Source organism: Phragmites australis, chromosome 8, assembly GCF_958298935.1.
Source record: "Phragmites australis chromosome 8, lpPhrAust1.1, whole genome shotgun sequence".
Lineage (NCBI taxonomy): Eukaryota > Viridiplantae > Streptophyta > Magnoliopsida > Poales > Poaceae > Phragmites > Phragmites australis.
The window spans coordinates 34,844,075-34,988,253 of record NC_084928.1 but is presented as its reverse complement, the minus strand read 5'-3'; the positions used below and the strand labels follow the sequence as shown (position 1 = coordinate 34,988,253).

The window sequence follows — 144,179 nt, the reverse complement described above, 5'->3', positions numbered from 1 at the left end:
GAATTCTCTGAAGTTGGCCACTCTCTGAAAGTTGAAGGATGGCTGTCGATAAGTCTGCAGCAAGGGGGGAATCTCTCTGGAATGCCTGTAAAGAAAAACAATAGAGCAGAATAAATTATTCCCATTACAGTACGTGACATGGGTTTATGCTTCCCTGAGGTGCAATGGGAGGAATGCCCAAAAGAAGGTGAATGAAGACACAGAATGAGATATAGGACGATATACGTACAAAGCCCCATCCCTCCTTTGTGAACGCCTGTCCCACTATTTTGAAATTGCAGTGGTATGACAGGAAGATCTCAACATATGGCATCTCATCAACAATTGCAGCAACACCACCGTCTTTAGGTCCGCGGTTAAGGGCATCAGCATATTCCTGGATCGTATTTAGTGGTACCAATCGGGACTCAGGAATATTGAGCTCTTCAATCAGGTAATTTCTGGTAAATTTTCCAGCTTGGTATCCAATAGGTAAAGCACTTGAAATCAAATTGTCGAGCCCAGTTATTCCTGTCGAGAGCTGTTGGACTGTGAGGATTGACGTCAAGCTAGCAGTATAACTTGAATTGATGATCAGCACAACGAACAACCATATGATCAACACGAACCGCCCAAGTGCGCTTACAGTGTTCTGTCCTGAAGTGAGTTTCTCGTTACAATGTTTCCATCAAGACAGGGAAAGCATTACAGAAGAGTTAAACATAATATCATTTGACACATCTAGTGAACTTACTGTGTGAAAAGAACATTGTTGAGAAGCTGAACCTGAAACAGAAGCACGAAACATCTGTCTTTACACTAAACATTTAGAAAAACCACATATAAAATAATGGTAAATTATAAGGCGAGCATGAATTAAATAAAGCTAAAAACATTTTGACTCATAATAATATTGCCAGTCTGAACTCCGACTCAAGCCAGATATGGTAAACTAGGATAAAGCACATCCTTAAAGTAGCAACAGAAACATACCAAAATATTGTTATAAATTGTCGTCGTGGAGAGCCTCGAAATTCCTCGTTAGTTCGATGTTCAAGAATCCAAACAACTATCCCCACAAAAATAAAAAGAGCACCTGTTACACACCACATCTCCAATGTGAAAGGTTTAAGGAAAGCCCAGGCACTTGAAGTTGCATGTTTCACCGGCGCTACTATCACAAGCCCTGATTCAATATAAGGCTGCGTGAATTCTGCAATCTTCGTTCTATTTCTCACAATAGCAAAGTCACCTACTACTGCATCAAGGGACTACATGAAACGAAAAAAAAATCAGAGAACTGACAACAAAATGATTGAATAAACCGGAACAAAGAATGAGGACATACATTGGCAGCAACCATATTAATAATGTCATCATAGTTAGGGTTCTTTGTACCATCCCCGATTGTTACGAATTGGCAAGGAACTGGGTAAGGAAGTAGTCTAACTGCTGTGTTGAATATATCAATGCAATAACCAGTTATATTATCAGGGCCTCTGCCAACTGACACTAATTCCTTAAAGCTTGCTTTAATTGGAACGCCAACTCTGAGAGGCTGGCCATCGTTTGGGAAAACCCACCCCCTAGGTGTAGTAGTGGAGTCACCTGGCCATACCACATTATACAGCCGCTGGGGACTTGTAGATGTATTTGGTGGCTTTTGATACAAAATTTCAGGAGCAGCAGCAGAAAGGCCTGAATAATTAGACCAATAACCAATCAAGCGGGAGCCAGAACCACCAACATTAAGGATTTCATATGCCGGCCGTATCAAATTGCGGTCTGAATCAAACCGAACTGGACCTGTCAGGCCTGTAAAGTTTGTGAGCAGAAGTTGCTGTAGCATCTGCTCACCACCATCAAATATCTTGAGAGTTGATAGATGCAAACTGCTGCCATTTGAATCATGCAACCTTGGATCTGCAGAGAAGTTAATCTGTTGCCCACTATCGAGAAATTGATCGATAGCACGAGCAACAATCCAAACTGAGTCATAAGCATAAAAACCATATGAGTTCAAACCAGAAGTAATACTTCTGTTACGAGCCACACTATTCCATTTAGATATGAACTTATTCTTGGTATCAGATTCAGGAGTGTGCTGACGAAGAACAATTAGTCCTTGTATATGGCTCATATCTTTAAGATCTCTGGACCCTGAGGAATCCAGGACAGCAGCTAGCCAATCAGTTACTATCCAGACATAGCCACTGGCCATCATCTGGAGCTTGTTAGCAACAGAAAATATATTCATCCCCGTGTCAGGATTGACATGCACAACCATGACCCTTGATTCCATCATATTTGCTCTAAAGAGTACATCATTGATCACATCTGTATTTGAATTTGGAGGAATGGCTGCTTTATATGAAATTCTTGCCCTCTTTGCTGCAAGTGCATCACCAAGGGCCGACACACCACCTCGCCCGTAATCATCATCGACGAATATAGCAGTCACCTCTTTCCATTGATAGTAATCAACAATGCTAGCAACAGCATTCATTTGGAAGTAGTCACTTATGGTTGTCCTTAAGAAGTAAGGATACTCTGATGCAGAAAGAGTTGGATCCGTGGCCGCAAATGATAGAAGAGGAACATGTAGCTCATTAACAACATGTGAGATGACATGGCCTATACCAGAGGATTGTGGGCCAATGACAGCAACTACATTTTTCTCCATCAGCTGCAATGCTGCAACCAAGCAAGGCTTCTATGAATCAGTTCATGCAGCATCAAAGTGAGTAGCAGCGATAGTCTCGCAAGCCAAGAAAAGTTAACATGTTTATTCTGCTCACAGCTATAAGATCCTACCATTTTTCTCCTAAAATTTGATGCATGTCAAGGAAAGTTTATTGTCTACCAAAAAAAAGGAAAACTAGTTGTGCTTCAAACAAAGATAAGCAGTCTCCAATAAACCTGTTTATTGACTTTATTCTGGTGCTCGAACATGACACAAAAGGAAAAAGGAATCTTGCATGAGAAGGAAGTGAAGAATTGGATGCTCCCTGACAGTTGACAGTTCTACACATGTTTCTTGCACCATACGGAATACCATAAGCAATTCTCAAGTTATGCCATTTGTAGTACCACTGTACCAGTATGCTTTTTGTCTGTTTCTCTTCTATTGCCAGGAAAATCAGGTTAGCAGAATTCTTAAGAAAGGGCAATGCCATCATAAGCATAAGGAAACAGTTGTTCTCTTCATTTCCAATTTAAGCATTAATAAACCATCTCATGAGACACGAGCCAGGCAATTATTGCATTAAACTAAAGTTGAAGAATATAAAAAATGGGCCAATAGGGGCACCTTGACCTAGTTCGACTAGACCAATATAATACACTATAACAGAATATCTCGTGGCGGTCAACAATTAACTCATCCAAATATGCATTATCCAAGCCAAGAGGGGAATCTCAAATAGAAAGGCAACAATAATAAACTACAGAACTATACCTGTAACTGATAAATGAATTACCAGGAATAAAAAAGTATGAAGATGACATGTTTTCTTCCTACATGTGCCAAAAAGCTCGGTACTCCAGAAAAAGGATCCCAAAGCAACTAAAGCAAGGCTAGTAGCTACCAGTACTAATTCAAACTAGTACTGAAGAGGAATGGCTCTTGTTCTAAAAAAAACTACCAGTACTAATTACTACTACAATGTGTAGGCTCTGACATTCTGTAGAAGTAGTGGCAAAACACTTTGGCTTTTTTAAGGGTTTGCAGATTGCAGATTATAATAATTTACATGGCCCACCACATCAAAAACAGATGTACAAGTCGGATTGTGCTGTCCTTTCTCCACCACTATCAATGGGGCTTATGCTGATGTTGTCGGAGGGTAAAGGTCCTAAACGTCTAAAAAAATAATACAGAAATGAGATAACAAGCACTTGTCACGTTACTCTCTTGGGTCACGTGCTCTCCTTTTTCTCGTTGCAAATGCTAAAGCTGGAATTTTTCTTCCTTAATTACCACTTCACTTTTGTAACTAGTTGGAACAAAAGGCCAGATCAATCCAATAAAAGAATAGCAATTAAGACTACTGGAACAGTCACTGATCACTCAAACTAGCAAGGATTTAGTCCGCGAGAGCTGAGCTCCAATCAAGTTCATCGCTTTTGCGGAAAATAAAAATCTCCATTCTATGTTCAATCTATCGACTGACCACTACTGTAGTTCTAGTTCTTGAGATATGGACATGACTACACGAGCAAGTGAGGAGAGGAAGCAAATTACCCACCTTCGACGGTTCCAAGAAAGCCGCTGCAATTGGTGTCCTGGGTGATCAAATTCAGGTTCGTCCCCGCGAGCACCGTGCGGTCCGCGTTGACGTCGTCGACGGCGAGCTCGATGGCGAGCCGCGCCGCGCGGCCAATGGTGGAGTCGTAGGTGAAGAGCGCGCCGACGGCCACCGCGCTCGGCCGCGCCCCCGCCGCCGCCGACACCGCCGCCGCGGCAAGCACCAGGAACAGAACCATCAACTGAGGCGTGCCCATTGGCTCCGACCCGCGAGCCGAAGCTCTCCGGAGGCGGCGCTAGAGCACCGGGGCCGTCCAAAGCCGCGACCTTGGTGCGAATCGCATGGGTTTCTTGGCGCAATGGGGTGGATTCGGTCAGCAATTGGGAGGCAGGGGCAGGGACAGAGGCGGCAGGGAGGCTTCTTGTAGTTGGTTCTCAGGTGCTGCAAGGGTCAGATAGACTACTGTGGAGCTAGAATATCATCGCAAAGTGACGATGAGGTGGGCAGGGAAGTAGAGAGAAGAGGATGACTGGATGAGGAGCCGAGCTCTGTCTCTCTCTCTCCTCCCTGGAAGAAAGCTTGAAGACTGTATCAGGATTCATAATTGACGACTCCTCGACTAGGCAGGGCTCTACAGCCTGTACTGCGACAGCGGCAGCGTGTATCACGAACGCACAGCACAGGCACAAAGGCACAGACAGCGAGCGAAAGGCGGAGCCGGAGAAGCGGCGATGGGGACGGGAGCAAGGGAGGATTTGCGTGGCATTCGTAGTCACAGGCTCTGCGTTTGACGAAGGCTAGGAGGATACTTCCGTGCCCAATTTGCAGCCATGGATCGACGGATCGATCCAGCGGTACATGACAAGAGGAGGAAGGCAGTGATGCTGCACCCTCCAATTATGCGAGGGGTGTCGCGTGCCAAATTTTGTCTCGAATACAGCAGGTCTTGAGCCTGTAGTGCATCATGTCCCCATTACAAAACGGAGAACATGATTCTCCACTTTTGCTCTCTAGGTGGGTTCCACATATCAATAAAGAAAATTCTAGAATTAGAGATTTCATTCTCCTTTAAAAATTCTGAAATTTGCAGCGAAATTTTAATCCTGATGACTGGTGAGTTGCACAGAATGACGGCGCGCCATGATGATTACAAAAACAATACATTAGCGATAACATAGCACTCCTCCGCTCAACCAACCATACTAGTCTGATTGGTACTGTCGCGTCTATTTTTATTTTGTTATGTAGAGTACGATAAAAGAAAACTAAAAAATTAAGTTCATAAATTTTGTACATTTCAATATTTATATATAAAATTATTAATATTAAACACATTAAATTAATTATAGAGAAAACAATAATACTTTTATGCATGCACATAGTTTTAACGTATAGGTGAAAGTAATACTAACCTAAAAAAAATTGTTTCATTTTTTTTTGAGTTTTAGATATTTTTCTAGAATTTTTTGGAAAGAAAATTACATATGTATATATATATATATATGCATACATAAATATATATGTATAGGTATACATGTATATATATATATACGTGTAGGCATGTATACGTACTTGGGGCCCACTGCTACAGTAGCAGTGCTCTGAGAGGCCACTATTCCTTCCACCGTTAGGATATAGATATTGGCGTGCTTACGTCGCGCCTATTTTTACTATTTTTATTTTGCTGTGTAGAGCACGATAAAAAAAGACTAAAAAATTAAGTTCACAAATTTTGTACATTTCAATATTTATTTATAAAATTATTAATGTTAAACACATAAAATTAATTATGAGAAAACAGTAGTACGTTTATACATGCACATAGTTTTAATATATAGGTGAAAGTAATACTAACTAAAAAAAATTTGTTTCATTTTTTTTTTGAGTTTTAGATATTTTTCTTTGCATTTTAGATTTTTTCAGCTAATTTATTAATGTAACTAATATTCATTTCAATATTTTTCTAGAATTTTTGAAAAAGAAAATTACATATGTATGTACACATATACCTATAGGTACATATGTATACATATATGTATATATGTATACGTACTCAGGTCTACTGCTACAGTAGCAGGGCTATGAGAGGGTGCCAATTCTTCCGCTGTTAGGATATAGTACTGATACTGATACTGATGCCGACTAGGGCCATGTTGTCCATGCCGTATGCTGACTAGGAGCCACGTGAGACAGAGAAAGCCACTTGAGCACTTAAGCTAGGTTCTGGGAAAAAAAAAAGCTCAGGTTGATGTCATTATACGTGTACAGACGTACGCAATGGCGACACATAGGGATTAAAATTTTACCTAAATTTTGGTTAAATTTTACGAATTTTGGAGAGAAACAAAATATCTAATTTCATAATTTTCTTTTACTGACGTGTGAGCAATTTTCACAAAACCGTTTGAAGTTCGGAAACTACTCGGTGGCGATTTTCCAAAATTCATGAATATCGCAAAAATCGTTCAAAAATTGGTGAGAATTCATTCGAATTTAGATGGTCAAATGTATAAATTTGAGGCAAAAAACAACCGAATCGACGATTTAGTAACCGCTTGATTTGAACTGAAAACCGATCAAATTGTATTGAAAACCGACTGTATTTTTCGTATTTCATTTATGATCAAAAGCTGCTCGAATTCAATCGAAAAATGCTCAATTTTATTAAAAACCACTTGGTTTTATAAAAACCGCTCGGTTTTATAAAAACCGCTCAAGTTCGAGAAAAAACCGAAAAAATAGCTCAATTTTGTGAAATTAATAATTAATTCATCTTAGCTTCAAATCAAATGAAACAAATTTTGTTGGTTTCCTTATAATATGATCTATGTGATAAAAGTATATGTATTATCTCCCGTAATGGAATGGAGAGACAAATTTATACTCATAAAAAAGTTGTATATTTTCTATCAGAAAATGTATTTGCTAAACCTAGTTAAATGCATAATCAATTTTGTTAGTCTTCTTACATGATATTGGGTCTTCAAAAATACATGAACTTATCAAATAGTTATTGTAACGTGCATGATTGTGTAAATATGTTGTAACTAGATTAATTTATAACTAACCATCACATCTCCAAAATTAATTAAACCACTTTTATTAGTTTACCTATACTATACTTTATGTAAAAAAAATAATGGTATACATAAAAAAGTTAATTACAATGTTATTTCTGAACATGTTCACTTTATGCGTGTGAACTTTGTAAAAATTATGAAAAAATTAATAAAGTCTAAATGAAGTGAAATTAATTTTAAATATCCTCTTCAGATACGTCATACATAAAAAATATGTGTTTGCATGTTAAATTTTTTCTTAACGTGATGAGCTAAATCATCATGTTCATATGGCCCATTTCAACATTTTTTTTAAACTTCCTCTCCATGAAATATGATGTGAACGACATTATTTTTGAAAAAAATCATATAAGGTCTTAGAATTGTCTATTGTATTTTTAGAATATTTTATTTATTTATTTTGAATTTTTTGAATTCAAATTCAAAAATCGATCGATTTCTAAATGCAGTGCGAACTGAATTAGCCAATATTTGCGAATACCGAGTGGTTTTCAACGATTTTTCAAGCCCTGCATGTGAGATTCACGTAGCAGAGGACAAAAAAATAACAAAAAATTTGATGAAATCTTACGAATTTTGGTCTTTTTATCAGTAAACGAAAAAAATTAAAATGAAATCGAAATATCTGGTGACACGTCCTAAATGTTAAAGAGAGCAGTCAAACAAACCCCACAATTTTTCCCTTTACTATTTTGTTATGAGACCACGTGAACACCGTTGATCTCAGCATCATATATCTGACGTGGAGTCCATGCGAACTTCTGGACCGTTCACACACCCGCCGTCCTCTACTCCTGTTCTTGTTGTTTCTTCAGTGTGTTCCACTAAAAAAGTGTGTTCTAACCTCTTTTTTTTAGAGGAAAGTGTGTTCTTTACTCCCGCAGTGTTTGTGGGATAGCCTTGAGGATTAGGATGACGAAGTCTTCTCAGAATTTGCGAGATGTTTAAAAGGAAACCAGCCCATAAGTCACATTCGGCCCATGACCACAAGAAAGCCGTGAGTGCAACTAATGGGCCTCGCTAATTTTCGCGTCAATCCAGCCCCCTATAGTCTGGATCACCAAATTTTTTTATATTTTATTTTAAAAATTTGTAAAATTATTTGTCCATTTTGAAAATATGTAAAAATAGGTGTTTCTCACCTGTTCTTCTTCCTGGGAGCAAATGTGTCTTTTTTTTGGGTAAAATGGATGGTAGTGACGAGGAAGGAATGAAAAATTAGAAACAGCGGCAAATAAAAAAATTCATTTCGTGAAATGGCAAATAAAAAATTACCTTATCTTAAGATGGAAAATAAAAAAATTTCTCCAAAAAAAATGTGTGCTCTCAGAAGCTAACAAGTTTAACTCCATAGTCCATACACCTAATTATCTCATCACTGATCCACGCACCACTCTAATTCGAAGAAATTGTTTATTTGCTTGAGTTATATATTCCAGACAGGTGCCCATATGCACGGTACTTTGTTTTACTGTTGCTCTGTGAATCATCTGCCATTGCTCATCTCTAAATGCAGATCTCCCTTCCATGGCTCTATGCCTCGTCAGTCCTATCATTTCCAGCTCCAACTACCCGTCTTTCTCTCTGCACACCCTCTCGGTCCCGGCCTCCCCTTACCTCCTCCGATCCATTCTTCTTCCCATGACAAGCAAACGACATGCATGCAGATGTAGGTGTTCGTGTAATCGTATTGGGGTGATGATCACCATAACCAAGACGATGGCATTGCTCTCTCCTTTCCTCCTTTTTCCCTTCTGTTACTCATCACTGATCAGCCTAATCTGTGGCAGTTCGGCATGAGAGGTATTGGGACATACAACGATGCAATGTGTTGTCGTAAGGGTCACACGAAGCTAGCGTTCACCATGCTTTGGATCAATCCGGACCATCTGATGGCAGGACCATGTAGAGATTCAGCTTGCGGGGTCGCTAGCTTTTCCCAGTGCTTCTCCACCCTTGGCGTCGGCATCTTGCCGCTGCTCACACAACAGCTCGAAAACACGACGACCTTGTATTCTTGTGTCCCGCAAGCTGAGGAAAAGATGGTTCGGCGGTGTGTGTCGCAAGTTCATCTAGCATGCATGGAGTCAATCTGACTCTAAGAGCACCGAAACATGATTGGTTAGTTGATTCCCGCCAATTGTATCCATTTCATTTAATCAAACACCTTGGCAACAAATGCATTATACATAGCAGAACCGGCCAACGTTGTGTTGTAGAAGAGTCGTCCTTTATCGCGTACCCTTTTCTAAGCTGAATGAAATACGTACGTTGCACGTTCTTGGGAAAAAACATGCAGGGAAAAAAAAAACCCTTGCTCGCTTTTTTGTCTCATTTTTGCTATCCACCTGTCTTTCCTGCTCCTGTCCACTTCTGGTTTGCAGCACTAGCAATGATCTGCACCCAATCTCAACTTCAATATGCATCCTCGTCTATACCTTACTTTGGTTGTAAATGAGCGCCACTCTATAGTCCATACCATATAATTTGACTTTGCCACCGCCGACTACTGATATAGAACAATTAACACATTATAAATTCACATTATAAGTTCACCTCCCAGTATTATGAGAGCTGTATTACTGGCTTTAAAAATTCGTGGAGCTCTAAGAAATCCCTAAATCCATATTTAGGTAAACTATTTTATTTCTATTTTAGTTTAAAAATATTTATATTATTTTATCTTAATCTACAAACTCAAGATCTGACGTGAAGCTCGAAGCTAAAACCTTACTAAATAGGTCACCTCCTCTACAGGCTCGTGCTCTCACCTTTACTTCCTCATGCACCTCTCTCTACTCTTTACTCCTGCCATTTTCAATTCCAGCTGCCCCCTAAGGGTACCTCCAGCAGTAGCCGCAAAATCATGTACTGCTCGTTTTATTGCCCATGGGAGTAGCATCCCTTTTCAGTGCTACAGTGTTGTGGCCGTGACACTATAACAATCGGAGAACGATAAATTTGTAGACTATTTCGAGGATTGTAACACTGTTCATAGTGTATGACTGTGGATCCGAAGAGAGGAAGTGAGTAATAGAAGGTAAGAAATAGGGTAGCTGCTGGAGATGAAAAAAAAAATAGATGCTGTAATAGTATTAAGAGATGTTGTAATAATATTATAGATGATGGATTTTTAAAGTATCTGCTAGAGATAGCCTAACTACGTATACACACTCTTCTTGCTCTCTTTATATACTCCAGCTTCCCCTCGTGTTGTCGCCGTTGTAAGTGCGAGCTAATTTTTTTAGTTTTGAGCGAGCCCAACTGAATTGTAGGTAATCTTGACAACTTGTCGAATGGAAGTTTGGAGGTCGTCCATTCCTCTTCTTCTAGTGATAAGAAAACTGCGTCTATACGAAATTACTGATCAGAATGACCCATCGATCACCAAGAAGAGGAGAACAGTATCATCCTTTGTTAGCATGTCGCCGTGATCATCAGTTCGGCATGGGAGGTATCGGGACACGCAGTGCTGCAGTGGGCACATTAGCGATGGTTCATACAGTGAACAGAACCGTCGTCACCGGATAAGATTCAGAAGGATTCCAATATTCTCAGCTAAAGGGAAGCTATAAAACCACTCAAAAAAGAAGCTATAAAATGATTTCAAGGAGAAAAGAATGATCAAATGCTATATTATTTACCTTTACTTTTAGCAATTATTTATAGGATCATGTGTGATCTCAGATCGTCATGGTTGTTAGCCCGCCATTCGCCAAATTTGAAAGTTGTTTACGAGGAAACCAGCCCACAAATCCCACACGCAGATCTCTTATCAATGCAATCGAGCAGAGGGGCGCACTGGGTGAACCAAGCCTATACGCCGCCACCGTCACATGAGCGGACCTACTGCTACAGTAGCCACAGTACTAGGGCTCTAGGAACGCGCCAATCCCAGACATGTTAGCATATGTTATAGATATGTTGTGCTGGTGCCGGCGGCCGCCACTCCAGCATCAGCAACCTCTCGCACCTGCCTCTCTGCCCGTCGCCCCCGATCGCCTCTCCACCCGATGCCGTCGAATTCCACCCTAAGGGGGTCAGCGTCTTTGCTTTGTCACCAAATCATTTAGTCCATGCAGGATCCAATGGTTTTGGAAGCATCATTGTCCCAGGTTATGCATGAAGCTGCCCTTCTGGTTTTTTCGGTCGCTCATTCCTAGGTCTCGTACGGTTAGAGACGTAAGTTTTGTATTTTTTAAATTACTGAGTTAATCTAAAACTTAAAAAAAATTAAAGATTCACTTTTTTTAACGAAAGAAAAAAAGATTCGCTTCCATTCAATTGAGCACTTTTTTTCACGAAAGAAAAAAAGATTCGCTTCCATTCAATTGAGTTAAAAAAATAAATTAAATACTAATCTAGAACTAGCTATTAAGTTTCCACTTGCATCACTACCTATGCCCCAGTGTCTATTGCTTTAGGCCGATTGGTTTGGGAGCTGGGTGTTAGTCCATGGTCTCCCAGTGCCAGAGCATGTCTGCCATCCTGCAGAATCGTATCCTCTGATTTTGTTGAAGCAAACTTAAAGGATAAACAGTATCATAACATTAGCGTTTTTAACCGTTAGATCTGGAACAGGCGTACCAGATTGTCTGCTACAGTACCTCTGTAAATAGTCGAATCGTCACAGTAAATTGCTACAGTAAATAATGGCAGGGTACTATTCATCCAGACTCATATTACTGTGTATTCCAGTGACTTTGTGAAGCGAAGTCAGAGGATGAGCATCCCCATCTCGCTCGATGTGCTGCCGCCCTCCCCACCAAACCAGGGAGTTTTTTTATATATTTTCTAACATAAAAATTTATTTAAATATATTCCGAATGAAAAGATTTACGAAAATAGGTGTCTACTGGTTGGGGCGGTTAGACCCTTACCACCTTCTAAGAGGGTGGTAAGCAGTTCACCCGCAGCTACAGACTCTTAAGGCGGGTAGTCATTATAGCAGCAGGAGTTAGGGTTGAAAACAGACGGAAACGATCGGGAAAACTCTCTAACCGTTTTCACTTTCATATTTTCTCTGCCGGACGGAAAAGAAAACGGGATAGACGGGAACGGGAAAAAACAAAAACGATCGGACATAATCGGAGGGTCGAAAATGAACTAATCTGATCAAGAAAATGCCGGTATCGGTCGGGATTCGAAAACACAAAATAGAAACACCGACCTACAGAACCATCAAGACATGTCAACATGTATAAGTTTAATATTATCTTCAGATAACACTGAATTAATAAGTTTAATGAACCAATCCAATTACAAGTCGCATTAAAGTAAAAAAAAATATCATATAATTTTTGGATTCACATGACATATCATTTTTTATCGATATTTAACTCAAATAATATAAGATACAAAGATACAACAACATAAGCCTCAGGACCGAGCAGTAGCTCGGTTGGTTCGCTCCCAGTGGCAGACTGATAGGGACGGCCAGTCGTGGGGTCGATTCCTGAGTCTCATCGGGGGTTTTTCCTTAGTAGTTAGGGGTATGCACACACATGCCCGTTTAGCGAGAATATATCTATAACGTGTATGCTTAGGACATGCACACGTGTGCGTGTGTTAGGCGTGAGTATGATGTAAGTGGGTTATGTACGTCATGTTTTGTACCCCTCTAAAAAAGAACCACATAAACCTTAACTCGATACTTGAGCATATAATAAACATAAGTGATAAGTCTCAACCAAAGGCATAAATGAGCGTAGGGGTGAAAACGGACAGAAACGATCGGGAAAACCCCTACTATTTTCACTTTTACATTTTCTCAGCCGGACGGAAACGAAAACAGAATAGATGGGAACGGGAAAAAAACGGACTAAAAAAAAGATACGGCATAAGGACGGAACGGGATTTTCCCGTTTCGTTTTCATCCCTAGCAGCAGTGCATGAACAGTAACCCATGGTGAACAGTACTCCGAAGTTCAATTTTGCTACTATCTTCCCTGTTTAAAATAGTGATGTTCTATTATTTCAAAAATCCTAATTTTTTTTACATGTTCCATAATCTATGTGCAACCTATTTTAATTAAATTCACTAAAAAATTCTTTGTAAAATTTAAACTAAAATTCTCCAAAAATTGCTACTTTTATAACTTATAGCAATTGTTAGTGCCTCAAATAAATTTCTAAAAATCTGGTAAAATTCACTAATATTCTTCTTATGTGATATGATAATTTGTAAAATTATTTTCTTAAGGAAAATTGTACAGTTTCTGAACCACGTCCAAAACAAGTTATTTTCTTAAGGAAATTGAATGATCAATCTTAGTATTAATTTTATTGATGTTCTTCTTCACTTGTGACATGAGCTTGGTCATCCTAGGATCAATCTCTTCATTATTTGAGATGTTTTGGTTATCTTCTTTATCATTCTCTTCTTCTTCATCATCATCATCTTTTTTATTTGAGTTTGACTCTTGCTCTTACCTCCTCATCTTTATCTTCATGTGTGAATATGATGCTTGTTTACTTGCGAGGGTAAGATTTTTGGTATCGGATTAGGTATAAGCTTCAACCCCATGTTTATGATCATTTCATGGACGGTGATATTGCTTAGAACTTGGCTTAGAGTTATCTTTCTCATGTCGTAATTGTTGTAGATGATGGAGACAATCAATTTGTACTTCGAAAGAAGATTTTGAAGCATTATTTTCACCATTTGAGCATCTTTAATTTACGTCAAACCTAGTCTATTGATCTTATTGACAAGAATATTCAAATGTGAGTACATGTTATTAGCACTTTTATGGGTAAATTTTTTGATGTCATTAAGCTTAGCGACTAGCACATGATATTTCTTATTGCGCATATCCTTTGTGCCTTCATGTATTTTAATAAGACCAGTCTAAATATTATGTGCATTTGTGATAGAATAAACACGATTAAATGCATCAATGCAAAAATATGATAAAATGATACTATTTACCAATGCATCGAATTACCTTTCCTTGTTGGTGACACGTGATCTCATCCCTTCTTTGATGACTCTCCAAATATATAAATCTTTAGCTTGCAAATAATAAGTTATTAGAATTTTCTAATAGGAAAAATTAGTACCGTTGAAATATGGAGTGCTATGGTATGCATCCTGACCCCGGACGTTGCAATTCTAGGTAGTTAAACCTATCAAGAGCACGATGCTCTGAAATCAATTGTGAGGAACGGTAATGCCCTAAGAGAAGAATGGTGAATTAGAACACTTAGAAACTAATGACTCCAAAAACTTCTCAAGATAAATCTATCTCAATTTATATTTAAATATACTCTATTTTTATCTAGTGTGTCTACTCTACCGCTCAAGAGGATTGCGACATACTCTAGCAAGTTAACTTGTAAGTATGTAAATACGAAAACATAGATAAGATAAAGAGAGTAAACTCAACACAAGATATTTTTATCCCGTTGTATCGGTGGTATATAAGCCACCCCTATTCTACGTTGGAGCTCCAAAAAGGATACACTCCTGGTCACCAAATCTCTTTCGGTCACAACTTTTGAGTTACCAAGTCATCAAGATAAGACCTCAAGCACGATGAGCCACCAAGACGAGATCTCACAACTAACATCTTTTTTGGTCACTTGTATGACGTCTTCATTTTGGAGCTTTAGTCACAAAGATAAGGGTCTCCACGTCCCCGTATATGCTTTTTGCCGCCGCTCCATACCAAGTCGGAGGGTCAACAAGCTTGAGCTACCAAGGTTTAAGGTGCCGACAAGTCACTAAGACTCCAAGCCACCGACGTACCTCTCGGTACAAGGTTTGATCACTCTTTGATCCACTCTCTAGGTTGCAGCACCTAGCAACACTTCTCTCTAGGCCTATAATCACTAATCATTCTCTAATTTTGTGCTTAATCATCTTGGATGATCGCTTTTAGCACTTTGATGGCTTAGATATCTTCTCAAGTGTATATAGTCTTCTATAGACTCCAACAACTTTAAATGACCAAGTGGATGAATATTTATAGCCTCAAACCCGCCAACTAGCTGTTGCTCCAATAACTCAACTTTACTATAAACACCAGATAGTCCAGTGCAGGAAGTTTGTACTCACCGGACCATCGGATGTGTACATCATCACAAACTAGCTGTTGGAACTTCACTCAACAAATTTTCTGAACACCGGATTGTTTGGTGTATCCTTCACTTCGATCATCAAACTATCCGGTGTGTTGACCTAAGCCCGATCGCTCCACTTCTTCTCTATACAAAAAGCTCTCGCATTCACAATCTTTATCACTGGACCTTTCGGTGTGTACAACACCATCTTTTTAGAATTTTTCACACACTGTTAAATGCTCCGGTGACACCTCCAGTGTGCATATTTTCAATGCCGGACCTTCTAGTGTGCTAATCTTCGATCTTCCACTGTTATATCCTCTATGCAACAAATGCTCCGGTGTAAGCATCCGGTGTCTTCAACTCTGAATGCCGTATCTTCCGGTGTATGAAAACTTCTCTAGCTTCTTCTGACAATAATGCTATGGTGTGTATAGCACTTTGAGTAACAAACCTTCCAATATAGTCAATTTTTCTAGGATTTCTTCCAATTCAACTAAACTTTATCCCGACTATAGTGACTTGTTCATGTATTACATCCCTGAGATCTACTAATATATATTTTTAACAAACATGTTAGACTCATTTACTATATTATTATTAATCACTAGAATCATAATCACAATCTAATAAGACCATTTTCGCAACACCTAGTCTTGTTGGCCACTCTACTGTTTTTGGAAAATTGACCACTATAATTTGAATGAAGTTCGGGTTATATTTTCATGTACATGATATGCATGCTATCACAAGTGCTTTGATTGAGTGTTGCTCAGTGGATCATGTGCCTTTACTCATAGACTCAGTTCCATTTCTCTCCTCGAGTCCTTATTTTATGTTCTTTCGACCCGTCTGTCCTTGCACAGCCTCTCGGGGCTCGACACATGACCTGTTATCAGTAACTCCGGAATTCGGATCATAATATCAACAAATATATCCATCTAATTTTCTTTTTCTTCAACGCCTCAACAAAAAGAGTACACACCATGAGTGATGAAAGCCCTTGGTTTCCTCCTCCTTTTCTCGTCTTATGTTCGCTGGACACCTTGTCCTGATGCATCCTGATCTCGCTTCTCTTTTGTTCTGCAACACTTCAGCTACTCATCGCACCTAATTTCAACCCTCATACATTAATCCGATGCATGGCTGTAAATGTGATCTAGCTTCTAGTCTACACCATTTAGTTTGTCTTTGCCACTTTGGACAAGTTGGAGTACTCTTTTTTGTATGTGCTCAGTAAGAATAGCGTTTCTCTTTACACCTCACTTGGCTCGTGCTCTCGCCTTTGCTCCCATCACTTTAAGCTTGAACTGCCCCATTATATGTATACCCTCTTTTCTTCCTCTTTATTTACAGCTTCCTCTCCTGCTTTCATCTTAGGAAGTAGTAGACTGGTAGCTACCCAATTTTGGGTCCAACTCAATCTTAGGTACATCTTTGTATGACATGTGGGACGGTGGGACGTAAGTTTGGAGGTTCCCGTTCCTATTCTTCTTCTTCTTCCCGTGTAAGTGAACTGCATGTAGATGTAATCTCGGATAAGGATGATCCATCAATCACCAAGATGAGGAGAACGATCTCATCATATGTTAGCCCTGATCATGGGTTTGGCATGGGAGGTACTGGGACACAAAGAGCTGTGATGAGAATCTCAGCGTGAAGAAGAAAAGAAACACATGGTTTCTAATAGTTGAAAGGTGGTTAATAGAACAACCAGAACTGCTGTCACAGTAAAAGAGGAGGAAGAAGTCGTATTGCAGCACTTCAAAATCGAAGAAGTCGTATTTCAGCACTTCAAAATCACATTTAGGTACAAGGGCAAATGTGCCGACTATGGTGGGCTTAAACTGGACCAGCTGCTTGGATTGCCAAAACCATGATCTGGCGAGACTGAAGGACGTAGTGCACGTACTTGCCGTTCTCGTTGGTTTATCAATGTATTCTTACTCATGATTGTGCGATAGTATTATGAATTAGTGTGACGAAGTCTTTGCCAAATTTGCAAGAGGTTTAAACGTAAATAAGCCTACTAGAGACCCACCTGCACAACCACAAGAAATTCCAAAGCACTATCATCTTTCTCTCAAGTCTCAACTATACTTGTAAGTTGCAACCAAAGAGAATATCTCAACACATGATATCACGAAAATGAAAGCAATTTCAAAAAAATTGGTCTTCTACAAAATTGACATCTTTACAGCACAATTCTACAGGTCTTGTCCAACCGGAATTTTTTTTACCGACTTGGCACAACCAATGCTCAGGTCCGTGACGTCCGTCTATATCAGTACATACACGGTGGTGACATACTGACATGTACTAAAAGAGAAAGAGAGAAGAAGAAAAAAACCGAATCATTTGAATTCATTGTTATCTTTATGTTATAAGACCAAGTGATCATAATTGATCTCAGAATCAGATAGCTGACATGGAGTCCATGCGAATTTCTGAACCATTCCCATTCGGTGTCTTCTCACATGCTTGTGGGACTACAAAGTCTCGGCTGAAATTGCAAGATATGTTTAAAAGGAAACCAGCCCACAAATCCCACACCGGCTAATGTGTGATTCGTCCACGGCGGCATGGAGCTGTGCAGCTCCCCATGGCAAGAACACTCCGCAATCCTGTATCAAGCAGAATTGCCCCAGTTGGTACATGCTCCGGTTAAGACCCGTCTACCCAGGCTTGAATCCAGGTGCTCCCAAATTTCAGGAGAGGACAGACCCTCCTGTTGACAGGAGTAAGAAAGTAAGCTAGATCGATATTTCTTTAATTATTTTGCTGATCAGTCTGCAAATGTGGCACAATAGATAATGGCAGCTGCTACTGTCGTAAAACCATAATTGAGGGTGAAGTATGTTTTGTTGGAAAACACAAGTCCCACACGGCCCATGGTTACAAGAAAGCCAGCCCAACAGTATAAATAGTGTGCTGTACGATTTCTGTGCGTCAATCCGGTCCATATAATCTCCGATCGATCTTGAAGGCTTTCAGTGACGCGGGATGTACCAAAAGACTGCAGTGCAGTGCACATTCAGACCATCTCATTTCCCGACAGAGGAGAGAAGGCCCCTGATAAACGGAAGTTACATAATCGTGTATCATTTGCCCGTATATAGGTAAATGCAAACGGGTTAAGAGTGTAGCGAAAATAGTTTTATTAGATTATGATCGTGATTTTAGTGATTAATGATAATATAGTTATTGAGACTAAAATATTTGTTAAGAATATATATTAGTATGTCTTATAGATATTTGTTAAGAATATATGTTTGTAGGTCTCATAGATACAATATATCTAGAAGTTATCATAGCTGAGACAAAGTTTGATTGAATTAAAAAAGTTCTAGTATAATTGACCTCACAGGAAGGTTCGGTGCAGAAGAGTTTGTACTCATCGGAGTAATGTGCACAGAGGCTGATAGTCTCACCGAATAATCCGATGCTCTGTGTGTTAAACTCACCGGAGTATTTATGACAAAGAGGGAGAATACTGAGGACCTCACTGGATAGTCCGGTGATCTGCACAGTATAGCACCGGAGCATTTCTTCCAGAGGCAACTGCAAATGCTGAAGAATGAAGATCAACTCACCGGATAGTCCGGTGATCACAGAGATAGTTGCACCGGAGCATTTCCAGGGAAAAGAAGAGAAGATTCAACTCACTGGCTGGTCCGGTGTGAATGCAATGAACACTGTATGAATGCACCGGAGCATTTTACACAGAGAGGCTGCAAAGGCTCGGCTAGCTCAAGATAACTTACCGGAAGGTTCGGTGATAGATTTGAAGGCACATCGGAGTGTTCGGTGTTCACAGAGGCTTTAAGTAGAAGTCCAATTGCTAGTTTCTAAGGTTGAACTCACCGGATGATCTGGTGCTAGTACTACTGTTCTCATCGGATCATCCAGTTTAACAGCTTTTCTAAATCGTTGGGAAAACAGGTAGTTGGCAGGTTTGAGGCTATAAATATCCCTCGACTCAGTCATTTGAGGGTATGGCATGCTGCTGGAGTCTAGAGCATGCTCATATACACTTGAAAAGACATCCAAATCACCAAAGTGCTTAAAGTGATCATCCAAAATAATTAAGCACAAGATTAGAGAGTGTTTAGTGATTATAGGCCTAGAGTGAGTTGTAGCTAGTGCTGCAGCTTGAAGAAGGGATCAAAGAGTGATCCTAGCTTGTACCGAGTGGTACGTCGGTACCTTGTAGTCTTGGTGATTCACTAGTATCTTGGGCCTTGGTGCCTCAATGTTGTTGACCCTCTGACTTGGTGTAGAGCAGCAGCAAGACATGTGTACAGGGACACGGAGACTCTTATCTTGATAGCTCAAGCTCTAAAGTGATCACGACGGCAATGACCGAAAGAGAGGTTAGTGATGAGATCTTGCTTTGGTGGCTTGGTGGCTCATCGTGCTTGAGACCTTATCTTGGTGACTTGGTAGCTCAAGAGCCGTGATCAGAAGAGACTTGGCGACCGACAGCATATCCTTTATAGAGCTCTAATATGGACTAGGGGTGGTATTCATGCTATCGATACCACAGGATAAAAATCCCTTATGCCGAGTTTGTTTCTCCATCTTATTTATGTTTCTGTATTTACATACTTGCAATTTATCTTCCTAGAGTAGGTTGCAATTCTCTTGAACGGTAGAAAAGACACACTAGATAAATCTAGAGTACATTTAGATAGAAATTGATATAGGTTTATCTTATGAAGTTTTTGGAGCTAATTTATTTTAAATTTCTAAGTGTCCTAATTCACCCTCTCTTAAGATATCACCGTTCCTCACAAAGAGGATTAAGAATTTGAGAGATAATATAAAATCTCATGGTCTCATTAGAAATTGGAGACTGGAGAGCAGTGTTACCTGGACATCCGTGTCTAATTTTTTTTTGTTAAATCAGACACTACAAATCCAAGTCGAATTTCGACACATGTATCAGATTTTGAGTTGTATTTCACGTGTCTAAATTTTCTTTGCCAAATCGAATGCTCAAATCCGATTTCGACACTTGTATTTGTGTCTAGGTAATACTGTTAGTGAGCCTCAAAATCAACTTACTTTGATACCAAACGTCGATATCAGATATGAGGGTGTAGCGAAAATGGTTCTATTAGGTTATGATTGTGATTTTGGTGATTAATAATAACATAGTCATTCGAACTAATATGTTTATCAAGAATATATGTTAATAGATCTCATGAATGAAATACATCAAGAAGCCATAACAGCTGGGACAAAGTTTGATTGTATTGAAAAAGTCTCAAGAAGATTTGTCTTACCGAATGATCTAGTGTAGAGAAGTTTGTACTCACCGGAGCATTATGTCCAAAGGCTGATAGCCTCACCGAATAGTTCGGTGAATAGGACATGAGACCATCGGAATGTTTGTTTTTGATAAAGGGGGAGAAGATTAAGGACCTTACCGGATAATCGGGTGATCTGCACTGGGTAACATCAGAGTATTTTCTACATAGAAGAATACTAGTGTAGAAGACTGAAGATCAACCCACCGGATGGTTTGGTGCTTTGTGTGTTGGACTTGTCGGAGTATTTCTGACAAAGGGGGAGAAGGCTGAGGACCTCACCGGATAGTCCGGTGATCTGCACTAGGTAACACCGGAGTATTTCCTATAGAGAAGAATATAAGTGCAGAAAACTGAAGATCAAACCACCGGATGGTTTGACGCTTGGTTTGTGCACATCGGATTATAGCACCGGAATATTTCTTTCAGAGACGACTGCAAGTGTTAAAGAATGAAGAATAATTCACCGGAAGGTCCGGTGCTCTGAAGATGAATGCATCATAGCATTTTATTAAGAGAGGTTTCAAAGACTTGGATGACTCACGATAACTCACCGGAAGATCCGGTGATAGATTTGAAGGTACACCGGATTGTCTGGTGTTCACAGAGGCATTGTGTGTAGTTTCAACGGCTAGTTTCTAAGGTTATACTCACCGGACGATCCTGTGTTAGTACTACTGTTCTCACCAGATGATCCGATGTTAACAGCTTTTCTGAGCTGTTGGAAAACGGCTAGTTAGCGGGTTTGAGGCTATAAATACCCCTCCACTCAGTCATTTGAAGGTGTGGCATGCTGCTAGAGTCCAAAGAATCTCATATACACTTGAGGAGACATCCAAGCCACCAAAGTGGTTAAAGTGATCATCTAAGGTGATTAAACACAAGATTAGAGAGTATTTAGTGCTTATAGACCTAGAGTGAGTTGCAACTAGATGTTGCAGCTTGAAGCTACAGCTTGAAGAAGGGATTAAGAAGTGATCCTAACTTGTACCAAAAGGTACACCAGCACCTTAAAGTCTTGGTGACTCGCCGGCAAGCTTGTTGACCCTCCGACTTGGTGTGGAGCGACGCCAAGACATGTGTATGGGAATGCGGAGACCCTTTCCTTGGTGGTTAAAGCTCTGAAGTGATCACGACGGCAAGTGACCGGAAGAGAGGCTAGTGGTGAGACCTTGTCTTGGTGGTTCATCCGGTTTGAGGCCTTGCCTTGGTGGCTTAGTGGCTCGAGAGTCATGACTAGGTGCCGACCGGGAGCATATTCTTGATGGAGCTCTAACGTGAACTATAGGTGGCATTCATGCCATCGATACCACGTGGACTAAGGGTGACATTCATGCCATCGATACCGGCTTGAGGCATTGCCTTGTTGGCTTAATGGCTCAAGAGTTATGATCAGGTGCCGACCGAAAACATATACTTGGTAGAGCTCCAATGTGACTAGAAGTGACATTTATGACATCGATACCACGGGATAAAATATCTTATGTTAAATTTATCTCTCTACCTTATTTACGTTTCCTCATTTACTTTCTTACAATTTATTTTGCTAGATTATGTTATAATTCTCTTAAGCAGTAAAGTAGGCACACTAGATAAATCTAGAGCACATTTAGATAGAATTTGAGATAAATTTATCTTTTAAAGTTTTAAAATCAATTAATTTCTAAATATTCTAATTTATCCGTCAACAGAAACGAATTAACCCACAGGCCCTGTTCTTGCGTTCTCTATCATTATTTATACTCTTCAGTCTTCACCTCTTTCTCTATGCCATAGGACATAGCAGGCTATGTACATAGGCCGTGAGTATTCCACAATGGACACCTAGAATAGTGTTTGAGAGAAGCTGATCCCTCTTCTTCCCATTATAAGCAGCAAAACTGTTCAGATGTGACTCTGTACTTTTCTCACTAAGATGAGGAGATTCCTCTTTTCTTTGGTTCATCTCATTTTCCTTAGTTGGGCCAGGGAGGCACCGGGACATTTGATGCTGCAACTGAAATTACTGCATGGAGCCTCAACAGAGATGGATGTTCTAGACATGAGCTCTCTTGCTCTGCAGGTAGTTCTGTAACGAGACGAACGGTCGTTGCTTTAGCGACAAGGTCCGGCCCTGCAGTTCTCGCACAGCTTATCATCGACCAAGGGCAGAACTGTTAAACGGAGGGTTGCCGGTGGCTTGTCATTCTTTGTTCAGCGATGTGTCGGTTTTGCTTGTCCTACTTTCATATTTGTAATAGTCCGCTAATTTGTACCCATGCCACTGGCCTTGCCCAGTTGATGCTTATAAGGTGTTTTAGTTCCGTAACAAAACTCAAATTCACTTGATAAAATAGGTGCATAGCATTCTTAAAAAAACTGAAATGTAGAATATTAACTTTAATCTGCATTTCTGCACTGTCAACAGCCAACAGGAGAGTAACTCGCTGCACCTAGTCATATGAGTGATCTACCATCTCTTTACCAATTTAATCTGAAGGACCTAACAATATCTCCAACCATTTTCTGTCAGGCCATAATCAATTTACGAAAAGATTTTCGTTTCTTTACACGTTCAAACAATTTCCTTTTATGGTTTCCGTCACGAAAGGATTCCCCAACTCATTCTCTTCAGGACGGGATTCTCTCTCCTTTTTTGTCATGAATACCTTCGAAGAAAAATTGTTGGAGATGAGAGAAAATAAAAAGAATAAGAACGAGAAAGGGAATCGAGAAAGGAAAAAAATAAAGAGAATATGGTTAAAGATAGTCTAACTATCTGATCAAGTTATAATATATACACATTTCTATAAATAACAGTGCCCACACATATCATACCCTGGTTTAGCGTTGGTCAGTTGATCTTTTGTCATTACTCCACTCCTGAATTCAGATCCCTCTCTGTATGCCTCATCGCTCCCATCATTTTAAGATAGATCTACCCGCCTCTCTGGTCTTTGCACACCGTCTCTAAGACTACCCCCAACGGATTCCCTTCACGGCCAGATTCCCGTCGTGAAGGGATTCCCGTTCCCTTCAGCGCTCCCAACGGTTTCCCTTCACGGTTCCCTTCACGACGGGATTCTCAGGGTCATTCCCTTCAGGACGGGATTCTCTCTCCTTTTTCTTCGCGATTCCCTTCGAAGAGAAGCTGTTGAAGATGAGAGGAAATAAAGGGAATAAGAACAGGGAAGGGAATCGGGAAGGGAACGAAATGAAGGGAATATGGTTGGGGATAGTCTAACCAACTTCTTATATTACCCCCGGGCCCCGGCCACCTCTTCTTCCCATGACAAGCAAAATGCATGCATACATATGCAGGTTTGGGTTTAGGGTGATCGATCGATGACCCTACCTTATCTCTTTTCTCCTCCTGTTATGACTCATCGCTGGTCAGCCTAAAAATTAGTTTGGCATAGGAGGCATTGGGGCATGCAACGATGCAATGTCGTTCTCAGTGCCGGCCTAGGATGACATCTCAGGTGTGGCCGGCCTACCTGTTGTGCCAGGTATCAGCTGCAGCACGCCACACCTACACGCTGCTCACCGCCACCAAGACCTTTTCTACGAATTCTCATGGGCCACTTTTTCATAGAGTAATTTACTTTGCATATTAATTTCAAGGTCGCCAAGAAATTGGACATTCATATTGAACTAATATGTGGCATTCTTGAAGCAGAAAACTTTGACGGCACTTGAATCTTCCTTGATACTCACACAGCCCAGGACGCGATGCATGCGCACGGCCGCACTTGTTGCTTGCCCATCGACCGGTCGTGTCGTCCGCCGTCCGTCTATTCTCGATGCAGTCGATGGCATGCCATTGGCCAGCCCATTAACTGAGTCATTGCCACTGAGACAGCCAGAAAACATGCCCAGTAAATCTCAGTCAACAGTGGTTGTCATGGACTACTGACAGTGGGCCGTGACGAATCAGAGTTGTTTTGGATTAATAAGCGAGGTGTGCACAAGCAGGAGCGGACCCAGGCCTATGACAGACTAGACTTCAACTCGGGCTATAGGTCTAAATCACTCTTGTATTTACTGTAGAAATAATAGTTTTTTAGGTATATCCTAAATTTGAATGGGTCAGTTTGGGTTTAGCACAGGGCTGGTTCCGCCCCTCTGCACAAGTACATGCGGTTTTGCATTCCGAAGAAGGAAGCTACGTACAAAAGGGAGACGATCTGGTTGGTGTTGGTGGTAGTCGGCGACGGAGTAGAGGGGGTAGTTGAGGATGAGCATAGCGTCAAACGTGGCGCCAACGACAAGCGAGGATAGCGGGCGGGTGCCCTCCTCCGTGCCTAGGAGGGAGACGATGGTGCTGAGGAAGCAGTTTGGTAGGCGGCTGATCAAGTCCGGCCCCTCCTCTCGCCCTGAGGACGCAGTCCGGGAGGTGCTGCCCTGGTCGGCTTTGCGTTTCTGTAGGATCAACAACGACGACTAGAGAGGGTGAATAGGTATCTTACAAATTTCTTGCGAAATAGATGACATACTTCTTGTTCACTTAACGCTCCTCAAAAACACACAAATGAAACATAAACTTTAGAGAGATAAAGCGAGAAAGAAAGTTCTAAGACAACATGACTCCACAGATAAAATATGAATCATATGCTCTATTTAAGACCATTATATATGCCTTTGAGCACAAATGCTTGAAACTTGAACGAAGAATAGAGCAAAAAGACAGTAACTAAAAGAAACAACTCTCCAAGTTGATGGTCTAGAGACAAGTAGATTCAAAATCATCTCAAATACATGAGTATATCAACTTTATGTCTCTAGCAACAAGAAAAACAACTTCCCAAAATTAAAAAATCGCAGCTCAAAGGAAAAAACGAAAAATCAACAAGAAAATCACAACCGAAAAAGAAAAACTTACGAAGGAGGAGAGTTCAAGCATATGCAAAAACATAAACTTAATTACTCAAAAAAGTCAGCTCTATTTTAGGCAGATTACAAGGATTTTTCTTGCAAAAACTATCACATATTACATAGGCTAAGCACCCATCTTTATCTCCTCTAAAATCCTAGCACTAGGCTCTCAAATGGGTGGTACAAGGGGCTCAAGTATCTAACTCAAACTCTCCTATAGCCTTACACCTCTATTTATGGGCCTATAAAACTTGACCACAAAGTTTCCCAGCTTGCTACCAAAATACTCATCTCTTGTAGTACATTCCTACCTATCACTGAGGATATTTTAGTCTATTTCTTGCTCCATCCATCGAACGGTTGCGGCGCCTTAACAACTTAGCTTCGTCTCGACGCAAACTTCGCAATGGTGCCACATACTCCTTCAATCCTCCTACGGTTTTGAGACCCAACTGTGAAACCCTCTACACGCTTCTCAAAGTGTGATTCGTCACTTGCTTACACCTTAAGCAAGCACTTTGATATCGACATGTATACTCCGTCTTACGATCCTGACCGCTGGTAAGTCTCTTCCGCTCCTGATCCCTTAGGCCATCTTGTCACTTGCACCGACATCCCTTTCGTTTGACTTTGTCAACACGCCATCTTCATCCTTCGTTTTATGCTTTACTTGATCTTCACGTGTACAACTAGGATCACCCTTGACTCTGTTCGTGCTCCTTGATCGTCTGGCACCAAGCACCCGCTTAGCCCTGATCACCCACTGACGACCGCCAAGTTGCATCCGTCACCTGCACACATGATAAGCAAGCACATTTTTCCAACTCTAACTCTGGTTAGTCCATAATCAAAATGCTCAAACCACACTCAAGCAATCAAAAACTCGACAAGCTATTAACAACCTTGTCAATCACTCATCACATATAATCCAAGGCATATTTTAATTTGGCTTCTCAGTTTCTTCGTGACGATGCAGCCCATTGCGGCAGGGAGATGGGATAGATTGGTCCCCCGAGGGTAGTTGCTTGGTAAGTGCAATTCAGGTCGCTATTGACCCTGCTCCTATGGCGATCGGGTGAAGAAAGAGACACTTATCTATAGCAAGTTTAAAGAAATAGAAAATATGAGAAACCAAGTTGAAATGTAGCTTGGTTTGCATTTGATGAGTCATTGATAACATTGAATTTAAAATGATTTTGGTTGGCATGAGCTTATTATATGTGATCTTATTTATGGCTAACCAAAGTTTGAATTGGAGCAGACTGTTTTAGAGTCTAGTAAATTATGTCTCATCAGAACATTCGGTGTGTGGTTTTTTATCATGCCGGATAGTCCGATGTTACGGTAAAGTGAGCACCGAAGCATTTTCAGTGCTGAAGCAGAAATGGAAGCAAACACCGGATGGTTCGGTGATGGACTTTGAGAGCACCGAAGTATTTTCTGCAGAGAGGAGATATTTGGTGTCAAGATTGATTATATACGCCGGATAGTTCGGTGATGAGATTGTAAACACCGAAGAATGAACCGGATCTTTTGTTGCAGAGAGGTTGCAGAAGAGTGGTTCGGTGGATTGGCATACGTCAGATTATCCGGTGATAGACATGAGATCACCGAAAGCTTTCATCGGATCTTTTTTTTTTTGCAGAGAGCAAAAATGTCCTGGAAGAGATATTGTTACACTCGCCGGATGGTCCAGTGTTCAGGAGTAGAATGCACTGGAACATCTGGTGTTCACGTTTTCTGCAGGATATGCTCTAAGTTGAAGTTTTTGATTTTGTACTAACCTGTAGATGTTTTGAAGTGTGGAGAAATATGTTTGCTTGTTTCAAGGTGTGCAGGCGACGGATGAAACTTGGCGGTCGAGCGGGTGATCGGGACTAAGCGGGTGCTTTGTGTCGAACGATAAAAGAAGGTCGGACGGAGTCAAGAGTAATCCTAGCTGTACATATGAAGGTCAAGCAAAACATGACAGGGAGGATGAAGATGAGTTGTTGACAAGGTCAAGCGAAGGGGATGACGATGCAAGTGACAAGACGGTCCGAGTGATAGGGAGCGAGAGAGACTTACCGGCGGTCAAGATCATAAGATGAAGTACACGTGTTGACATCAGAGTGCTTGCTTAAGGTGTTAGCAAGTGGTGAGTCACGCTTTGAAAAGCCTGCATAGGTTTCGCGGTTTGGCCTCAAAACCGTGTGAGGACCGGAGGAGTACGTGACAACATCGCAAAGCTTGCGTTGAGGTGAAGCTAAGTTATGAAGGCGCTATGGTCGTTCGATGAATGGAAAAGAAAATAGACAAAATATCCTCGATGGTATGTAGGAGTATACTACAAGAGAGGGGTATTTTGGAAAAAAAACTAGGAAATTTAGGGGTTAAGTTTTTTAGCCTATAAATAGAGAGATAGGGCTATAGGAGAGGGAGAACCAGCTACTTGAGCCTTTTGTGCCACTCATTTAAGAGCCTACTGCTAGAGTTTTAGATGAGAGGAATGATGAGTGTTTAGCCTATGTATTAGGTGAGAATTTTGAGTGAAAAATCATTATAATCCGTCTAAAATAATGCTGTTCTCTTTAAGTAATAAAGTTTATATTTTTGCATATACTTGAATTCCCCTACTTCGAATTTTTCTCTATTGGTTCCCTTACATGTTCACAAGTTTTCGGTGTTTCGTTGTGATTTTTGTTTCGATTTTGGGGCTGAATTTTCAGCACCTTGTGAAGTCATTCTTCTTGTTACTATAAGTATAAAAATCATATACGAGTGTATACTCATGAGTCTTGAACTCTCTTGCTTCTAAATGATCAATTTGAAGAATTTCTTTAACCGGTGATCTTATCTTTGATTTTTAAATCTTTTTTTTTTAAATTTCAAACTTTATGTACGGATGAATTATGTTACCAACCTACGGCCTTCTGCTTAGGAAACAGAAGCTCTTGATAGTCAGAGCCTGTGATTACCATGATAGCATCCAGGAAAACCACCATGTGCAGCCTAGAGGTAACTTCTTTCCAGAGAAATAATTCCAGAAAATCTCCAATTTGCTTCAGCTCTTGCATGTACAACCTTGAGCTTCTTGCTGAGAATTGAGCCCGTGCAACAAAATAATGCAGCACGATATCATAGCTCCAAGGTGGTGGCCACAGAATAATCCACTGCATTGCTGGCCAATCACTGAATGATGACCATGGTTCTGGTCGAACCGCACCTTGACAACACCCGAGTGACAACCAAGGAACCGGCCATTGAGTAACTCCACCACTCTCACATCTGTCTCGTGCTGGAGGCCACTACAGATCCCATCCAATGGCATTTGAGTCGAGGGTGAAGGCGCCACATGCGTCAGTGGCTAAACCAAAAGCCATGCCACCAAAGACAGCCCACCAGGTGGCTCCATCAGCGTTGGTGACCAGAGGGATAGCCACAACAGTAATCGGTGCTTCGTACGAGTCTGGATACGGAATGTTGGTTTGCACCTCCCCGCTGTTCTCCAAATACACGTCTCGGCAACAAAGTCAAGAGAATGCGTATCCGGAGAACAACGGGGAGACGCTGCCGAAACTCTGTCTCGGATCGGAGTAGAGCATTGAAACAAACCCAATCTACATATCCTCGGGCTGTCTAAAAAACGTGGACAATTCGAAACAGTTACGGTTATAGATATGCAAAGACTTACATATTTGTAACCATAACTCTTTCAAACGGGAGACGCATAGGTTACGCGACATGCACATATTGTTGCAGCTATAAAAGCTTTGACAACAATATGTTGCAAACCATTGATCAAACACAGACAGGTTTCATCTACTACTATTATAAACCAAATGTTGTAATGTTTACCTCATCTATGAACTCAGCACTAAACAATTGGTATTGAACATTGCAGAAACGTTAAACTTGTGCAATGTTGCATTGCTTTAGATGCAATTGAATGAAGCAGCACTAGTATTAACAAATGTATGTGCAAGAGGCCAATATAATTCATATAAAGGACTGATTAAGCTGAGGTGTTAGTGGCATTGGTGACAACGTTGAAACACAATCCGATGAAGTTTATTGTTTGTAATTCTTTGTAACAAAATCCTAGGAATTCTTCCACTAAACTGAGAAAAAAAGAGCAAATTAAAGGACGTCCTGTACATTTTGATTTTCTTGTACTGATTACTCATATAGTCACTACAATATTTAAAATCATATAAAAAATACCGCTACAATTTTTAGTCACTGTGTTAGAGTATACCCTCGCATGCATGAAAAATTGTATTTGCACTTAATTAATGATATTTAAAAATGCCTACTGGTTCTGTACTTTATTTTTTAAAATAAACTTCATGTACTGGAAACATACAATGTTTGTAGAATATCATCCAAGTGAATCACTTTTTTTGTTTTGCCAAGCAATGTTTCCTATGTACTTCAATTATTTGCGAACTAGAAATTTAAAGTGGGGGTAGATGGCACCAAAGTCAGATATACACACAAAAGGAGATATGGAAAAATTGAACGTTTTGCTTTAAGATGAAGGCATGTATATAGCTGGTTACACGAAAAGGTACCATTAGTTGCACATTAGTTTAGTGCTTTGATGGTATATGTAAACGATGTCAACAATGTTGATGTAATCAAGACCAGCATCTTAAAACAGCAATAATTCACTGAGAAAGTAAGACCAAATGATGAATTTAAAAAGGAAAATTCCCTGTATGGATCAAAGTAGGCTGTCATCCTTCTTGCATTTGGTTTTAGACTTAATAATATCAACTCTTAGACTATGACTGGGCCTAGCAATTATCATTTCCTTCTTGCATCTGGTCCAGCTCTACCTCTACCTGATACGGGACATACAGCTGCACCAAGCAAGCTGGGCCAGGTGTGCCACATTGAAATTCCTATCCCATGATCTACTCAGCCAAAAAACAAAATTAAATACAATCTGGAAAGCTTATGAAATTGTTACCTTGCTCTTCTTCTTTCCTCTTTCTTCCTTGCTTCTCCTTTCTTCTGTTGTCTGCTCCTGTTCTTCCCTGCTCCTAAGGTCCTGTTCACGAGCTACGTCGGGCAGCGAAATCTCTTCATGGCAAGATGCTCTTTGGTCTTCTTCCAATCATGTTAAAATCTGAAGGAAAAAAAAAACTAATGATTGTCAGTTCATCCCTGCTCATCAACCATTACTCGTTACTGTTATAAGACTTGGACAATGTTAGAGATACCACCGTCTCTACATTTTGAGCAAATGTAATCAAAATTGTGCTTAAATTACTGTTGAAGTTGCTACAGTTATAAGAAACAGCACCATATATAGTAGAAAACTGTAATATAGGTAGCTAAATAATTGTTGTGGTCTGGTGCTTCATAACGTATTACATATAATCTAAGAGCTAAAACCTGTAACACTTTCAAAGGGCATAGACTGAGATCAGTAAACAAGACACTGCAAAAAGGCAACCTTGTTTCTAAATTGATGCAGTTTAGTAACTGCATACTGAAATTGTTCCTCCAGCCACTTTCATACTATCACAGGCAAGTACATCGCAAGATGTTTAAATAATAATTGGCTGGAAATATAGAAGAATCTATCATGGTGCATAGGAACAGCACCAGAGTGTGCAGGCCATTGGTATACTGAAAATCAATAGCTCGCTCCTATAGTTGGCAAAGCTAGCAAAGGTTTAAAGCTGATTACTTGCAACAATGTTAATAATTGGAAAGACAAACACGGTAAGTAAAAAAGTATTGAATGTTTGACCTCTTGAAAATAGTATTGCAAGTATGCAGGGCCGCAGGCGGTGCAGGGCCGCGGGCCGAGGCGGCGGAGGGGCGGCGGCGGGCCGAGGCGGCGCTGGCGGCGGAGGGGCGCGGCGGCGGATGGCGCGGGGGCGCTGGCGGCGGAGGCGGGGCGGCGGCGCTGGCGGCGGGGGGGGGGGGGGGGGGGCGCGGGCCGAGGCGGCGGTGCTGGCGGCGGCGGCGGCAGCGGGTCGAGGCGGCGGCGGACGGGGGGCGGGGGCGGACGGGGGGCGGGGGCGGGCCGAGGCGGCGGCGGCAGGAGGGGAGTCGCGCGCGGAACAGTTTTCGATCTGTCCCCGCGCGCGGGGTGGGGAAACCCTATATTCGCTGCTTTGCCGAGTGTGAGATCTTTGCCGAGTGTCAAATCTAGAACACTCGGCAAACAACTGGTTTGCCGAGTGTTAGATCAAGGCACTCGGCAAACACGTGGTTTGCCGAGTGTAAAACAAAGACACTCGGTAAACACCTGAAATTTTTTTTGACTACATATTCACTAAATGAATTAGAAATAGCAAACGGACCCAGAAAAATACCAAATTTTAACATCGAATATGCTATGTTGTATGTTGAGTGTAGAAAAAGTTTCAAGGTCAAACGACGATTCAAACGTCACTTCGGGTTCAAACCTAATCCGTTCCCTCTCGAAACCACGATTCTTCCTCGGAGATGCTTCGATTTCTAAGCATCGTACATGACAACTTTTGCGAAACCTTCTCAATTTTTTATCTCAGCCTCTACGTATCTTATCATGCCACTATGGCAAGTCTCATATTTTTTTGACTTCGTTTGCTTTTTTTAGAATTAAAAAACCAATAAGCTACATGTTGCTGGTCGAGTGTTGCCGCCCAGATGTTTCAAATTTCTTTTCATTTCTTGGGTATGGCCTAAAAATAGACTCAACAACATGAATATGATTTTTCTACCCATTTTTGTTCATTATTTCATGTACTTGCAGATCAAATTTGACTTATATCCATTAAAAGCCTAGAAATGCACTTAATGAATTAAAAATAGCAAACAGACCCAGAAAAATTCCAAATTTTAACATTGAATATGCTATGTTGTATGTTGAGTGTACAAAAAGTTTCAAGGTCAAACGACGATTCAATCGTCATTTCGGGTTCAAACCTGATCCGTTCCCTCTCCAAACCACGATTTTTGTTCGTTATTTTATGTACTTGCAGATCAAATTTGACTTATATCCATCAAATAATTTCTTATGAAAAAGAGTTGTCCATAAAGTTAGATTTTGATGGAACATAGCAAACATGTTGTCCATCCAAGAATCGCCAAATGAAGTCGCTTTTTTGTTCCACCACTACTCACTATGCTACCAGCTACCTCCTCTGATGCACTTAACGATGAACCAAGCAAAACCCATAGATCAGAAGGGCAGCTTAGTGTGTCAAGCTAATCTGCTTTAGTTTCTTCCACTTGGCAAGCATTGAAAATTCCTTTTTTAAGGCAAGGAAGAAGAATTGTTATTCTCTTTCAGAGCACAACTGATTCCAAGGGCCGCTCCCAGGAGTCCACATCTGCTGCATCTCAATCTTGAAGCACGACTGAATTCTAACTCCAAGTTTATAACAATATCATTCTTAAATCATACTGTAGTAGTATCGGAATCGATGTGGCGGCCTTTGGTTGGTTGTTATTACGAGAAAGAAAAGAGAACAAAAGGAAACCAAAAAGGAAGTAAATAAAAAAAAGGTTTGCCGAGTGCTTAATATCGAGCACTCGGTGTTTGCCGAGTGTCCGTTAGACGACACTCGGTAAAGGGGTGACTCGCCGTCAGCCGCCGAACGGAGGGACACGTGACGCGTTGTTTGCCGAGTGCCCGAATTCGCCGAGTGTTTGTTCTCAATTTTGCCGAGTGCTATGGTTTGCCGAGTGTTTTTTGATGTATTTACCGAGTGCCTATTTGTTTGCCGAGTGCTTTCGTCCGGCACTCGGCGTAGGTGGTTGTTTGCCGAGTGCCCGATATATAGCACTCGGCATACATGTAGGCACTCGGTATACACATCGTTTTCGGTAATGAGTGCTACCATTTTAAGTCAATAAGTCTGATCTACTACACCTTATACATCAATTTATGCAACGTCTTTTTTTATAATAAAATTTTTATTAACTCTCATCGTTACAATAATTTATATATCGAGTTTTCTGTTCTTACCATATAAATATGCATTACTCTATCCCTTGATTTAAAAGTCCCAGTTCCTTCTCCCTCCCTCCATTGCTAGGAGAGTAGGAGTGCTAGATCATCCTACAACCACAAACGATAAGTGGAGAAAGTTTGAAGGTTTCTTCTATGTAGGTCCTTCTCTTCTTACCAACATAAGAAAGCCGCGTGCATAGCTGCAGTCTTGAATAAGGTCCACCTCGTTTCGATAAATCGGTCACGCACCGAGATGAGGAGATCGCACCGAGACGCAGTGTACTCTTCTTCCTTTTTCTTTTCTATCTTGTTTCGTTAGCATAATCGTTGGAACGGCATGGGAGGTACCAGGACATGCAAAGGTGCACTGTCCATGGCTTCATCCAGATTTGTACGAAGGATGCTTGGTTCTGGCACCTCTTCATTGTGCGCCCGCAGCTCAGAAACTTCGGCATCAATGGATCGGAGCAAGCTGACCATGACCGCTGTGCTCGGCCAGACTTGCTGGGAACCGGTAGGTCGTCGAGATCGCGGAGCACTGGTGGCTACACCGGTGTGGGCCTTGTTCCTCCTCGAGTCGGGTAATGAAACAGATACGCAGATCTTACACAGCCGCACGTCGTCCAGGAAGCCTAGTTTGTTGGCATCCATACGGGAGACTGTAGCTAGCTTACTGCTAGCAAGTGTGCTCGAGTTTTCTTCATCATGCATGCATCTCGACGCAACAAATATGTATTGATATTAACGAAACCGCAACCTTTTTACTCGCTTCTTTCCTCTTCGTTTGCCGCACCAAGCATTCACTTCAGTTCAATCAGCAGTATCTGCACCCTTGGAGGTTTGGTGCGTGCAGACTGCAGCGTTTCTCTCCATTCCCCTCTTCTGTTAATTCTGGAATCCTACACTCTTCTCCCGTTTCCCATCATTATTTAGCTTTGCAGGGAGTGCTTGCAAGTAGCAACTTAGGGAACATTTGCATGGGAGAACCCTCTCGTCCGAATTGGCTGAATCCTTACCAAACGCGTCGATCCGGATGGCCTAGCCTCTGGAGCCTCGTCGTGGTTAAGGGCCGAGGGGTGGCAAACTGTCTCTCTTGATCTAGCTATCAGCGTCACCTCCGTCGACCATCATCGGGATCCAGATGGCCCTGCCTCTGGAGTCTCACCGCGATTAAGGGCTGAGGGGTGGCAAACTGCCTCCTAACAGATGAGGGAGTATTATTGAGGGAAACGCCCCAACCCACAGACATCACTAAGGAAATGCCATAAAAAACTCATCCGAAGCCCTTAGGCTCCAGACTCCCTGAAACAGCTAAAAGTTTCCGGAGGTCGTGGACCCCTCCTGCCACCGTCTCTCGGGACAAGAGAAGTAGCTAGCCTCCGGGGGGAATATCTACAAAAGGAGAATACCAACTGTAATTAGCTTAACACGAAGTGACCGGTAGTTAATACCGATATAAGTAATGGCTGTCCTGACATCCCTATGCAAGTGGAGGTCACTCTGACATCCAGGACAGTGCCGGCGCCACATTTTACGACAGGCCGAGTCCCACTCTTTGGGCCAGTTTACATCATTGTATTTACTATGGTAGATAATATCTTTGGGTAGGTATAAAAGTATTCTACCTAGACCCATGCTGTATGATTCAGCCGATCTAGATCTATATGATATAGTGATAACATATGTCACTATCTCTGTAAGAGACATACTTGTATACTTACACCCGATACGGTACTATAAATACAGACTCGTGACCATCAGGTCTGGGGACCAATTTTTTGGTGATAAACACATGAACATTCCTTTCTCTCCACTTCTTCTCCAAACTTAAGTCTCCTCTGTAGAAGAGGTTCTCGCCATACTTGTCCGTGAAAGACTTTTTCTTTCACTAATACAGATGTAGGCAATTGGATTATGGGAAATGTATCTATTTGTATTGTATTTTGTTCGATGAACACCTCATACAATAAACATGTAACTTAATTGTAATAATGAAATAGACTATGTACACTGTAAAATATAGAGACCGGAAACTTGTTTCCCATTATAAAATAAACCTCAGACAACAAACATATAGCCTGAACGAAGAAGGCCTATTGTTTCTTCTTATTTTTCTCATGCTTGCGGCCACGGTATCATGAACAGCTACTCGTCTTTCTCTTTTTGTCTGTAAACTTTATGACTCCTTGCACCTAATCCCAACTTTAATATATTTTTTTTCTGGAGAAACCTTTAATATGGATTCTGTACACCTAATATTGGTTATAAATACGATCCATCTCTATAGCCTATGCCACCTTTAATATGCTTGCGATCCATTTTGAACAAGTTACATAATCCTTTGTATGTGCAATGTAAGGGTAATATTTCGCTTCATATATGGCGCCTCCTCATTCAATCGCCTCGTTTCCCTTTATTCTCCTCTTTACCCCATCATTTTTAAGTTTAAGCTGTCCTCTCTTTACACTACACTCTCTTCTCTTTCCTTTTTATAAAGCCTCCTCTCCAGCCTTCGTCGCTATAGGAGATGTATACATCACACGATACAAAAGACTAAGAACTTTTTTATCATCTAAAAAAACTTAGTATACAAAAGACTAGAACTTTTTTCATCATCTAAGAAAACTTAGTTTTGTGCCCATCTCGATCGTACGTAGTCGTTGTATGATATGTGGAATGCAAGCTGCATGTAGATGCAGTCGCGGCTCAGCATGAGCCACATCGATGACAAAGATGAGAAGTTTTGTTAGTTCATTGCTCCGATTATCATGTCAGGGGTCGGCATGGGAGGCATCAGGAAATGCAGAGCTGCAGTGGGCATGCTAGCGTGGAGATCAAGAGGAGTATCTGGTTCCTCGCCACTGCTGTCAGGTTCAAACAGCAACCTGAACTGCCACGACAACACGAAAAATCGGATGAAGCCTATTGCGGACCGCATCGACGACCTAGAGAGCCTGGAGGAAGCAATTTTTTTTTTGACTCTTCACCACTGAATACAGCTGTAGTATCTGAACATGAACGCGCGCACTCACCCTCCACACACACACCCATCCCACACACACCTAACGCACGCACATGCTAGTCCTACAACTACACACAGCTTGAAGAAAACGTCCATCCAAAAATCACCAGAATCCATTCGCACACGCAGTCCGCTTCTCGTTCTAGCCACGCAGGTCGTGGAGTGAGAGTGCGACTCGTCTGGTTCCTCCTGCTGGCTTCTGCAGCAGTCTCCACCTCTATGCACGGCGACTGTCTCTGTCCTGTCACAGTTGCATGATCCGTATCTTCACTATTCAATGTTTCTCCTTTGCATCGTGCAGTATCGCATGCATCCTTCTCTCTCCTGACATCTTTAATTTCATATCACCCTCCTCAATCTCTTCACGTCCATCGGATTTTCATTTGGACATCTAGGATCGAGATAGAGGGTGGTATTACTAGATGGAGAGTCAAAATATCGTATATGTTGATTTCAACAGTTGATGCCAAATATAGAGCCCACTTTGGCGTTTTCCGTACAACAAATTTATTTATGCCCTCTCTTTCCCTTAAATATTGATCTCGCCTCACTTCCTTTCTCCATCTTCCTCCGTCCATCCTTGTACGTATTGCACTGGACACTGCACTTAAGGCCAGGATATAAACCACAACAGTAAACAGATCTAGGATCTGTGTTTGAGGGTTGACAGTTGCAATATCAAACTGCTCGTAGACGTGAGAATGATCGATGTATCAATCACCAAAGGAGGGGATCTGGCCCGATTGTTGGTTGGGCAAGGGAGGCATCGGGATGTGCAGAGGTGCGGTATTGATGATTGCAAGCAGATTCGCGAAAAGAAAACGTTCGAGACAATAACCTGGCAGCGCTGATATGCATCAAGTTGCGGTTAAAGATGCCAAGATGCATCAAGGCGTGACCAGCTTCTGCGCTTGGAACGAACCTGGCACCTGCTGCTCGATCAGCAATGACGGCCAGGGCCAGCTAGGGGTGGAAAAATAGGATACGAACCAAATAGTTTTTTTCCACATTGCTATTTATCTATTAATACGAATATGAATTTAAATATTCTCAAATGTGAATACTAATCGGATTATTTGAATAGGAATTCGTATCCGAATATATACTAGATTCGGTTATATGTGAATATCATATAGCTTTAACAATAAATTATAAAATAATAAATTTATTTGATACGAGCATAATGATAATTTAACATAAGGAACTCCATTTTTAATAGATTGGTCATCTACCTTAAAGCAAAGAGATACTTTTAATACAATACTATGATTTTAGATAATTTTGGACCGTTGGATAGGAAATGAAAGTGTCATATTTATTGCTACATTATACGTGATACAATACTGAATAATAAAATAATAGGTGGGATCGAAATAATTAAGTAAAAGAACAAGATAAAAGAATAAATTTTATATTACTCCTATTTATATTCCATAGAAGTATTTATACATATTCAGATATGGATATTATCCATATCCATTTCAAGGAAAATAGATTCGTATATATCCATATCTATATTTTGGAAACGAATTTGAATATATCAATATTCATATCTATCTGTCAATCGGATATGGATTTTTCTTACCATATTTATATTTGACCGAATACGAATATCAAATAATACAGATATCTGCTATATATTTTCCACCACTAGTTGTAGCCTCAAACTTGAACTTGGACTAGTGGTGCCAACCACGACATCATCCCCATATACAGGGGTATAAAAAACTCAAGACTGGTGAGCTACTCGAACCCGGTTTGTCTAAGATTTGAGTCAAACTGAAGCCTGTCTTGAAGCGCATGAGCCTCCTATTCTATTCAATAATTTGATAATTTATACGTTTGTTTAGAAATAGAGAAAAAAAATTTATAAATTTTGATTGTTAACAACCTACTCGAGCCGAGCTTGAACAGAGTCGAGCTTCAATCAAGCCAAGCTTAAGCTTGTATCTAGGTTCAGTCAGCAACTCAGGCTCACTTGAGCTCGGCTCAAGTTTCTGTCGAGCTCTAGCTTGCCGCTAGACCTCGACTCGTTGAGAGCCCTACCCATATAGCCAAGGGCGGATCCAGGCTCATGGCAAGCTGGGCTTCAGCTCGGGCCATGGGCCTAAATTTTCACTGAAATTACTGTAGAAACAATAGAAATTTTTAGATCCAAGCCAAATTTGAATGAGCCAGCCTTGGTCTTGGCCTAGGGCTTTGAATGAGCCAGCCTTGGTCTTGGCCTAGGGCTGGTTCCGCCCCTGCATATAGCATTTCTTTGTTAATCTTAATATTTCTGCATTTTCACTAATTGTCAGTGTGTAATCTTCAAAGTTTAGTTTCTATGTACACATGCAACTTAATTGTAATAATGAAACAGACTATGTACACTGTAAAATACAGAGACCGGAAACTTGTTTCCCATTATAAAAATAAACCTGAGACAACAAACATATAGACTGAACGAAGAAGACCTATTGTTTCTTCTTATTTTTCTCATGCCTGCGGCCACGTTATCATGAACAGCTACTCGTCTCTCTCTTTTTGTCTGTAAACTTTATGACTCCTTGCACCTAATCCCAACTTTAATATATATTTTTTCCTGGAGAAACCTTTAATATGGATTCTTTACACCTAATATTGGTTATAAATACGATCCATCTCTATAGCCTATGCCACCTTTAATATGCTTGCGATCTATTTTGGGCAAGTTACATAATCCTTTGTACGTGCACTGTAAGGGTAATATTTCGCTTCATATATGGCGCCTCCTCATTCAATCGCCTCGTTTCTCTTTACTCTCCTCTTTACTCCATCATTTTTAAGTTTAAGCTGTCCTCTCTTTACACTACACTCTCTTCTCTTTCCTTTTTATAAAGCCTCCTCTCCTACCTTCGTCGCAATAAGAGATGTATACATCACACGATACAAAAGACTAAGAACTTTTTTTATCATCTAAAAAAACTTAGTATACAAAAGACTAGAACTTTTTTCATCATCTAAAAAAACTTAGTTTTGTGCCCATCTCGATCGTACGTAGTCTTTGTATGATATGTGGAATGCAGCCACATCGATGACAAAGATGAGGAGAAGTTTTGTTAGCTCATTGCTGCGATTATCAGGTCAGGGGTCGGCATGGGAGGCATCAGGAAATGCAGAGCTGCAGTGGGCATGCTAGCGTGGAGATCAAGAGGAGTATCTGGTTCCTCGCCACTGCTGCCAGGTTCAAACAGCAACCTGAACTGCCACGACAACACGAAGAATCGGATGAAGAAAAGGTACTATTGGTGGCCTTAGCCTCGTCATTGCGGACTGCATCGACGACTTAGAGAGCCTGGAGGAACCAATTCGGACACGCAGTCCGCTTCTCGTTCTAGCCACGCAGGTCATGGAGTGAGAGTGCGACTCATCTGGTTCCTCGTGCTGGCTTCTGTAGCAGTCTCCACCTCTATGCACGGCGACTGTCTCTGTCCTGTCGCGCATAGATGAAAAGAGGTCCTTGGCTCAGTTGCATGGTCCGTATCTTCACTATTCAATATTCCTCATTTGCATCGTGCATCGCATACATCCTTCTCTCTCCTGACATTTTTAATTTGATATCACCCTCTTCGATCTCTTCACGTCCATCAGATTTTTATTTGGACATTTAGGATCAAGATAGAGGGTGGTATTACAAGATGAAAAGGCAAAATATCGTGTATGTTGATCCCAATAGTTAATGCCGTTGATGTCAAATACAGAGCCCACTTCGACGTTTTCCGTACAATAAATTTATTTATGTCCTCTCTTTCCCTTATATATTGATCTCGTCTCACTTCCTTGCTCCATCTTCCTCCGTCCATCCTTGTAGGTATTACACTGGACACTGCACTTAGGCCAGGATATAAACCACAACAGTAAACAGATCTAGGATCTGTGTTTGAGGGTTGACAGTTGCAATATCAAACTGCTCGCAGACGTGAGAATGATCGATGTATCAATCACCAAAGGAGGGGATCTGGCCCGATTGTTGGTTGGGCAAGGGAGGCATCGGGATGTGCAGAGGTGCGGTATTGATGATTCCAAGCAGATTCGCGAAAAGAAAACGTTCGAGATAATAACCTGGCAGCGCTGATATGCATCAAGTTGCGGTTAAAGATGCCACGATGCATCAAGGCGTGACCAGCTTCTGCGCTTGGAAGGAACCTGGAACCTGCTGCTCGATCAGCAATGACGGCCAGGGGCAGCTAGGGGTGGAAAAATAGGATACTAACCAAATAGTTTTTTTTCACATTGCTATTTATATTTTAATATGAATATGAATTTAAATATTCTCAAATGTGAATACTAATCGGATTATTTGAATAGGAATTCATATCCGAATATATACTAGATTCGGTTATATGTGAATATCATATAGCTTTAACAATAAATTATGAAATAATAAATTTATTTGGCACGAGCATAAAGACAATTTAACATAAGAAACTCCATTTTTAATAGATTGGTCATCTACCTTAAAAGAAAGAGATACTTTTAATACAATACTATGACTTTAGATAATTTTGAACTGTTGGATAGGAAATGAAAGTGTCATATTTATTGCTACATTATACGTGATACAATACTGAATAATAAAATAATAGGTGGGATCGAAATAGTTAAGTAAAAGAACAAGATAAAATAATAAATTTTATATTACTCCTATTTATATTCCATAGAAGTATTTATACATATTCAGATATGAATATTATCCATATCCATTTCAAGGAAAATAGATTCGTATATATCCATATCTATATTTTGGAAACGAATTCGGATATATCAATATTCATATCCATCTGTCAATCGGATACGGATTTTTCTTACCATATTTATATTTGACCGAATACGAATATCAAATAATACAAATATCTGCTATATATTTTCCACCACTAGTTGTAGCCTCAAACTTGAACTTGGACTAGTGGTGCCAACCACGACATCATCCCCATGTATAGGGGTGTAAAAAACTCAAGACTCCTGAGCTACTTGAACCCGACTTGTCTAAGATTTGAGCCAAACTGAAGCCTGTCTTGAAGCGCATGAGCCTCCTATTCTATTCAATAATTTGATAATTTATACGTTTGTTTAGAAATAGAGAAAAAAATTATAAATTTTGATTGTTAAACAGAGTCGAGCTTCAATCAAGCCAAGCTTAAGCTTGTATCTAGGTTCAGTCAGCAACTCAGGCTCACTCGAGCTCGGCTTAAGTTTCTGTCGAGCTCTAGCTTACCGCTAGACCTCGACTCGTTGAGAGCCCTACCTATATAGCCAGGGGCGGATCCAGGCTCATGGCAAGCTAGGCTTTAGCTCGGGTTATAAATACGATCCATCTCTATAGCCTATGCCACCTTTAATATGCTTGCGATCCATTTTGGGCAAGTTACATAATCCTTTGTACGTGCACTGTAAGGGTAATATTTCGCTTCATATATGGCGCCTCCTCATTCAATCGCCTCGTTTCCCTTTATTCTCCTCTTTACCCCATCATTTTTAAGTTTAAGCTGTCCTCTCTTTACACTACACTCTCTTCTCTTTCCTTTTTATAAAGCCTCCTCTCCAGCCTTCGTCGCTATAGGAGATGTATACATCACACGATACAAAAGACTAAGAACTTTTTTATCATCTAAAAAAACTTAGTATACAAAAGACTAGAACTTTTTTCATCATCTAAGAAAACTTAGTTTTGTGCCCATCTCGATCGTACGTAGTCGTTGTATGATATGTGGAATGCAAGCTGCATGTAGATGCAGTCGCGGCTCAGCATGAGCCACATCGATGACAAAGATGAGAAGTTTTGTTAGTTCATTGCTCCGATTATCATGTCAGGGGTCGGCATGGGAGGCATCAGGAAATGCAGAGCTGCAGTGGGCATGCTAGCGTGGAGATCAAGAGGAGTATCTGGTTCCTCGCCACTGCTGTCAGGTTCAAACAGCAACCTGAACTGCCACGACAACACGAAAAATAGGATGAAGAAAAGGTACTATTGGTGGCCTTAGCCTCGACATTGCGGACCGCATCGACGACCTAGAGAGCCTGGAGGAACCAATTCGGACACGCAGTCCGCTTCTCGTTCTAGCCACGCAGGTCATGGAGTGAGAGTGCGACTCGTCTGGTTCCTCGTGCTGGCTTCTGTGGCAGTCTCCACCTCTATGCACGGCGACTGTCTCTGTCCTGTCGCAGTTGCATGGTCCGTATCTTCACTATTCAATGTTCCTCCTTTGCATCGTGCAGCATCGCATGCATCCTTCTCTCTCCTGACATCTTTAATTTGATATCACCCTCCTCGATCTCTTCATGTCCATCGGATTTTTATTTGGACATCTAGGATCCAGATAGAGGATGGTATTACCAGATGGAGAGTCAAAATATCGTGTATGTTGATCCCAACCGTTGATGTCAAATATAGAGCTCACTTTGGTGTTTTCCGTACAACAAGTTTATTTATGCCCTCTCTTTCCCTTATATATTGATCTCGCCTCACTTCCTTTCTCCATCTTCCTCCGTCCATCCTCGTACGTATTGCACTGGACACTGCACTTAGGCCAGGATATATACCACAACAGTAAACAGATCTAGGATCTGTGTTTGAGGGTTGACAGTTGCAATATCAAATTGCTCGCAGACGTGAGAATGATCGATGTATCAATCACCAAAGGAGGGGATCTGGCCCGATTGTTGGTTGGGCAAGGGAGGCATCGGGATGTGCAGAGGTGCGGTATTGATGATTCCAAGCAGATTCGCGAAAAGAAAACGTTCGAGATAATAACCTGGCAGCGCTGATATGCATCAAGTTACGGTTAAAGATGCCACGATGCATCAAGGCGGGACCAGCTTCTGCGCTTGGAAGGAACCTGGAACCTGCTGCTCGATCAGCAATGACGGCCAGGGGCAGCTAGGGGTGGAAAAATAAATTTATTTGGCACGATCACAATGATTATTTAACATAAGGCACTTCATTTTTAATAGATTGATCATACACCTTAAAGCAAAGTGATACTTTTAATACAATACTAAGACTTTAGATAATTTTGGATCGTTGGATAGAAAATTAAAGTGTCATATTTATTGCTATAGTATACATGATACAATACTAAATAATAAAATAATAGGTGGGATCGAAATAATTAAGTAAAAGAACAAGATAAAAGAATAAAATTTTATATTACTCCTATTTATATTCCATAGAAGTATTTATACATATTCAGATATGGATATTATCCCTATCTATTTCTAGAATATAGATTCAAATATATCCGTATCCATATTTTGAATGAATTCGGATATATCAATATTCATATCCATCTATCAATCATATACGAATTTTTTTTACCATATTTATATTTGACCGAATAGGAGTACCTACTATATATTTTTCACCCCTAAGGATAGCCTCAAACTTGAGCTTGGACTAAGTGGTGCCAGCCAGGACATCATCCCCATGTATAGGGGTGTAAAAAAAACTGGAGGATCACGAGTTACTTGAACTCAGCTTGTCTAAGATTTAAACCAAGCTCGAGCTTGTCTCGAAACGCACAAACCTCCTATTCTATTCAATAATTTGATAATTTATACACTTGCTTAGAAATAGAGAAGAAATTTATGAATTTTAACTGTTAAAGAGCCTACTCGAGCTGAGCTAAGCAGAGTCGAGCTTTAATCAAACCAAGCTCAAGCTTGTATTTAGGTTCAGTCAGCAACTCAGGCTCGCTCGAGCTTAGCTCGAGTTTCTGTCGAGCTCGAGCTTGTCGCTCAAGCTCGGCTCATTGAGAGCCCTACCCATATAGCATTTCTTTGTTAACCTTAATATTTCTGCATTTTCACTAATTGTCAGTGTGTAATCTTCAAAGTTTAGTTTCTACGAGTCGAGTGTGTTGGTAAAAGAAACTCTGCCAATGTAGCATGCGTTCGGCTCAGGCCGCATCGTCAGGTTCCTCGCGCGCTCTGTCATAAGCGCTCATCCTTAGCCTGTCCGGGTCCGGCACGGCGTAGTAGCAAATAGTAGTGAGCTCATGTGCTTTCAGGTAAAACTAGGTGAATTAGCGCGCCTACATCGCACTTATTTTTTTTACATAGAGTATGATAAAAGAAGATTGAAAAACTTGGGTTCACTAGTTTTGGACATTTTAATATTTATTTATAAATTTATCAATATTTAACACATTCATTTAATTATAAGGAAAACAGTAGTACTTTTATACATGTACATAATTTTAATATGTAGACGACAGTAATACAAACATAAAAAAATTTCTTTCATATTTTTTTAAGTTTTATATATTTTTCTTTGCATTTTAGATTATTTTAGCTGATTTATCAATATAACAATATTCATTTCAACATTTTCTGGAATTTGTCGAAAATGAAAATTATATTATACACATATGTATGTGTATACATATATATACATATACTAATATATATACATATTTGTATATATACATATGCATACACAGAGTCTACATGAACAATAGCTACAGTGATTTGACTCCGGGTTGACCTACAATTTTTAGCCCTTTAATATATGTAATAGTTGCATGAACAAAAAGGAGAACTTTGCTCTGTCTATATCTTGATTAGTTTTTTTTTTTAAAGAGGAGTTTTATTAACTCTTATAGTTATATCAAAATGATACAACGTACAAGAATTCATCACCGACCTCTGAATAAGAATGCACATAGCTAAACGAAAGGAACAAATAAAACAAGACAAAAGAGAACATTGCTTCAAAGCATCGACTACGCTGGCGGAGCTTCAACGTGAAGATGAGAGTGCTATCCAAACTGGATATTGAGCTCCCTAGCCAATCACTCCAAGTGTACACATCTAGAAGTAATGAACTAGCGATGTTCCTATCATTGCAGCCCAACCGTATACAGAGTAATTATGTAAATTATGTATAGTTAAAAATAACATGTAAAAGAGAAGAATATTTTTTTTTGTTAAAGATAATATCATTCCTGCATAACCATATCTACCAACAAAAGACAATCGCTGCCACAGAATAATAACTTTCAAATTTTTACTAAGACCACGTAGCCAACTTCCAAACATATTTGGTATACTTCGTGGTTGGTATTGATTTGATACCACATGGACTATAAACCATGCAGAACAAGCAAAGCAACATTAAAAGAAGAGATACTTAATAGTCTACGGTTTGTGATAAAAACAGTATTTCTGATTGTCTTACCATTGTCTTTTAGTTAAATTATCCTTTATTAATAGTACTTCTTTGCATAAGTATCCAAGAAAGATTTTAATTTTTAATGAAAATTTTAGTTTACATATCTGTTTATACTGGGGTAAGTTGATCACTATGAATTAGTGTTCTTTGGAGTGAGTTCACAAAGAATCAGGCGCGACCAGAGATCATTCCACATTATTTGTTTAGAGCCAATCAGATCCCTTCTGAATGTGATTATTGGTGGAAAAAAAATCTGCAAAACGGTAGTCACCGTATATTATTTGTTTCAAACTGGTCACCGTATCTTGTTTGTTTTAAACTATATTATAAAGGTCTGAGTATTGATTTCTTAACAAGGAATTTTTCAACCAACTATCTTCCCAAAATCTGATGCATCTTCTGCATCGTGTTGCATGCATGCACGCGCATTATTCTCTCTGCTCACATCTTTAGTTTACTATACATCCTCTCTTCTCTACCCTGCTGTTTCTACTCTTTTGTACTCGCTTCAAGTTTGAACCACCCCTGCTCAGTCTTAGCACGCCATCCATTCTACACTCCTCGTCTATAAAAGTCCCCTTTCTTTCCTTTCTCTCGTTACTATAAAACACGTCATCAGTAGCGGTTTTAAATCATCATCAATAAGATTTTAAGCTGCTACTGATTACTCGATACTGATAGTCAGTGACTATTAATATCGGGTCTAGAACCGGCACATAAACTAACAATCACTGCCGGTTCGTGACACGAACCGGCAGTGATTGTGGACTGGAAGCAAAAAATAGAAACGAGCCGGTTTGAAATCAAACCAGCTCGGCTGCCTGTACCGCCGCCGCTGGCCTCCGCTTCCTCCTTACTCCGCTCGCCTCCGCCTCCTCCTCCTCCTCATGTCGCTGATTGGCCGCCCCCATCGTGTGCGCTTCGTCGCCGTCGTGCTCGGCCGCTCGCCCACCATCGCGCTCGCTCGGAGCTACTCGGCCGCTCGCCCAAAGCCACTCGGCCACTCGCTCGAAGCCGTCAGCCACTCGCCCGTCGTCATGCTCACCTGCGGCCTCTCTCCTGCACGCATGTAGTCGCACTTGTCCAGAGCCGCTCGGCTGTTGCTCTCACCTGCCACCGCGCAAGCTCCGCTGCACGCCCACCGTCGTGCTCTCCCTGAGCTGCTCAGCCATCGAGCTCGCCGGCTGCCGCGCAAGCTCCACTGCATGCCAGCATGCATGGGAGATAGAAGCTGCGTACGCGCAGGCATGGGAGAGAGAGGTATAGTAAGGTTCTACAGAGGAAGGAGGAGACCGAGCGGGGTGAAAATATCAGCACGTGGATCAGTGGATGTGAGCCGGCAAGCGGACGTGAGCCAAATGCCAATTGAACTAAAATCACCGCCACTGATAATACGGATCTAAAATTTTAGTTCAATCAGCCTTTGTCTCAATGGTATTAGTGGCGATTCGTATTATAAACTAACACTGATAGTCAGTATCAATGCTGGTTCTTGTACAACCGGTAATGATGAACCGTTATTTATGATCAATTCTATAATAATGTGTGACGCTGGAAGGCATATAAACACATAGTCGTGAATTTGAATAATACGTATGTCTAAATTTGAATGTAGGAGATTCCTTATCTAGTTCTTTTATGGTCTCGTTGGCCTATCTTAAAAAGCTAGGCATGGGATGTATCAGGAGTCCAGAACATGCAACGTGTAACTGTCAGTTTGTGCCAGACCAAAATAAAGTTGTCTTTCATGACACAGACACTTTAAGCTCTTCATGAAAGGGGTTAGTTAAAACTGTTCATAAAACACTAATTTTTTTTATAAAAGTTAAATCTTGGGGGATGGCGATCTTACATATAAGCTTTAGTTAATTCTTTTATATAATCTCACTGTTTCCCTTTGCCATTTGTAGCACTTCCACTTTTTTAAAATAATGGGAAAAATCCGGCCTTTTGTAGCACTTCCACTTGCACGACGATTGGCATACAGTGTGAAAAAAATCTGCTGCTTTCATATATATATCATGGAATGGCTGGAGCTCAGCCTATCAAACAGGATTGTCATGATGAAGGTTGTTGCACACTTATGGTTCACACTTCACCAAGTCATCCAATCTCGCCACAAGTTAAAATCAGATACTAGATTCGTAGAAGTTCTTGATCAGGATCTATATATGTATTTAGAGATCATGAAACATTTTATAATGGTGTAGTACAAATCACTACCAGAACATGTAAAGTTTGAGTGTTAAAATGCTTCCAGAGTGATTGATAAACACGCGGAAGTTGATTTTTTTTTTTAATGTGCATGTGTTGGTAAACCACAGACAGGAAAGCACAGGAATGCCAAAATTCATGAGCATCATCTTCTTCATGCCGTTCTATCAAATAAAACCATTGGGTTTTGACTTGGGCAACCAGGGTTGAGATAGAGGATGAGATCACATTATCCTGTGAGACATTCGAGAGCCTTAAAATATCGTCTATGTTGACCCCAACCGATGGTACGAGATATGTTGGTTCCCTTTGCCATATAAACAATTTCCTCTCCCTTATTTGTAGATCTCACATTACTTCTCTATCTTTTACGTCGATCTCTAACTGTCAAGATCCTTTGACTTCAATATCATCGTGACTTTGTCACTGATATATGAGACCATAGTCCTATATATCAGTGATAGAGTCATGGTAATGTTAAAGTTAGAAAAACACAATCTGATCTCTAGAGACAGTAGGTTATGTAATCGTAGGTTAGGCAAAAAATGCACAGGGACATGCAGAGGAGGTCATTGCAGCGAAGATGGGTGGTCAGACAACCCAATTTACTTACAGAGGTGACCGCATTCCGCACTTGGAAGGAAACTGTGGCGCCAACCTGATCAACTTGGCTAGTTAGAGATTGCTTCAGTCTTGTCTTGACCTGGTTGCGCTGGCTATGGCAATGGTTGGCACAATTTATTGTTGGTTTTTGTTTTTTTAATAGTTATAAGCTAAAATAAATATGTTAGTTTATTTTTAGTTTTTAAAAAGTTGAAAAAGCTGACTTCCGATAAAATAAACTAAAAACTGATAAGTTTGTTGTATGGTTTTTTAAAAAACTGATATGCTGAGAACTTAAAATTTTAAGTCAATGGTTTTTGGCAAATGCCATAAGCAACTTTCAGCAAAAACTGCTTTTCAACAAAAACTCATAAATTTTAGTTATGCCAAACAGGATCTATAGGACGTCAAGCCATCACACTATGTAATCTTTTTTTTTTTTGTTCCTTGTAAATTGCTTCAACTATGGTCCTAAATAAACTTTGTAAGTTATGGTTCTAGAATCATTAAGGGATAAACATCTATCAGGAAGATAGTCGAACAGTGTCGACTGCTAGAGGAGAGATTAGACTATAGATGAGAGAGATTTAGAATATTAAATGATACTTACATTAATTCTTCTTTGATGGATTACAATGATACGCGGCTGCCTCTTTATATAGGGAGGGAGATTATAATCTTAAATTAATTTTAAATTCTAACTTATCTCATATCAAACTTATCTCTAAACAAATCAATTTAAATCTTAATATACCAATAAATATACTAACTAATCTATCATAAGATCTCGTGATACAGTGTCATGGTTACTGTTTGCGTGCGCGAACAGGAATTCTTGCACATAGCAGATGTGATGGACCGATCTAAATGCCCCTAATGGGCTGAACATATGCAACGAAATTAACAGGTCTCATACTATTTTTCAAGTAAAAACACATTCGACTGACATGCAGGAGCAGCACATATAGAGAAGAGGAGAGCTAAATCACTTGTGTTGTGTAAAAATCATGTTCTTGAGGGGCTCCAAATGGTACAAATTAATAAAACTGAAGCTATTTGAACTACAGATAGAGAATGTGCCGAATGTGCTTCTTTTCTCATTTCTTCCTCTTATATGCCCTTGCTAAATGGATGATATCGCTATCATGAATAAGTAAGCCATCATTTCCAATGTGAGAAAAACTTTAGTGCAGACAAGTCGTTTCATCTAGTTCTTATTCTCGTGCACATCTCTGAAGTGACTTATATTTGCGATCAGATTCTGCACAAGTTATATAATGATCCCATGCTAGCCCCTGCTCCCTTATTTGCTCCTCTTTACTCAAACAATTTTTCACTCCTTCCAAGTTTGAATTATCACTCTTTGTACACGCCATAAGACCTTCTTCCACCTTTAAAGCTCCCCCTTTGTAAGCTCATGTCAGTCCAGTTTCTACAGGGCTGGAAGTGCTAGGCTACTGCTTTTATTGGTCGTGACTCCAATACAAGTAGTGGGTACTTTCTTTGGAAGATGTGCATGTGGAATACAACTGCCAAGGTTGTCTCTTCTTCTCATCATAAGCAAACTGCATGCATGCCAGCAGAAGCAAATGCTACTGAGGATGAATGGGATGATCGCAGAATCACCAAGACAAGGAACTGGTCGTTTTCCCTTGTTAGTCCATTGGCCTAGTTTTTAGATCGGCATGGGAGGTACCGGGACATGTGAAGATGCATCGGACAAGATACCATTGAGGTGAAGAGAAACAAATTGATAGATCTTGACTCTAGTCCTTGGGTCTCAATTACTGTATAGCGGAAATATTTGCAAAAAATGCTTCAATATGTAAGCTCGTCAAAATTACTACGACACCTCAAATAGTATCAGGTGATCAAAATGCACCAATTGTTGGAATGTGAAAATTTCAGATGATCCGCAACTGATTGTGTAATATAAATGCATTATTGCATTGCATAAAACAGTCTTATAGAACGTGCATGCGTGTATACTAAATTGGTGCATGTCATCGTAAAAATAGTCCTTTGCTACTCTCTTTTTGTCTCGAGCATGCATTTGCTACCTGGTCATGCTCTCATCTTCCCTTTGCTCATCCGTATTTTCACTCTTGAATAACTGCTGACACTGATCTTAACTTTAAGTTGTACCCTATACTGTCTGTGATCCAATTTGACTCTGAACACTTTATAACTTATAAGCCCATTGATAAGTGTTGGCAGTTGCATTCAGTTTCAATCAAGTGCTGCTCAGTGGAGTGTTGGTGATCGACCGCGTGCAGCTTTCTTCAGTTTCTTTTTTTACTCTATTGAACTACCCCCACTTTACACGCCCTATCCCTATCATCTATCTATAAGACTCACTTCTGCATTGCCATCCAGTAATAAATCGCGTGCATATGCAATTTCTGATCATGATGATTGACAGATGACCAAGATGAGGGGAACAATTATCTTTTTTAGCCCATTGCCCAGACTGTAGCTCGGCATGGGAAGTATTAGGACATGCAAATGCAACTGACATGGGTATCTGTTTCGTTTTTGCTTTCTTTGTCTTGTTTTTTTTTCAGCCTAAATGACCACCTGGGATAGTCAAACACATCGAGCCAGCAAGAATTGCTTATGTGCCAATTGCAGAAGGCTACACATCTCGATCTTAAGGCGCATAGAGCAATGCAGCAGATACATCTGGTAACTGCAGAAGAAGAATTTTCAGCACATGTCTTGCTGAATTTTCACCCGTGTAAACTTGCTTTGCGCCGTACAGACTTCCTCCAAGTAATACTGTTGTGGGATAAACGTCCTTGTCTGAGAAAAAAGTTCCCTGCATTAGTATAAGGCGAATGTAGAAATCCCTTGTCTAAAATCTTAAGTTACCAGAAAACTAATTTAAGATGCAGCTGGATGGACTTTTCCAGGAAGTCTAAATGAATTAAAATGGCCCAAAATTAGCGTGTCAACCCTATAAAGAAACGAAAAGTAACAAGGAACCAGAAATATAACTTTGCATGCCCTTATGCACACACGACCTATCTCGACCGTCAATTCCTAGCACGTGATACTCATCCCACTGCTGATTCTTTCACCTATATTATGATTTTTTTACATACCCCCTCCAGCACGAATTTCAATATAATGAACAGTCCTCATAAGCTATGCGTCTGCATGCCTTAGTGGAATTTTTGTGTTTGGAAAATAAGAGTTTGTTTGGTAGAATTCCTTTTATCCAAATTATCCGTGAGAAGTGATTCTCTGAGGAAAGTGAATTTGTGGCTAAAAATGATTATCTATGGTAAATTTTATGAAGAAAATAATTCTGTATGGAAAATGAATCAGGAGAAACTGAGTTTTTCAGTCTCTAGCACCTAGTTCATTTCAAGTAATCACTCCTACAAAATCACTCTGAGAGCTGAAAACTACAAACTGAGTTCTTCTCTAGGAGTTGATTTCACTCTGAAAACTGTTCTGAAAACTCTGCAAAATAGACTCTAAGGATACAACATCCAGAGCATTTTTCTGGTGGTACCTCCCTTATATGCATTTTTCCGGTGGCGCCTCCCTTATATCAATACACAGCTTAAAAGCTGATGAAATAATAATGCAGGGCGGTAGGAGCTGCTTTTCTCTTCACTCTCCTCGTGCTCTCTTCTCTGCTCCTGTTCAAAGCTCCATCAGTTTTAAGTCCGAACTACCGCCACATTATAGACCATTTCCTGCCCTCTCTATCTGTTATTTACAAGTCTGGCCACTTACTTTCTCTCACTCCCTCCGTCGCTAGAAGTGCTAGATACTTGGTTCATCAGTTGTACGCCTAACTCGATCTCGCAATCACTGGAACTAAGTGGAGTCCAAATTTGGAGGTTTGTTCTACATAGGTTGGAAATCTGGTTGGAAATCTGCTTCCTCGCTTGAAGAGCCCGTGGCTAGACCATCTCATCTCTTCTTCCATTGTAAGAAAGCCCCGTGGATGCGTGTAGATGTGATTCCTGAACAGGATGACCGATAGATGGATCATGCACAGCAAGATGAGGATATTACTCTTTTCTCTCTCTTTTTTCTGTTCGTTACTTAGTTGGCATGCATAATCGTCGAATTGGGATGGGAGGTAATGGGACATGCAGATGTGCTGCAAGCAAGGCTGATTCGAAGCTCACATGAAGGATTCTTGGTTCCGGCACGTCTTCATTGACCATCTGCAGCTCAAAAACCTCTCGGAGCCTTCAGAGCAAGCTTACCATGACCGCCGTGCTCAACGTGTCTGGTTGGAAATCTGCTTCATCGCTTGAAGAGCCCGTGGGTAGACTGCATCAGCACTGAGTGGCTAGACCATGTCGACATAACTGCTTGAATAGTAGCATAAGTAGATGTTAACCCTAGTCCAACGGCAATCAGGTAATGATTGACGGTTAGGATATAAGTTTTGTATTTTTATGTCGCTGGGTTAATCCAAAACTCAAAAAGATAAACTAAGAATTCCCTCTTACCTAATTAAACTAATAGTGATCCAAAACTACATATTTGGTACCTACTTACAGTATAGCACATGATCACCTTCCACGGCGGCCCACTCTGCAGGAAGCTTTGTTGACATCCATCTTCACTGTACAGTATCCGATCTCCTGCAATGCTGCTTAATTAGCCGAGATGTTTTGTCATTGGGGCTTGTGTAATTCTTAAAAAAGATTGTGATATATGCTCTTCTGCCGAAGGTATTTGAGAGGTAAGCACAGGCGGGATCCAGCCGTCGCCGTCGCAGAGCCAAGCTAGCTGCGGCGGCGCCGGGTCAGTGCCTCGGCGCGCGGTGGTGCATGTGATCTGCCCGGCCGTTGTGTGTGTCCACCCATCTAACTGTCAGGCGTGGCATAATGACGTTCCTCTCCCTTGTCCGATGGCCGGCCGGCGACGAGCCCCAGGAAAATGGGTTACCCTTGCCTTTTAGATCCCCATCGCCTAGTCTTGTCTTGGGGTAGCGCCGGGAGCTCGACTCCAGCGAGGTTGCCGATGAGGCACCGTCGAGATTTCTCACCTCCGCACCTTCTTCTCCGCTCCGCTCCGCTCCGTCCGGCAATACGCGCGTGCGCGACACGGGCCACGGTCGCATCAGTGCGAGCGGCCGCGCAAGCCAACCCACTAGCGCGGCCTGCTAGTTAGCCATGTGGTCGAGGCCGTTCCACCATAGGGCGCCACTGCTCAAGTCTAGACCCAGTCTAGTCCAACCTAGGCCCAGTCCAACCTAGCACTATGTAGTGGGTCTCACATCATTGTTCAGGGTCCCACCTATGGACCACATTCATAAATAGTATCTTTACATAATTTCTAGTTTTAATTTTAGATTAAATATTTTATGAGTCATAGTTTCTCTGTTCTAACTCCGATTTTAACAATTCTTTCGTCTAAATTCAAGATCTATCTTTCTATCACAGTGTAATATTCATTATGGACTATTTGGTATTTTATTTGGTGTTATTTAATTTTTCTCTAATATAGATCATAGTTAATTGTAATCGCATTTACAGAACCGGAAGATTTCGCGGAGAACCCAGAAGATCCTAACTTTAACCAAAGGTTAGAAAAAGACTTCGGAGAAGGCAAGTTCAATCTCCTTTATCATTTTGAACCCATATTTCAATAATTTAATTGATTAACTTAAAACTTAATTTATCATCGTATGTGCTATGTATTATGTTATTTTTAACTGCTTACAATAATTAAATCCTATCAAACAATTATCATACCTTAAATGTCTTGTCCATAATATATATCACCCTAGGATTTACTTGTCATTATCTATATTAACGTCGGACGATGCATTGATATCTAACATGCTTATGATGGAATGTATCTCTTTGGAGTTGTTGCTATGGAATATGTCTCTTTGGAGATGTCACACTATTTAATCAATTCAACTCATATGACATTAATTTTTTATGATTTTGGAATCCTTGATGTGGTATGAGATATGACGGATGGTGTGTAAAATGGATGAAAACTATTTTGGTGGGGGCAAGTAGAGTAGTCCTCCGATGAGGATGCTCTTAGGGGCTTGAGTTACCTCTGTGGTATTCATTGTCAGTTGAAAATATCTGTCCTGACCGTATAAACACTGAATCATTGCGCCGTCATGCTGAGCCACCCTAATGTAGTTGTCGGTGATATGGGAACCAGGGGTTCCTGAGTCCCGAGGCCAGGACAGCAGAATGCCACGTGACGCCTTTCCTCGGGGACTATCTCCCCAAGGTCCGAGAAGTACAAGTTCCGGGAGAGGACGCTCGGGGCTATGAACAGTGATCCCCGAGTTCCCCGAGGACCCGAGAAGATCCAGTTCCGGGAGAGGGCGCTCGGGGCTATGAACAGTGGTCCACGAGTACCCAGGTTCCTCGAGGACCGAGAAAAGACATATCCGAGAGAGGGTGCTTAGAGCTATGGACAGTAGTCTTCGAGCACCCAGAGTTTCCTGAGGAATTGAGAAGCCCCTTGTCGGTGGACCCTACAAGGGCTCAACGGTGAGGTGTCAGTTGGTGAGAGGTCCGATGCTGTATTTAAGAGGGAGCGTGGCCTATCACTTTCAACCACTCCCCCCACGCCTACTGTCAGTCCCTGCCACTGCCTGGTAGGGAGGCGTGGGGATATTTAATGCGGCGGGTCCCATCGCGCGTCATCCGGCGCGCCTTGGAATATCGTCGCTGGGCTCGAGGTATATCGTCTGCCGCCCTGCTGTGTCAGGCCTGCTCTGACCGAGCAGGCACGCGGGGTTGCTCGGTGGCTGCCCAGTGGGCCCTCCCTGCTGCACCCGCTAAAAAGTGGGATGATGACGATAGGACCGGACGGGAGCGTATTTTCAACCCCCCCCCCCCCTCCGTAACGTCAAGCTACAGCCCATGATGGTTGCTTTCCATTTATGGTGCCTTGGAACTCGCGCCCTCCTTTCTAGGCACGCCAGGCCGCCCCGACGGGATATAAGAAGGGGTGGGCACCCCGGAGAAGGAGAGGGTCAAGTGAAGTGATAGAAGACAAGTTCAAGAAGTTCAACAGACGCGGACAAGCTAACAAAGACAGGATACATAAAGCTCTAGACTTAGACAGAAATCCTTGTAACCCAAGAGATCCTCAGAGAGATATTATCATAGCATTTATAACGTACACACAGGAGTAGCGTATTATGCTTCGTGCGGCCCGAACCTGTCTAAAATCCTCTGAGCATTTATTTCCACTAGCATCCAATCATTCATTCCGCCTGCATCTCATTTACTCTCATTAATTCACGTACGAGGTAGATTCAGAATCATCCCCCCGACCGAATCTCAAAGGGGTCCCTCCGTATCCCCGCTTGAGGAGTTCATCCTCCGACAGCAACCATGTGGCCTGTATGGATAGGAATTGACTTTTCTATCTCTCGACTGAGCTAGATATTTTACCAGGAGGCCAGGGGGTAACAAGAACCTAAGCGCATGTTAGGTGCTCTACATAGGTGTTTACAGACCCAGCCACTTTGCGATGGTCAGTAGTGGAGTGCACCAAGTACAGACATGTAGCACTTGGTATGTCCCATAGTATGGTCCAGCCAGGGAAGGTGATTGAAGCGTCTTGGTATGATTCGCTCCTCAGTTTGCAACAGTTAGAGGTTGAGCATATCGCGTGGGTATAGTGTACAATATCTGCAGAGTGTAAATTTATTCGAATAGTCGTGTCAACGGTCATGGGCATGCAAAGAAATTACCTCATTGGTTAGACTCAGGGACGTGTGTATATTTGATAGGTGAGTATGTGGACTAGATGTTCGTGTGATTATGTTGCTGACTCAATGTGCCGGAAGATGTGTAGTATTAGAGGTACATCAGACATAATAATAGGGACTGCGAAGTGAGGTGTAGCCCCTCCCAAGACTGAAAACCCCCTAGATATACCTTGTTACATTATTTACTCCGTTCAAAGTTAATAGCAGAGAATATAACTGGATAACTGCATAAACTATTTTACAATTAAAACTAAACTGTAAAACTTTATCCTTGAGTCGTCCTTTATGCATCTATCAACACCTTGATGTAGTATAGAACATGTTGAGTACATTTCGTACTCATTTTGCTATCATTCAGATAAGGAAGCATATGCTGATTTCACTGGAGACGAAGGCACGGATGAGGAGTATATTAGTGGTCGCTTTCTCACCCTAGCTACTTGTGGCTTTAGATTGTTGTTCCGTTGTGTTTTTTATGGCTGGTAGGCCAAGTTTATAATATACTTTATGGTTTGAAGATCCTTTATACTCTATAATCTTAATATTTTTATGTACGATATATGATTGTGGTGTCATAATTATTATACAATATATATCAATTATTTGATTAAAAACTGTTATAAAATGACATAGGAGATCTCGAGTACAAGATCTTACATCCTTAGTCTTTACACGCTTTGCTTCCTGTCCTCACAGCCTCTCCATCCCTTATTTATGAGCCTCACTCCCTTTCCCTATCTCCCTTCGCTAGAAGTGCTCTAGGTACTTAGTTGTAAGGCCAAACCTGATCCAATCTTGAAGTCACGGGAGATATATGCTACAACCAACTTTGGAGGATGTTGAGGGGATTCCTCTTTTCTTTCATTATATAACAGTGGTTGCGGATGGGAGGTAGCAGGAAATTGGAAGGTGCAAGCTAACGGCGTGAGCTGAGACTCAGATGAAGCTATTGTTCTTGCGGATGAACTATGGCGGGGCTGATTATGTGTCAGAGCTCTAGCAATTGCTACATGTGTAAGGAAATAATATGGCAGTGCATATCGTAGTTCTAATGTTCGGTTTAGTTCAACTTATGCTAGCTTTTGCTTTAAAAATAGAAAATTGAACTAAATAGTCCTTTTCTGAAAATGGTTTATGAGAAGTAAAAACTATAATTATTACTTTGAAGATAGAAGCTAGTCTGGAGAAGTTTTTATAACTTCGGAGGGATAATGTTCTAAAAGATATTATATATATTATATATTTTATCTGTATTAAAAACCAATTTAAAAATAGTTTTTCTATAAGCAACTTTTAAAAAAATCTCAGACCAACCAAACAGGCCCTAAGATTCATGTTACTAGTCATAAAAAAAGTTAATTTAAGTGTCATTAGCTTAAAGTATCTAGTGTCTTTGCAGCTATGATCACAAAACAGATAGTGTTTTGACAATAACTAGTTTCTACTGGTACTTCTGTGTTGTTAAGCTTCAATCATAAAAGATTTCCTCACTTGTACGGTCGGATCTCGTACGAGTATTTGTCCGCAGCATGGCAGATGTACAAATCTCCTCTGGAACTTAGCTGGCATAAATTTAAGCCATCCGAACTAAAACACATGACTCATAGTAAAAAAGCTGAGACCATCAATGTTGTGACAGGCCGCCAGTGTAAGTTGTTATAAATTAGTTTCTGCTGGTAAGTGACGTGTTGTTATATACTTCCATACCGAATCGATGCCAAAAAAAAAATCCCTCCCGGTAGTATAATTAGTCCTCTGAAACTTAACTAGCAGAAGTTCATGCTCTCATTATTCCCAGTGTAGTTGCATCCCAAAGTCAGGCATCTCAAACGAGTCTGGACGAAGCAAAGCTGCCCAAAGTCCCATACTGGACTTAGCCCTTCAAATAAACCGAAAAGCACAAACATTAAAACTTCTGGAAATTTGAAATTTCCCGTGCCATCATAAGAAGCAGAATGTCTATGCTTGGTCAGAACTGCAAAGTAACCGAAAAGCACAAATGGGGGGGGGGGGGGGGATCAGATCAATGTACATCATACACTAATTTTAAGAAACTATGCAGGACAACACTCTTGGGTGCTCACACAATAAATCCGCAAAGCTAAAACTCACTGTTCTTGAGTATATCCATTTCTTCCATTTTTCATAGTTCAATGCAAACTGAAGCAGACAACAACCTTCATCTGATTACAGGAAAGGAATTCACAGGTATTCCATTTTTCTAGTTCAATGCAAACTGAAGCAGACAACAACCTTAATCTGATTACAGGAAAGGGATTCACAGGTATTCCATTTTTCTAGTTCAATGCAAACTGAAGCAGACAACAACCTTAATCTGGTTACAGGAAAGGAATTCACAGGTATTAACAATCATGATTAGTGGGCTCTTAAGCGAAAACTGCACCTAGGATAAACGAGATGCAGGCGCCCAATGGTGGGCGAAGTGTGGTACGGGGTTCTATTATATGACGGTGTTAGCAAACACTCGTTCATTTGTATATTGCTACAAAATGCAAGACTTGACTGCAGCCGTACAGTGAAGAAACCTCATGAATGTCTAATCTCTATCTGATGTAGTGTGATCTGAGCCCCTGCTAGCATCCGTCCTTGCTGGAGAGCCCTTGTGCCTTGCTATGGTTCTACAGAATCTGCAAATGGAATCAGGCAAAGCTAATGAGATCATCTGGAACAAAAACAACTAATTTTGCAGAAGGATCAAACTGCTGAAAAGTGGCCTTAGGGAGGGAACGACAAATACATATCCAGCTCTTCTCCCTTTTTCTTGATTTCATGAGACCAAAGTACAGGGTCGACATTCTTGGGCAAGGACTCTTGAAGTTGCAACCCCTCCCTTAGCCACTGCTCAGCTTTAGTGCACTCATTGTCAACCTGACAGACAAGCGATCATAGGAAATACAAGTTAGCCACAGCACTATAGCATGGTAGTATACATGAAAAATACAAAGTAGTTAAACTGAATCATTGTTAAGCATCAACTCTTTCAATATTCTTGAATATCCTGACAGACAAGCGATCATAGGAAATACAAGTTAGCCACAGCACTATAGCATGGTAGTATACATGAAAAATACAAAGTAGCTAAACTGAATCATTGTTAAGCATCAACCCTTTCAATATTCTTGAGTAACCTAGGAGCATTTTAAAAAAAATAGTACAACCTCTCTTTGGCTCAGATTTGTAATTCAGCAATGAAGAATGGTGCTCGTTATATTTAACAATTAACATATTGTGGGGAACATGGATGATTTTCACTCTACATCCACCATATTGAACAATGTCGTGATGTGAAATAAGGGTATTATCCTCTCTGATCTTACACATCATCACTTTGCTTTGCTAAAATTAGCATTGAACAGTAGGCCATGCATAGATAGTTATGTTAACTGGGGCGTAATAAATAAAAACTGAAGGTTAAGTAACTTACAGCATCTTGTTCAGGTGTGGATAATGACTTGGCAGCCATCCTGTGGTCAACAATGCACTTCAAAAGCTCCCTCGTGGCTTGAGCTCTGACTTCGTTGTCTTTACAACGATTTTCAATAGGATCTACAAGCTTTAAATATAAACATAGACATAAACGAAAGTTCAAAGGTGCAAGACAAACAAACAGATTAAAGGTCAGAAGCGGATGCTCCACCAGGATTTGGTGCAGAATACAATGGCTATTTAGAGTCCTGGACATGTTTTATCACTGACTACTAGTTTACAACAACAGAATTTCCTTTCACACTTGCAAAGTACTCAAGTTCAGATATCAAATATTCAAATGTTGCTCACATTTCCAGATGAAATTATATCATTTTCCTTCTAGTTTTTACCATATATGGATGTACCTACTCTTGTTTCATGCAAACTTGGGGGATGACAATTGAGCTGCCACTTTCTCTAAAGTCTGGACTTGGTGTAAGAATAGTACAAGTATACACCCTTTCTTTTTATCCAGAATCTACTAGCAATATGGTATACATTAAAGAAACAAACAACATTTCCATGCAACAAGAGACTTTTCACAAGAAATAATGATAATCATCATGGATGAAAGCATATAAGACCATCTTATAGCAATTTGTAGCATGGAATATACCCTGACAGGTCAAAGGACAACACAGACTGCAAGAAGATGTACAACTCGAAGGAGGACAGTGAAAACATGAAGTGACTGCGCGAAAAACACAAAAGACTACATGGGGAAGAACAAGAAAATATGTTTGCCATAAATTCAGAAAGATATAATAAGGGCCAATACATGAAGACAGAAAGATCAACAAGAATTATCTTTTACCTTTTTCAGCTCCTCAAGTTTACTACTGTAAACCGCTTCTGTCTCATCACCACCTTCTTCATAAAGCCATTCTTCAGTCTGTTGTAGATTAACTGAAATTTCTTCCCTTTCCGAATCAGTAGCAAAGCTCCGATACCTCTCAGAAAGCTAGAAAGCAATTTGTAAGCCAACAATTTTTAGGTACAGAAAAAAAATAATTAAAAAGATTATCAGATCGTTACCTTATTACGGGTATCATACACATATGATTCTAATGCATTCTTCCTGTCTTTTGTTTGTTCCATAAGTTTATCCTGATAGGCCAGTTGCTGCTCTTGCTCTTGAGCTTCCAGCAGTTCCTGCTTGCTCATTGCACCATAAATGTACTCATCGATGGGCAAATCCTGCCGTTGGATGGACCTTTCACTTCTTGACTTGTCACCCTGTATATAATAACAGTTAAGCACTACGATAGATGGGCATAATTTAAGGATGATCCGTTAAAATTTTAAACATGTTATGTATCGCGGCAGGAACTTTCATTTTCCTTTCAGTTTATCAACATAACTAATCCCAAGAAACTTTGTCAACCAGCAGAATTAATAAGGTTCTTGCACATTTATCATCTTAAATAGTTAGAACAGCAAAGTAAACCCAACTGACAGGGAAACATTGCAACCAAAATGCTGTAAGCTTGCTAGTTACAACACAACATTTGTTGCTTATTGCAAGCAATATTACAAGAACGCCAGCTGCTAATGACACATAGTAAACGTAAGAACATATTATGGTAAATTAGATGAACACACAAAGATCTATGCTCAATACGCGATCAAATAATCCATTACCGCGTCATCCCTGGAATCGACCTCCATAGAGTCAGCGGAATTTGCATTTCTTTCATCGTCATCAATCAACTGAAGCAGTTCAAAAGTTAGAAGTTGCATATATCAACTGCAAGTTATTATAAAAATCTGCCTGTGCCTATGTAATTTGACACTTACAGCAGCTGATTCGACTGAAATGATTCCATGTAGATTCAACCGAATTTTTACTTTGACTTTGGAATTTTCAGTATGTGCTTGGAATGGGCTAATCTGCAATAAGGATACTTAAATGAATTATAAGTAATATTGTAACACATCAAAGATAGATACTTCAAACAGTAAAACAATAAGTGCAACATCATTGAATTCATCACAAGAGGATTGTGCGCCACAGTCTGACATACATGATTAGCACTAATCTTCAGAAGATAAGAAGTTCCACAGAAGACATAAACAAATCAATCATATGGAGCTAGCATAAATGGAAAGTTATAGCCCGAAACTGTAGATCCCAGAGTTCGCAGAAAAGAGAGTACAACACTTATATTTGATAGAATAAAACACTTATATTTGAGTACATTAAGGTCAACTAAAAAGGCATTATCGAATTAGTTGTGGCACGTCAAACCACACGTCATGACACTTCTTTGTTGTCACACATCACAATACTCCTTTTTTTTGTTTATACACGTTGTCTCTTACAGAATGGAATATTGGAATGGCAAGGTTACCTTCCCAGACAGTTCCAACGGTATTGTGACAGGCACACTAACCTGAAGACATGCATTTGTGAATGAGATATGCTAAGAATTGAATATGAACCTAACACAGTCATTTGTATATTTTGTTCGTGATTATTTGATCATTCTAGAATTTTCATTCATGGAACGATAAAGGCATCAAGCACTACTAAGTGGTCACAAGGCCCTCAACTGAGCCCCTATATGCTATATGATAACATTCATTAGATGACAAGCCAGCAGAACATATGAAAAAATTGAAAACAAGTGCCCAAGTTATTTTGACATCACACTAAAGGAGGTAATCGTTCACAAAATTTTAAAGGAAACATTGGTAATGAAATGTAATATTGATATCTCGTGAGTTATGACAATACAGTGATGAAAGAGAGATAATACATTACTAATCTTGGTAGAATCTAACAGAAGAGACATCTGTAGCAAAAGACTGTAATATGATCATCTTTTTATAGATCAAAGGAGTTAACAGCATACCTGAAAACTACCAATATTTGTTGTGGTATCAGGAGGCAATTCATTCTCATCAACATAAAATGCATCCAAATTAAAACTGTGGTTTTTCTGGATAGTAATGATCTTAACACTCGGAACAGGCTGGCCTCTCCGGAACAGCGCATTACTTAACAGTGTTGAAATTGGGCCTGCGCTCACGCTAAATCCTATCGAAGCAGGAATCGCATCTTGCACCTGAAAACAATGAATGTACCAATTCTCACTATACAACCAGCAGTCCAGAATGCTTCAAATCCACATGTAGCTTACATGTTGAAGTCGATAAGATAAAGAGCAATACCTCATATTCCCGAACACGGAATGTAGGACTAAGCATTGCACACTGCAATGCACACCCCCGAGCCACACACTCACTAGCATTGAGTGTGCGACTAGGCTCCCTTCTGAAGAATCCCGCAAGCACTCTAGCAATGGCGGGTACCCGTGAACCTGACCCAACAAGTTCCACAGAATGCAGCCTCTCCAATCCAATTCCTGAATCTGCCACCGCTCTCTTGCACGGCTCAACAACCCTCTCCAGCAGCCCAGCACATAGCTTCTCGAATTCCTCCCTCCGGATCACCCCTCTCACATCCTTCTCCTCCATCAAGCACTCGATGTTGACAACCGCCTCCGCATTCGCACTCAGAACCTTCTTTGCCTTCTCGCACGCTGCCCTCAACCTCATGCTCGCCTTCACATTCCCCACGGCATCGATCTTATACCTCTCCCTGAACTCCTCGGCGAAATGCTCGAACAGTACCTCGTCAAAGTCCCTGCCCCCCAGGTCCGCATCGAACCCGTGCGACAGCACCTTCATCCCCGACGCGTCGAAGGCGACTACCGCGACCTGCGTGTCGCAGTGCCCGATGTCCACGAACGCGACGCAGGTGGGGCCCCTAGCGACGCCGAGGTCGGAGCGGTAAAGGCCGTACCCAAGCGCGGCGGCGGCGAGGTCGTGCATGAGGCGGAGCGGTCTGAGCCCCGCGACGGCGGCGGCGTCGAGGTAGGCGCGGCGCTGCGCCTGCGTGAAGTAGCAGGGCACGGAGATCACGCAGTCGGCGACGGGCGTGTCGAGGTCTGCCTCGGCGAGCTGCTTGAGGTACGCGAGCAGCATGGCGAGGAGGTGGGTGGGGGAGAGCGCGATGCGGCGGCCGATGTGGTCTGCGTGGACGAGCGCCGCGCCGCCATCGCCGGTGGAGACGGGGAAGGGGAGGCGCGGAAGGTCGCGGAGGAGCTGCGCGGGGCGGGCGGCGGCGAGGAGGAGGCGCTTGACGCTGGAGAAGGGGGCGTGGGAGGAGGAGGCGCCCGCGGCGTGTACGCCGAGGAGGCGCGCGTTGTGGGAGAAGGCGACGGCGGCGGGGGACTCGCGCTTGGACTCGGCGTTGAGGAGCACGTCGATGCCGCGCTGCCGCGCCGCCGCCGCCACCAGGGTGTCGTTGCCGACGTCGAAGCCGACCACGCTCATCGCCGCCGGTCCGGGAATCGGCGATTCGGGGTTCGATCGGTGGGAATGGGGGTGGGGGAGGGGGATTTGGGTTGGAGAGGGAGGAGCGGTGCGCCGGAGGGTACGGTCCGCGCACGCCGCGGTGGACGAGGAGGAGGGCAGGGCGTTGTTATTGGGCTGTCGCCGACAGGTGGGGCCACTGCCTTTGGCTGCTGTCAGCGTCCGGTCTCTTTCTTGTCCTCCTATTTTTGAGCTGCTAATCATCAGCAATCCAATTCTATTACTGTAATCATCTGTATCATTAGCTAATCTTCTAATCAGAAGCATCACCCACTGTAACCCAGCTCTCTGAAAAATCATTCGGACAGAACTATGAAATGTGGTGTGATTTTAACCGAGTTTGCCGTTCCTCTTCACCCATAAGCTCTCAATAACTTTTTACCACGGATGAGGAGAGGAAAAAGAAAATAGAGAAAAAAAGCAAGAGGAGAGAAAGAGACAGATCAGCTCTCCTACCTGATTGCTACTGGATAACATAGATCAATAAAGTACTATTTTTTTTAGGTTTCCAATTTAAAGGTGAAACTTCACATTTGGAATTGAAAGCTTAAATTTCGTAGATGAAACCTCAAGATTTCTGCATAGAAACTTTTTGCAACCGAAATTATAAAAACTTTACTACGAAACTTGTAATAAAACAAACACAAAACTCACCACGTGAGTGCGGACAAAAAACCTAAAAAGGGGACTCATCGCGGCTCATCACGTGAGGGTATTTAATTTTTTATCATTTATAAGTTGAGTGATAAAAAATTTATCACCTAATCTATATTTAGTGACTTAAATAATCTTACATATTAATAAGAGATCGAATTGATACATAATAAAAATGATAAATGGTTAAATAATGCTAATGAGCGTGGAACTCTGAATCTCGCGCAGGACTCTTTCTTACTTTTCTAGGGAAACGGGTGGGAAATTGACGGCCTCCCCCGTTCCGGCGGCCGCGACCGTGCACTGCCTCTCCGCTCCCCACCTAGCCCTCTCGCGAGCCGCGACCGTCTACCGGCCCTCTCACCGACCTCCCTAGTCCCCCCCCCCCCCTATGCCCCCACCTCAACCGGCTCGCGCTCCGCCGCCCACCTCGCTGCCACGGCCCCGTGTTGCCTCCGCGCCGCCTCGACCACCTGCCGGGCGCCCTCGATCTGACCCCACAGGACTGGATGGACAAGGGGAAATCCGTGGTCGCCGAGCTGGCGGCGTCGCTGAGCGATGTCCGCGTCACGCCTCGCCGGAAGCCATCGAGCGTACTGCCGGCGCCCTCCTTCTGTAAGCTCCCGGATCTTGTTACTGGTTCAAGCAAATCCATCTCCTATGCGTGGTAACTAACATCTCTTATGCGTGGTAGTCAGCTGACCGTGTGTTGGTTACGGCTGCTTAGTTAGAGTTGCCGTGATCGATTTAGTGAGCTTGTATTTCGTGCAAAATGAGAGATTTACAGAAAGAATTAGGAGCTTTCTGGGATGATACAACAGTGGTGGATAATATTCTCCGTGGAGGGTATCATGGGCTGTACTTGGCAGAATTGCGGTTGTGTGCTTTACTATGATCACTCCGGTAATAATATCTTCGTGAGTTGCTTAAGTTTACCTTCCACAAAGTGACATGTATTCGAGTTATTTGTGGATATTTGTTGTGGTCAACTGCCAAGAAGATTACATGACACAGTTCGTTTCTATTGAACGGAGAATGAAGCCTCATTCATTTCTTTGAAGTGAAAGAATAACTCGTTGTGTTAATGAACTCAACAAACATACTTCATCCAGTGGTGTGCAGATCGAAATAATTGAGTCTTACTTTTTATCAGTTTCCAGAATTGCCCTTGTAGTTGCATATTTGCAGTATTATCTCCAAATACTAACTTGCAAATTGTAACTACTTCAGATTCTCTCTCAAAGAAGGCTAAGCCTCGGAAATTGGTGAGTCTGTGCCTTGGCACCCTCGGTCAGCATCTTGAAGATATCATCACTGATATTTCTGAATTTGCTGCCTTCTTTCCACCCCACATAAAGGTATCAATATGCATCTATTGACTTGGCAGCCTTCACTGACTGACAAACACATGTTCTTGTAATTATTTCTAATTGATTTTGATTGCTCGAAACTCTAATTAATTTGGTGTACGGGATGTCCTTTGTCCAGCTGACTTGTAACTCTTGCTTCAAATACACTAATACAGAGGGTATTAAATAACAGATAGAAGTGAAAATCTACAATTGCTTTCTAATGAATGTGAATATTAGTTATGTAAACAGCATAAAATTGAAGGCATGCATCTTAACATTAACCTTAGAAACACTTACAAAGTCTGAAACAGGAATGGTTTCTATGACATAGTAAGGAAGAAACTGTTTAGGTATGGCCTGCTTGTAGCAACAGCTATAGCAAGTCGATCTCAAGGTATGCATCGATGTATTTGAAGATTTTTAAGTGTCCAAGTCCAGTAATTGCAAAACAATTGTTGTTGCTTTACTTCATGTGGTAACATGTGATATCTACTGGTACTTATGCATCGTATAGTGATAATTTAATTTATTGTATGATACAGTTGGCAATTATGTCTATTGCAAGGAGAAGAAAGCTACTGAATGATGAAGTTTTGACTTCTCTTGCTGAAAGCTCCTGGGAGATCCTAGATATATCTGGGTCTGACGTAACTGATCTTGGTTTGACTACTGTGGCAAATGTTTGTAGTAATTTACGGGCTGTCGATATTAGGTAAGGTTTCATGTTATGTCAGCTGGTACTTACTAGAAGTTCAACAAATATTTTATTTGGTAAATCCATATTATTTGACATGTCATCTCATGCAGTCGCTGTGAAAAAATTACTACTGCTGGTGTGTCCGAGATTGTATGCCACTGCCCATCCTTGGAGATATTGAGATGTGGGTATGACTTCGAACAAATTGCATGTATAAGCTTAGGTCGATCTACAGTGATTTTGCACTTCTCTTAGGTTGAGGAAACATGCATCATCTTGCTACCTCCAATTTGCGCTTCTCCAGTTTTTTTGTGGATAAGTCAAGTATGAACATCTTGGTGTAATCCATACCTGCTACTGACATAGTTGAAATTGAACTCACTTTAGTCCCATAAACCTGCGTGTGCTAGGCTAATTTTCTATAAGAAATACGGATTGTCCAATATCAGCATTCTTGATTTATCTAATATGTGGTAAGACCAGCAGTGATTGTTGGAGTTGCTGAAACTGAAATATATGCATACCTGGGACTGAAAAGTCCTAGGTTGTTCTTCACAGAAAACTAACAATAAGTAGTTTCTTTTATCAGCTAATCTTATTTGATACAAATCGTCAACTGGTATAGATAAAAAGGTAAAAGAATTAATTTATATTTGATCATGTGTGCACAAGTCTATTTGAGTTTGCATTCCAGCTTATGCTAGTAAATAGCTAGCACCCTCGTGTGGAAAACTTATTTGCCTTTTTGTTTGCCCATACTGGCAATGACCTTCATTGGTGACTATGTGTAGTATCCCGCACATCAGGATATGAAAACGAGCTTGAATCCCATGATTGCAGAGGTTGTCCAAGAAGTGAATTCACGGCACGGAGGTGCTTAAATCTCTTGAAACCGAAATTGAATTCACTTGAAGAGGACTCATGGGAGGAACTTGATACAATAGATATTGGAGGCGGTGCAGAATCTTTAAGATGGCTAGTTTGGGTATTCATGCAAGTTCTCCCTTTTTTCATTGATCCCAAGACATATCCCCTGTGTTTAATCCTTTCCCTGTTCTACAGCCGAAGATAGATGATAATTCAAAGGCAACTCTAGCTGAGGAATGCCCTCGTGTTACTGTCAACCCACAGCCATCACCTTTTGACCTCTGTGGATCCAAAGTACCAAGTGAAGCATTGGCAAGCATACCACTGGACCATTCCGTAGTTGCGGACATTGATCCCAAGACATGGGCAGTTTCTGCTGCCCCTCGAAGAATTGCTGCTCCACTAAATCCTGATGCCCCGCCTGAAATACCGATAGCAGAGAGGTTCCGGCTTGCCTATGTGGAGAGGGAAGCGAGGCTGGCACCCAAGAGAGCCAAGCGGGAAAGACAGCAGCGGCGCCGTGCTGAAAGGGAGTACGTGATGAACGATATCAATGCCAGATCAATCGTACTCGCTGCTCAAGCAAGCAGAAACCTGCGCAAGAGCTGACACCAAACCTTGTTTCGCTACTTTTTGATGTATGTATTTCAGTGTTTGTGAAAACGAGACAATGCCACGAGAACTGTTGTATGATCTTTCAGGGGTAAACATAGGCATATCTGAATACAATTTTGCAGTAGCTTGTAGTAGTGCGATTATACTATCATGTCGTGTATGAAAATGTGTATACACTGAAGTGCAATCGAGGTGTGTCTTATTCAGGTCATGAGTGAATTGCAATGAACTAATTTGTGATCCTGTTTGTAAAGTGTCTTTGTTGAAAAAATATATACATATATCGTCGTGTTGAATCTGAATGACGCAAGATCAGGTCTTGTGCATTGCGTCTAAAAATGAAATCAACATACAAACCAAAGATGCAAAGATCTACACTGACAGCAACAAATCTGAGATTACTTTCTCCAAATTCTTACAAAGAAGCTAGAAACAGGATCCAATCCGTCTGCACTAAACAACAGATGAGCACCGAGCAATTAGCCCTCAGTGCGCGGCGACCAGGTCCGACGGCGCCGCCACAAACGCGTCCAGGAACACCTCCGCCCCGTCCGTCCGCGGCGGTGGCAGGAACACCACGCTACTGGCCGCGGCGAGCTTCTTCCGGAGCGGGTACCGCATTCCCCTCGCGGCGGCCCCAACGAAGTGCGGCACCATGCCGCCGTCCCCCGCCACCGGCGCGGGCGACGCGGGGCGACGGGTTGGCGGGAGCGAGCGCGACGCGGCGGCGGCGGAGCGGGCGAGGACCCTGGAGTCGCGGAGCCGGGCGGAGGAAGCGGCGCGGGCTGCCGCGCAGGCTCTCGTCGGCGCGCCGGGGAGCGGAAGAGGCGGTCCATGGGGATCGGGAGTGGGAGCGGGGCGAGGATTGGAGGGAGATTCGGAATTGAGCGCGGATTTTGGTGGTCGGAGGGGGATACATGGCGGCGGGCGGGTGGAAGCAAATTGATTCTGTCCGGAAATACCCTCATAAACTTTACCACGTCAGTTATTCCGTAATCTAACGGCTAGATGTAAAAGTAGAGATGAAGTAAATACGTGTTATTATAGAAAAGAAGATTTTTCATAGGTACGAGTTCTGTAAAATTTGCTTCAGATTATTTGGATCCAACTCACAGGTTGATCCGTTTGAGTTAAGGCCCTTTTAAAAAGAAACTGTTGTATGCAGTTAGGATATCTTCCTTCCCGGTTCTCTAACACTGTCTGAACCCATATATTCAATCTAAGATAAAAGGCACCAAAGTATGGTAAATACTCCTCTTCTTTACTCAATAGAATACTACATATATTACAACAATAGGAGTCTCCATATGTATGTATAGGAAAGAATCTCCTCTATCCAAGTCCCAACAGATGATAGGATTTCGTAAAGCAGCTCACATCAAGCAGGACAAGGACTCTTAGTTTTTTTTTCTTTTGGGTAAACTAGTGGAATGGTCTATCACAATTTACAAATGGGGCTTAGAGCCGTAGAGCTTGGAAATTGCATAGGATTTATATAGGAACGCGGTTGCGTTCTACTCATTACACTGACCAGTTGATTTTAAAAGTCTAAGTTGATCAAGAAATATGGGTAATTCGCTTAAACTTCAATACTTCCCCTCACACAAAGACTCTCTTAGCCCTCCGGCGTAGAATAGGAGCGGATAATAATTTGTTTTTATTAAATTGCACTAGCCAAGATTAAACTTGAAGTATCTGGCTCTGATACTATCTTAAGCTTCATTCATCCGCTAGTTGATTTCGAAAGTATTCTGATAGGAAAATATGAACAATTTATTTATACTTCTTCTCATGCCTGAATTGTTCTGATCTTTCCTTGTCAAATCAAGAGTTCCAAACCAGATTTTTAAACAGATCAAAAGCTTTGGCAAAAAAAGGAAGCAGCCCACATTATTCTTATGGGTTGCAAAACGCGAGCCCGGCGTCTCGGTTAGCAAGCAGGTAGGTTTTGAATTCATGTATTTGTTTGTTTTTGCTCACCCAGAACATAACAAATCAGATTGCAACTGAACGAAGAATAACGAGGTCTTATTCTACAATATACTGAGTATTTTTATTAGGTCCATACAAAATGACCACCCAAACATATCGAAGAATCAATCAGCTCTATACCCCGTAAATCCTCAATTGGCACCGGGCAGACGCTGAGTAAAATCGCGGTCTGCTTTAGCGGTGTTGCCCAATCATAAACTGTAGCTAACTAGTTATAGGCCTACAAATGAATCATGGACATTTTCTGCAAAATGTACAACATACTAAAAAATAATATACAATAGAGGACCATCTAGCCTTGTCGATGGTCTTTAGATCTTATGGGCTTCCATCTTTTTTATTAAAAAGAAGCAGTCAACAGCACCTTTTCACCTTCTGCGCACCTATTATGAACTCCCCAGATGTTCTGCACAGAGTTGCAGATACCACTGCATTTCCAATCGAACGACGCTGCGCAGGTGTTCCCAGCTTGAGCTTTCCATTCGCAATCTGTAACCAACAGGCAATCCGGTATGAAAATCGACATGCACGAGGATATTATTACTTTTTCCTAGCAACTTCAGCTGTAGCTTTGGAGCAAATGATGTAAGAAAATTGGACGATCGATCTGAACTCATCCTGATAACAGAACAACAGAAGCTCACCAGGTGGAGTACCGCAGCATAGTCTGCGGTCATCAATATGCTCAGCATCTAACCCTATCAACCAAGCTCCCAAAGAAACATCCTCGTTGATATACTTGTGCAAAACATGTCTGTCATAATTTAATTAGCAGAAATGAGGTTAGTGTTAATTGGCATGAAATAGGGTTGAAGTGGTTTCAAAAAAACTAGAGAGGATAGTATCCACTTGTTTATAGATATGTAGGTTGCCAAATCCTTTGAAATAGCGTATAGTTGACCAGTGGCATGTCGAAAATACTTGTTACCCGCATCCCCAAATTTCCAGTGCTCAGGTTCATAGTACCTGACATCCCTGGACAGCAGAAATCTCATGTAACGACTAGCAAAAGCATGTAGAAGAAATAACAAACTAAAGAGACTATTTTTCTCTTACTTGTCAGATAGGACAGGGCCAGACTTCATGCATCCAATGTATACCCTGGGCTTCAAAACATGTTTGGATAAGATATTTCCAAGTGTCACTGCAGACGTAAAATTTTCATGTTAGGAATAGAATGTTGCTGGACATACAAAGATAATTGGTGGGAGTGTGAGCATTGGGTATGCTAAAACTTGGCAAACTTTTCTTAGTTTGTTTGGAATCGACAGACTAGACAACATAGTTAAGGTTCAGATCAGCATACAGGTACTTGCCACCTTGGAAATACTTTTAAGTTTCCTATCAAAGGAAATACTTTCAAGTAGTAAAAGGACAATACTTATGACCTCAAAGAACCTTGGAACTGACATGATAATAACACACTTATGTTTACACTGCCTCAACCTTAAGAATGGTAAAAGGCATTGATCAAAATTTAAATTTACCTATATTAACATGCACATCGTCATCAACCTTCACATAGAAGTTAGCATCCCATAAAGCAACAGCTGTTGCAAAGTATGTCTTGGTTTTGCCCGACAATTCAAGGTATCCTTCAACATGATCCTACATTAAATGTGCAAACGACTAAAGTTAGGCAAAATGAATAATATTTAAACAAAATTTAGGAGTAAAATGACTTCAAAACTTCATATGGAACCCAAAGGCAGTGGAGCAGCAACTAGCTTTTAGTGAACCAGACAAAGTGAAACTTACAAGCCTCAAGAAGTCACCATGTTTTCTATCCTCTGCCTCAATTGCTCTATCCACAATTCCACCTGAAATAGCACTGCAAGAAAACATATATAGCTATGGATCACTTGTTTGTCTTGCCAGTAAACTAAAAGGGAAAAGAAAAAATTAAGTGAAATAAATAAAAATAAATTGGTCCCAATATTGTAACCTAACAACACAGAAGGAAAGGAGAGGACCTTTCCCCTATTATGGAGATTGATTTAATGAACCGGTTTCCTTGCAATATGTCATTATTGATATATATTGATATACAAAGTTAAGTTACTTGGAAGATAGAAAGAAAAATTATTGTGATTTTGAATAACAAAAAGAATTTTGTGAGCAAAGGGGCAAATGCCCACCCCTGCTATCTGCTGTCAGATCATCAGTGGACAACTGCGATTGCAGCTGTTAGATATGACATGGATTAATCGCAGCCCTCCACTGATGATATGGCGGCAGATGGCAGGGGTGGGCATTTGCCCCTGTGCTCATAAAGTCCACTCTCTTTGAATAGAGAGTTTGATGGAAGGTATGATGTGTAATAAATTGGATGTCATCATACTATATTGGTATTATTACCTTGGATCTATACTGCATGATAGTGGTCACCACAATCATGCAGGGTGATGTGTTCGATAAGATTTTATATGCCAAAGCAGAAGTGTGTGACAAGCATGCAATCAACAACCTATTGGAGTTAATGGAGAAATTTTAATGGGATCTATATGTAAAAGAGAGATGCACACCTGTGACCAATAACAAAACGAATTATTATCCCTTTCTCCACCAGTTTTTTCCTCTTTTCTCCTGTTTTTCATTGTTACTTCACTGTCAATATTTCATACTATCAAAATGCTTCCAGAACAAATGAGGCACTATTAGGATATTCAGAGAGAAAAACCTTGTGGCATCCATGTGTTGCGGATAGAATCCCTTCTCTTACGGCTGCTAAAAGCAGTATTGATACCTATCACCATAAGGTACTTCCGCCTACCGGTAGACTCAGAAGCCTTGTACTCCTCTGAAACTGGAGAACCATTGAGAAAAGAATATTGTAGAGATCTTACAGCTGAGAGTTCTGTCTCCAAGTTTGCTATTGTCTTATCTAAAGTCCTGCAGTAAGCCAGTTCAACTCCAATTAGAAACAAGGTCCTTGAAGCTTTCCTGAATCAAATCAGAGAGACAGAAAGCATGTATGATCATCACATACTGTACATCATGGTGAGTATCTGAGATATGTAACATGTCATTGTAATCGCGTTTTCCTTGAACCTGGTGACACAATGGCATAGATTTGCATCAAGATCAATGGGCTACATGATATCAGGGTTGCAAATATTGATAGCAGATAACTTATTCAATACTAAAAGAGGCATCAAGTTATATTTAAATGTTGAAAATACTTTCAGGAATTAATTGAGGCAAGAGAGTAAATTACTTTTCCTAGATTACAGTCTCCGGCCGCAAGCTCAGCCTCTTTCTGTCTTCTTTCATTTGGTATGGGTACCTCACTTGCTTCAGGCAATGTCCACATCCTGGATAAAACAGTCAGGATCAAGTAGTGCACATGCATTTGGCGAAATTACTAACCTAGAAATCTTGCTCATATAAGACTTCATATGCCGCAACGCAACTCATGTCAAGTCAGTATAATGTGATCGTGTTAAAGCAAAAGGTGCCTTAAAGTTGCGAAGAACAGTAGGACTAAGCAAAGCCCGAGCGTAATTCAAGGTGCTAGTCCAACCGTCCGGAGTTCAGAGCGTCTGACCCATTAGCAAATCGTCTGAACAATTCGATTGCCAGCCCCAACAGGTTAACAAATGGCCCAACATAAGAACCCTGAGAAAGTCTCAGTTCATGAAGCCTTGAGCACCCCGATTCAAACATCAGACCACCCAACACACTACGAATTCAGGGGAACAAAAGCCTTCTCACTAGTTGAGGGCAGTAGTCCAATCCAATCGCCTACATTCTCTCCCCGGAAATCCAGAAGCTCGCGCGCCATAAAACACGCAGATCTCGACCCACATCCACCCAATACTAGGAGCATTCAAAACTCTGCCGAATGAGCCGCAAAATATTGGCTTGGACGAATCTCATCGAGCAACGGATTACCTGTTGGTGAATAGTAGGCCAAGGCCGAAGCTCCCGACGCAGAGCAGCAGCACCCATCTCCTGGCCACGCCCCCGTCTCCGCCTCCTCTTCTCCAGCTCATGGCTGCCGAACCTCCTCGTCGTCCTCCTCCTCTCAGCTCCCTCAGCGGGACATCTGTGAAGGAGGAGTGAGAAAGGCAGGTCGGGTCCTTGATTCTTTAATCCGAGCTCCTCCACCCTCCCCCATGCGACCCATGTGGTTGGGCGGCGGAAGGAGGCGACCGACAGCGCAGTGCAAGGTACAGGCGCACGCACACCCAGCGCGAGCTTGGCTGCTGCGACGAATCCATGAAAGCGGCGGTAACTGTAAATTAATGGCGGAAGACTGCTGAGCTTTTTCTATTTATATATATATATTTCCGGAATTTGCAAATATGTAGTCTGTTTTAAAAATCGAAAATGTTATTTGTCCGTGGACAGATTTTAACGAAATCCGTCGACAGATTTTAACGAAATCTGTTGAATTTTTTGGTAAGAAATATGTCAATTTTTTTACCTTAGGATCCATTCGGAGATTCATGCATCATTCTTCTATGTTGAGCTCTCATCTTCTCCGGTAAGCCATTGCCTTCTCCGACGAGCTCGGCAACTACGGTGAGGTTTAAGTTTAAGGTTAGGATTCGGTTTTTTTAGGGATTTGTAGGTCTTCGGTTCTAGAAGATGGTCGGGGAGCTCGTCGGCTCAGCAGTGGTGGCGAGTGATGAGCGGGATGGTGAGGCGACGGGGGTGCCACCCGTCGCGGTGGTGGTGGATGATGGTTAGGCTGGCGATGGTGGTGGAGCGTTGAGATTGGAGTGGTTAGTGGTGGCGGGGAGGAGAGGGGAGGTGGAGAGAGGACGGGCGGTAGAGGTGGACAGGCCATGCTAGAACCGTGCACGGTGCTGATAAGGTGGCGGGGAGGCAACGCACAAGTGGATGAGGCTCGGACGAAGTGGATGGGGTGAAGGAGGTCACAGAGGCCGTTTGTCACATGTTAGATGGACGGCAAGAACGAACGATAGGGTCGTGTGGCACCCGACCATTACTATCGATCTGTGTTTACATAGCTATCCAACTAGGCTCACCTCGTGGTACATGGATCTGTCGTCCATTGAACTAGCAACATTTCTTATTGGGTGACAGGTGTATATAAATGTATAAATTTTCAAAACAAACATATAAATTTGCAAATTTCAGAATTAAAAATAGAGTAAAATGTACAAGAGGTCCTCAAACTTATCAAATCATGTCATTTAGGTCCACATACTCTCAAACTACAGATATTGGCCGTTAATATTGTTAAGTCATGCACCACATGTCCATAACCCGAGCAAGTGAGGTCAGAAATAATAGAAAAATTAGGGAAAAAGAGAAAATATCAGGAAAATAGGAAAATTAGTTTTTTAAATCAGAAATAATAGAAAAATAGAACAAATCAGGACACATGAATATGTCACATGTTAGAAACAATAAAAATTTAAAGAGTATGTAGGATGTGTTGTATGTGTTCTAGTGACATATTATGCTATACTGCCAGTCAGTAATAAACATACTAGAAATTTTTCTTTTTAAAAAAATCAGTATGTACAACATTAAATAATACATATATACATGCTAGAAAGAATAAAATTTAAAGATTATATATGACTTGTTGCATGTGGTCTAGTGATATATTACGCTATACTGCCTATTAGTAACAGACTCACTTGTTGGTTCCTTCCTAAAAGTAAAATATGTTATAGAATATGACGCGTTGTATTATTTAATGTTGTAAATCAGAGTTCAATTTATCATCTGTTACCGCTCGGTAATCGTGATTACCGAGCTTACCAGACCGCACCATATTTGTAAATCGAATTATTTTCAAATTTGAATTTAAAAACTTAAAAAAATCTTAAAAAACTAGAGATAATTCTAAGACCTTCTATGGAAAAAAAATCAAAAATAATGTTATTTGTATCATATTCTATAGGGAGGAAGTTTGGAAAAAAAGAAAAAAGTTAAAGCGTGCAGCTCATTTATTAACTTATGTTAAGAAAAATCTTAACATATAAACACATATTTTTCTTATGTATGGTGTATCTTAAGAAGATCTTAAAATTGGTTTCACTTCAGTTAGAGTTTTATTAATTTCTCCATAATTTTTACAAAGTTCACAGGCATAAAGTGAATATGTTAAGATACAACACTGTAATTAACTTTTTCATATCTAACATGATTTTTTCTACATAAATAATAGTATAATTAAACTAATAAAAGTGATTTCACTAAATTTGAAGGTGTGATGGGTTAGTTATGAATTAATCTAGTTGCAACACATTTACACAATCATGCATGTTATAATAACTATTTCATGAGTTTATATATTTTTAAAAGACATAGAATCATGTAAAAAGACTAACAAATTTTGTTTCACGATTTTTGATTAGCAAAGAGTAAACTATGCATTTAACTTGGTTTAGCAAATACATTTTCTCACATAAAATATTCAACTTTTTTATAAGTATAAATATTTTTATCATAATAGATCATGTTACAAGGAAACTAACAAATTTGTTTCACTTGATTTGAAGTTTGGATGAATTAGTTATTGATTTACAATTGACCCATTTTTTGGTTTTTTTTTTTTTGGTTGAACTTCACCGAAATTTGAGAAAACCATTGGATAAATCTCTAAAACCGAACCGTTACTGACAAATTTGAATGGTAACCAACAATGCGGAAAAATCTGTCGATAAATCGTCGAATGCGCTTTGTAACCGGTGTAATTCAATCGGTTACAGAATGTCGATTCAGACGATTTTTTTCTCCAAATTTCAAAATTGACACAGTGAATTTTGAGCAAAATCTTACCGAATTTTGAGCAGTTTTCGTGATAACAGTGAATTTTCGGTTACCGCTGGGAGCGGTTTTCGAGGTCCAAACGGTTTTATGAACCTTGTTGTAAATACTAATTTTGTTTTTAAAAAATCAAAAATTTCTAGCATGTCTATTACTAACTGACAATATAGCATAATATATCACTAGACCACATACAACATATACTATATACTCTTTAAATTTTATTCTTTCTAGCATGTGACATAGTCATGTGTCTTAATTTTTTCTTGGTTTTTCATAATTTTTTCTAATTTCTCTATTTTTCCTATTTTTGATTGTTTCAAAAAAACCTATTTCCCCCTTTTCTCTTTTTCTAATTTTTTCTATTTTAAAATCTATTTTTCTGTTTCTCTTTTTTATATTTTTATTTTTCCAAAATTTTCATATTTTTCTGATTTTTTTAAAAAACTATTATTTCTGGCTTTAAAATTTTTGGCATGCCATGCAGGAGCTCGGGTGGCACATCACGTTTGCAGCAGAGAAGGGCGCGTAGGTTTATGGATCTAGGATGCAAAATTTAATAATATTAATAGCTTAAATCTACAGTTTGAATATATGTGAACCTAAATGATACAACCTGACAAGTTTAAAGAGTTCTGATATATTTTACTCTTAAAAATATATAACTAAATAAATTCAAAAGCGGCGGCTGCTGCTGATGGATTTTGGACGAATTGGAGATAGTCGTATCGTGTTGCGGCAGGTAAAGTGGAGGGCACGTCAGATTCAGAAAATTCAGGGAGAGAATCGGAATGCTAGGTCGCTGCTTATAGCATAGTTTAATTCGCAAACCGGGTCGGTGGATGGTGGGTTCATTCGCTTCTCCTTGCTGCGCCCGCGGCTTTGGCGCGGGGCCGTCGTCGCGCGTGGAGCGAAACAGCTAGTCAGCTACCGCCACCAACGCCCTGCCCCGGTTCGAGCGGATGCTACAGTAATTCGTGAGTGTAGCTGACGGACGAAAGTTTACGAACTGCAAAGTATTGTACCATCTCTGACTTTAACAAAGTCAGAGAATGCAGATCCGTACAAGGCTACGACCCCAACAGAAGACGCGGCTTGCTTTTGCTAAGAAGCAAGTTAGATTAAACAGTTTATTTTTAAAAATAATTTTTGAGAAATAAAAGTTGATAAAAATGCTAATATTATTAAAAATTAGAAACTGATTTGGATGAGTTTTCATAATATATATTATACATTTCATCTACATTAAAAATTAGTTAAAAACCATTTTTTATAAGTAGCTTTTGAAATGTCTCGGTCCAACAGCCCGAAAACGTGCTCGCGTCGGCGCGTTGAAATGTCTCTGCCTCAAGCGGCTCCGAACGCGGATGAGCGAAGGTGGGCAGGTGGCCGTGTCGGTGTGGGCACGCGCGGCTCCGACAAGGCGGCCGCGGCGTTGCTGTCGTGTGCCCGTCGCCGCGCTTCGGGGCTACGTTCACAGGCGTTGCGTCGGGCGTCCGTGGGCCGGTGATGCATGCCAGCCGTGTCCGCGCGCTCGTGCGGCTCGCTACTGCTTGCGGCCGGCGCGTTCGTTGGCCGTTCTCCGAGGAAGGCCACGACGGGTGGGTGCCATCATACGTGCCGGCGGCGCGGATATATATATATATATAACTACACGCCTGTTAAAAAAATAGTAGTAATAGGTGAGAACAAGATCTCGTCAGATAAACAGGCAATATCATGTGGGCTCACTGATCAGAACATTAAAAAAATCAGACAAACAAACATGTCACCTATTTACAAGACTATATCTTGGTCTCGCTTATTTATCGTGTGATATATTTGTCTCACCTGGTAAACGAGTAATACGTTGCTTTGGCTGAATTAATTTAATTTTGCGATAAAATAAGCAATTTTTTGTTATCGAATCATCCAGTACCATTAGATGTTTGTGCGATATTTGGATATTCGGATTTGCCATAAACGAAAAGTTGAACACGATGATTTCAATGAAAACTGCAACATACACGGGTGTTGCATTTACAATATATGATCTTTATAACCTAAATCAGTACGACGTCTAAACCTAACATGCCTTAGTGAATGTAAATAACAGTATTAAAACATCTTGTCTGGACGTCTAAACCTAACATGCCTTAGTGAATGTAAATAACAGGATTAAAATATCTGGTGTGCTGAGTGCAACGTGGGTATTTTTCATTCATCGTCGCTTCTGTTCTTGCCTCACGCGCCTGTCGTGCCCTCTCGTGTTTCCTCTCCATCTCCGCTTCACGTGCCTCCGTCATCATGCGATTACGCTCATCCCTCATCTTCTGATGCTCTTTCTGAATGCGCTTGTATATTGGTGCGTGTAACACAAATTTATATTGGTGCATAAACTAAGTCTATGGGAATCGGTCCTAAAAAGTAGTTAATATTGCTCTAAAAAGACTACTGATAGGCGTGCGAAAAAGATAGGACTAAAATGAAATACATGTTTACTAATTTGAAAAGTTATAGCAGAAGACGTCAATTTGTGTTTTCACGGTTTGATATGTGCGTGTAACACAAATTTGATGGTAATATTACGCCACGGTAAAAGAACGTATGCTAGTACAGCAAATCTATAAAAGGCTCATGTATCTAAAAACTTAAGCCACAACGATCAATGGAGGGTAAGGCGGGAAAGAAAGAGGGCGGTGAGACCAGCGGTGAGATAAGAGGGTTCGTTTGGTCCAACTGAACACGATGAGCCTCTGTATAACTTCTCTTTGTAGGATAGGAGTGATTTTTGTCCTTCAAGTCACTTACGGATTTACGAGTACCTGACTGAGCCCTAGCCTAAGTACTCCCATGGCTGCGATGGTGCCATTCAGATGTTCGATGGGACCTTTCATAGGAGGCATCAATTCTTCCAATATACTCCTGGTAAGATGAGAACTATATCACCATGACCCAAGATGAGAACTATATCACCATGACCCTCCATATCATTTTTTAAAACATTATACATTAATCGAACTCAATAAGCTGACAAAGCCGACGATCGATGATCACGAGGATGTTTTCCATCCGTAGCTAACCCGGAAGGACCGACTTCCGTGGGACTCACACTTGAGACAATAACGATGCATTTCTTTTAAGTGTGTCATGTTTCATTGCACTTACTGCATCATTTCACATAACATTCAACTTTTGCTTTGTACATGTCATTACAGAGTCTCGTAGTCCTTCAACATCCTTTTTCTGCTTCATCTTGTTGGAATCAAGGATGTAAATATAATTCGGTCCCTGTTCCTTCGTGAAAGAACCATAAATTCTAAAACCATAGACCTCATAATTCCAGATGTTGAACATAGCTTTCTTCGTACCTCTTAGTTCTCATCCCATCACAGCACACACGGTAATCACATTTTTTCCTCCCCTCCCCTTCCCTCTCCATATCCTCCCTCCCCTCTCCTCCTCTCCCTCTCATCCCTCTCTCTCAGCTGAGCTCGAAGGTTGGAGCGCTGACATCTGCACGACCGCGTCATGGAATTATATATCCAAAAACTCTCGTCCACTGAATGGACGAGACCTTTTGGATGAGCACACGGATATCGCAACGAGGAAGAACTCGCCTATTCAGCGAACGAGATCAAGTTCTAGCTTATTAAATGGGCGAGACCTTCTGAACCGTCGAACCTCATAAGATCTCATCCGTTCAGCGAGCGAGATTAAGATCTCATTCGATAAGCAGACAACGCTAGCCTATCTCCACTATTTTTTCAAACCAACATGTAGTCTTGCAAATATTTTATGTATATATATAAACCAGCCTCTCTTTGACCACCCTCTCGTATGTGTCGTGCCCTGACACAACGAGACAGGCAACAACGAGATACAACTATGACACCGCCACCTAACTAATTTAACGGTTTGGATTTAGGTGAATCGTAACTCTAGTCCTCTGCTATGGATGAAGAAGACACCACTCCAATTAGATCAATAGTCTTGGAGCAAATGCAATAAGGTATTATTTGATAGGACTTTGATTCCCAGCTACATCTCATATATAAAGTTTATATACTAAAGTAGAAATATTTAAACATCTATTTTAATCTAAAATAAAAATAACATGGCTCACTCAAACACCCTAAGTATATCATAATTTCAGCTCACGAATTTTTAAAGCTGAAGATAACCCGCTCTAAATTTTTTTATAGTTAGAGCTCTACTAAACATACCTGAGGAACTCAAGTAACAAACAGCATCAACTTTTCTTCTTTGATAATGCTAGCACCCTTACGTCCGATGCCGTTGGTCGCCTGTTGGACCCACTCAACTACTGAGAACTTTATTCGATCCCATTAGCACCTACGTAGACAACTCTGTAGTCTCCATTAGCTTCATTCCTCTTCCTTGTTTTCTCTCTCTCTCCAACTGATCCATCCAACCCCTCAGTGCTCGAACGAGGCCACGGGGCCGTCGAATCTGCCCCCATCCTCAGCAGTAAGTGAGTTTTATTCAATCGAGTTTGCAGAGAAGCGTGTCTGTCTCTTGTCTCCAACAGAACTCTGCTCTTTGTTCTGCATTCTTTGCCTCGTCCAACCCGCTCCGATCAGTTCCAGGGCTGCTACTCCATGACCATCGATTGCCTTTGATGTTCCGAAGCGCGCGATGTCCACCTTCGATGGTGTCATCATAATCAAGCTTTTGGAGGTGGTCGCGTTGCCGTTGGGCGTTGGCGTCAGCCAAATTGGGCGTTGGCGTCGGCCAAAGGCGCTAGAGTTCAATGACACCGGGAGGCCGTTGCCGTCATTGGCACTCGTGGGAACGTTCACGGCGCTGCAGGTGGTGCCCCTGGAGCCTTGGTAGACACCACCACCGTGGTGCTGCAGTCGTGGCCTCGTGGTCAGTGGCTAGCAGCACACTAGGCCAGGCCTAGCGAGGGCCACAACTCACCGACACTTCTGCGCGGGTGAGACAAAGCAGCAAGGCATTGAATCGAGCGGCGAAGAGCTTTTTTCTATGTTGTAGCAGCTGATTTTGGATGTTAACAGATGATTTGGGCTGTTGCATTAGCTTATTTGGTGTTGCAACATGTGATTTAGTGGGATCAACTCGTTTTACTAATGTTGCAGTAAGGGGGACTGGGATGTTATAATAGGTGATTTGGAATGTTGGAAAAAATTATCGATGTTGAGATTACCGGTTTATCATTTTCTTGCGGTGAGATTTTTCTTTCCTAGAATTAGATGTCAGTAAGCTACTTTTTATTATATGCAACACGATGACATGTTGTGTTGGGAATTTTTCAGAAGAGAACAAAACGAAGAAGAAATATTTGTGCTTTTTGTTGTATACAACATGATGACATGTTACGATAAGAATTTTTCAATTTACATCGAACGACGGAGCTATTATCCAGCTATTTAGATCCAATGCCTGAAATCGTCTGGAGCTAGCACCGGCTCCAGACGTCCGGACGCTAGCTCCTCCGTTTCTTTTTACTTGAACGATGCAAAGAGGCAATTCCATCTGCTTTTTGCATATCGTCCAGCTGTCCTCGGCTATCCTCATGAGAGTGATACATCTAGAAGGTGGCCAAAGAGGATGAGCGAGTACGTCAGCTACTTAGCCGGACACCATTCCGGGCTTCCTGTGATCTCGACGAGGCCAATGCCAAGCAAGGGCGCAGCCGCCTAAACTTAGAAAACGAAAGCCGCAGGCTCTCGTGTCTTCTACACGCAAATGCCATGCATGCATCCGTGAACCGTAAACGCAAGAATAGGCGGCGCGCGCGCAAATAGAGGGCGCATGCACGGCGACGAGCATTTGGCGGGGCGATCGGGGAGCTGCACCACCCACCTCATCACCCGTCCCCGCTCTGCCGCCATTACCACGGCTTGCTCCTCCGCTTCTCCCCTTTGTCTTCCTCCTCTGGCGCGCCAGGGGAAGGCCGTGTAGGCGACCACGCCATCGTTCCAGCAATCCGCCGTGGTTGCATGGCTGCTTGCTGCTGCAATTGTTCCCCTCTTGGGAACCTGAACTAGCTAGTCGATCGATCTAGGTGCAGAAGAGTTTCGCGTGCTTCTTGGGTCCGATTTGAGTCCCGACAAGAGGAAACCTCCAGAGGATTTGGTTGCCTTCTTCTCGCTCTCTCACCCCTCTTATCGGGGTCGAGAGGGGAAGAGGGAAGGCCGCATCACACAACAAGGCAGGATACGAGGGAGGAACAGAGAGGCAGAGGCGGGTGGTTAAAACTGGCGGACGGCGGCGACGGCTCCGCTGTGGCGACGATGGCAAGGAGCGGAGCGGAAGGGGGCGGCGGCGGGCTGAAAAGGGGGCCGTGGACGCAGGCGGAGGACAAGCTGCTGGTCGACCACGTGCGGCGGCACGGGGAGGGCAACTGGAACGCCGTGCGGCGGGAGACGGGGCTGCACCGGTGCGGCAAGAGCTGCCGCCTCCGGTGGGCGAACCACCTCCGTCCCAACCTCCGCAAGGGCCCCTTCTCCCCGGAGGAGGAGCACCTCATCCTCCGGCTCCACGGCCTCATCGGCAACAAGTGGGCGCGCATCTCATCGCACGTAAGTCGCAGCCAGTCTCGTTGTTGCAAAATCTAATCTTTATTTGTGTTTGATCGATCGATCACGTTGTGAATTCATGATATATTTTTTTTCTTGGCAACTCGTGTGCGCCGCGCAGCTGCCGGGGAGGACGGACAACGAGATCAAGAACTACTGGAACACGCGCCTGAAGCGCCGGCAGCGAGCGAGGCTCCCACTCTACCCGCCGGACATCGAACGGGAGATCGCACTGCTGCGCGCGCAGAACTTCAACCCGTTCTCGGACGCCGACGGCAACGGCAATGCCAACGCCAACGCCAACGCCAACCTTCCGGCGCCTCTCCTCTACGACGCGAGCAACCCGTTCGCGCCGTCGCCCTCGGGCTCGGCCACGGCCTCGCACTCGCCGCTGATAAACCAAAACTACCCCCTCCTCAACCAGATGCAGGGCATGCAGCTGCTCCACGTCGCCAACCAGCAGTCGCCGCAGCCGGTGCTCCACCAGGACAACAACGTGGGGTTTGGCCACGGCGGCTTCGTCTCTTCCGGGCTGCCGCCGTTGCCCACCAGAGCGCACGAGCTCCCTTCAAACCAATTTGACACGGCGAGCAGCGGCAGCGGCGGCGGTGGCGCCGGTCTGCTGGAGTCTCTGCTCCTCGGCGACGACCATCTGCCGCGGCCCAACCCGAGCATGCTCAGGGTAGGCTCCATGCCCGAGCTCATGTACCGCGAGCCAAGCTCCAGGCTCAGCGATGTCACCTCGCAGTGCCCTCCAGGAGAAGACCTGCAACATGGCGGGAAATGGGACTTCTTCTTAGGTCAGTTCTTGCTCAGCCTCCCCCCTCCCCCTCCCCAAAAAAATCGATAGCGTAAATCAGGATTAACGAAACTGACGCCGATCATCTGGTATGAAATGTAGATTAGGACGAACACACATGTTGCAAACGCGATCATCGTCTCACATGTCGTTGCATTGGGAAACTGATGCGTTGCAGAGGACGTGAAACCGGCGAAGAGAATGGCGGCGAGCGAGGTGGAGCTGGAGATCTCCGGCACCGTCCCCGGCTCGATCCCAGGGGAGTGGTTCAGCACCTGCGGCGGGTCGACAGCTCCATCGCCGGGGTCGGCATCTGCCGTCACCGACGAAGAGTTCAACCTCGAGATGCAGCGGTTCATGTCATTGCTGCCACTGTCAAATGACGAGCAAAACTGGAACGCATAATTTGGACAAAAAAAGAAAATCGAAAATCTAGAGCGTGTACTTGCTTCTGCGAGAACAGTGTACGCATTGTTTTTGTAATGAGCTAAATTGTTGGATCTTTCTCTGTTCTAAACGCCTCAAGTTTCAAACATGTTTAAATGACATTACGAAATTTGTACTTCGCGGAGGTTGTTGAGTAACCAATCGCGGAAACTTCATGATCGTCCGATAGCGCGCTACGGAAGATCTCACCCGTTGGATCGAAGACTTTGTGAGATCAAAATTTACAAAAATTTGCTGAAATTTTGATTATTTTTAATCCTCTGATATATGGGTTCCACATGTCAGTGAAAAAAAATCCAAAATTAAATATTTCGTTTCCCTTCAAACATAAATTCGGAGCAAATTTTAATACCTACCCATGACCAGGGTTCAAAAAACCGTCGGTAACCGCTCAAAAATCGCGGTTACCGACCTTCCCGGTCCGGTCCGATTTCAAAAACCGTTCGGTAACCGAAATTTGAATTCAAAAAATTCGAAAAAATAAAAAAATTTACAAAAATTCAAAAAAAATCTTAAAAAAAACTAGACACAATTCTAAGAACTTCTGTGAAAAAAGTTTTCAAAAATAATGTCGTTTGCATCATATTCTATAGGGAGAAAATTTGAAAAAAATGAAAAAAATTGAAGCGTGCGGCTCAATTATTAACTCACGTTAAGGAAAAGTGTAACATGCAAACACATATTTTTCTTGTATAAAACGTATTTTAAGAGAACCTTTAAAATTGATTTCACTTTATTTAGAGTTTTATTAAATTCTCTATGATTTTTACAAAGTTCACAAGCATAAAGTGAATATGTTAAGAAACATCACTTTAATTAATTTTTTCATGTCTACTATTATTTTTTCTACGTAAATCATAATATAAATAAGCTAATGAAAGTGGTTTCACTAATTTTTAAGGTGTGATGGGTCAGTTATGAATTAATCTAGTCGCAACACATTTACACAATCATGCATGTTACAATAACTAATTCATGAGTTCATATATTTTTAAAAGATATAGGATCATGTAAGAAGACTAACAAAATTAGTTTCATGATTTTTGGATTAGCAAAGAGTAAACTATGCATTTACCTTGGTTTAACAAATAAAATTTCTCACAGAAAATTTTGAACTTTTTTATGAGTATAAATACTTTTATCATGTAGATCATGTTACAAGGAAGCCAACAAAATTTGTTTCACTTGATTTGAAGCTCGGATGAATTAGTTATTGATTTTACAAAATTGAACCCTTTTTTAGGTTTTTTGTTGAACTGCGCTGAAATTCGATAAAACCGCTCGATAAATCAAGAAAACCGCTCGATAAATCGAGAAAACCGAGCGGTTACCGAGCCAAACCGCTCGGTAACCGACCGAATCCAAAATGCGAGAAAATCGCTCGGTAACCGACCCAAACCGCTCGGTAACCGACACAAACCGCTCGGTTACCGAGAGGGCAAAAACATGATTTTTTCGCAAAAATTTAAAATTTGCCGAATAAATTTTCTCCGAATTTTTTTAAATTTTTGACCGGTAATCGCGGTTATCGCGGTTTTTCGGTTACCGCCGGAGGTCGGTTACCGACCTCCGGTCGGTAACGTGAACCCTGCCCATGACTTTGTTCGGGATGTTACCGCCAACACGCTTGCACGATCATCACAATTGAGGGAGGCTGGACAAGCATTTGTGGGCCGGGCCGCTCCTGGGTGCGGCAGCGGTTTTGTGGGCTGAAATACCTTGCAGGAGAATCAGCATTTTCAATCTTTATTTTGACTTTTCACAACAGTGCCAGGAGAACCAATCTCGCTTCCGTAAATGCGACTGAAATTATGTCCATATTTCTTGTGTAATTTATCAGAGTTAAACGACTACGCAAAGTTCACTGCTAGGGATGTCAATTAAGCCCGTAAACAACAGGTTGAATTTAGATCTAGCCTTTCCGATTTCAATACGGGTGGGTTTTTAATGCACTAGACAAGACCTGAACCATTGCCACATCTATTCACTGCCATCGTTCCGTTAGTCCACGGGATATGTTCCATTTGTTCATGGTCAATCGATTAATTTGTAAGGGTTTTAATTGCCTCCGATCCCACACCGCGGATTACAAATGCCTTGGCGCCAGGTCATGGCAACACAAGAGAGCGTTGAAAATTCAGTTGGGAGATTCATACTAAAAAACTGCATAAAAAATTCCAGCATAATTCTGGGTTTGGTTGGTCATTTTTCCAGGTAGGCTAAACACATGTTTTTCCAACTCAGGATTTCATCAGACCTCAGGATTGCCCCGTTGTCATTTTAACATATAAATGCATAGAAGACTATTAACTGACAGCAGAAGAGACGCCTATGTGAATGTGTTCTTAGTGAGCGCAACAAGGGACCCAAACGAACGGAAAACGTTCTTCTTGCAGTAAGAAGAATGTGGGGAAGATGATCAGATAGAGGTGATATAAATTGGAGGCCAGTCAAACCAATAGGGAAACATTCTCGTCATCACATCGGATCTCCACCAAGGCAAATCAGGATCTTAGAAAAAATGAAATCGAGATCAGAGAAGTACAACGATGATCCAAATAGAGAAACAAGCACATAATGAAAAAAGAAAACGAAAAAACCCTACGTCCTGAGGGATTGGAGCAAAGGATGCATCAGATCTCCAAGGTGAAAACAGGGTGTGACATCACAGAGATGCCTCAGACGCAAATTACCCATTAAAACTTGTGACTCATCATCTGCATCCATCTATCCATAGCATTGTTTTGCGGGCCTCGGTTATGAGGCGTGACATCGGTTATTTATCAAAATCTGCACTTATTTTTTGGAACGAAAAAATCTGCACTTGTCATGTCTCACTTCAGAGTCCCGTTCAGTTTAACTGGAACAATTGATCAAATTACTCTACTAGTTGATCGTTCATGCAGTTTCTAGTTCTTCGCAAATCCAATCCACAAAATAGGACTTCAGATTTGTGCGAAGCTTAAGCATCCTCCAATTGGCAAAGTCCAATCCACCAAATAGGACATCAGATTTGTACGAAACTGAAGCATCATAGCATTGCTACGATGCATCGAATCTCGTGCTGTTATTTAACTCCCATCTCACGGAAACAAAAGAGACGAAGCTGATGACAACACACATTCTCCGAATTCTTTCAGCCTCCGCGCAAATCAGAAAAACACTTGCGCTAGGATAGTTAAACTCGGCACAGTTTTGCACTGCGGCATATCTGAGAGCAGCAACAAAGACTAAACTGACAAAAGCGTAGAAGAGAAACAGCATCAGAGACCTCAGGATTGCCCGGTGACGTCATGTGAGTGCAGCAGCTCCAAGTAGGTTCTTCCTGATTAACAGGAACCTGGAGCCGGTTGCAGCCTCCTAACATTGGGCGATTCATCACTGGCAATGAGATGCAGGGTTTCTTTAAAGAAAATTTGATGATCCTAGAGAGAAACAGCTTGGTTAAGAATGCACGAAAACAAGGCTCAGATTTGAATCAGCTTGATCTGTCATGAATTCTCAGAAGCAGAACTGGCGTTGTAAGCTGAAGGTTGTATCATCACAGCCAAACCAATCACAAGAAAGGTGATGATGCTGAAGCAGAAAATAAATTGAATGGGATGATTACTGCATGGCTCATATTAAGAAATTCAACCATTATTTTTCCCTTGTGCTTCACGGGTTAGATCAGAAGCGCGGGTAAAGTTCAAATCACTGCCATCAATCAAACGCAACAGCAAAAATAAAGAACAGAGAAGAGGTGAGCAACGTGCATCTGTATCCATTGCTCTGACACAGACCATTCACGGGATGCGTCATGGCCTGCAACACTGAATGGCATGGTGGATCTAGCACAGGCAATGGGGCTTCCTTCTTCAAGGAGTGGTAATCCGACAAGCCCGGGGTTAGCACCGTGCAGAAACCAACTTAACCATCGGATCGCAAGCGATTAAAAAACAACAAAAATAGGAGAAATCGAAACAGAGGACAGAGGGGACGAAACTGTGGTCAAGCAACAATCATATTGCCTACTGAAGCCGTGGCAACTGAAACGATTTCTTGGCGCGTCGATCTATCCCCTTCCCGCAAAGGCGGCGCGCACGATGAAGTTCGTGCCCCCACCACTGGAAGAACAAGTGAGGACAGCAGAAACGCGCAACGATGCGCAAAGAAGCAAATCGAGGCCGACGCAAACCAAGTGAAACGAAAGAACAAAAGGAGAGTCAGGAGAAGGCGATCGCGGCGCGGGGTACAAGCGAGAGACGCAACGATGCTGGTGCTGCTGCGGCGGCGGCGGCGGCGGCGGCTGGCGCTTGGAACCCTAGGCTGGGAAAGAGGAGGAAGGGTTTGGTGTGGAATTTATAGCCGCTGCGGCGGCGAGGGAAAGAAGCCTGGAGGAGGTGCCGGCGGCGTCGCGAGCGCGGAAGCGGAGAAAACCTAGAAGCTGTGGGCTTCATGGGCCTCTACAAACTGAAGAGGATTTCTTTCACGAATTGGGCTTATTTTTAGAGCATTTACGCACTGGGCTTGAGCGAACTTTTTTTTAGATTTTTCACGAATTTTTAACCCAAACAATTACTTAAAGAGCTAGACGATAGCATCATCTATAATACAGAATTTTTTATAACTATTTTGATAGTTTTTTGAATTTTAAGAGCATTCAAATGTTGCTCGTTGGAAATTTCGATAATTTATTTTTAAACTCGTTGGAAGGATGATAGGAATCTAGATTTATAATTTTTTAAAATATGCACATATATTTATAATTTTTTTGATTTAAAATATATATATAAAAACTCGATCTCGAGAGGTAGATAAGGTTGGACTATTGGGCTTGAGCAAGTAGATAAGGCTGATGGCATGACCTGCAGACACACCTGTCGCCTGTTGGAAGGACGACTGCCATGAGTATAGAATTTTCAAAATTTGAAAACAGGCGTATCAATTTATAATTTTTTATTTTAAAAATATATAAATAAATAAATAATTGTACTGGATATTGGGCTTTGTGGCATCGCGGCCTTCTCATTGGAGAAAATTTTGTTAAAGACTTGGGCTTGGCCCTGCAAAACGTGTTGGGTCGTGTGAGTGTGTGATAGGCTAGGCGTCCGTTTTTTGAACGAACGACACAAAACGTGTTGGGCCCTGCAAGTCATGCCATGACACTGAACGAACGACACAAACGAATGGCACTGAAATTTTTTTCGCTATAGAGTATAGTATTCTCTACAACATATTTTTTTTAAAAAAATTATGATTATTTTAATAGTGTTTTAATTTTTAAAGTAATGAAATATAGTGTTTTTTTAACATGCCACCTGTTAGAAATGCGATATCTTTATTTTTTAAAAGGTGTCCTCTATTAAAGGGGTGACATCTTATTGTCGTATATACTACAGATAATAATTTATTTTTATAATTTTTTTAAATATATGTATAGTTATGTAATTTTTTGATTTTTGAAATATAAAGATAAAAAAGGCTCGTGTGATAGCCTGATTGGCCTGCGCCAAGCAAACTTTGCCTCGTGCTATTTTGCCATGAAAGTTCGAGGACCCATCAACTCTATATCGGTGAAGGATGCTCCACCATATCTGTCGGTGAAGGAGTTAAAGCTCCGCACCAAACCATCGGAACCCTGTCAATGAAGGATGCTCCACCATTTCTGTCGGTGCACCTCGCCATCTAGCTCCCGTCGGTCGGTCGCTGGCTCGCTGCACTTCCATAACACAGCCAGACAGGAAACCCTCCATCAAAAAAGGCGACCGTTCTTCCAACCTCCAGACCAGGTCGACCCGACCCCAATCGCAGCATAGGGTCTGATCGGTTATTGGGACGAGAGTAATCTGATTTGATTTTATGGATGTGTATAATTTTAGAGAAATATGTTGGGTTGTTTATATACATTGTTTTAGTTTGATTTGATGGATGTAAATGTATGTTTGTAATTTGAATACAAATGTACGTCTCTATGCGAGTCTATTTATTAGTGTCACAAAACTATTTTAATATGAGCAACCAATTACAGTTTCAACACTTACATGTACTCATGTGTAGGTTTAGCAATGGATTGAATCGGGTCTGGGTGGAGTAAAACCATGCCCGACTTCCCGACAATCCCAACCTAACTTGTACCCGAATAACTAAACAAGCGAAAACTCAAACTCAAACCCGAACCCGTTAAACACTCGTTGGGTTTCAGGCGCCCATCGGGTTGTACTGTGTGTGCGTGTGGCGACTGTCAGACGGCGGCGATCGGATGATGAGGCGAGGCAAGGTAGCGGTGGTCGGGTGACAGGATAGGGCTACGATGGCCAGGCGACAGGCTGGGATGACGAGGTTGGGCAGGGCAACGATGATAGGGTGAGGTAGCAGCGGCAGGGCAAGGCAGGGTGTCGACAATAGCGGTTTGGCGACGACAACGACGGACGACGGCGAATGGGACTATATTGGGTGACTTGTGGGCATCCGCGGGTGGATAATAAAATCTGAACCCGACCCGATCCTATTCGGGTACCCGACCCGGCAAACCCGTAAGCAAAAAATTTGACTCAAACTCGAACTCATTATGCGCAAAACCTGTGGGTAAACGAACCCACAGGTCCAATTGCCGTCCCTATTCATGCAGTCTTATATTTGGTCAACCAAACAGAAATTCAGTTCAACCTGTTCAGACAAATAAAAAAAACAATCTTCTTTTCAACAAATATGACTTCACTCAGTATGTTTCTTATCATCCTGTATATACGGTCTATGTAGGTAAAATTCATGGGTGTATTTGGTTCCCCAAATGAGGTTTCGTAGAGTTGCATCGTATAAGTAGTTTGAGTAAAGTCAGTTTGAGCAGAGTCATATTTGTTAAAAAGAATAGTATTTATTTAGTTATATCTGTCTGGATAAACTGAGCTAAGTTTCTGTTTGGTTGACTGAACTTGAGGTTGTATAAGCGGATACAAGAGATGAGATTGTGATCGGTTACTCGTATAAGATGATTTTGTAACACTGACAAGTAAGCTTGTCTTACTTGTCTATATGAGTAGATGCAGAGCCTGAATCGAGTTTCACTTCCGAGGCACGACGATGTTGTATATTTGCATCATCGAATTAAATTGGAACAGTAATACATACGATCAAACATGCTTCTTTCTAAAATTATACTCGTCCATCAAATCCGTTTGTTAAAGATTCAAACAACAAGATACACTTTAATACCATGGCCAACGGCTTCTTTTCGGGACGAAAATCCCGTCGTGAAGGGATTGTCGTTCATTTCAGCGTTCTAACGGTTTTTCTTCACGGTTTTCATCGTAAAAGGATTATTAAAGTCATTCCATTCATAACGAGATTCTCACTTCTTTCCCTTTAATATTCACCTCGAATGAAAGTTATTAGAGATGAGAGAAAATAAAGAGAATAAAAAAAATAAGATAAAAAATTATAATTAGAGATGGTCTAAATACACAACCAATCGTATCCATAATATCCCATGCATCTTCACGTACAGGCAAAGCGAGGTATCTCGAACCTTCCCATCATCCACCCTAAAAAAAACCTTTCCATCATCCGCAGGTGAGGTGGGCAACACGACGACCATGCACGGGCACGGCCACCTTTTTGTCGAGTAGGAAGTAGAGATAAAAAAACAAAAAACCGAGCCCGTGGCAGCTGCAAAGAGACGCCGCTGTGCGTGCCCAACTGCCAATCAGCCCATGTGGGTTAAGCAGCTTAGCTCGTTCAGATCGAGCGCACGTGTAGCAGCGTGTTTAGTTTTCTGCATAGCTTTTGTAAAGTTATATTATATAAATAAATTGAGAGAAATTAAACTGAATTAGCTCATATTTGTTGAATAATAATGTTTAATTACTTGTATCAATTTAGATAAGCTGAGTTGAATTTATGTTTGATTGATTAAATCTAAGATCGTATAATCAGATAAAAGAGTTAAGGTCGTGATTGGTTATTCGAACGAAAATACTTTTGTGACCCTTATAAGTGAGCTTACATACGCCAGATCAGATTACGGAAAAGTTAAAATTGAGTTTTACCCCTGAACCAGAACAAAATCATATATTTACATGTATCGAGTCTAACTACAATAATAGATATAGACAAATAAACATATATTTTTTCAAAATTCTATACATACACTAAACCAGAATAAAAAAAATGCGAAAAACCAAACATACATAAGCGGAGGCAGATGGGAACGTGAGGGCCGGCCAACCGGGCAAGTGGTGCATACTGCAGACGTGCAGAGGCAGAGCAGCTAGCCAGCTAGGTAGCGGGGGCACGCGCCACATGCGGTTGATGGCTCTGCCGCTGCACGGCGCACAGTCGCACACCCTCGCGGATCTGTTCGCGCACGCTCGTCCGCGCGCGGTGGTCGGGAATCGCCGCCCTGACCGGGCGGGCAAAGGTGGCGCCGGCAAGCCTTTCGGCGGGGGAGAAGGCCGGGGTTTTGCCCGACGACGCGTTTCTCCGGGCTTCGGTAAGCATGTCGCGTCTGGATACTGGACTGGGCACCACGCCGGTGCTGGCAGTAAAGCTGAAACGTGAACGCAGCTCTACTTGGCGCCGCACGCGCAGGATTTTAAGCCCTGAGCTGCGGAAGTGGGCCGCCGTTTCCCACGCGGCCACGTCCCCGTGACAGCTCACGCCACCACCACCGCCCCCTTAGATCACGAGCACCATTTGCAACTCGAATCTATCGCCAACCCCAACTGCGCATCCGTCCAGCTCCCACCAATTGCCATCAGCGCAGGATAAAATCTGCATCTCATTAAGAATTTGTTTGACAGAGTTTTTAAGTAGTTTTTTTTATTGAAATTAGGTCAACTCCAACGGAGTCCTCAAATTTACATATTCCCGTGCTACAGTACTTTGCGGTCTACTGTAGTACTAGAAATTTATCTCTAACAGATCCTCTATCCAGTGATACAGTACTGCAGTGGATGCTGTAATAGTATTTTGAGGATAGAAATTTGAGATAGCTGTTGGAGATGATCTTAGAAGAGCTTTTAGTTTACTGTGTGAAATCTGTAGAAGTAATTATCTGAAATTAACGGGAAGCTGGAGAGCTGAAAAAAACAGCTCCCCTTAATTCACTTTCTGCATAAAATCATTTCTTTAATATATTTTATTTTAAAAAATTATTTTTAACCACAGAATCAATTCCTCTGAAAAATCATTCTCAGTAAAAAATTTAAATAATAAAAAACTATACCGATTAGACCTTACACTCTCTTCTCTCCTCAGTCCTACCCTCCCGTCGTCAGGGATCGATACCTTTCGTCCCTCTTTCCCTCCCTGCCTGCCTGCCACTCTTTGACCCCTGCAGCTTCCACACCTGTGTCCAGCTGAGCTGCGATAAAAGAGTGAGAGGAGTGTACAGTGGTCACTCGTAGCGCGGTACTAGCCATTGGAGTGAGATGGGGAGAATGGAGGCCCCCTCCTCATCCACCTCCCTCTGCCTCCTCGTCCTCCTCCTCGCCTCACTGCCCTCCTCCCTCCTCCTGGTGCGGGGCGACGATCCCTACAGGTTCTACACATGGAACATCACCTTCGGCGACATCTACCCTCTCGGCGTCAAGCAGCAGGTACATGCATTGCATGATTGCGTCTCTGTTCGGCCTGAGCTGCGTGTGGTTTCACTGCAAGAAGAGCGGGGGGCGACTGATTTAGCTGCATTTGCTAATGGTCGTGTGAATGTGATGCAGGGGATACTGATTAACGGGCAGTTCCCGGGGCCGCAGATCGACGCCGTGACCAACGACAACATCATCGTGAATGTCTTTAACAACCTGCCTGCCCCCTTCCTCCTCTCATGGTAATTTACTACTAGCAGTTTTCTATCAACCTTGGCATGTTTGGCCTTAGTTGATGTCATAGATTTGTGGTTGCATTGGCGTGATCCAGATCATGTTTTGAATCTTGGAAACGTGTCCTGTTTCTCACTGAAAATGTTAGCTTCTGAGATTACCGGGTACATGTCGATTTCTTCACACATGCTACATTGTTGCTGGGACTGGAATTGGCTGTTCAAATATGGACACACGAAAAGAATAAGCCAGGACTTCAAAGTGCAAGTTGACAATTAAAATTTCTTCAATAGAGCAGGCTCAGCTGTGAATCTTGATCTCATAGGTGTCTTGCAGAGCTTGTTTTGTTGTTACTGTATGATGTCCACAGAGTGAGCTGTTTCAGGAAAAAAATTTATTGCTTCCTTTTCCTTAGTAGCTAGAGGAATCTGATATTGTTATTATATCCACTCACATATTTATCCATTTATATTTTTCCTCCTTTCTTTGTGCTTTCGCTTTCCTTCCCGATCCATGATGAAAAGAGCATACGATGTACAGCTAATGCTACTAGAACAGTGGGGCCTAATATGCTTTCTTTAGCATTGAGCATGTGCAGATTAGTGCGATCTCTGCTCTCTTTTGACTCAAGTGTGGACTACTTCTTGCCACATTGAGATAGCTATTTGTGTGGCAGGAAACTTCTTGTATAAGAAAACAGGCATTGCCAATATTAGCTATGCTCTAACTATACTGAATGTTAAGTTGTTAACTGCATCAGTCTCATGGTTACTTGATCTTGAACCGTCGTATGACGCCTACTGATGTTAATTTTGCACACGGGTGTTTGGGCTATGGAAATAAATAGCAATGTATATTCTGTTTTTTGACGGTTCATACATTGTAGGCAAGGAATTCAGCAGAGGAGGAGCTCATGGCAAGACGGCGTGTATGGTACCAACTGCCCGATCCCTCCGGGGGGCAATTTCACTTACAACATGCAATTCAAGGACCAAATTGGGAGCTACTACTACTTCCCTTCCCTTGCATTCCACAAGGCAGCCGGTGGGTATGGTGGCATCAGGGTCCTTAGCCGCCCAAGGATCCCAGTTCCATTCGACCCCCCTGCTGGTGATTTCACCATATTGACTGGTGACTGGTTTAAACTCAATCACACTGTATGTTTATATTCTGATGTACCTCGCATTGTATTGTAGCACTTACTTAATTTGGTACACCACTAAAACTGAAACGGTAATTTTTCTCAGGACTTGCAAGGCATTTTGGACAGTGGCAATGACCTGCCATTGCCAGATGGGCTTCTTATTAATGGTCAAGGCTGGAATGGCAACAGATTCACGGTAGACCAAGGTAAATCTCATTGAGTAAATCAGAACTCTGGACAAGTAGTTCATCTTTGTATAGACATAGTTGCACTAAATTGCTTGATGTAATCTTGATAGGGAAAACATACCGTTTTCGGGTGTCGAATGTTGGTATCGCATTGTCAGTGAACATAAGGATTCAAGGCCATTCCATGCTTCTGGTTGAGGTGGAGGGATCACACAGCATGCAGAGCACATACACATCGATCGATGTCCATCTAGGCCAGTCCTACTCGTTCCTTGTTACAGCTGATCAGCCACCTGCAGACTACTCCATAATTGTCTCGACACGTTTCACCAACCCTGTGCTCACCACCAGTGCCATCCTCCACTACAGCAACTCAAATGGGGTCGCCGCAACAGTACCACCTCCCCCAGCGCCTACAGTCGAGATCGACTTTTCTCTTAACCAGGCTAGATCAATTCGGTAAGTTTGTCCATGACATATTGTATATTGTGATTTCAGTAGGAGTAGCATGAAAACGCTTAGTTTTCATTATTGCACCCCTCAAGTGATGGATTTTTAGAATTTTGGAAGTCATTAAAAATGTTTCTTCCTACACTAGATCCCAGGTTAAAATGTCTCTTAAGGAGACCTTCGCAATTGTAACTTGACAAGAAGATTTGAATAGCCCGACTCAAGGATGGCATGAGCATTTCATTTTGAAATTTTGTTGGAACATTCGAGTAACTACAGTATTTTGGGTTTTCTCTGTTCATTTGTTTAACACTCTTAGCTTATATCATTATATGAACAACATTGCTTTGGATATCATATCTAGCAACATTACTGATATACTGAAGTCGCATTCACCAGTTTTCTTCCTAGAACCACGCATTCATCACTTTGAAAGTCAAAACATTTCCTTTTCCCTGGCTCTGTTGCCCAACTCTAAACAGGTGGAATCTAACAGCAAGTGGACCAAGGCCAAATCCTCAAGGTTCTTACCACTACGGTCTTGTCAACACCACAAGAACCATCAGGCTTGCCAACTCGCGGGCTACCATCAACGGCAAGCTGAGATATGCTGTCAACAGTATCTCCTTCATCCCAGCTGATACTCCTCTCAAGGTTGCAGATTTCTACAACATTCAGGGAGTGTTCACACTGGGCAGCATGCCTGACAACCCAACCGGCGGTGGTGCCTATCTCCAGACCGCTGTCATGGCGGCCAACATGCGGGAATATGTCGAGATCATATTTGAGAACGCGGAGAACTTTGTGCAGTCATGGCACATTGACGGTTACGCGTTCTGGGTCGTCGGGTGCGTATCCTAATGCCATTCTTGCATACCCTGGCTTGTTTCATGTCACTGGTGAATCAGTTACTGAAGAAGGGTAATTTTTTTTCTGGATGAACAGGATGGATGGAGGACAGTGGATACCAGCAAGCCGTCAGGGTTACAACCTTAGGGATGCCATTGCTCGGTACACCTTGCAGGTATTGTTAACGCTGTCACTCGCTGTAGTTCACCATGGTCTACTCATATTCCTGAATATGCAAGTACCGGCACAATGTTGTTACCATGCCATTACAACGTTGTTATTCTGATGGCTGAACTAAATCATCACTTCATTTCTCTTACATGGCCTATTTTTTTTTTCTTCAGGTGTTCCCTCAGTCATGGACAGCCATCTACATGCCACTGGACAACGTGGGTATGTGGAACGTCAGGTCGGAGAGCTGGGGCAGGCAGTACCTCGGCCAGCAGTTCTACCTCCGGGTCTACTCACCGGCGAACTCGTGGCGGGACGAGAACCCGATCCCGAAGAATGCGCTTCTCTGCGGCCGGGCTTCTGGGCGCAAGACTAGGCCTCTCTGAATCTGAAGTTCTGAACTGACCCTGTTTCGTGTCACGAAGGGGTGACTGAAACTTCTGGGGATCAGATGAGGGAAGAGGACACATAATTCTGCTCAGATTGCCGAGCAGAATTCCAATTCTTTTGACAAACTTGAGATGTCTGTAGAGTTCCATTTGTGGCGTTGTGACACTCATATTATTTAGCAATTATAGTTAAAATGGTTCATGCGAACGAATTCTTTGTATGGGATGCTTTCTTGCTTCCTCACTATTGATTGGTGAGAATATTCATGTGGTGTTTTTTTTTGATAGAAATGCATTCCATGAGACCACTGGCTCAGTCAAAACGCTGGCCTCATGAGCGAGTACAAAGCCTGGGAAATGATCCAACCAAAATTTAGGATCAATTCCGTTAAGACTAGCACCATACTTTGCTAAACAATCTGCTACTGTATTACAATCGCGAGGGCAGTGGATCACCCTAGCATCATTGAAATTTAACAATCGCAGACTCTTTAATTCCTTCACCAGGACACCGAATGGAGAGTAATCAAAGGCAGAACCTGTTACAACATTCACCACGTTGGACGCATCAGACTCAAGAACTATGTTTGTCATGCCCCATTTATTGGTCTGTTGAATAGCTATCAGGCCGCTTCTAGCTCTGCCTACATAGCGCTACTCACATTCTGTTTATATCCTGCGCCTGCAGCTCGAAGTATTCCATGCTCATCGCGCACGGCAAATCCCCAACCACTGTATTTGTCACTTTCCTGAAAAGATGCATCAATATTAATCTTGAGAAACTGGCTGGTCTGAGCTTTCCATAGTGTTGCCGGTTGTCCAACAGTGCACTTTGTTTTTTCTTTTCTTTTTCCAATAGCTTGAAATCTGCAAGAAAGGAAGCTATGCGGTGTCTGATCTCATAATTGTTTCGTCTGCCTTCCCCTGAGTTGATTTTGTTCCTTGCCGTCCACCACACCCAGAGCAAAGTACATACTTTAAGCTGCTCGTCAGGTTCCAGAGTTCATAGTACTCTGAACATCCCCTTGGTGACAGACTACCTTGTAATTTCAGTCGAATATGCTCCAGATTTTTCCTTTTCCAGATATCTTTCACCCATTTACATTTCAGGAACACACGGCCTCCATCTTCATCCAAACGACAACACATCGGGCATCTTGTATTTGTATCAACTCCCTTGCGTACAAGCGCCATAAAAACATTTTCATCTTGTTAGGGGCCGGGAGCTGCCATATTTTCTTCCATATTGGGATATCACTCACTTCCCCATCAGAAGTGTCAGTGTCTCTTTGTAGTTTATGGTCTCGCAATTGGATACCCAATTTGTAAGCTGATTTAACTGAAAACAAGCCCTTCGCATCAAAATGTCATGCTGGTATGTCCTCAAATTGTTCCATAATCGGTATTGTTAAAATACATGTGGCGTCACTTGGGCAAAAAATTGATCTCACCAACTCATAATCCCACCTCGAGGTAACTGGGTCAATTAGCTCAGAGACATGATGAAAGATGCATTGACCTCTGACAGTAGCAAGCCTTTGTGTTACTCCTCTCGGTATCCAAGGATCACTCCATATCTCAATGGATTCTCCATTTCCCACATGCCAGATTATGCTTTCTTTAACAAGTTGCACACCTTTCAAAATACTTCGCCAGGTATATGAAATTCCCGATTTTGGCAATGCCTTGAGAAGGTCACCGTCAAGGTAATACTGAGCCTTTAGGACCCTGGTGCACAGGGATTCAGGATATAAGAAGAACCTCCATGCTTGCCTTGACAACATGATTTGGTTGAAGGTATGCAGATCTCTAAAACCGAGGCCCCCCTTCTTTTTTGATCTTGTCATTTTTTCCCCAGCTTACCCAATGTATTTTCATTCATGTGGTGCTTTGGTTATACATACAGATGAACTATAGAGTATATTAACAGGTTTGTTATTTTAGAGTTGACATTTTTTTTGTGAAAATAGTCAAAATTTTCACCTCCGATCTTCTTGAAGAAGGCGGTGGTGGATGGTGGCCGTCGGTGGGGGCTCGCAAGGCTACCCTAGCGGCTACAACAACTACTCATTGGAATGCATAACAAAATCTGAAGAAGCACCGAAAATGAACAATACATACAAATAAATGCACCTTCACAGTTGTATAGCGTAAACTTTCTAGGACACAAACTTGAAAGAGAAGCAAACCGTTTCAAAATAGTTAACGACTGGATTAGTTGGAACTTTTTGCAAAGCACACCCTAAACTTCTCCCCTCCTCCCCAAATTGATTCCAAAGGCTTTTTCAAAGTCAAGCTTTAGAACCACTATTTATCTTTTAGAATGCTGACATTGACAAATGTATTCAAAAGCCCAAGCTAAACAATCTTGAATAGTTCTTTTCTTAATAAAACCATACTGGTTTTTATGCAACAAAGGAATAATGATAGCTTGTAGTCAGTTGGCCATTAGTTTTGTGATCAATTTCATAACACAATTGAGGAGAGATATGGGCCAGAAAGCATTAACTCCAGTAGGATTGTTATTCTTGGGCACTAAGGTTATGAAGGAGTTGTTTATTGCTTGCAAATATAGATTGCCACTAAAGAAATCATGACATAGCTTGTAAAAATCTTCTTTTATGATGTTCCAACATTTCTTGAGAAAGAGACCATTAAACCCGTTAGGACCAGGGGATTTGTCTATTGACATTTGCAAAAACCACTTTATCTATCTCTCTTTATTAAAGGAAGCAAAGTGGTGTCTTAGGAACTCATTTCTCTGAACAATATCTTCTAAGTTGAAATGCATTTGTGGATTTGTGGTTGTACCAATTATTTCTTTGTAATTTTCCTAGAGAATTGCTGCTTTTTCAAGGTGATCAATGACTAAACTTCCATCTAGTGCTTAAAGACTAGTGATGGTATTCCTTTTGTATGGAAAAAATCCTGTACTCTCATCATCCTCAAACTTTATTCATCTGTAGAATATCTTTTTTTCTAACATTTCTTTTTTGTATTGGAGTAACCTCATAATGTGCTCTTTTTTTCTAACATTTCTTTTTTGTATTGGAGTAACCTCATAATGTGCGTCTTCAAAATTTTCCTGAAAATGCTTTCCTGTATAAAAAGTGCCCATTGTTCTTCAAGTTTGTCAAGGACAACTAGCACTGTATCATATTCTTTGAGTAGATTGTTCAATTGTGTAATGCATTTACTCCATCTCTTTAGGTCTCTTCGGAGAAGGTTGAGTTTAGCAGAGACTATAGTTGCACTGTTACTTGCTCTCACTTCAGTGTTCCATATGTTTTGAACCAGTTCAAAGAAACCTAGATGATCAACCCAAAAGTTATCAAACCTAAACACTTATGCCTTGGGGATTGATGTACCAATTTGAACCATACAAGAAATGTGATGTATTGCCATTGGCAGAAGCAAAGTGTTGGGGAAGTAAAAAATCCAATTAGTGGATGTGAAGCACCGATCAATTTGGCTCGAGAAGGGATTCCTCCTACATGTTACTCCAAGTGTATTTTCTTCCTTTAAGAGGAATTTCAAGCGGCCTCAAATTACTTAAGATATCATTAAAAATAAAAATATCGTACATATATTCCTAGCATATCCTTGTTTTGGGCTTAGTAATTTTGAAAATAACAGGCACAGCAAGACCTTTTATGTTTTTTTTTTATTATGTGATCATATCTAATTAGACATTTCATGGTCAATGTTGCTCCCTTTCTGTCTTCTATATGTTTACCGCATTTGAAAATGTTAATGACACTCCATATCCCATATAACATCATCCTATAAAAGTCCCTGCCCTTATTCTTATTTCCCTTCTTTTGTTAACTTTATTCAAACAAATTTTTGCTGTGCAATTTCCTCTGATGGAAATGTGGTTGCAATTGGTAGTTATGACACAACTGCTGTGATCTGGCATGCGTTTCGAGGAAGACCAAGTGATAAAAAATTAAGGAGCACAAATTTTGAACTTTCAGACAAGGACCATGCTATAATGGAAAGGCATTTGTTCATATCTTATGTGGTCACGATGACACCATAACATGCTTATTTGTTAGCATGGAACTAGAAATTGTTATTAGTGGTTCAAAAGATGGAACTTGTATTTTTCATATGTTGCGTCAAGGGAGATATGTTGGTCCATTTAGTATCCTTCAGATATGGGTTTGCCGAAATTGGTGACATCACAACATGGGAGAATGGTATTATATTATGAGGAGTGACCTCTCCTTGCACATGTGTTTCCATCGATGGAAAACATATTGCTTCGTCGATCAGCATCAAGTGGACGTCTCAGTTGCATGGAACTTAGTTGTTGTGAAGAGTTCATGGTCTTCGCTGGTGAGCATGGGCAAATAGTTCTGCGTTCTATGCATTCTCTTGATATTGTTTCGAGGTATGATGGAGTTGAGAAGACAATTACTTCTCTAGCCGTGACCCCTGAGGATTGCTTCATAGAAGGAACCAAGGATGTGGTAGCTTGCTTGTATTTTCAATAGAAAATCCTCTCCCTCGAAGGGGGAGCATGCCACGAAATAGAATCAAGCCCTCCGCAACTGGTTAAGTTGTGAACTCATGATGAACTTCTGACTGCAAGAAATCCACAAAAAAATCGCCCTTCAGGCTATAACCATAAGGTATGTCAGGCTTGAATTGAGTTGCCTCTCTCATATTTATCTAAACCATAGGGCCTTTTCTCATGTTTTTTCTTCAGTGTTATGCATTTTTTACACCAAATATCCTTTCGATTTTATATTTCTATGTTTCATTGTCCTGTAGAAGTACTTCTGCATTCGTCTCTTAGACCTGCAAGATGAACTGCGCTTTGAGTTATCCACTATTTATTGCTTATAATGTACCTGAATGAAAAATGTTTTGATCCCTTTGCCTATTTCATCCGGAACACATTTCGATTTTAGGTTAATATTGCCTCCTTTAGCTATCCTAGGATTTTTACAACCATAATGTATTTTAATCTAGCAGGATATCCTAGCCTATATTGAAAGCCAGATCGCCTTACAACGCATAGATGAGGAAAGGAAAGTTTATGACTGGGGACACGAGCGTCAAGTCAAGCATGAACAAAATTAGACCGGCTAGCTAAACTCCCAAAAGACATTGGACAATAAACTAACCAGAATGTATTTGATTACAGTTAGTGATGTTTTAATATTCACTAGTGAACTAAAACTACGTTAGGGTTTATTAAGTAAAGTACAATATGTCTGATAGGTAATATACCTACCAGACCCAAAAGATTCATGTCAGGTTTAGTTCTAGACTTCTGTAAAACATTGATTAGTTCTTATTACAATACGTATTGGAACTGCAAATATTCTTGATGAAAGTGTTGATTATAGAATTTCCTTGAAACTCTATGCAGGTCATTAACAGAAAAACTTGTTCATTCTCATTATTCTGTACATAAAGCACGAACATTAGATCAAATCGTGTGAGATTCAGGAATGAGGATTTTCAATGTATTCAGTTGATGATGATGAGCATTCAATCTTACTGTAGTGAACTAATGTGCTAAACACTAATTAGCGCCAGATCCATAGTTGACTTCAGGGTAGGCACAAGCGTCTTTCGGTCTTCATCCGGTAGTAATTTACATACATCACAATTTTACAGAGGTGTGGCATGTTATTTCTGTTGTTGTTTTAGTGTATGGAATACCTTTCCTCCAACAGTATGTCTGTGAGATCATGTGTGCTGAAAATGTGCAAAATTGGCATTATTACGAAATTGGCAAAATTAGCAAAGTGCTTAGCATGTGATGATATGACACTACAACAGAACTGGTCATCTGCGTCGGATCATCAGTACCAGCTAGGCCAGAACTAGTATTGATAAAGTATCAGTGTCGGTTCATAACATTTCACGCTCGATCAATGATTGAGTCGGGTTGAACCAACACTGATACTTAGTATCAGTGCTAGCTTTTAAAACAAATCGACACAGATACTTTAGTGTCGGCTAGTAATCATGAACCATCACTGATATCACTAATAATCTTGAACGGATTCAAACTTTTCAATAGATCCTAATTTTGGCAGTAGGCTTACGTCCGGATCTAGCTTGTCCTCTCTCACTCACTCATTCTCTGCTTATCACTTCGCCACAACAACTCTCTCTCTCTCTCTCTCTCTCTCTCTCTCTCTCTCTCTCATCTCTTCGCCATTCTCTCTCAGCTCTCTCTCCGCGCTGGAGCTCCGTCCCAAATCTCTGATCTCACACTGTCGGAGGATTAACTCCAGTCGCAGGAATCCCGAGAGACCCCTTTTTAGAGATTCGGCCGGGGGGATGATCCTGAGTATGTTCGTCGGAGAAATAAATAGGAATGAATGCAACTGCCGGTGGTGGTGGAATGACCTAGTGCAAAAAGAAGTAAATGCACCAGAATTTAGACAGGTTCGGGCCGCACGGGGGCGTAACACCCTACTCCTGTATGGATACTATAAATACCCTGAGGAAATCCCTCAAGGATGTTGCTGGTTACAAGAATGTTGGTCTATCTTAGAATCTGGGGCTCTTTGTTTTTCGGCCTGTCTCGTGCTGCTCACTTCTCGGCCGTGTTTCTCTTGTGCTGCGTTCTTGTCTATGCTTAAGGATCTATTCCAGATGTTTCCTTCTGTGCTGCTGGCTGCTTTAAATACCCGCCGGCAGCAACGTGCCCCGAACGGGAGGGAGGGGGCACGAGTTCTGAGACACCATAAATGGAAATAGCGTCATCATTTTCTCTGGGCGAAGTGACCGGAGGTGGAAAATACGGCACACGCCCGGTCATCCGTCACCATAAATGGCCTGGCAACGGGCGTCGTGGAGAGGGCCCACCGGGCAGCCGCAGAGCGGCCCGGCGTGCCCGCCCTGTCTTGTTCCCCTGCCACAGCAGCGCGGCAGACGGAACGCCTTGGCCCTCACGACGTTATCTTGAGACGGGCCGGATAGCACGGGACGGAACCCGTGCAATTAATAACCCCACGCCTCTCTGCCAGAACGTGGCAGGAACTGACGCTGAGCGCGGCGGGAGCAGTTGGAGATGACAGTCCACGCACGCTCTTTAAATGCGGCATTGGGCCTTTGACTGGCTGACACCTAATCGGTGGGCCCCTCGGGGGCCTCCACCAGGGGGCTTTCTGGGTCATCGGGGTACTGAGTGCTCGGGGGGGTACTGTTCATCTCCCCGAGCACCCTCTCCCGAGAATGCTCTTTCTTGTCCTCGGGGAACCGAGTGCTCGGGGGTACTGTTCACCTCCGCGAGCACTCTCTCCCGGGCACACTTGTACGGATCCTTGGGGAACCGAGTACTCGGGGGCTGCTACACGCAGCCCCGAGCACTCTCTCCCGGAACTTTCTTCGGTGAGTCCTCGGGATACTTGGGTGCCCAGGGGCCACCGCCGGCGACCCCGGGCATGCTTCTTCCGGTGCTTAGCTCTCCTGGTCGTCGGGGGACTAAGGTGCTCGGGGGTCACCGTACACCTTCCCGAGCACTTTCTTCCCGGTACTTAGATTTCGTGGATCATCGGGGAACTGGGGTACTCGGGGGCCATGGACTGCAGCCCCGAGCACCTTCTCCCGGGACTTGATCTTTTCTCATCTTGCGGGAGAGACTCCGCGGGATGACGCCATGTGGCGGATGGCTGGCCTGGCCTCAGGATTCGGGGATCCCTGGTTCCTGATAAACCGACACACACGCTACCACATCTCTCTCAACTCCCACTCTGCCATCACCATGGCCTCCGCCCACTCCCTCCTCCACACCAACGGCCCTAATCCCTTCTCGCCACCCCTCTCCCTCCCGTCACTTCCCCCTCTGCCTCTGCTCCTCCTCCTCCTCCACCTCCATGGCCGACCTCACTACCTTCCGTAGTGCCAATGGGATCCTCACAGCCAAGCCCATCAACGTCAGATGGACTGAAAAGCTAACTTGCTTTGGGACCACGTCGATGCGCGCTGCCGCGCACAGCCACCACCCAAAGTGCTCATCTCCACCAGCAAGTCGCTCTACCCCGTGCCACACCTCCTCATGAAGCCAGCCATATCACCGGCTCGGCAGCCGCTTGTGGCTGCGAATCGGGCGACGACATACTCGCTGACCAAGAACTTCGGCGCCGCTGATCTATTCCACTGGTGGGTTTCCTTGACCACGTCTAGTCCCTATAAACTCATCTCTTCACGTTCTAAGCCATGCTCCTCTTTGTTTGCTCTCTAGACTAGTAGAGCCACGAGTCCACCAGAGGACATCACTTGGGCCTGTCGCCACCATGGATGACTATGTCTTCCTCAACCACGGCCATAGCTCCACCTTTTTCCACTTTTGGCAAGGCACCACCACACTCCTCCTACTCTAGCTTGCTCACCTAAAGTCCCTGTCACACTTGCACACACATGGCACTTAGATTTCTATTCGTGCGACTGTTGCACGCCGCTGTTCGTTCCAGTCCACCAAAGGACCTCCACGCTCTAGAAGCACACCGACTGCTGACCTCCAAACCGACACCACCATCATGTTCGCCACAACATCAACAACCCATTTTTCTATTTTCTTGGGCGCCCTGACCGATACCACACCTCGGCTTGAGCTTTTGAGCTCGGCCATGGAGGCTAACTAGAGGAGCTCGAGATCCAGTTAGCTCTCATTACTCCTCTGTTATCTTGGGCCACTAACCCAACCCAAATAACACAGAGCCTTGTAGCAAATTCCAGCCCAAAGCAATCTAGCTTTTCAGTCCATTACAGAATAGATATTATCACATGCAATGCCATAGATTGATCTGCATAGTCCGCTCTTCGACGGTTCATGAAGCATTGTTGGAACATACGAGAGTACCCTTTGATTCATTTTTCTGTTGCCTTTCTATCTTGCTTGGATCATAGGATGCCAACAATGAGCATAGAAGAAGTTGGTTTGCGTGAGATGAAAATGATGGAGAAATGGCAAGATAGGATTGCTAAGATGATTCAAGAAGCGAACTCTGCATGGCATAAGGATGGCACTAGCTCGCCTAAGATGATGAGGATGCCGAAGAGGAGAAAGCAAGGGTCTAGGATGACCGGAAGGATGACAATCCTTGTGGTGCCAGCAACAAGAAGCTCACTCCCTATCGGTAAACTGCAAACCATGTGCGCAATATTGAACTCCACTTGTGATGGATGTTTATATAGATGATATAATGTTTGATTTTGTAATATGATGCCAGTTCTCTGCAAATTAGCAAGTGCATTGGTTCCATGTATGTACTATTGAAATTTGAAATAGCATTCCTCTTTTGTCAATGAAAAATGCTATGCGTACATTTGGCATTATGACCCATATGACCAAGCATTGCTACAGTGCCCCCGTGCTACAGGGAGGAGAGGTTATCATTGCCGGTTCATGACAAAGAGCCGACATTAATAGCCTTTGTATCAGTGCCGGTTTGTCCCATAAACTAGCACCGATAGTCTGAATATTAGTGTTGTTTCCTTGTTATGGATCGACACTGATACTTATTATTAGTATCAGTTCAAAAACCATCATTGATGGTGCTTTTGAGCCGGCACTGATGATAATTTCTGTAGTAATGTGATGATATGCATGATGATGTTGCTCGTGGTAGCGTAGTTATAGATGATGTGCTAGATATGCTCGTGGTATTATAGTGATATTTGTAGTTTTGTTATGTGCAATACACTCATACGAGTGGTGTTGCGCGGATTGCCGTGAGTCAAATTTGTGAGAACTTATGATCAGAGTTTGATTGCATTAGAAGACATACACAAGAGTTGTACGGTTTGTAGTGCAGAGAATCAGCGCGTCACATGAAGTATGATAAAAAAGATTATTCTATAAACATGCATGCGTACGTGGAGTGTGCATGCTGGAACTGTGTAGATTTGTTGGACTAGAACAGGTGCTGCACTGTGAGGTGGGCGAGTGGAGGCTTGGGAATTTGTCGGATGGCAACACGTGTGGAGCTGTGCTGTGGCGGCCTGCAGTGGCTGGCGCTCGGGCCCAAGTGCGGACAGCCAGGAGCGTCCGACGCGTGATGGACTGGCGCACTCGACAGTGGGCCTATGGTGGCTTGCTGGGCTGCGATGCCAAGGTCCAGGTGAGACTCAAGCGGTGGCTCCGGCAACCTGATGCGTGACGGCTCACGTACGACGCACGGAGGCCGGCCCGGGGGGGGGGGGCAGATTGTCTAGTGGCACGCAGAGTTGTTGGCAGTCCAGGTCGAGGGCGGCTCGCGCCCATGCGTGTGCCATGGCCCAAGTCCTTGCCATGGCCCAGGTCAGAGGGCCATGATCCAGGTGCGCGCCATGGCCCAGGTCGGCATGTGATCAGAGTGAGAAGGCCGTGGAGCTGTTGTGGCCCAAGTCCTTGCCATAGCCCAGGTTCATGCCATGGCCCAAGTCCTTGCCATGGCCCAGGTGTGCGTCATGGCCCAGGTCGGTGTGCGATCAGAGTGAGCAGGCCGTGGAGCTGTTGTGGCCCATGTGGGCGAGACCAGGGCGTTGTGGGCTGGTGCAACGCGTTCGGCCTCATGTGGGCCGTGAGGTGCGGAGGCTTGAGTTGGCCCAGCTAGCGATGAGCCGAGAGGAGCCCAGTCAACTGGTGCCAGGAGGCGATCTAGTGGTTTCCAGGTTCGGTGCTCGGTCCAGTAGGCCGGCCGTGGCTGCCGAAGCCCATTTTGGTGGTGGAGGCTCAGACCGTTTCGGCGGCGAGTGGGATTCGTCGTTCGGCTACTGTACTAATATGAAAGAATTTTGTCGTATGGTGAATAGTAGCTGATACTTTTTAGGTTAGAGAGAAACTAATCTAGGGTTAGGGTTGTGAGGAAAACCTTTTTGGGATGCTTTGAGATGCATTTGTGAATCCATCCATGCAATAAAGATAAAATTTCGTAAGTTTTTCTCCATGATCTTTGCGTTCATCGTTTCACGTTGATTTTCAGTGGATATTTTGATCATTGTAATTTATCTTGGTTTGATCCATCTAAAATCATCATAGAGCATCAAGGTAATGTTTTAAAAAGTTTGGTTGGTGAGATTTCATAATTCTTGCATAATTGTCAATTTAGGATTTAATCTATTTCTGTCACAGTCTGTCGTATTATGCTTGCAAAATTTATGACTCTAGATTTAGAGATCCGATCTACTTGATTCTTGTTGAAATAGTTTCACATTGTTGTTTAGTTTCTACGGTTATAATTTGAGGGCAATCGGTCGGTCGGATTTTCCTGTATATCATTTTAAGTGATGTGACAGTAGTATGTCCCAAACTTATTTCGTGATTAAATTGAATATTTTGTTAAGGTGAATTTAAATTTAAATTTAGCCTATGCAATCATTCACCCCTCTGATTGTATATTTTCATGTAATTGATCCTACAATGTCTTTGTATGTAGTATGCATCACATACCAATGTTTTGTAATTACCAAAACTACAAACTGTAATTGGGTCATTTAATACCTTGGGCGTAGTCTAATACTACATGCTTATCCAAACTAGCCCTCTGTACTCATTTTTCTATTCGTACTGTTTTCCAGAGGGTGAGACCGTGACTAATTTTCGTTCGGGTCACATGTACTGGTTTATTCGGTTTATTGGTTTGTAATTGCATTAGGTATGGCTCAATCTTTGGCATGGCTTTGCCCACACTTTGTATGCACAAACGCAGCAGTTTAGCTTGCTGAGGTTTGGCGCGTTTGGCACGAAAACCAGAAGCTGATTACTCTACCATCGTGGCATCGTTCTGAACATATCTCTCGGTTCTCAATCTCCGCTGCGCTGAACTCGTGCTGCTTGTGTAGTCTCCATCGCATGCGCATGGAAAACAGGCCTACTCCTGGCGCCAGATTTTGGCACGAGCCAGCTGGTTGTGAATCTGTTGATTCTGTCTAGCGCCTCACCTGTCACATATTGGCCGTAGGGGGCAAGCTGGGAAAAGTTGCCTTTTGGGGACAAGGAGTGAAGAAGGGACCGGCAAATCTAGAATCGAAATACTGGAGATTGCACTATAACGCAGAAATTTTGGTTGTTGATCAAAATAAGATAGTTACTATTAAAATTTGAAGATTTTTACGGTACACCTAAATGAGTGTATGCCGTCTATTTTCTTCATCCGGTGGTTTAGATTGATCCAATGATACTCTATCGCCTACCAGTATTATAGGTATCATTAAAGAGTATTATGAGTATCATAAGGGTAGGATTGAAAAAAAAACATGATAAACTTGTAAATTATATGTTTAATTAGGAAAGGTCAAAATGTTAGTTTATTCTTCGGATAAGCTTTCACTTATTCTGTTCATTTCATTTATTAGGGTTTTCACCCTCCGTCGGCCGGTCGATGATGGGTGGCGAAGGTCCGAAGTCCGGTCAGTCAATGACGTAATTACCCCTAAGGGTACCAAGATAATTACAATAATACCTACTAAAATGGACGGTTGGATCACAACAATGATACTCTTCACCATCTAGTATCATGCTGTACCGTAAAGGTTCTCTAAAATTTTGATTTGCCTTGGCATATCTAGTTCCATCTAGTTTTGCCACGGACTACAATTACGGTTGAAAGCGGGAACCTCGAGGTGTCACTGCATGCTATAGATAATGATGGTAATTTAAACCGATTACTCTTTTATCTGTGGGTAAATATCCTAATAGAATCGGATATATGTCTCATTTAGTATCCGTGAGTACGTTCGTGAAAAAAAAGTACTACCAACGGGTAGATGTGTACGGGTATGGATAAGACATCTCTGTATCTGTGAAACCCGTTTACCCATAAAACCAGTATGACAGGTGGACCCAACTCAATCCTCCAAACCCTAAATCCTTAATCCCTTCTTCAACCAGCTTTACTATAATTCCTACCGCTAATCCTTGCTCCCAGGCTCGCCCGCTACCGCCTCACAGTACCCACCACCGCCAACCCCTCCCTGCCCTGCACCGTCCCAACCTACCCCACGCCACACTATGCCACCCCGACTCGCCCCGCACCACGCTGCCCTACCCTGCATCGCCCCGTCCCGCCCCGCCTCTAAGTATCAGTGCCTGTTCATAAACTGGTATTGATAGCATTTTTGAGACGGCACTGATGACCCTTTCTGTAGTAGTTCATATGCTGTGATAAAGCTGAGGTATATGAATACATGTATTATAGTTTCTGTTAGATATACCAATATACTATTTTTTTTAAATGGATCATTTGACGGAAATGCTTAGACTCTTACGTTCGATATGAGCTATTAGCTCTCGATATGAGCTATTAGCTCTCGGATGCATGATCTACCATCTACTATAGTTTGATGAAACGGACGGCCCCGATGCATCTGCAATCTTCGTTTTTGGACCCAGTGCACATGTGTTCCCCATGCTTAGCTAAGACCAGATCTGAAGTTTCTGGCAACTAAAAGCATGTCTGTCCAGGCACCAACTAGTAGTTCTCATCCTCATCAGTTGTCTCCAATTGCAACATCAAGAGCACCAGACCACAACATGCCATGGTCCATGGCCTCCCCCTCCCCCTCTCTCTCTCTCTCTCTCTCTCTCTCTCTCTCTCTCTCTCTCTCTCTCTCCCCCCAGCCCCTCTCCCCCTGCACGCGCTTGAGGAAGGTTGTGGGGCCACAAGACCTTGTGGTGAAGAGGCCAGAGCTCCCTCAATTTGGCATCATCGTGGCTAGAGCTCGCTGGATTTAGCGATATCGAGACCTCGACAAGGCAATGCCATGGCCATCATCTCCAGTCGAGTGCAGCTTGCTCTTGCGCTCTAGTCCAGGCCCCTTCCTCCCCTTGCGCATGCCCAATGAAAGCTGCAGTGCAGCAGGGAACTTAAGAGAGTGATGGTCACTTGCATGAAGATGTCGTACACTACTGCAGAACTCCCTATCACTGTCGGCTCCAAAACCCCATTCACTGCCTATTTTGGAGCCAACAGTGAGTAACGGGCAGTGATAGTTGGAGACTGACTATCACTGCCGGCATGGAGGACCGACGGTGAAAGTATTTTCACTCCCGGCTAAAGGCTCTGCCGGCTGGAGCCTTCAGCCAGCAGTGATTTGCCTCTTCGGCCTCCCTCCCCTCTTCTCCCTGTCCTCCCTCTCTCTGTCCTCTCTGTCCTCCCTCCCTCTCCTCAATCTCTCCATCTCTCTCCCTCTCAATACATGCATACAATGAGACATATATTTAATGTAAAACAATAATTAATTCACTTTCATTAATATATAGTAATTCATGTCATACAATGAAGGTGCTAGGCATCGACAAACACACATATATACATAATAGTTCTCACAGGTCATCTCCAAAAAGTTGGTCGAGTTGAGCCAGTCTAGTATCCCTCTACCTCTCTCATGATGAGGACCACATCTCCGCACGGACGACTGATGGCGTGTGTACATCCGGGGACGCCGGGTGGCCAATGGTGGTGGAGTGGAGGACCCGACAACGCATGATAGACTGCAGCATCGCCTATGCTCCAGGCTTGGTGGTGTGTCAAAGACGTTGAAGTCGAATTCCTGAACGCCAATATGGTTTGAGCTTTTAGCCTCCTTCGCAGCACACTGACGGGCCACACTCTTGTGCTTATCCACAGCACATTGACGGGCCAACCTCTCGTCCTCCCCCTTCGGGCATGCTTACAGGACGCTACTTCTTGCTCCTCCGTAGCGCACAACTGATGGACTAGTATCTCATCCTTCTCCTTTTGGGCACGCTTACGGGCGGTTGCTTCTTGCTCCTCCTTCGTATCATCGTTGAAAGACCATTATGTCGAAGAGTTGTTTGACAGTACCAACTTCGAAAGCTAGTCGAAGGCCACAATAGGATCCTCCGAACCAGGTGCACTGACATCAGGTGCACTTCTACCACGGCTTCTTCGAGACGATAGCTAGAGAGGTGGACCTCTTCTAGGAGATGACTGAGGAGAGGGAGATCTTCAAGACGACGATGGCCCGAGGTGTCGTGGAGAGTAAAGGTTCTCGATATCTGTCCTTGATGGAAACACTATGTAGGTCTTCTCCCATGTGATGAATGTGTACTCATTCTCTCCTATGGTGTTCGCCCCCTCCTCTACAGGGTAGTCCACCACAACATGACGATACTGGTTAACTACCTCATCTACTTCGACCACGGCGTAAGCCTCCGGTATCGGACGTCCGTGCAAATGTTCATGGGAGCTGCATGGATAATCCACACCGGAAGCCACCTTGACAGTAATATTTTTAGCACCAATGTGTAGTTCTGCATTTCTATCTGCTTGAGATCTCTTTCGACTCTTGTAACTATCGACGTCACCCGGAAATCCATATTTCGAATCCAACACCCTAACGCCTCGTGTGTGACCACCGTGCTCCTTGTATCCCAGTGCCAAGGTGAGCTCGTTCCTACCCCTGTCTGGCTTGAAATGTGCAGACTGCTCGTGGACTTTCTCAAGCTTTTTTTGCAAGAGTTTACGTCACTTCTTGGTCTTTAAGGTCTAAAATATAAGCTTCCATCAAACGGGTAAGAAGCACCCCTCCCAAGAAGGAAGCGTGTCGATCGTTCACTCCAACCCTCTGTCTTAGGCGTGACACCTCTCTCTCGTAGCTCATCTAGATGTTGTTATCACTACCGTTCTTTCCTCACGTACCCACAACTGCCGACTTTGTGGGGGCAGAGGTTCTTCTTCGAGTTTGCTTTGTTAACCTCACTCAACCTCTGTGCTTCTTCTGACAACTTATACTCCACAAAGGCTTACCAATGATACTCCAATTATGACCATTTGATGAAATATGGCGCTGTACCTTTCTGCATATAGGTTCTGTTCAGTATGCCCTTTCAATTCTTAAATGAAAGGTCCATAATCATTAGCACCTTACGCTTAACTATGTCCATATATGTCTCTGTAGGGAACTCGAATCTCTCTAATATCTTGGGACATATGATATCATTCTTGATTGAATCAGGAACCACGTGCGGATCACCTCGTTCGCTAGTCCACAATCTGTAGCTAATGGGCAAGTGATCCTTAATAGCTATCCCACAAATTGACTTGTATAGCCCCAAAACTCTCTCTGGTGCAGTTGGCTCCCGTGCTGGTGAGACATCTGTGATCACAAATCGTCTCGTAGACATCTTTGAGAGACCTCGAGCATGATGTTGCTCTTGGGATTGCTCATTGTCGTGACCCTCAGGAGCATCAAGCAACTACGCATAAGAGAAAAAATATTAAGAAACTATACGATAATATATCGAACATATGCATTCTTCTACTTATGAATTACTTTATCGCCTTCACAGGTGTCTATTTAGTCTAGATTGAGGTAGTGGCTTGGGCTACATTCTTCAATGTTAGACAACAACACTACAACTCCTTCTGACACTGGGTCGGATCGGTGGTTGGTGGTGCCATCCTTTTCTAGAAGTTATGCATATGACGACGACGAGCGGTTGAGTATTCTACATATAGAGAGCTGAGGAAGGAGGGAGATAGAGATAAAGCCAATGAAGGAGGAAGAGAGGCTGTCGAAAGAGAGATAACCGTGAAGGAGTTGATAGATAGAATGCATACACATACAATATTGTAATTAAGTACATTATAACCATATTTAACAAAAAAAGTCACATCTTACGTAGCAAAATGGGCACAAATATGTATAAAGGTACTGACAAGTGACACATTGATCTTACAAGTCACATCATCTTATAAAGAAAAATAATGATTACAACAAGAACTAGGATTACAACATCTTTACACGTGAAATCAAATTTCTCCTTATTTTCAAAGGTAGCCAATTTTAGCTCGGATTGGATGTCTTAACTATTGTATGCTGCAATAACTTCCTATTTAGACTTGTGTAATAACCATCTCAGTCGAACTTTGTATTCATATGTATGGTCTCCAATTTCATCATTTGCAAAAATAAAAATAAGTATGAAAACAGTGCATTTTTTTAATACAACATATAATAGGAGTAAAAAAGAAATACGGCCTCAGTGTACAACAAGAACTAGATAGTAGGTGTATAAAAGTGCTCTCAGGAAGTGAATAACAATTGGCCCCAGGACAATCAAGGTTTCACCCCCTAATTGTTCTATTAAGTACCATTAACGACTGGACAATTTACTAAGTTCTCATCTAGTTATTAGAACCTGAACAGAATTTCCAAAAATCACATAATATCATCATGGACAGTGCTGCTGTACCAAATCAGATAACACAGATTCTGAAAAGGACAAGCAATTTCCTGCCGAGATAGAAATAAAGACTGAACAGTAGGATTCAAATAAGTAACGACAGAACAAAAAGGATGAATCAACTTCCTTATCTAGAATCTGGTATGCTAATCAATCTCTGAACTTATAGCAACACACCATCCATGGATCAAATTATAATAGGTAGCCCACTACAGAGACAACACAAGAAATATGTCTCAGTATACAAGTATAGACCAGCAAAAACCATCAACAAGTCTCACTAGGGGCAACAACAAATATCAGACAACTAGAGAATCATATGTCTAAACTTTTGTACTCAGTAATTTGTCCAGTCTCAATGTATCAATTCATCATCAAGCAAAGGGAATATGTACCAGTACTGTCGAGAACAGAAGAGAGAAAAATACTCACAAGCATCATTTGAACACATAAAAGGAACGAGGCAACATATGTTCTTATCATTTGAACACACAAAATGACCGAGGCAGCACATCTGTTCTTATTATTTGAACACACAAAAGGACCACAAGTAGCATCTATTTTTATCATTTGAATACACAAAAGGATCGAGGCAACATACCTGTTCTTATCATTTGGACACATAAAAGGACCACAAGCAACATCTGTTCTTATCATTTGAACACACAAAAGGACAAATGCAGCATATCTGTTCTTATCATTTGAACACATAAAAGGATCACAAGCATTATCATTTTAACACACAAAAGGACTAGCACACAACTATCTGTTCTTATCATTTGAATACACAAGCAGCCAGCCATAAATCAGTACGAACTTGTGCTGAAACCCTAGGAATCGGAGGGAGAAGGAGATGGAGGGGGGAGCCAAGAGGCCTACCTCGACGTCAGTGTGGTTGTCCATGGCGATGATGGTAGTGGACGAGAGCGCATGGCATGGCAGCTGGGGCTCCTTAGCGTCAGGGTGCTCATCATGGTGCAGGCGGCAGGCTCCTCAGCGTCAGGGTGGTGGTCCTTGATGATGGCGGCGATAGACGAGGGTGTAGTGCACGGCAGTACGGGCTCCTCGACGTCGAGGAGGAGGTGAAGAGCTCCTCGGCGTCGGGGTTGTGGTCCTCGATGACAGTGGTGGTGGACGACAACGCAGGGCACAACAGCACGGGTGCCTCGACATCGGGAGGCAATTTAGGGGAGGGCACATGCTGGGAAGGGGAAAAATTTTCTAAGTGTCAAGGGCATAGGTATCGAGCTCTTTTATAGGGGAGGACTTCACTGCTACCTCAAGATGAAGACCGACAGTGAAAGGGGATCTTCATTGCCAGCTCAATAGGATAATCAACAGTGAAACATATTTCCCTATCGGTCCAAGAAGTCCATCGGTAGGGAAACAACTTTCACTGCCGGTCAAATATGTTCACCGGTAGCGAAACCCCTTTCACTGCAGGTCTGGGGTGTAAAAAAATTGTTTTTGCTACGCGTGCGCCTGTTGAGACTTGAACCCATGACCTGCCCCAAGTAAGAACGAACAATTAAACTGTTGCACTACTCAAGTATTTTCAAATGAGTTTGTACTATCTATGTTTATTAACATTTTGTTGATCTAAAATTCTAATACATATTTATTTAAATTTGAACTTTCTATATACCAAAATTAAGTTTTGTATATACCTAAATTTCATGGTTCAATTTTCATACATAGTAATTAATATAATTTATTAAAAAATTAATATGCTTAATAATAAAGACATCTTCCACCATAAACTACAAATTGAAGCTTCCATAACATAAGTGAGGTATAATTGCATCTAAAATAAATTCACACATAGTAATTAATACAATTTAACTACTTTATCTTAACGATTCGTACTTCATTATGATCACGGTATACATATGGAGGTTTATCAGTGTCTTCCATGGGACCTAGGTCGACATCCTCTCCAAAAGGAGATAGCGTGTCAAATTGATTGTAGTCTTCGTCATCAACAACATTCTCTACTCCAACAATCATTCTCTTTCCTTGAAGAACCACGCGGCGTTCCTCCTTGTTAGCTGGGTCTGATGAGTTTTTGTTGGTGCCATCTGTTGAAATTTTCTTTATTATTCAGCACTTACATGCATGATATACATATTACGATAAATTATGAAAATTAAATAGCACATTCACCCTCGAGATCAATCTCATGAAACTCTGCGATGTCGTTTTCTAAAGAGCGATAAAGTGCATCAAAATGAGAATGAATGAAATGTTATGACATGTGATCCAAATGGCATGAAATTTGGTACAGATGTAGTACACGAGGTTATGAATGCAGTAGATGAAGAATCATATGAATTGGGGTTCATTTGCCCACTTAATTAACCAAATTACATGCTTGCTGTTTTTAAATCCAAAATTATATGAGGTAGTTCAAACAAATTCACATGAGGGAATTACTCAACATGACAAAAGGTATTTTTATTGTGTCAGGTATATATAGAGAAGACCTAAACAAATTAGTTTCACATTTTATGTTTTTTATTAATTTCTATAGAAATTAATCAAGTCTAAAAGGCTTAATCAAGATTTATAAAGAATTAGTGTAAACAAGCATTTCATACTTGAAATATATTTTTCCTATACATAGCATGACAAAATAAGATTAACAAAGTTGGATTGACCAATTTTGGATATTTCAAGATTTAATTATGGATTAACAAGTTACAATATATTTTATGAAATAGAGGTATTTCAGTGGATATTTCATGCATGCATGTAATTTTATCATGTAGACCGTGACAAAAAAAACCTAACAAATTTTATTTCATATTTTTCTACAAATTATAGATTATTTCAACCGATTTATTAATACAACTAATATTCCTTTCAATATTTTCTAGATTTTTTGACTTTGACTGGTTACCAGCAGCGAACGATGGTGGAGCTTGACTGGGGAGGGGTACCAAAATGATCAACGCACTATGGTGGACTCGTTTGAGAGGTCGGCGATGTCATGTATGGCGGCAAGCATGGCCGGTGACGACCATGGCGGGCGACGGAGCTAGGCCGGCAGTGGTAGCGCACTGCAGAGGGAGAGAGTGGAAGGGAAGGGAGCGGCTAGGTTCCCTGGACCGCAGTGAGGTTCACCATGCGTTCAGCTCAGGCAGAGGTGGCTTACGACCTGGAGTTCATCGGCGAGGTGGGCGAGCTTGAGGTGACAGTCGGCGGAGCACTGGGCTGACGATGGGCTATGATCAAACTAGCGTGCGCAAAAGATTGGGTATGGCATTGTGATGCTTACCGAGCAATGAAATTGGACGGAGATGGCTCAGAAGCGATGATGCGTCCATGAGAGTGACGAAGGTCGCCTGGGACGGTGCTGTGCTCGGGCTTGGGGGAGGGTCACTGTTTTATATGGTACACATCATTGTCGGCTCATCACTGTCAGCTCAAGCCATCAGTCAGCAGTATTCCCCTTATCATTGCTGGTTCATAAACCACGATGGCTAGTTCTTCTCGCGTTGCCTATGAACTGACAGTGATGCCACATTACTGTCGGCCCGTAAGGAACCGACAGTGATAGGCCGGCATATAAGCATGGTTCTGTAGTAGTGGTATCAACCTTGATTTGTCGTTGTGGTGACCCGAGCTTGCCAGATTTTACTAGATGGAGACCCAACAAGACAGTGTTGCAACTGGTCTATCCATTTGTTGCAACTGCTCTCTTCATTTATTGCAAAATTGTTATCGGGTTGTTGCAACCTTTTGTACTTTCCTGTTCTAATTTTTAGATGTTGCATTCATACTTCAAGAATATTGCAGTTACACTTTTTGAACGTTACAGACTTATGGTTGTTGTAAAATTGTTTGATTGAGTGTTTCCATAGCTAGTTTGAAATGTTGCTAGTTTTTGGGATGTTGTAATATGTGTTTTGAGATGTTGCAAAAATAGTTATTGGATGTTGCAATTGTTTGTGTGACTGATGTTGTGATTTATGGCTAGGGAACTCGATTATATAAGATTTGGGACTTTTTTTATGCCATTTTTATTGTAGGATTAGTCAAAGAGTGAAACTTTATTGTAGGATTAGTCAAAGAGTGAAACTCATTCAAGATCTCATACGATGAGCTCAAGGTCAAATGACCACATAGGTGTTGCATGAAAATATTGTATGAAACAAGTCGTAATAGTGTGATGATAATTTTTCTTTAGATCGGATGCATACGATGTGATATTTTGATGTATGTCTTTCGATATTGTAAATAGTGATTCTAATGTTGTAGATATTATTTTTTGATATTGCAATAGAGCGTTGGAGCGTCTGATGGATCGGACGTTCGGACGCTAGCAGCTCCTATCATTTGACGAGGCATATAAGTGTACTTCTATGTTAAGTATCCATTTTTTTTTATGTTAGAGGAGGATCGAATTAGTGTCGCCAGCTAAGTATATTTTGAATATCATGTTAATATTGTAGCTACCTGCCAATCCGTTGATACATGGACTATCTAAATATATATATTTCGAATATCACAACCTGTAAAATCGGTAGATTACATGCACCGAAGAAATTAAACGGCATTCAAATATATAATATCTGGCACGATCATAGATTCCTTTTCAGCAAACACATCCTTGCTAGAATCGTACGTGCTGTCGTCCAACACATGCAATAGCATGCTCGATGCCATCACTAAAATTAAATCTAATCCTCTTCCAGGAAACAACAGCCACCATTATCTCTGACACGCACGCTCCAAAATCTTTTCACCATGTGCTCCTCATGCATGCCCGCACCAGCCGTCACGTGCCGCCTCTCATGTTCTAACTTGATTTGGCCAAGTCGGCCAGTCTTTTCCCAGGCTAATTGTTGCCGATTTTAGCCGGTGGGCCCCGAGCTGACAGCAACTTAATTTTCTGAAACTGGTAACTAGGATTTTAATTTTGTTTTATAATTTTTTCTTCACCGGTGAAAAGATCAAAATTTGTAGAATTTTATTAAAATTTAGATTATTTTTTGTCATCTACTTTGAAAAAGAGAAATTCAAAAATTAGATATCTCGTTTCCTCTAAAAATTGCAAAATTTCGTAGAAATTTCAGCGAAATTTTAATCGTTGCTGGTAACCATGCAAAACCGAAACGAGCACAGGAAACATAGTACGCGCACGCCTTAAAACGAAGCCATGCACGCACGTGTGCCAACAAAACACACGTGCGCGCGTGCCAGCCCAAGAAGGAATCGGGTTTAAAGCACACCGGCTCTGTCTTCTTCCCCCATCGTCTCCCGTGGCTATTCTTCACAATCTTTGCTTCTCTCTCTATCTATCTCTTCTCTCTGTGATTCTTGTGTCCGGGGAGAAGAGAAGAAGATAGATCAGGAGAGAAGGAGATCACCACTCGATCGATCGATCATGATGAGGCCGAACATGCAGAGTGGCACTGTGGCGGCCGTCGGCGCGCCGGCGCCGGAGAAGGCGGCGGCGATGGACGCCACCGAGGAGCAGGCGAGGGCCATCTTGTGCGCGGCGAAGAGGGCGGTTGAGGAGACCAAGAGAGGGGACGCTGGCGCCGGGGGACTGTCGCTGAAGAAGTCGCTGGAGCAGTTCCTGGAGGGACGGAAGAACAAGGCGATGGCCGCGCGCGCCGCCGGGATCCCAGGCGGCCACGAAGTCTCCTCCTCCTCCTCCTCCTCGTCTTCTTCTAACTGACAGATATCCAGTAGACGCAAATTGCCCTCTTCATTTGGAATCGCTGGCCTAGCTAGCTAGCTCGATCGCCGGATGTGGCTTGATCTTCAACGATGTGTTTCATCTTTCATGTCTTTTCTGTAACCCTGCATTCATCGAAAATCGCCCCGGTTAATGAGACAATCATGTAACCGCGCGCTTGGCTTTTGTATCTGAGCATGCATGTATACATGGCCCTGGGATTCCGGATTAACTATGCACGCGACGGGATTATTTCTAGAGAAATTTTACGGTGGTCCAAAATTAATATGAGCCATCTATTTTTAGAGTCCAACGATCCAGATTAATCAGAATACTACTCATTTTCTACTAAGTAGTATAGGTAGTATATGTGAGTAGTATAGTAGTATTAGGGTTATTTTGGGAAGAAAAATACGTTGCATAAAACTAATTAACTGCAGTTATGTGTCTCTAAATAGAGTAATATTTCATTGTTATTTTAACATTTTAATCTGTCTTCGGCATGAGAGTTCATTTGCTACCCATCGGCTAGGGTTAGCGATCCGATGTTTGCGGCGTCAATTTTTCTATTAGCAAAAGCATGATAGTTAATTTTAACAAAATTGCCACAATTACTAAAATATCCAATTATATAGATCATCGGATTAGATTTATACTACCTCTTACCTCTAGGTAGTATGGACCACCGTAAAAGAGCTCTATTTCTAATCCTAAGATCCAGGTGATTCCGCGGGACGCGACGGACCTGGAGCGCGCAAATCCCCTCGTTCTCGTTGGACGCCACCTCTTTACAGCGTCCAGAACGCTCCCATGGCGGCATCGATCGTCTTCTTTCGTCGCCAGTTCGCGTATGCCCTAATTAATCTAAATAACATATGAGATCGTGGCTTGGATTTCAGGTACGGGCAGTTCGTTTTTTAAATTAGAATGGGGTAGAGCAAGCATTAATTTTCCATATGATTCAATAATCCATATGTTACGATGATTGTGTAGTCTCCCATCTGTCTTCACCGATCTTTCTTTTCTTTTTTCTTGTAGGGTTCTCAGTATCACCAATGCACGTGGAGCTAAATTGTAAGCGATAGTTGGATTAGTTCCCAGGCACGTGAATTTCATACTGTACTTGAACTCCGATGGCCAAGAATCACCAGCGCCGGCTGTACGCAAGGAATCGACGGCCGGCAGCGTGGTTAGGTTTTGCCCCGCATTACGCTTTTAGTTTGGAGCATCGTAGGTTGCTTTTGTTCACCCAACATCAACTAGTTTCCTTGATGCCTCGACTTATTCGTGGCTCATCTCACTTCCTCCGCACCCCATGTGGCAAGTCTCCGCCATCCCATCCCCTCCTACTATCCAAAATCGGCTCAGGTGCAGGGAAAGAAATTTTACAAGACTTATCTTTCGTAAGACTTACTCTCCTCATATGCAACTGTTAGATTAAAAGAGGAACAATGTGGATCAAGGTTACGCAAAATCTTTCGTACAAGAGTCTCATAAAATTTTTCGTAGATACAGGGGTCACGGCAGATAGCTAAGTGCAGGCCCAATAGGTCAGCAGCACTGTCTAGGTGGCAACGGAGGTTTAATGGAGACTAAAGTACTTTATAAACAGATCGGTCAAACAAGCAGAGTCAATCATTTGACAGGGTGAGTCTTCCTTCCAGGTTCTTCTTTCTCAGCGGTGGGCGGAGACTTCAAGCGGCTGAGAGCTGCGCAGGTGGCGGTGCAAGCTTGTTATGGGGCTCGGACCCTCGGAGAGGGCGATGCGCTCACCTGCGCAGTGTGAAGGTCGCAGTTGAGCTCACAGTAGGCATGGGGGATGCACGCCGGACCCTCGGAGAGGGGCGGCGCGCGCGCTCACCATGGCAGCGCTGAAGTCATGGTTGGGCGTGTAGTAGGCGTGGAGGAGGCAGCATGCTCAACATGAGCCCGGGGAGGGGCGACGTGCTCGGGCAGCGGGGGGCAGTGGGGCTGCCGGGCTGGCGTGCTTCAGAGGTCACTGTTGGTGTTGGGCTCTCATTGGAAGTAGAGGTGGAAAGCTCATGTGCCAGGTAATTCACTTTTGCACGGCAATGCTTTTGGATACACAATGCAGTGTGTGAATCCTACTTATAGCCACATGTAGTCAAGTTTCTAAATCCACTTCCATCTTAGAGCTATCAAAGAGAAATTGGATTGGATATAACCAAACGAAAGTTAATTGGGTTAAGTAATTAAATTGTGAAGGTAAAGGAATAACATACTCGTTGAAGACGTAGGGTGTCCCAGAGCTTCCTCCATACCTTCGGCTTTGTGTGCGCTCTAATCCTGCCGAAGAAGTACAGATCTTTTAATCCTTGTTGAGAGAGAAAAAATGAATAGATGGAGAACTTCTGTGCGACGGGAAGGTGTTCTGATCGTGTAGTATTTCGTGCACGAGACATGTAGTTAGCTGATTTTCATAAGGTTATCTAGCTAATTTGATTACATTAACATAATACAACGCCGTTAAGACTTTATGGCCCCTAGACAGGTGTTGCTGATCTATTAGGTTTGCACTTAGCTATGAGCGGTGGCCCCAACACCTAAGCCATTCCCTCCCGCCCCTTCCCTTTTCCCCACCAATCCCTCCATGGAAACCCCCATATCGGACGAAAGAGGAAACACCACTGAAAATGAATTGGTTGTTAATTATTCTGGCGAGTAAAAATTAGAGGATGGATTCAGGGGATCGGGGTTTTAGGACTTCAATTTTGGAGGGATTTCTAGTTGATTGTTTTTAATTTGAGTTCAAAGCTTATGAATTTAAGTTGAAAGTTTCTCAATGAGTCCAAAGCTTGAATAATCGATTTGAATTTTGTTCAAATCAAGTTCAAAGTTCTCCTCTCTTTGAGCTCAAAGTTTGGAAATCGACTTCAAAGCTGTTCGGACCGAGTTCAAATCTCTAACATCGCCGGGAGGTGGAGGTGGAGGTGGAGGTGGATGAGGATGAGGATGAGGAGGGAGAGCCATTTGTTGTCGGAACTTGACCACGAATTTTGGTATATAAAAACAAAAAAATATCATTACACCAAAATTCATGTAATAAAAACCTAAATGTGTCTACAAAACTATATTAAAGCTAGTCATTTATAGTAATATATAATTATATATAGATCTATATTTTGAGCATCATATATACCTAGAACAATTAATTATAGATCATCATGAAAAAAAAAATCAAGATCTACATCTAGATCTATATATATAGTTGATATCTCAAGACCATATTCAAACACAAATCTAGATAATCTACATTATCTAATACCTAGAACAATTCTATATTATCATAAAAAAATCTAGATCTACATCTAGCTAGTTCTTAAAACCAAATTAAAACATAATGATCACATTTGAGTAACAAATGCTAATGAATCTTCAAGTTTCCACCGAAATCTAGCAATATTTTGGTCAAAATCGTCGGACTCTTTCTCAAACACTTGCGCACAAATGACTCATAATTAGAACCATTTGATTTGGAGCCGTCTGTATAAAAACAATAGTACAAATGGTTCCAGACAGTTCCTCATAGAAATCATCTGTAATAAAACATCCCATCAAGTTGGGCTAATCCTCATCATTTGCTTATACAATTCTATTTTAGAGCTGCCTGCGATAATCTTTACATATATGACTATATAACGATCTAGTGCGTCCCACTAATTTTTTTTTAATGTTTATAGTGTCAAGATGTAGTACTGCATAGCTATTGATGGAGAAAAGAAACTGGGTTTTTTATAGAGTGCGGCAAGGTCATTGTAACTGTATATATCCATTGCACGTAGGCACACAACTTGACCACCTCAGCTAGTCTCGGTGTGAATAAGGAGATTATCCAATGAGCTGGAAGTGCCACAGGCAGTATTACAAGGCACTTGTCGACCCAGGAGGACCATAGCCTCGGAAACAGTAAGCTGAATCAAATAGTTTGTTTTTGAAAATGGTTTCTGAGAAGCGAAAATTGGTATTATTACTTAAAAGCTATAAACTGGTTTGAATGAGTTTTTATAACTTCTAAGGGATGATATTTTAAGGGTATTACATATATTATATATTTCATCTGCATCAACAACTAATTCAAAAGTAGCTTCCTTATAAATAGCTTTTCAACCACAACTTTTAAAAACAGTTTTTGGAAAAGCATCAATCCAACCAAACAAGCTCTTAAACATGCCAAGTTTTATCTAGGGGATATAGTGAACTTTGAACTTATGGATTGAAAAATCAACTCATAATATGAATATTTTTATATTAAAGATGCGAACTTTGAAGTAACAAAAATCTAAAAGAAATTGGAGAAACCAAATAAATTCGAGTCAACTGGCTACGAAACAACCGGACCATGAATATCTGAAGCTTTTAAGTAACAAGTTACGAAATAAAGGGATAGCAAATACATCTAGGCTAAAAGGGCAATGAAAACCCACCGATCCGACCGCGCACAGTGCGAGGCGAAAGAACTAGCTGTGCGGGAGAAGGGGAAACGGACAACAAGCATGGCCCTATTCTCTGTGATAAAGCCGAACTACATGCACCCACAGCTTAGAGTTTCCGTTAGATCTATCATATTGTACTTTTGACGATACGGATCATTTGACGATGCATATATGTATGCTTTCATATTATTAATAGTTTTTTAAAAAATTGTTAGGAACGGAAGTATATATACTTCCAGCTATGTATAGTTTGAATATATGGTGTTAATATCTTAGGCCTGTAAATTCGGTGGGAGTATCATGCACCAAAAGAATCAAACGGCAATCAAATAATATCTCGCACGATCCTAAATTCCTTTTTAGCGCACACTAGAATCATGCTATCATCCCAAACACATGCGCTGTCGCTAGCTTGGTTGCATCACTAAAGAAGAAAATAAGTCTCTAAACCCTAGAGAAGAAAATCTCACCACCACTCTCTCTGACACAGACGCTAGCTCCTAAACCATTTATTTCCATTTTCACCACGTGCTCCTCGTGCATTCCCGGCCGTCCTGTGCCAACTTGATTTGGTCAAGCCAATCGTTACCCAGGCTGGTTCGTTGCCGGTTTTAGCCGGGTCTGACAGCGACGCGACTTTCCCGAACTGGTAACCATGCATGCATGCAAACGAACCAAACCGAAACGAGTCGAGCACTCGAAGCATAGGACGCACACGCCGCAAAACGAAGCCATGCACACGCACGTGTGCAAGAAAAACGCGCGCGTGCGTGCCGATCGAACCCGGCCGAGGCACCGGTTTAAAGCAGACGGCCCTCTCTTTCCTCTCCCATCACCTCCTGTGGTCATTTGACAACCTTGCTTCTCTCTCTAGCCTCTCTCTCTCTTCTCTCTCTGAGATTCTTGTGTCAGCAAGAGGCCAAGAGAGAAGAGAGAACCTGGCCAGGGCCGTCCCGGAGGGAGGGAGAAGAGAAGACACCCACGCACCGATCGATCGGTGTCGGACATGCGGAGCGGTGCTGCGGCGACCGTCGCTGGCGCGGCGCCGGCGCCGGAGAAGGCGGCCACCGTGGAGCAGGCGAGGGCGATCATGAGCACGGCAAAGAGGGCAGTGGAGGATGCCACCAGGAGAGGGGAGGACGGCGCCGGGGGGCTGTCGATGAAGAGGTCGCTCGAGTGGTTCCTGGAGGGGCGGAGGAACAAGGCGGCGGCCGCCGGGATCCGCGGCCACGGCCACGAAGACTCGTCGTCGTCCTCCTCCTCATCTTCGTCTTCTACCTGACAGATGGACGGAGTAGTGCGCGGCAAATTGCGCTAGCTCCGCGTTTGGCATCACCGGCCTTGCTATAGCTTGCCGGCTCCCGGCTGGCTTCCCATCAGTTTGTTCCGTGTCTTTGTGTAACCTATATGGGCTGATTAAAACCCGGAATAATCGAAATATTCCTGATTAATTATAGTTAATGACGCATACGTGCTGTTAAAATTCAGAAGTGTCGTCCAAAAGCCGACAAGAAGCAAACGACAGCTCAACCCAAGGGTCGCACACCAACATTAAAATTCCAGTAACCCTTGCAGATACGCATTATTATGACCGTTTATTTACGTTAAAATTTATATTGAAGTATAGGTGAAAAATTATATAATTTGTGAGAGAATCAGAGAATAAATAAGTATTAAATGAGAGAGATGGATATCTGAGATAAAAATTCATGCGTAAAGAGGTGAGGAGTTGTATTTCCAGCCGCACACCCCAGACACGGTCCACTGAAGCCCAACTTCGCTCACAGCTCGGCACGTTGGACACCTCTCATCTCCCTCTATGACAGCACTGCCACCCACCAGACGCCCCAGCCTGCCCACTCGCCGTAGAAGCTCCGCCAACGAGATCCTCCGGCGAGCCCTACAAATGTTCCAGGCAGAAATGAAATTGTTCTGGTCCTAGACCTGAAGGGGTTTGCGAGAGCCCTTCGGCTATGATGGCATTGACAGGAATTGAAGGCGGACTATAAATTCTGGGTGGGCATGGATATCCCTTGTAACCAAACTTATCGCAACTTTTTTGCGGCGGCAACTACCATCACTCTTGGAGACGACTCTAAGACTTCCTTTTAGCAGGCGGTTTGGCTCCGAGGTCGAATGCCAAAGGACATCGCGCCCAATGTCTACAGCATCTCAAAGGCCAAGAACAAATCAGTGAAGGACGCCTTACTAGAAGAATCCTAGCTACGTAACGTCCCGTTACATCGTCTGAACATTCAAGCCCTCCAATAGTTGGTGAACCTATGGGTGCAAGTGAACGTCACTCAGCTGCGGCCGGGCCACCAAGATGACATCGTATGGAAGCTAACGGGCAAAGGCGAGTACACGGCAAGCTCCGCCTATATGGCACAGTTCATCGGATCGACAGAAACAAACTTCCATGTTCTAATCTGGTCAGCTTGGGCACCCCCAAAATGCAAGCTTTTCGCTTGGCTCGCCATCCAGAATTGCCTTTGGACCTCAGACAGGCTTGCCAGACGATAGTGGGAGAATAATGTCTACTGCTCCCTATGTTGGCACACTCATGAGACGGCGCTTCACATCTTCGCTGAATGCAGATTCAACAAACGGGTCTGGAACTCCGTCGCGCAGTGGCTCTCCTTACCTGATTTTGCCCCACAATCTTGAACTCCCACTGAGACTGTGCATGCCTGGTGGTCTGCTATCGCTGAGGGTCCTGGCACTCCAAAGAAAGTTGTGAAGTCCACCCTGATGCTTGTCACCTGAATCCTGTGGAATGAGCGAAACGCGCGCATCTTCAGGCACAAGGCTTCAACCTCGGTCGCAACATATGCCAAGATTAAAGAAGAGTTAGGCTATGGGCTATGGGTGGTGTGAAACATCTAGCGCATGTTGAGCCGGTGTAACTCTCTCTCCACCCTTTTAAGGGCTGCTTTGCAGTTTGCCTCTTTCTGTATGAACTTGGTTGGTCTTAGCCTCTCCTACTTATTTAATAAAATAAGCAGATCTCCTACTGTTCGTTTAAAAAAGAAATTGTTCCGGTCCACACAACAATTGTTCTAGCTCTAGAGACTTGTTCCACACATTCAGCTGATTTGTTTCCAGCTTTCTACGGTTTTTAGCAACAACTTATGTTCCTTCTTCCTCGATGACGGCGACGGCGCGAGCTTGGCATGGCGAGGCCCATGGAGGTGGCACGGAGTTGGGAGGACGGATGAATAATCAAGCCAGATCGGGGCGAGCAGCCGAGCGCGACGCCGGAGGCGGCTCTAAGGTGGCATTCGGTTTGTTCAGTTCCTTAGACCATCTCCAACCATATTCCCTTCATTTCGTTCCCTTTCCCGTTCCTATTTCCTTCATTTTCTCTCATCTCCAACAGCTTCCCTTCGAGGGGAATCGCAAAGGAAAAAGAGAGAGAATACTGTCATGAAGGGAATGACCTTGAGAATCCATTCGTGACGGTAACCGAGAAGGGAAACCGTTGGAGCGTTGAAGGGAAAAAAAATCCCTTCACGACGGAAATATAGACCGTGAAGGAAAACCCTTGGCCATACTCCGTTGCTTCTTTTTCTAAAAAAATCGGTTTTCACAGAATGCAAACCGATGTTGCTGCTACAGAATAGAAGCCATACAAAATTGACATGGTTTTTTTTGTTTCCACCGAAGATAAGACATGGAGAGATTTACACAGCAGTGGGCGGCGAGCAGCCATGCGGGTGAGTAACACTAGTTGGACGCACAATATTATTATCGCAATAGCATGGGTTATCTATAGCTTTTAATTTGGAACCTAAGTATTTTAATACAATCGTATCCATAAGGATCGACAAATAAAGTTAATAAGATCAACTCCTTTATTCTAACAGATCAGTAATATTTATGAATGTAATTGCATATGAGATGGTTGAACGATTACAATGGTTGTGAGAAAGCAGATGTAAAACATATAAACAACAGAAAAAACAACCAGCCTTATCTAGATATTAATTAAGCTGTGTCTTGGTAGCTATAAGATGTGTCTTTAAATCTATTATTTTCCTTGATTATCACCTATTAAACACTCAAAGATTCCCCTAATTTCCTATCACATAATAAGGTGGAGTAATTCAGTAATTAGACTGGTAACTAGAAAATACTAAATAACACCTAAAAGTCTATAAGACTGTAGAGATTTGTTTCTACTAGAGACGATTCACTAGGTTAACCCTAACGAAGACTAGCAACTACACACTTAGTTTATATCTTAACTATCATGGTTATTTTGACTAACAGATCTAATTACCATGATTATATCTAATAACTAATCATCTAGTCGTGAACTAACAAAGAACAAAGTATACTCCAGATAATCAGGATTGAGGAAAAATAAAAACGCTAGCTCAAGATAAAAACAAATAAAACTTTATTGATGTAACTGATATAAGCACCATTATTGGCATACATTAATGGCTACAGATCCGGCTTGTAACCATGATCTAATGAGAACCCACATGTCTAATTAGATCGTCTAAACTAGACTAACTAGGCTAGGCAACTAAAGTATCGATCACCACTCACCACTTTGTTCAGCATCCTTAATAACAGCAAGATGAAATATAAAGAGAAATATAAGCAGATTACTCATGAAACGGTAGAAGGCGCTGCTAAAAAAAATCGCCAGTCAGATAAGGAAACAAAAACAGACTACAGGATAACAACATGAGGCAAATGAAACTCACCAAAACTTCAAAAGCAAGGAGTTTCTTACAAAAAAAATCCACAAAAAAAAAAGCAAAGCTGTAGGAAGAAAACCACATAAAACAGAGAAGAGACGCACTAGATCGAGATGAACAAAGGAAGCAAATCACACTCACCAAAATGCATATGGAAACTTGCTTCACCTACAAGCTTCAATTCTCTGCTCGAACCCAATTGAACCCTCAGCACCAAAATCTAGCACAAAAATTGAAGAAAACAGGGAAGGGAATAACAGATTAGCCAACAAAAGATACTACACAAACTCTCTCACAACCTCGCTACTCACACCAAATCGAAACCCTAATCAGCGAACGAAAATAAAAAACTAACTACACAAAATCAACAAATCAGAAGTCGAATCACATAGATCAGAGCACAAGCATCAAAATCATCACAGATTCATGCACCTTCTAAGTGATCAAAGAGAGGAACGAAGAAGAGAGGGCGGCAAGGTGATGGAGAGAGGAAAGGAATATAATCACGACACGAGGAAGGCGTGCCAGACATGGATTGGATGATGCAAAATTCGACTGAAAACACAAATCATATTAGCCGACTATTGTTTAGCAATTGCGATTTGTCTATTTGATCAAATTGCAAGGATCATATTCTCTCTCGCACAAAAAATTCAATTCGATTTTTTCTGATACAAAATGGGGTAGGATCGTAGCCCAAAGCTTTATATATTAGGAGTATTTTTTAAAAAAAGACAACAAGAGAATTGCCGAATTATATTAAAAGAAGAAGAGAAAAAAAAAAACAAATAGTTCAACCGACCCTTTAGGGCCTAGGCAAAAAGAGAGCGAATAGGACCTGGGCTCTAGAAAATATACTATGAGTATTCGCTATTTAACTTTTAATAGATGTAAATAGATCTTTTTATTTTATTTAACTTTATATATTAGGAGTATTTGCTGTAGGGTACACATATGTAGCAGTACGGTACATACACTTGGAGGACTGCATGCAGGAGTCAAGACGGGACGCGGAAACAACGCAGCATATATAGTTCGTCTCGATCTCATGTGCCATGTCCCTTGCAACGTATAAATATGATTGCAAAGGGCATGCTACATATAACTCCTTTTTAGAGGAATAATGACACAGTAGTAACTGATTACGTGCACGTAATTAACAACAGCAACGTCCACACGCGCGCCTCTAGCTAGCTCTCAAAATCACCTCGATCAACGACTCGGCTGCGCGCCGGCCGCCGGAGGAGCGAAGCGAAAGGCTCTAGGAACCGCCGCCGACGCTGATGACGATGAGGCAGCCGCGCCCTGGAAGCAGCCGGCGTCGTGCGCCATGCTGATGACGCTGGAGTGGTCCTCCTCGACGATGGTGTCCAGCTTCGCCGGCAGCGGCGGGACCCTGCTGCTTCCGCCGGCCGCCGCGGAGATGGCCGGATGCCACGGCGCGACCTCGGAGAAGGCGCCCTCGCGCTTGCGCGAGCGGGACGAGGTCCGGACGACCTGGAGCAAGAAGGATGCTCTCTGGAAACTCGCCATCCTTGACAAATCAAAGTATACTAGCTAGGAGAGGACACACAGAGGGACACAACACATGCTATAGCTAGCTGCTTGCCGACGGCCAGGAGCGACTGGCCGGGCGTTTTATAGCCGCGCGCGTACGGAAACGCCGTCGCGACTCTGCCAAGGAGCCTACTGTTGCCGAGGGCATTATCGGAGAATGATCGAAGATGGTGGTCGTTTCTACTTCGCTGTCAAGCTAGCATCAAGGTCAGGCGTTTCCTGCAGGGCATGCATGCCAGGGGCGGAGCTCCGACTAGGACACCTGCCGTGGTTCAGATGGTGGCTCATATTTTGTCTCTTGCTTTTCTGTAGCTTTTATGGGTCATCGGTCGTGACCTATGTTCAGCCCGAGTCTTGAATTAGGTCTAGCTCCACCTCTAATGTTGCAGGAAATTGAGCGTCCATCTGCATGCAACTGTAAAAACAGAATGACAGCACTGTACTGGCCAGTCAAAATCAAAGGCTATCTCTTTCGCCGTGCCGTAAAGACCGGGGCATCGCTGCTCTTCCTAGCTAGGATCGAGATAAAAGATTAGAGGAGGTGAATATGTGTTTTATAATTTTTTTATAAAATAGATGGTCTACTTTTTATTTATCTAATGCTACTAAAAATGTATAAATAAAAGTATAAATTTTAGAGAAACAAAGTGAGGAAGAAAGTTTCAAAACAACAAGACTCGACTAATGGAATATGAATCATATGCTCCGTTCAAGACCATTCCATATGTCTTTTAAGTATAAAAGCTTGAAACTTGTACGAAGAACAAAACAAAAAACTGACACCGAAAGAAGCAACTATCCAAGTTGATGGTCTAGTGGTAAGGAAATTCAAAACTCTCTCAAATACATTAGTGTATGAACATTTATACCTCTAACAACAAGAAGAATAATTTTTCAAGGTTGAAAAATTGTAACTCAAAGGCAAAAATGAAAGTCAACAAAAAAATCGAAAAACTTGCATCGAAGGCAAGGGGACCAAAAGGAGGCTAGAAGGAGATGAACACATACGAGAAAATAAACTTCATTAAGCACAGAGATAAGTTCTATTTTTGACATATTACAAAGTCGTTTCTCTCACAAAAGTTCTAGCATATTACAAATACTAAGTTTATCATCTCATCTTCTCTAAAACCTATCACTAGGTTATCAAATGGTTAGCTCAATCCTCTTCCACAGTTTTACCCCTCTATTTATAGCTCTTAAGAGCTTCCTTGGCCGTTAAATTTTCTTGTTCTCAAAATACCCTTCACTGATAGTGTACTCCTACCTACCACCAGGGTATTTTGGTTCAGATTTCGCTCCTTCCATCAAATGGCCACGACTTCTTCATAACTTAGCTTCACCCCGGTGCAAGCTTCACGATAATTCCATGTGACCCTTCAGTCCTCCCGTGGTTTTGTGGTCAAACCATAAAACCCTAGCACATTTCTCAAAGCGTGACTAGTCGTCACTTGCTTTGCCTTAAGTAAGGGCTCCGATATCAATGCGTATACTCCGTTTTGTGATCTTGACCACCGGCAAGTCTCTCCGACTCCCGATTCCTTAGACCGTCCTGTCACTTGCATTGATATCCATTTCACTTGACTTTGTCAACACACCGTCTTCATCCTTCTTCATCCATATTTTGTTTGATATCCACGTGTACCACTATGATCACCCTTGACTCCGCCCGGTCTCCTTGATCGTTCGGCACCAAGCCTCTCGCTTGGCCCCAATCATCTAGCCGTCGACCGCCAAGTCGCATCTATCACCTGCACATCATGAAACAATCAAATATGTTTCACCCACTCTAAACCATCTTCAGGTTAGCTCAAAACAAGAATCATCAGATGAAAGCACATCCTATAGAGATCGTGAACACCGAATGTTCTAGTGTGTTCTGCCTCTAAACACTGGACCATCCAGTGAGTCCAACTCCTTTGTGCACTGAGGAATCTCGCCTCTGCAAGAAAATGTCTGGTGCCTTGCTCCAGTGTTCATTGTCTAGTCATCGGAATATCTGGTGCCTTCATCTCTACTAGAACACATTATTCCAATTCCTCTGCAAGAAATGGTTCGGTGATTGGTCTGGTGTTCAACCATGCACACATCGGACCTTCTGGTGACTATCACTGCACTAGACTTCATAATTTCACATTCTCTACAAGAAAAGCTCTGATGTACTCTCCGGTGCTCACACAACTCATCACCAGACTGTCCAGTAAGTATCACTCATCAGAACCCAGTTTGCATCCTTCTCTGCTGGAAATAGTCTGGTGCACACAAGTAGCCAACATCGGACCATCCGGTGCCCATTTCAAATTTTTGCCGCCAACCTAAAAACCTCCGGCTTCAGCATCAGCATCACACCGGATCATCCAATGAAGCCAATTTTCCAGGCACCGGATAATTTGGCGAGAACAAATCACCTGGACTCAGAGAAATAGTTCCAATTCCATTCTCCTTCAACTCAAGTTAGTCATGAACAAGAACAAGTATCAACAAACACACGCTAGTCAAGTCCTACTCAACTCAATTATTGTCAATGACTCATCACATATATCAACCAAGACACTTATCCACTTGATTTCTCAATCTCTCCCTTGATGAGTTCATTGACAACACATAAGAAGATTAAAGAAAGAGTTGAAGCACGAGAACCAATAAGCACATATAAGTAATCCAAAGATCAAAGAAAAGTAAGAACAAGATCACTTAGCATAAGATGGAATTGGAAAAGTCTGAAGTAAAAAAACAAGCAACCAAAGCTCACGACATAGGATTTTCTCCCTCTTGAATCATTTCTCTCCCCTTATTGACAATGGATTCATCATGAATGTAAAAAAAGGTATACATGAATGCAAAAGCTTCCCCTTTCTTATGCAATTTAGCTCATTTTACTCCCCCCCTTAGGTAAAGCAAAAGATGTGCAAATACGATGCAAACCTATCAAGCTTCACATATAGATTACAAAGCACTTACAAGAACTAGATGTCAAAGCACTATGAGTATAGCAAGTTTTGAACATGTTATTCAATTATAAAAAAAGATGTCACTCAAAAGCATCCACAGTTTCATGATATTCCAAAATGCGGTATCTGATGGGCGGCCACAACACCGGTGATCATTGGATCTTACTGGTCATTTGCCTCAAGTGGGACTTGGTGTTCTACCTCGACTCATCAAGACCAGTAGGACGAAAAGGTAAACCTACAGAGCATGATTACAGCGCTGTAAAAGGAATGCTCTACGCGTAAGTTCTGTCTGACTTAGTTTACATGTTTAACTTTTCTAATATTCAAATACTCCCTAATTGATCCATCCTTATGCAGGGCTTTTGACAAGTATATTCGAGCTCAACCTGACTATGACCCGAAAGACGGCCACAGATTGACACACAAAACTAGGTCCGCGGTAAATGTTACATAACAGAATACCAAATGCTCTCTGTTCCTGCTTTTTTCCTTTTTATCTAACACTAAATTTTCTTTCCAGCAGTGCCACCAACAACCACCAGGCAACACCTGTGGATTCTATATTACGTGGAACGTGCTCCTCACACTCCGCATGAAAGATATCAAATCCTCCGATGTAAATTTAATACGAGACTATTCGTAACTAATTTCAGTAATTACTTTAATTCTATGATAACATGACATTGGTTACATATCAAATTATTCAGGAATTTGACGCTCTTTTTTTCAACGATGGTGCACTTCCGGAGATTCAACGACTGATCGCAGAGTTCTTGGTGGCTGAAGTCATAAGTCCACATGGCGAGTTCCACTATAGAATCCCTAGGTTATGAGATCTTATATATGTAATATGAGTTTATCGAAACTTTATAACATATCTGATTCTGTAATGAATTAATTGGAACTTTGTAACCTTTGCGATTATGTGATGAAGCGAGTTCTTATATGCGTGTTTGTCGATATAGATTTGGATGTGTTGATGTTGTTTGCAGGGAGAAGACGGCTGTTAAATCCTGGTTACACTCCAGTATGCAGCCTAAAAACAGGATATTCACATAGGGTATAATACATATTAATGACGGGTAACCTGGTTACCCGTCATTTATATTAAATATAAGTGACGGATATATGTATTCCTCCCAGCACATGGGTGCGAAACATAAGTGGCGGGTGAATAGGTTACACGTCACTTATGTGCTAACATAAGTGACAGGGGAAAACATTACTCGTCACTTATGTCTGTCCCCAGCACATGGGAGACGCTCATAGGTGACGGGTAACGGTATGACTCGTCACTAATGACTAGTTATCAAGCGTTTGGGGTGATGGGTGCTGTACCTGTCACCCATGAGCTTTTTTCACGTAGTGAGTGCCAAGATTAGGGAAACTAGTGCTATGTCAAGTTCAAATTAGACAATCAAGTTCAATCCGATGAGCTATATAAATACCTACATATCAATCCAAGCTTTAGTTTGGCAAGATGAAAAAAAAATATTTTTAGCATATTACAAAACACAAGTTAACCTAGACATTTGATCATTTAACTAACATCAAGTGAACTTAAGCAATCATGGATTCACTTCTTTAGCAAACCACGTGAATCCTTAAGGTACCGTATTGGATTCATTTTTTAGCTCAAAACTTGATCGTTTATTTGATTAACTCAACATAGGAGTCAAGATATGCAATATTTCACAAAGTCAAAATAAGTTGTGCCTTTGCAACACAAAAGGGCACATACTCTCCCATTGGTTAATCATGGGCTAAACATTTATATAGATAAAGGTCAAGACCACCAATCTACTGAACTGAATAAAGCAACCTAGTACAAGTTTTTCATAGATCCAGTTCTAATATAAGCATTGATCAAACTAAAGCAAATACTCAAGGGTGAAAAGCGATTGTGTTCACATTTCAAGTTCATTCTTAAAAATACAAGGTAGCTCAAGAGATTTCATGCCATGTCTAAAAAGAGTCTAAGCTTGCACAATTTATCATATATTTTCTATACCTAGCATAAATTCACAACTAGTACAAGAAAGTACAATAAACATATAAGTGAATCTTAACTACTATGAATATCTTACAAAATATGATATAAATATAAATGTAACAAGAGTAAGATAGAGTATGTATAAAAACAACCCTCTCGTATAATGCTATCGGGATTGACTATCAATGTATTGCAAGTCTATACCCCCTTTCTCATTGTGATCTCTCAAAAAGTGGAATCTCACATCTATATGTTTGGTTCTAGAATACTAGACTGGGTTATTGGTTAGGCTTATGGCACTGGTGTTATCACACAAAAGTGGCACACTCTTGAAATCTAACCCAAAGTCCCTCAATTTAGTAACCATCTACAACATCTGTAAGCAACAGCTAGCAGCAACTACATATTTAGCTTCATTAACAGACTACGCAATGCTAGACTGCTTGTGAGAAGACTAATACTCAAGAGAAGTATCTAGAAAATGACAAGTACCAGAGGTACACTTTCTGTCAATTCTACAACCAGCATAATTTATATCCAAAAAACCTTTAGGAGAAACCTCTGGGAGAAAGTGAAGAGGAAACAGAAAACAAAGTCCAAACTCGAGAGTGTGCTTAAGATACCTCCGTGGTGAAGCCTGGAAGCGAGCGTACAAATAGACAACGAAGTAGATGTCTAATCTGTAGCTGTCAGGTACCATTTACCAGAACCCAGTTTGCATCTTTCTCTGCTGAAAATATTCCAATGCACACAATGCAAGTAACGAACACCAGACCATATGGTGTCCATTTCAAATTTTGCCACCAAATTAAAAACCTCCGATATCAGCATCAACACCAGATCGGATCATACGGTGAAGCCAATTTTCTAGCACTAGATGATTCGGTGAGAACAAATTACCTGGACTAAAAGAAAATCTTTCCAATTACATTCATCTTCAACTCAAGGTAGTCATGGACAAGAACAAGGATTAACAAATATATGGTAAATAAGTCCAATTCAACTTAAATATTGTCAATAACAAACATATGATAATTAAATCTAACTTAACTTAAACATTATTAATGACTGATTCCACGTATCAATCGAGAAACTTATCCATTTAATTTCTCATCCTACGACAGCACGTCTCTCTCGCTCGCTCGCTCTCTTGCGTAAATGCATATGCTGGTTTTCCCGTCGTACTTGGCTTGGAGACCTGGACAGATAGCATTTAGAACGAACGGTGTGATGGCTAATAGGAGTGCGTCGCGGTCCGAGGCGAAAAGACGCTGCACGTCGGCTTGCGCGCGCGTGCCCTGCCGTTCACGGCATCCGCTACCTGGGCACGTCGCGCGGATAACGCTGCGCGCCGAGCCATGCACCTGTATGGACTTGGACGATCGGGAGGCGCGCAGCCAAGAACACTTATAGGTACGTGCGCGTGATCGAGCCGAGCCGATTGGAGGCAGCGAGCAGGCGATGACTCGTGGAAGCCAGCGGACGAACGCATGCCGCACGTGAACGGTTGGATCGGGCGACCACAACGTTTTGCCCATTTTTTAATTTTTTTAATTCAAAATGGCAAATATATATATATATATATATATATATATATATATATATATATGTTTTAAAATTTAGAAGACCAAGTTCACCTTCCATCGGATACATATATTTATAATTCTTGGATTTAAAATTTAGAAGATCAGGTTTTTCTTCCAACGGACAACAAAATTATTTGTCACCTTTCTAATGGACGACAAGGTAAAATTTTAAAACGGACGTCTATAGGGGTGTTTGACACAGCTACAATTCTAAACAGCACCACAGATTTGGGTGGAGCTATGCCAAACAACCAAGCTCTACCAATTTTTGGAGCACCCAACTTTATGGAGCAAGTCAGGTCTCAATTTATTTTAGTGGAGCAGCAAAAGAGGTGCTCCACGAACTCCATTTATCAAAATATTCATAGAGTTGGGGATAATTACCTGCAATTGCCACTAGGTTACCCCTAACTCACTCATCCCCTGGTTCGTACCCCTTCGCACCTCTCTCGTCTCGTTCCTAGACTTCTTTCCCTCTTGAACCCTAGGCGGCCTCCGCCAGTTTGCCAGTCGGATCTATGCCACGCCGCCAGCGCCGAGCTACAGGAACAGAACAGGGTCTGCCTCCTTCCGTCCCTCTGTGTTGATGATCGAAATTGACATATTGTGAAGAATTTCAGTTCTGAAAGTTTCTTCGTTGACTGGTGAACAGTACCTCCGACCACGATGAACAATGCTCTGACCACGAAGAACAGTGTTCCAACACCCCGGACAGATGAACAGTAATTCTGACCAAATGAACAGCACTCCGACCAATAAGCAGTAACTCCAACAGGGTCCCTCCCGAGCGTGGGTGACGACGAAGGGCCGATAACGCGACGCCATGATTTGGGTATCTTGGGTGCTACTCACTAGATTGTACACATAAGATGCTCAATGTTTAGTGTGGCATCTTTTCGTATCAACACACTTTTTGGTGATTCCGCTGGGGAAGAAATTTTCGGCTACCTTTTAGCCGAATTTTAAAACCTTAGCCATGATAAACGGATCCGAAGTTGACTCCGACAACATCATTGTGCCTGCTATCGAGGAACTAGATGAGGAGGCACAATAATAATATGAAAGGAGCGAGATGGAGTTTGATAGGGCATTCACTTTGTGCTACCAAAAGATGAGGCAGGGCATCGTCCGGAAGGGAGGAGATTTCACGCCTATCTATACCAAGCCCGAGGTAACTCCCACTGTAAGTCACACACCTTCTTCTGAAGAGAAAGTTGTTTTGATGATTGATCAGCAAGTAGGTGATGTTATGAGTAACAAGTTTAATGCATTAGTTAAGAGTTTTAATTAATCACTTAGTAGCTATTTAGAGTCTATGGTTTTTGAGATGCAAAATATTAATGATACACTAAAACGGCCTCTATTACATGATGCTAGTGCTTCAACTTCTAATAATGATAGTAGAATTCAGCAAGATCTGTTTGATTCATCAGTAAAATTTATATTACTTATGGCTACACAACAAAGTATGCCGATGGAACAAATTATAACCAAACTAATGTTGTAGGTTCGGCCAATGCTGTGACACTACCTCCTACTTCACTAGATGTCACTAAACCGGAGGTCACACCATTTGTTTTTCCATTATCAAACACTACATCTAGTATAATTAACTTGGTTCCATATGTAACTAATAGTAACAGTCGAGTTAATAAGATTTCAGCCAACATGCCAGTAGCTCCATATAATACCATTGCATATAGTACACCACATATACCTCCACAAGGCTCTGGTATCCCTTATGGTCCATTGTAGAAAGCTTGTTTCAAAGTGCCTCCACAAAGTACTCCATATCCGCGGCCTATTGTGCCGCATTCTCATGATACACCATCACATTCTTTTGGACAGTAGCAACAAACTAATGCGATTCCTACTTAGCCCCCGGTCAAGCAACCTATGGGGCATGAAAATATTAGAGAGCACATGAGCAGTATTTTGAAGGAACACTTTGGGATAAAATCTAAGGATAGAGCATGTGTCTATTAAAAACCATACCCTGATTTCTATGATAATATTCAATATCCTAGAGGATATAGAGTATATGAGTTTATTAAGTTTATTGGGATGATGGTGGACCTACTCTAAAACATATCGCTCAATTTATCTTGCAGTATGGTGATATGTTAAAATTGAGATTGTTTCCTTTATCATTGTCTGGCCTTGTATTTACCTGGTTTACTTCTTTAGCACTTAATTCTATTTATACGTGGTCCCAATTAGAACAGAAATTTTATGAATAATTTTATACTGGAGACACTAAGCTTAGATTGTCACATTTAACATTGGTTAAATAAAAACATAATGAGCTCATCGTTGAATACATTTGAAGGTTTAGATATACAAGAAACTGATGTTTTAATTTGACAATTTCTAATAAAAATTTGACCGACTTAGCTTATTCTGGTTTACTTTCTCATTTAAAGGAAAAGCTAGAGAATCACAATTTCTTAGATGTTAGTCAAGTATTAAAAAAACTTTGACTCAAGAAAGCCGGGCTAAAGAGTCTAGAAATTTTCATAGATCAAATGATAGGGTAAAAGATGATCGTCCTAATGTGCATATGCTTGAGTATGAATCTAAAAATTTGGACGATGATGATGTTGATGTATGTGTGGCCGAATGAGCTTGGTCTTCTAAGTCTAAATCATTCGTTTGCTCTGCTCTTATACCGATACCTCCTAAGAATCGGCAAGAAGAAATTATGTTTATTTTTGATATAGTAAAGTGTGATAGAATATTTGATTACTTGCTACATGAAAAACAAATTAAGCTGCCTCATGGTCATCTGATTCTACCATTAGATGAATTAAAGAGGCGAGCTTATTGTAAATGGTATAATTCTTATTCTCATGCCACTAACAATTACAATATTTTCTGTCGACAGATTCAATCGGCCATTAATGAAGGACGATTGAAGTTTGTGGAGATGCAAGTAGACCTTCAACTGTTCCCGGTTAATATGGTTCTACAAGATAAGAGCATATTAATTCGGCCAAGTCAAGCCAAAGGGAAAACCGTAATTGTTAGTGAAGAAAGGCCAAAGCCTTTGAAGAAGAACAAAAACTTGTTGAGAGAGGCGTTACTTGAAAAAACTCCCATAGGCAAAGGATTGGTCAAGATTACGGAGAACACTTCAGCTGTCAGGGGGCATGTCAATGCTAAGCCAAAGATGATCAAGCCAAAGAATCCGGAGGTTGGAAAGTGGAAAATCAATGAGATGAAGAAATATGACAAGGTTGAGAAATTCAAGCCCATTTTCAAGCAACTCTTATCTACATATAAGAAAGATAATGCCATCCAAGCAAATACAAATTGGACAAGTGGAGCTAAGTGATCAAGATCACCTTCAAGACAAGGAGTGTGCAATCATCATCAATCAAGGGAGGATAATGCTACTCACATCTACCCGCCATTCGGTATGGCACTATGGTCATGAATGACTCCTCCAATGCATTTTCCTCCTTGCCCAACTTGGGGCTATAACGGTATGTGGATGCCACCCCCTCCTATGCAATTTAATCCTTTTTATTCGATGTGGACAGCACCACAGAGACCGGTATTTGATAGAATATCACGTCCAGTCCATGACCGATTAAAGCGTACAAATCGATCTAGTGATGTTCAATATACTAGACATGTGAAGAAAGTATAATGGGCTGAGGAGTAGTGCTTCTACTAGAGAAAGGCTCATCCCCGACCCCTCATCTCTAACGGTTCAAGTAGAACCATTTGAAATTATATAATATCTAACGGTTGGTAAAGAAACCCGTTTGAGATATAGCTGAAATAACAAACTGTTATAGATGAAGAGTCATCTATAACGGTTCATAACTATGAACTGTTATAGATGAGTGAGGACAAGAATATTAAAATAGAATGCATATTCTATTAAGATAAAAAAAGTTTGGTGGTCCGATGGTAGGTGGGCTTGTGTGAAGGCTGGAGGTCTCGAGTTCGATCCCCACAAGCGCCTAGCAAGTGCGGATTTTCTTTTTGCAAGTTAGATGCACTAATCACTAATGCGTGAACACTAGTTACATATGAGCCACCTGCATTAGTGACCAATTAGTTTGTTCACCGGTTACATATGGGCGTTTTGAATAGTTATAGATGAAGTTTTCTGTAGTAGTGTAGGTGAGGGAGACGTCGGGGTGACCAGGCCACGAACCACCATGCCAGTGAAACCCGCCGACAAACTGGAGATCCTCGTGCTGCCACCGTCACTGTTGTGCTGATAACTGAACCAGCTTTGTTGCTTTGCTTCGTTTTGCAAGACTGTTAGAAACACATCATTGTTCTTGTTTCCTTAATCCCGATCACCTTAATTTCTTCATGTGTCTACACTATAATTGAGTGGATGCTTCAAATCTCTCGGGAGATGTTGTTCATCAGAACAACAATTAATCATCGATTAGTGGGATAAGCATGAGTTGTAATTCACATCTACACTCCCATCGTGGTAGTCTTATTGATAGGCATCTCATTACCTGTTGACAAGTATGTGTTTGTGCTACTAGCGGGATCATGTTGTTCGGCAATAGTCAAATAGTTTGTGGGCTTACCGTGCAGTTTTGCCTATATGGCATCCGTTGATTGATGGCATAACATATTAATACATTATTAGTCACTGTTTCTCCGATCATATGAAAAACTTCCTGGTTGTGCATTCCCTTGTATTTAGCTTTTAGTTTATTGACCAGTTTGTGTAACTTTGAGGGAGTGATATTTCAACTGCTAGTTGAAGAATGCACTTGTTTGGGAAAATTGATTAAGCTAAGTCATAGATACACAGACATGTTTATGTGCTAGTGCTCTTACCAGTGTTATAGATACACAGACATGTTTATGTAATGCTACTTATATCTATCCCTTTAATACTGAAAGTTGCAGCGCTGAAAATGTCTAAAATATTCTTTTGTTGGGGCATGCTTGTTTTAGCTGGAGATTATAAAAAAACAGTTTGTAGATTGTGGATTGTAATAAGTTAGATTGTAAAAACTAGATTGTATAATCTGTATAAGCTGGTGGAAGACAGATTGCTGGATTGTCACAATCTGGGGGTTGGATTGTTAAAAGCTGAATTGCACAATCTACCTATTTATTTTAACTTATAGATTATGATCACAATCTACAATCTGCAAGTTGAAACAAACAAGACCTTGATCATGCAGATTATGTTTGCTGATTGACACTCCATTGTGTCAAAGTGATACACAAACAAATACAACACTCCATTGAGTCCATTGTATCAACATTATACCTCATATTGACATCACAATACCTGTTGATACTGTTGTTCCTCCCAGAATGATTTTATTTATAAAACCATGTTGATATTGTTGTTCGTCCCATAATGATTTACAATACCTATTTGATACTGCCATGTTTTGTTGACTTATGACTCGAGTGCAAACGTCAAGCGTCTTGAGCAAGAGACAGCGGCAAAAATTGAACAACTCAACCAACAGGCTGCAAGCATCTCCCTCGAAGTCATTCAGATGCTTCTGAGGCATGTCACCACCGTGAAGAACTGAACGCTGATGTGCCCTAAATACGAGTGTGGTGAGGAATCATGTGTCACTTCAACCTGCAGTTTCTTGTTCTTAACCACAGAATAAGCTATTGCAGTTTACCAATAACTATGTCTGGTGCCATCAGAACTTGGCCATTGTTTGGTATATTGGTAAATATTGTTTTCAGTTGGATTATTGGACAAACAAATTTTATTGATTCGCTATCAAGCGTCTCTGTTTATAGTTCTAAGAGTATAAGTATCATTTGAAATGAGCATATGCTGGAGTGAATCACACTGAAGTCTGAACATGCATATCATACAGCACACATGAATGTACCGATTTAGGAGTAGGGGTTTAATGTTGTGAATGTATCGATTCTGATAAATTTTCAGTTACCATGCTTCAATTCAAAATGTCACAAATCATAAGTTACTACCCAGCATACATGTTTAGGTCAAATCATACACCATGATCAATTTCGCTATAGTATATCTAAATGAATGCGGTATTAATCAATCATAAATTCTAATATATAAAAAAACAGTGTACATGTAACAACATAAAGGTAACATTGACAATTCCACCAAAAATCTCTTATTCCTGAATCTAGATTTATCCTGCTAGCAAAACATCTTCACTAACAATTCCAGCTCTATGGCAGATCTACTCCACCATTGATTTTTAGAGAAGATCTAAAAAATCTAGAGTGAAGCTGTACCAAACACATCATATATTTACAATTT

The 144,179-nt window shown here is 42.0% G+C and overlaps 7 protein-coding genes and 8 non-coding genes across 17 annotated transcripts in view; 3 read left to right on the top strand and 12 right to left on the bottom strand.

The window, feature by feature from the left end:
• LOC133927237 (glutamate receptor 3.4-like) overlaps nt 1–5,056 on the bottom strand; it is a 5,685-nt gene extending 629 nt beyond the window's left edge. Inside the window, exons 1-6 of one of the 2 annotated variants that reach the window (XM_062373601.1) lie at nt 4,227–5,047; nt 1,328–2,673; nt 973–1,250; nt 734–765; nt 230–636; nt 1–85 (exon numbers count right to left, since the gene is read on the bottom strand). The exon at nt 1–85 is cut by the window's left edge and continues 629 nt beyond it. In XM_062373601.1, coding sequence (XP_062229585.1) covers nt 1–85; nt 230–636; nt 734–765; nt 973–1,250; nt 1,328–2,673; nt 4,227–4,482 — 2,404 coding nt within the window. In that variant the 5' untranslated portion in view covers nt 4,483–5,047. Of the gene's footprint in view, nt 86–229; nt 637–733; nt 766–972; nt 1,251–1,327; nt 2,674–4,226 lie in introns of those variants that run through there. The other variant, XM_062373602.1, reaches the window with a different exon arrangement.
• A 53,414-nt stretch (nt 5,057–58,470) lies between these two features.
• Nucleotides 58,471–64,384, bottom strand: LOC133927235 (heat shock 70 kDa protein 16-like). Its single transcript, XM_062373600.1, has 9 exons — nt 62,897–64,384; nt 62,578–62,790; nt 61,520–61,612; nt 61,364–61,432; nt 60,758–60,958; nt 60,537–60,683; nt 59,679–59,807; nt 58,992–59,122; nt 58,471–58,881 (listed from the first exon to the last, which is right to left on the bottom strand). Exons 1-9 carry the CDS (start codon nt 64,367–64,369, stop codon nt 58,791–58,793), a joined length of 2,547 nt encoding a protein of 848 aa, XP_062229584.1. The 5' UTR covers nt 64,370–64,384; the 3' UTR covers nt 58,471–58,790.
• Nucleotides 64,385–64,984: 600 nt separating this feature from the next.
• On the top strand, nt 64,985–68,498 carry LOC133927234 (uncharacterized). Of its 2 annotated transcripts, none has more exons than XM_062373598.1 (6): nt 64,985–65,371; nt 65,987–66,114; nt 66,651–66,820; nt 66,916–66,989; nt 67,597–67,790; nt 67,868–68,498. In XM_062373598.1, exons 1-6 carry the CDS (start codon nt 65,266–65,268, stop codon nt 68,279–68,281), a joined length of 1,086 nt encoding a protein of 361 aa, XP_062229582.1. In that variant the 5' UTR covers nt 64,985–65,265; the 3' UTR covers nt 68,282–68,498. The 2 variants fall into 2 exon arrangements, with proteins under 2 accessions (XP_062229582.1, XP_062229583.1); XM_062373599.1 differs by having other exon boundaries at nt 64,986–65,371; nt 66,916–66,993; nt 67,646–67,790.
• A 79-nt stretch (nt 68,499–68,577) lies between these two features.
• On the bottom strand, nt 68,578–69,497 carry LOC133927778 (uncharacterized). Its single transcript, XM_062374171.1, has 2 exons — nt 69,483–69,497; nt 68,578–69,235 (listed from the first exon to the last, which is right to left on the bottom strand). Exons 1-2 carry the CDS (start codon nt 69,495–69,497, stop codon nt 68,774–68,776), a joined length of 477 nt encoding a protein of 158 aa, XP_062230155.1. The 3' UTR covers nt 68,578–68,773.
• Nucleotides 69,498–70,294: 797 nt separating this feature from the next.
• LOC133927233 (probable beta-1,3-galactosyltransferase 2) lies at nt 70,295–74,489 on the bottom strand. Its single transcript, XM_062373597.1, has 11 exons — nt 74,174–74,489; nt 73,497–73,593; nt 73,269–73,330; nt 72,960–73,171; nt 72,805–72,865; nt 72,038–72,110; nt 71,767–71,887; nt 71,336–71,423; nt 71,129–71,254; nt 70,924–71,033; nt 70,295–70,768 (listed from the first exon to the last, which is right to left on the bottom strand). The coding sequence occupies exons 1-11, from the start codon at nt 74,272–74,274 to the stop codon at nt 70,620–70,622; spliced, it is 1,200 nt and encodes a 399-aa protein (XP_062229581.1). The 5' UTR covers nt 74,275–74,489; the 3' UTR covers nt 70,295–70,619.
• Nucleotides 74,490–82,950: 8,461 nt separating this feature from the next.
• LOC133925996 (transcription factor MYB101-like) lies at nt 82,951–84,849 on the top strand. The gene is made up of 3 exons (XM_062371729.1): nt 82,951–83,580; nt 83,699–84,377; nt 84,555–84,849. Exons 1-3 carry the CDS (start codon nt 83,293–83,295, stop codon nt 84,779–84,781), a joined length of 1,194 nt encoding a protein of 397 aa, XP_062227713.1. The 5' UTR covers nt 82,951–83,292; the 3' UTR covers nt 84,782–84,849.
• A 2,387-nt stretch (nt 84,850–87,236) lies between these two features.
• LOC133927896 (small nucleolar RNA Z102/R77) lies at nt 87,237–87,309 on the bottom strand. Its single transcript, XR_009911387.1, has one exon. It is a non-coding gene; the product is annotated as a small nucleolar RNA Z102/R77 (small nucleolar RNA).
• A 139-nt stretch (nt 87,310–87,448) lies between these two features.
• On the bottom strand, nt 87,449–87,549 carry LOC133927895 (small nucleolar RNA Z101). The gene has a single exon (XR_009911386.1). It is a non-coding gene; the product is annotated as a small nucleolar RNA Z101 (small nucleolar RNA).
• A 328-nt stretch (nt 87,550–87,877) lies between these two features.
• LOC133927898 (small nucleolar RNA snoR97) lies at nt 87,878–87,984 on the bottom strand. The gene has a single exon (XR_009911389.1). It is a non-coding gene; the product is annotated as a small nucleolar RNA snoR97 (small nucleolar RNA).
• Nucleotides 87,985–88,092: 108 nt separating this feature from the next.
• On the bottom strand, nt 88,093–88,209 carry LOC133927869 (small nucleolar RNA Z278). The gene has a single exon (XR_009911365.1). It is a non-coding gene; the product is annotated as a small nucleolar RNA Z278 (small nucleolar RNA).
• Nucleotides 88,210–88,283: 74 nt separating this feature from the next.
• Nucleotides 88,284–88,376, bottom strand: LOC133927862 (small nucleolar RNA Z223). Its single transcript, XR_009911359.1, has one exon. It is a non-coding gene; the product is annotated as a small nucleolar RNA Z223 (small nucleolar RNA).
• Nucleotides 88,377–88,437: 61 nt separating this feature from the next.
• Nucleotides 88,438–88,525, bottom strand: LOC133927902 (small nucleolar RNA U36a). The gene has a single exon (XR_009911393.1). It is a non-coding gene; the product is annotated as a small nucleolar RNA U36a (small nucleolar RNA).
• A 53-nt stretch (nt 88,526–88,578) lies between these two features.
• LOC133927906 (small nucleolar RNA snoR134) lies at nt 88,579–88,724 on the bottom strand. Its single transcript, XR_009911397.1, has one exon. It is a non-coding gene; the product is annotated as a small nucleolar RNA snoR134 (small nucleolar RNA).
• An 83-nt stretch (nt 88,725–88,807) lies between these two features.
• Nucleotides 88,808–88,934, bottom strand: LOC133927901 (small nucleolar RNA snoR111). Its single transcript, XR_009911392.1, has one exon. It is a non-coding gene; the product is annotated as a small nucleolar RNA snoR111 (small nucleolar RNA).
• Nucleotides 88,935–94,093: 5,159 nt separating this feature from the next.
• On the top strand, nt 94,094–98,089 carry LOC133927232 (L-ascorbate oxidase homolog). The gene is made up of 8 exons (XM_062373596.1): nt 94,094–94,401; nt 94,522–94,631; nt 95,510–95,780; nt 95,871–95,973; nt 96,066–96,414; nt 96,888–97,253; nt 97,351–97,429; nt 97,599–98,089. The coding sequence occupies exons 1-8, from the start codon at nt 94,234–94,236 to the stop codon at nt 97,809–97,811; spliced, it is 1,659 nt and encodes a 552-aa protein (XP_062229580.1). The 5' UTR covers nt 94,094–94,233; the 3' UTR covers nt 97,812–98,089.
• Nucleotides 98,090–144,179: the final 46,090 nt, after the last annotated feature.

Excerpts from the sequence above, each read along its gene's own strand:
- LOC133927235 (XM_062373600.1), bottom strand. The coding sequence starts at position 64,369 with ATGCTTCTGATTAGAAGATTAGCTAATGATACAGATGATTACAGTAAT. Across the intron at positions 59,808-60,536 it reads AACTTGAGGAGCTGAAAAAG|CTTGTAGATCCTATTGAAAA; the intron begins GTAAAAGATAAT and ends TTATATTTAAAG. Across the intron at positions 59,123-59,678 it reads CCACACCTGAACAAGATGCT|GTTGACAATGAGTGCACTAA; the intron begins GTAAGTTACTTA and ends CTTGTCTGTCAG.
- LOC133927234 (XM_062373598.1), top strand. The coding sequence starts at position 65,266 with ATGGACAAGGGGAAATCCGTGGTCGCCGAGCTGGCGGCGTCGCTGAGC. Across the intron at positions 66,115-66,650 it reads TCTTTCCACCCCACATAAAG|TTGGCAATTATGTCTATTGC; the intron begins GTATCAATATGC and ends TGTATGATACAG. Across the intron at positions 67,791-67,867 it reads CTTTAAGATGGCTAGTTTGG|CCGAAGATAGATGATAATTC; the intron begins GTATTCATGCAA and ends CCTGTTCTACAG.
- LOC133927233 (XM_062373597.1), bottom strand. The coding sequence starts at position 74,274 with ATGAGCTGGAGAAGAGGAGGCGGAGACGGGGGCGTGGCCAGGAGATGG. Across the intron at positions 71,424-71,766 it reads CGATGTGCATGTTAATATAG|TGACACTTGGAAATATCTTA; the intron begins GTAAATTTAAAT and ends TTACGTCTGCAG. Across the intron at positions 71,034-71,128 it reads ACCTACATATCTATAAACAA|ACATGTTTTGCACAAGTATA; the intron begins GTGGATACTATC and ends AAATTATGACAG.
- LOC133925996 (XM_062371729.1), top strand. The coding sequence starts at position 83,293 with ATGGCAAGGAGCGGAGCGGAAGGGGGCGGCGGCGGGCTGAAAAGGGGG. Across the intron at positions 83,581-83,698 it reads GGGCGCGCATCTCATCGCAC|CTGCCGGGGAGGACGGACAA; the intron begins GTAAGTCGCAGC and ends TGCGCCGCGCAG. Across the intron at positions 84,378-84,554 it reads GAAATGGGACTTCTTCTTAG|AGGACGTGAAACCGGCGAAG; the intron begins GTCAGTTCTTGC and ends GATGCGTTGCAG.
- LOC133927232 (XM_062373596.1), top strand. The coding sequence starts at position 94,234 with ATGGGGAGAATGGAGGCCCCCTCCTCATCCACCTCCCTCTGCCTCCTC. Across the intron at positions 94,402-94,521 it reads CTCTCGGCGTCAAGCAGCAG|GGGATACTGATTAACGGGCA; the intron begins GTACATGCATTG and ends AATGTGATGCAG. Across the intron at positions 97,254-97,350 it reads TACGCGTTCTGGGTCGTCGG|GATGGATGGAGGACAGTGGA; the intron begins GTGCGTATCCTA and ends CTGGATGAACAG.